Below are 141,044 nucleotides of genomic sequence, written 5' to 3' on the forward strand. Positions count from 1 at the left end.
CTGGACTTCACAAGTCTTTACCACTGTCAAGGGTGGCTGATGTCCCAGGTTTGCTGTTCTGACGTGGCTGAAGATCTCAAGCAGCCGTGGAGCTGGCCAGGAGGCTGCTGTACCAAGTGCCAGCTTGTGCAGTGTTCCTGGGAGCTACACTTGACATGCTGATGGGCAAGACCCAGCATTGGGACAGATATGTGGGCAGTGGGATGTGATAGCTCCTAGATAATGTTCACCATCACGATATTTCTGTGTGCCATTTTCTTCCCAAGTAGTAGCCCTGTAGGTGCTGTTCCAGGTGCTGCTCTGGTTACAGAGCACTAGTGAAGAACCACAGCAGGAGGGATACCAGGATGTTAGCAAAATGAGTGCTCTCCTTTGCCTAATGGGCCCAAGATTATGGATACTCCTGTTTCTGGACAGATGATGCCTATGACTGACATGTGGTGCACTGGCATTGTCTGCTAGGTAACGTGTTGCTTTAACACTTGGGATGGAGTTGGTAAATGTTAGGGGAAAGTTTAGAATCCAAGAAGCGCTTCTTACACATCTGGCTTTGAACTTGTAGCTGAGAAACTGCCCACTGCCAGAACTGTTCTTGGGGAAAAGGAGGCCAGTGATGGCAGGGCTTTCACACACAACAGTGCTCTGAAAGCAGGATGGGAGTTTATTCAGCACAGCTCTCCTCTGCCCAAAGTCAGGGCCTTATTTCTGCTGCTGGTGGTCTCTCCCATGCTCCAGAAAGTCTCTTTGTGGGGTCACTGTGTCTCCCAGGCAGACTGCTTCCCCCAGGGCTTCTCCTCTTTCTTGAGGAGAAGAAAAAAAAAAAAAAAAAAAAAATCAAAGAAAAACATCAACACTATTTGCTGGACAAAAGTAAACATGTCGAGTGGAGATTAGGAAGTTGTGCTAAAGCTCTTCACAACAGCCAGAAGAGGAGAGAAAGGCTGCTGAGGTGCTGTCTTGCTCAGGGAGGTGCTGGCTCAGCCCTCTGCCAGGGGCCAGGGCAGTGCCTGGCTGTGGGACCTTTGCAGGCTCGGGGCTTCTGCAGGGAGCTCTGCTCGACAGCACCCAGCTCTGCAACAGTGCCACCCAGCGCACCCGCACACGGGAGGCTTGCTCGGCCTTTTGGAAACTTGAAAACCTCGGAAACTCAGGATGGGTATATCTTCCTAGCTTAAAGGCCCTCCCTAAATATGCTGGTGCTGTGTAAATAGCCACGGCAGCACCCATGCTTCTGGCTGAGGTTTTGAAACACAAGTTTTCAGCTTCGTGTGTAACCACAATGCTGAAAAAATGTCTTAGAAACAAACCCAAACCAGTACCAGCAAGTTTCTCAGCCAGCAGCCTGAGCCCTGGGGGCTGGAGAGATGCTACCAATAGAGAACTTGTAAGAGAGCCAGCTCCACCTCCAGGGCCTGGCCTGGAGCCAGATACAGTTAATTCATTCTCAGCAGTGCTGGAAGGGCCACGGGGATGTTACTGATACAGCCCTATCATCCTCTCCCCTGGTGCTCTTTGAGGCAAGAGCAGACCTGTGTTTTCACCTCAAAATACTGATAAACAATACCTCAGCCCTGACAGCAGCTTATCAGAAGGCACAAAGTAGCCATGTGTGCAGGTCTCCTGCAGCATCCAGTGCCTTCTCCTGTGGTGTCTTGAAGAGAAGAGGTCTCCAGAGCCCATGGCAGAATCGTCCCGCTGGTGCCAAAGGTAGCTCCAGGCACAGTGCCTGGTGGAGCCGGTGTTCAGTGCACTTATCACAGCATGGTGCAGTGCACATGCCATATTTCACTGCCTGCAGGGCAGCTTAGTTTGGTTCCCTGAGGGTGCTTTGTCTTCACAGCACTTTTTGCCAACAGAGCAGTGACAGAAGGGGGTCCCTGCCCACCCCCTTGGTGTGGGTGTGCAGTATTGCTTTCCTCTGCCTTTAACAGAGAAGCTGATTGTGTTTTACCTTCATATGTATAGCCAGGGAGACATTTTTCTGATCTCTTCTGATGAAGCGTGTCATTATCAGGTTATCCTTAATGAAGGAGCCTCCTCAATCAGACAGCCTCAAGCCTGAAGGAATCAATATGGAGAAAGAATCTGAAGTTTTCCAGCTTTTTGGAACAATAGCTGTATTTTTAAGAGGAAGGGTTTCTAAGACTTGATGGTTGTGCTATACCCTTGCCAGCTTTGCCCTTTCATTGCCATAGCATCATGAGTTTTATGGGTTTGCTTTGAAGTGTGTATGGAGATATTTAGTCTGCCTACAGTTCCTGGCTCTTGCCTTCCCCTGTGCCTGCCTGCTCCCAGCTAGCGTTACACAAGGTTTTCCACCCTCCTGAGCATGGCCTGTGGTGTTAAAGCTCTTTCTTGTGCAGGACCTAGCAGATGATGTCAAAAAGGTCAGTGGTGTTTCCCAGTTGTTTCCATCTGTCCTGGTTTGGGTCCAAGCTAAGGCCGCCATCAATATGGTGACCCGCGGGGAGCTGCGGGACACCAGGTTGACTATACAGGGGTTTTCTCCCAAATTTGTCCCAAACCAGGACACCATCTCCAGCACATTGATGGAACAGATCTGATCACCTGAGATCTTCCTTCACTGTGTTTGCCAAGACATTAGTAAAAGTCAAAACAGGAAAAATGAAAGAACTCTTGCTTTGGTTGTAGAAAGAGTGCTCAGCAGAGGAACCAGATAAGAGCCAGTCTGTTTTAATGGTTTAGTGGAAAGACTTCTGCTTGGGACTGAGATGAAGCACTTCTGGCCCTGGCACAGCTACAGGTTCACTAAATGCCCTGAATAAATCACTCCATCTGCACCAAGCTCCCTTTCTATCCCAGCTGCCTCTACCACCACCCTGCCCATGCTGGAAAGCAGAAAACCACTGCAATGTAAAGCATGCTGTTTGACTAATTTTGTTGTTGTAACTGATGCCAGAATAGGTATTTATCCCCCTTCCCATAGGCTGAATTACTTTTTGTGGCGGAATAATAAATGTGTTGACTCCAGTCTTCTGCATGAAAGCTGCTACAAGTGGCTTTTAAAGTCCTCTGAACTGTTAGAGCTGCAGGGAGGAAGGTGCCAGGGTTGAGGGCAGGCATTACCACCATTGTGCTGCTCTTAAAGAGGCACCCAGGTTAACCATCACCCACAGGCACCTTGCCCAGGCACCTCGAACTGCAGTTCAGGGAAAAACTCTGCATGGTCTGTTACTGCACAGCTCCAGGGCCTCCCTGCCAGAGCAATTGTGCACCCAGGGGTGTGGGTGGTACCTATGACCTCCTGGGGTCAAGTGCTGTAGAAGTAATTTTCCTGGTGAGAGTTTAACCAGAGTTTCCAGGACAATCAGCCAGCAGGCTGTCCTTGTGTCTCCTTCCTGGTTTCTGCCTGCTCAGAGGTGTTGGAGCATTCAGAGCACAGCCAAGCACCTTCCCTTTCCAGCTCTAATGAGAAGGAACCATTGCTCCAGGAAGCGTGACTAAGGAGGGAGCTGTTAGGAGAGGGAATGCACCCTGCTAAGGCCTCATGGCTCCATCACTTGCTGCAGGGAGGGATGTGTCAGTCCCTGTGTCCCGCTGGAGACATCCAGTGGGTGTCTGGAGTATGGCTGTACAGCTTCCCTCCCTCTAGAAAGCTTGTGCAGGTACTTAGCCTGGCAGCCCTCCAAAGAAGAAATGAGGATCAAGTACTCCAACACAGCTGAGGTGCACTTTGATAATGAGGAAGTGCCTGCAGAAAATCTGCCTGGGGACTCAGAAAAGGCTTCAAGGTAGCAGTGGCCATCATCAAAGAGGGTGAAATAGTGTGGTGGCTTGGCTGTTGGCACGAGGTGGCTTTGAGGAGGTGCAGGACACCAGTGTGTGTCATCCAGAGGGCACAGTGGTCTGTCCATCCCAACAAGGGACTCCAGCACTGAGTTTTCTCAGGGCCAGCACTGGTGTGGGGGTGGAGCTGTGCTTTTTCTGGGAGCTGCTGTCACACCATGTGCGCACACAGGAAACGCTTCTCTCCCCATCTTTCCCGTATACTCTTGGGCCACACACTAAGTCCCAACCTCATCCCCTCCCTGCACATGTTCTTTTGCTGTACACCTTCATCAACAAGCAAGTCCCTAAGATTCTGTAGCCCAAGAGCACATCTGGACTTTCTTTTCGCACCACTGCCACTTTTACAGCCCTGAACCACACATGAGCTCCCTGGTTTCCTCAGGCTTTGGGGACACCTGTATGGGGTGGCTACTTCCTTCCTGCCCTAACTAAGGCACTAACAGGAGCAGGAAGCCCCCAGGTCCCTGTGGGCAGGAATGGCACTTGGCCAGCCAGTCCAGCTCCTGCTTCAGGCAGCTTTCCCTCCTGCAGGCACAAGTCGGGAGCTGGCTTCCAGCTCTGTCTGTGCATGGGCACTTACAGAATTAAAATCAGTCCCAGGCTGATCTATTGCATCCCAAGGAAAAGTTTCTGCACTCCTGTACATCTGTCCTGGTGTAAGAACCTTTTGTTCTAGTCCATGGGTAACAACAATTTCTCAAGAATAATTATGTCAGGAAATGCAAGGTATGACATGTGGATAATGCTTGCATGTCCTCATGCCAGGTCTCCTTACACTGAAATACACACCTGACTAGTATTCCTGTGGGGCAGCACAGATAGAAGCATTTTCAATACTGTCTAAACTAATCATTCCTAAAATCTTCCAACTGGTTTGAATGAAACTCACCGTGAATGTTATCTCTGTGCCATTTCATACTGTAACCATGTATTGCACCAAAGCCAGAGCACTGACCACTGAATTTATGTTATTTATTTTCTGTACAATGTAAATTCCAGTCTAGCAAACACTTATGCCTGTGTTTCAATGCAAGCAGTGTGTGCTCGGGCTCGGTGGCCTCAATGCTGCTATTCACAGGCAAAGCCAAACACATATGCCAGTGTCTTTGTGCTCTCAGCCTGTGTGGAGGGATGAGACTTGCTCTTTCAGAAAGGGTATTCTTAAAATTCTCCTCTGCCCTGTGGTGTGAGATTGGGGGACTCAGAGATATGGCTGGTCGAGAAGTCCTTCAGGGCCAGAGTTCTGCCCTTAGGTCTTCCTGGTGCGTATATAAAATATAGATAAAACAGCTTTGGGGCCTATGAGTGAGGGGCATCTGAGAGTCTGAGGCCACCCCTGAACTCTCTGTGTGATTCCTGGGCTCTTGGTAGCTGATGCAAGCTGCTGACTTGAAGCAGGCTCCAAAGTGCTCTGGCAGCAGGAGAACCCACGTTCTTGCCAAAGGGCTTCCTGCTCGACTGGCAGGACAGCATAATCTGCAGGAGATTTCTTAATTGCATTTCTCAGTGTAATAGAGGCTGTTCTCTCTTTCCGTGAGCAGAGCTGCGATTACCCACTCACTATAAATCTGTGTCATGAGGAAGATGTAAGTTGTATATAGGTCATAGAAAAATATAATTGTGTGACTGCATTAATGCATGCCTGAGCTAAGGGCTGCAATATGGCTTAGCTGCAGAAAATAGGGCTGTGGGCTTTAAATAGCCTTACTTGGGCATCTCTTGGACAGAGCTGGAAATGCTGTGAACAGATCACTGTGCTTCCTCCATGAGAACAGAAAATCCCTTTGCAGAAAAAGCTCTCTAAACATGCTTAATGACATTTTTTAGATCATTTATGGTATGCTTCAATTGGCTAAATATTGCTGGTTGAGAAAAAAGCATAACGGATCGACTGTGGGAGCTCTCCTCTGAGAAGGGGAGGCAGAGCAGGGCAGCTGAGGTGCTCCTTGTGCTGGGCTCCGAGGGGCACAGAGGATGGGAGCAGCACCCTGTGCTGAGCCATGGCCCTGCAGTGCCCACAACACTCAAATCTCAGTGGGCATTCTCAGACAGGGCCCACAGGAGTCTGGTAAATGCCCATGGGATCTGCTCCTACATCCACTGGAGAAGTCCTACTCTGACTCTTAGGCTGTGCGCTCCTCGCTCCTCTCCGTGAGGACAAACCTGGCTGAATGCCTGCTCTGCCTCCACCCAGGGTCTGCTGTGAGAACCCAGCAGCAAATGCATCAACAACATTTTTTTAACCTTATTTAGCAGCATAAGACAGCCCTTCATGTAGGGCACTGGAATGTAGCAAAACCCCAGGATTATGGGCACTGCTTAAACTCGGGTCTTTATGGTGAGCACATCCACAGGGGTGAGATGGTGCCAGGCCAAGGCTTTGCAATGTATTTCTGTATACAGAGATCTTGTTTTCCTTCTCTCTATTTTGTTTCTTCTATTTTCTGAAGAGTAAATATCCCTCTGGCTTCTCTCTCTGCAGGGATTTGGATCTTGGCAGCAATGCCAGTTAGGTTGAGGAGCCTTCCTCAGCACAGCCAGAAACACTGCTGATCCTGCATGATAGGGGCTGTCCCTTAAATAGTAATAATAATACCCTTTTTAGTTTTCTAACTTCCTAAATTCTCTCTCTTTGGTTTCTTGTGTTTTGAATACATAACTTGCATGGGGCCAAGTTCCCATGTCCCAGAGGGCAGTTCATGCATCCAGAGTCTGTTTACTTCCTTTGCTGTCATAAGTGTAATTAAAAATTTTACACCATTTTGCATAAACAGATTTCAAAGCACTTTTTGCCACTCCTACAGAGGAAAATTCCCACCTGCTTATCTTTTCTCTGTCTTGTCTCCTACTTGTTGATTTTTGTTTCTATATACACGTCGCAACTCGCTGGCCAACACAAAGCCCCGTTTCCTGGAGAGGAGGAAGAAAAACAAAACGGGAGGCAGCACCTGAGTCAGGAAGAGCTGTCTATGCAAACAATGTTGTCTCCATGGTGGGACTCTCAGCACTCCCAGGTTATCCTGGTTCTCAAGCTGCTGGGGGCTTCCCTGCAGCTGCTGAAATCCCAGCTGGAGATCCAGTGTGGTACGACAGCCTTTCCCTGGGGAGCCAGGTCCCCCCCGGCCTGCCTGGCTGAAACTGCTCTGGTTCCTAGGTGCCAAGAGCTGGTATCTGGGGGGTGCAACAGGACAATCTCACTCCCGCACTAAGCCAGGTCGGCTAGGGGTAGAATGTCACAGGGGGAGCGGCACTGCCCTGTCCCAACCCTCTGCTGGCTGAACTTTACGCTTCTGCCTTGTTCTGATGACAAGGAGGTCTTCTCTGCTGGCAGCACTCGGTGCTGTTGCACGCTCTCGCTGGAGCCGGATGAGCTTTGTCTCTGAACCGGACACCTGGCAGCGTTGTGAGGACACCCCAGGCAGCGTGCTCTGTGTGTGCTGCCCCCCCGGTGTGGCTCATGCCACCTCACCGCTGTGCTTTGCGCCCATTCCTGCCCGCTGCCCGCACCCACAGCCCCCCGGGCCTGCCGGCAGCGCTGCCCTCTCCTGCTGCGGCCCTGTGGGACCTCCCCGTCCATGTGCACAGGCCCTGCAGCCTGTCCTGCAGCTGCCTCCTTACCCAGAAAGGTGGGGGAGGTTTCATTCTTGCATGAAGCGTTCCGGAGCGTGTCTGGTGCACCACCACCCCCCCTTTTGCCCTGGTTTCTCCACAGCTTACCGCCTTCCTGTCCTCCCCTCCCTGCTCCAGCTTCCTGGCCTTTGATGTGCGGCCCGTCCTCTGCTCCAGGGTACAAACTGCTTACCAGGTGGAGAGGACTGCTCCCACCCCACAATTAGGTGCAATTATAAGGTTATGCTTTTCCCCGAACCCTTGCTCTGGAGTGGCTCAGAGCAGACTCCTGCCGTGGGCTAGTGACAGGTGGGACATGGAGCAGGCTCTGGTCTCTGCAGGCGAGTGGTGCTGGTGGTGCTGGAGGTGGAATGACAGGAGAGTCCTGGGGTGGCCATGGAACATGTCCTGGGCAGCTGGCCCCGAGCAGGGACTCAGCTGCAGCATCCCAAACCTGCTCCACTCCAAGACATGAGTGGCAGATACCTGAGTGCTTCGTTCTGTGGTCAGGCAGAGCCCAGAAATGTGCCGCTGGGGAAGGCACAGCCAGCGCTTGTGTGGAGACGTCCCAGCAGTGGCAGCGAGCTGGGCTCTCAGCTCTCATCATCTGTGCTTCAGGCTGTGCAGTGCCTCAGCACCCCTGGGGTGCTCTTTGGCTGGCAGTGGCCAGTGGAGAAATAGGGCTCCACTGCAGCTTCTGCACTTCTGGGGGTGCTGCCTTTGGACGTGGAATTTCCTGCAAAGATGGGTTTTCTTCCAGCATTGTTTGTGCTGGCTGCAAGGGGGGTGATGGCTATAGCCAAGGCCACCCCACCTGTCATCTCCACTCTCAGGGGGCCTCAAGGAGCATCAGCTCCTGCTGGCTCCTGACTTGTCAGCATCCTGGCCATGGCCCACTCCTGCACGCTCCTGCAGCAGGGGTTCCATGGAGCATGGATGGGTGAACGCCTCAATGCTCTGGTGTGACTCTGGCTGCAGCATGCCAGGAGCCAAAATAGCAGTGCCCAGCCACAAAGATATGTCCCTGGCAGGGCTGGCACTGCAGGGCAGCCCTTGGGCACTGGGCAGCACCTACAGGCCCAGGGCATGCAGGAGCCACTCCTGCTGCAGCAGTGTAAAAGTCTTCCCAGAACCATTCCGCCCGAGGGCACACTGCTGCCACCACAGCCAAGGAGTCCTTGCTCCATCCTGTAGGAGAATGCTCCATGTGCAGATGTGGATGAGCACACAGACACACCTCCACACGCAAATATTCCACTGTGGCCAAGCTGGCCCTTTTGCAGGACTTTCTCTGATTACTCTGCAGGATGTGGGCAGTTGAGCCCAGGAGAAAAACTGCTTGCTGGTGTGCAGTGCATGGGGAATCCCATGGCAGCACTTGTACCATTCGGGTCAGGCACTGTCCAGGGATTTCCTGACCTCTAACCTGTTTGTATTGCAAGAGGTGCAGGTGAGGTTGCAGAAGGTCTGCAGGACATCTCTGACTTTGACATGGGCAGCCAGAGCCACCCCATCAGGGACATGGGTGGCTGCCAAAGCACTAAGGAGGTGGATGGAAGCAGGGAGAGCCCTGCATGCTCCCCTGCCCCGTGCCAAGTGCTGTGGCAGACCATGGACCGTGTGCTCCCCATGGCCATTCACCCCAGCTGGTGCTGCTGGCTCTGTGTTGGATGAGCCAGGCACAGCTCTGGTGGTTGCTGAGGTCCTAGGATGGATTCACCTTGGCTGTGCTGTGTTTCAGGGCATGCCTCGGCTGCACGGCCCCAGAAAGGGACAGGACGGAGCGGTCTGTGGCTCTTGGGGTGGCATTTGGGCAGTCAGGAGCTCATGTGTGTGTGCGTGTGCATGTGTGAGTAAGGCATGCAGGGCAGCATGTAAAAACACACCTAGAGAGAAAGTCTCAACAGAGATTAGATTAAGATGTAATTAAACACAGAGAGCTTCCTGTCAATTACTCAACCCTTCTTGCATAACTCTTAGGACTGGCTGCCTTCACAGGTGGCTGCTCTGCTGTCAAAGGCATTTGCTGGGCACCTGTTGGAAAAAGCGCTGGGTCAGCACGGAGCTAATTGCACCAGCATCTTTCCTTTTAATAAGACTTAAAAGTCTAGAAGAAAACTGCTGAAAGGTCTTACAGCTCCTCAGACAAACCTGTGATGCATCCCTCTGCTTCATGCTCCTCATGTATTTGCAGCAAGTGACTGTGATGGGGACAAGGAAATTGCAGTGGCCTGGAGGATCTCTAGGGCTCAAGCAGGAGGCAGAGGCTGCATGTCCCCCCCTTGGAGCATGGCCACGGCTGCTGCTGGACCAGAGGGCGCAGGATGGGAGCTGCTGCTGTCCCCAGCCCCTCTCAAAGGCTGTGGCATTTCTCTCCTTCCCCTGCCATTTGCACCCAGGCCTGAGGCTGTAGTGAGTGGCTGCAAGGCAGAGAGCTCTGCAGCTGCAGGGCGATACCCTGACACGTGGGGTGCCTTTGTTTGCCTGGGTGAGCAGCCAAGTTGCAGCCCATCTCCAGCTTCGTACCAGCTGCAGATCGAAGGCAGCTGACTGGCCTGCCAAAAAACCTAAACACGTCGAGGACCAGGGAGTGGCTTGTGCCAGAGCTGAATAATGATGATCCCAGCAGACTTATAAAGAGAAGCAGGGAGCTCACCACCGAGCTGTTCCTTGCTGCCCTGGTCCTCTGCAGAGCATCACTGCGCCTCGTCCATCAAGGTATGTCTGAACTGGGAGATTCAAAATGGGAACTGCCTGTGTCTGCAGCTGGAGACAGGCTGGGCTTTCCTTCTGAACTTGGGGAAAATGTTACAGCTGCTCCTGGGGAGGAGTTTCCAGCCAGGGAAGCAGAGCACCCAGTGCTGAGGGGTCTGTACCTGCCAACCTGCCCCAAGCAGAGCCCAAAGCATGTGGGCAGCATCCTGGTTCCAGTGACTGTTTGGGTGTGAGCAGCACAGCTCCTGCTTCTGCTCTGCAGGAAAACCTGTCCTTTTCCTCCTCACCCCATGCTTTTGGGGGTCAGTTCATCTCGTATTTGGTGCAGATTTGAATCTCTACCAACTTCCCCACCTCGGAGAGCTGTGTATATTCTGGCACACAAAGACTCCTCCAGAGGCAGCTGCACTGTCTCTCCCACCCTGTTGCAGTGTCAGGCAGCCCTGGCGTACCTGGGGATGTCCCTCCTGCCATGCAGTTGTACACTGCAGGTGTGCAGCACTCACGTCTGTGTCCCAGGGCCCCAGCTCTCTGCTGCCTCTGGAACGTGTTCCATGTGCTCCACCATTTTAAAGCAAAAGTTCTGCCCTTCTCCTTGCCTCAGCTTTGGACAAGAAATGATGCTTCTGTGGGTCCTTGGACATTTATCACCCTTGCATCTTGCTAGGTGTCAGATGTGGGTGACAAGTACCAGCGTTATCACCAGGCATTGCCTGGCTTTTCGTGGAGCTGCTGGGCACAGCCTGAGCACAGGCAGGGCTTAAGGCTGTTTGGGGCTTGGGACTTCTTTGGCACTCTTCTAATGATTCAATCCTCCTTGCTGTGCCCCTGAGATGCCCTGCTGCATGTCCTGTCTCTGGTGCTGCGTTTCACACAGAGCTCTGCTCCAGGGAAGCCCCAGCTCAGCTGTTTTCCTTCCGCCCAGGTCCATTTCCAGCCCGCACCCCGGCGCGGCCATGCTGGGCACGGCAGTGCGGCTCTCGGTGCTGCTCAGCCTCTTCGGCATTGGGAAAGGCCAGATGTTTCATATGGGACCATGCCCAGATCCATCAGTTCAAGAAGAATTCGATATCAACAAGGTGGGAAAAGTTTTCTAAACATCGCATAGGGTGTAGCAAGTTCAGCTAAGGGGGCGTGGGACTGTCAGCAGACTGCCTGGGTGCGGGGGGTGGTGGCAGGTCTGGTCACACCTTGTGCCACAGATGCCACTGTGGGTCTGCAGCTCTGCTCACCGCCAACCCCAACCACCGAGAGGCAAAAACTGCGCTGGCAAAGGAGCCAGGCTGCTCTGCCTCAGCTCACTCATGGTAAAAACATCTCTAAACATTCTTCTGTCAGTATTTAGGGAAATGGTACGAGATAGAGAAGCTGCCCTCAACTTTTGAGAAGGGAAGCTGCATCCAGGCAAATTACTCGTTGAAGGAGAACGGGAAGTTCAAGGTGATCAACAAGGAGATGCTGTAAGTGTTTGTGTTTGGGCCGTGTCCTCACTGTGGCAGTGGCACTGCTATCACCTCTCTTGCTGCCCTGGGTGATAATTTCTCTCTTAATTGTCTGTGTCTGGGGCTGAGGGTGTTGGAGGAGGCACCCTGTGGTTACAGTAGCTCTTCTGAGAGATATGGGTCTCTGATTCCTGCCAGTGACCTGAGCATCACCAGGTCTCTGTCTCATTGTCCAAGGTGAGTGATTAGAAAATATATCAAATGTACATAGTGACTTCAGCATAAAATAGCCTGGATCTTCCCCCTGACTGGCTTGTCCGCCCCAGAGATGGCTGAGAAGCTGAATGCCCTGGATCCTCTTCTGGGGGTGTCATAGGGCTGATTATGGGATGGCAACTACCACCTTGTGCCCCTGCATGCTCAGAAGGGCCTGTGAAGGAAAAAAATGCAGGGAAAGTGAAGTACTTGAGTAATTTTTACTTAAATATTTGTCAGCCTGTTTCTGGATAATTTACCTTGTACGTGCAGTAACTGCTATGCAAGCGGATTGGAAATCATTGTCAGTTTAAATCAGTGGTGAAGTGAATGCTTTTCCCTTTATTAGGGAATTAGGATAGTTTGCAATTATCATAAGTGCTCCTGGATTTTTACACAGAAAGATGCAAGTGTTTCCATCACCAGCCTGTGCTGTCGTGGGCTGCTGCTGCAGTGAGGGGCTGAATGGATGAGAGGGAGCGAGCAGTGAATGCAGCGCTGTCCCCTGTGCTCCTGGCATGGCATGGGGACTTTGTTCTGGCTCACAATAACAACAGGAACACATCCCTTGTGTCCGGAGCAGAGCAGCATCCCTGCTGTTCACTGAGTGCCCAGCACTGTCTCAGCAGCTCCGCTGCTCGGGCTGTGCCTGGCAAACAGCTGGACATTCATTTGTGCCTGCATTAATCTGTATGAGATTAATTCAATCATTGCTGTCACTAGTGCAGCAGCTCAGGACCCTGAAATATTAGGGATATTTTGGGTCAGAAGTGCACTGTGCATGGCTCCAGCATCAGCCCCTTGACCTCTGCTGCTGGCAGCATTCTCTTCTGCCTCCTTGGCTGTTCCTGTTTTACAGGGAAGCCTGAAACTTTCCTGCCTGATAGGCATCATCCAGGTCTTGAGGCATCCATGCAAAAATGCTGTTATAAGATGGGCAGCTCAAGTCTTGGGGCTTGCTGCCATCAGGGCAGTGCTCTGAACGAGCAGCCAAAAAAACCCTGGCTCACCACACAGGTATAAGTAATTTGCGTGTGGAGGAATGTGCAGTGACCTGGAAAAGGCACAGGTGATTAAACAGAAGTGAACACGTGCCTTCCACAACTACCTGGAGCTGAGCTGCTCCCTGGCACATCCAAGATCATGGGTGGGATACTCCAATCCTCCCATGCTGGGCTCCTCCCACTCAGTGCAGAGTGGTCTCGCTCTCCTTCTCTGTCATTGTCACCCTAAACCAAAGGACATCCCACTGTAGGGATACTTGGAGAGAGGCAGCCTGGGATGCTGGGGCTGCTTAACCTGAGACACCAGGACCTGCTGTGCCCTGAGAGATGCTGAAAACATCCTCAGGGATGCTGGGGTTTATTATTACCTATTTCAGCCATATCTTGACAGGTAGCTGTATCAGGAGGGATGATTTAGTGGAAGCGAAAAATAAAATGATCTCCGGCTTTCCTGACTTTATTTCTCACCCTTATTCTCCCCTTAGTGCCAATGGCAAAATCAATGAAGCTGAAGGAGAAATGATGCACTTGGATGTAAAGCAGCCAGCCAAGCTGGGCGTCCGCTTTAACTGGTGTAAGTGTGCGGTGGGAACGCTCCCCAGTGCCCGTGGCCTCAGCACTGCTGAGGTCTGAGCCACAGCACCAGGGGTCAGAAACTGCAAAGCAAGGCGGGGAGCTCCCCAGGTGACTTCAGCACAGCAGCAGAGGGCTAAAATAGACATTGTGACCAGCAGGCAGTGGTTTGGTGACACTGATATGCCATTTACAGGAACAGCCCCCTCAGTGGTGGAGCACTCTTCACCAGCTGATCTGACAGCTAGAAGGATCAACAGCCTTGCCATCCCCCCAGGTTATTTCACAGATGGGGACAGGGAGGTGGGGAGGTGGGGGAGGCAGCCCCACCGTGCTGCAAGAGCCAAGAATAAACTTGTTTCTCTGCACACTGCGGTACAGCTACTTGCCCACGCTGCCTCGAAGTACAAGTGGCTTTTAATAACCATTAATAATACGGTTTTGTTTGCTTGTTCCTTGCCTCGTCACTGTAACACTCGACAGGGGCCTGCTGAGGTGCTGTGCCACATGGCACAGTGCTTTTCTTTCTCTGCAGCAGCACTGGAAAGTGAGCTGCAGTGTCCCCTTGGATCACTCTTTATGCTGCTCCCTTACACCTTTTCTTTGGCAGTTTCATAGCTCTCTTTCACAGAGGGGTTATTTGGAGAAATGGGTGGAGGAGGGGTGGTTGCAAAGGAAGTACAATGACTGTTCCATGAGCACACCAAACAGTTCTGTGCTGCTATGGCATCACCAGCAGCCACTTCACCTGCAGCACGTGCAGCCCCAACCCCCTTCACCAGGTGTGAGCCCCAGAGAACAGCTCTGGGCTCAGCTGGCTCCCCGAGGCAGGGTTCCCCATGGCACCATGGGTTCCACCATGGGTGGTGGTTTGTGCTCCTCTTATCACCAGCTCCCAGCACCACAGCTCCTTCCCAGCAGCCAGCACCCTCCTTCTGGTGAGGCTTTCATCAGCGCAGGAGAGCTGTTCAGGTCATTGCGTTAACTTTCCAGAAAAACCTTCATAGTCAGGGCTTTGTGTCTTTCTCAAGTTCCTCTGGGCAGAACAAGGAGGTAGGCTTTTATAAATTATAGCTCCCTGTACTGACCACAAGCATGCAGCAGCCAAAGTGGGAACAGTCCCAGGAGCTGTGGCTGTGGTGCTGCAGGGCTGTCCAGAGCTGGTTATACACAGCAGTCACGCTGCCCTCCTCTCTCCTAGTCATGCCTGCTGCCCCTTACTGGGTCATCTCCACTGACTATGAAAATTACTCCCTGGTCTACTCCTGCACTAACATCCTCTGGCTCTTCCACATGGACTACGCCTGGATTCTGTCAAGAGCTCCTGACATGCACCCAGAAACCGTGGAGGAGCTGAAGAGTGTTCTCCAGTCCTACAAGATCGACACCGAGAAAATGATGCCCACTGATCAAGCCAACTGCCCTGCTGAGATGTAACTCCTGGCATGCAGCAACACAGCACCAGACCGGAGATGAACTTTGTTGCTTGCTTTATTATCCATTAGAATTTCTCTGTGTACCCGAGAAATTTAATAACAGTAGTTTCCTCTTTGCTAACAGTAGTTTGCCAGCCCAGAGTTACTCCTTGCTGTCATTCCCTGTATCACTCTTCCCCCTCTTTCTGTTTGCTCTCACTTTGCAGCATAACTGACTCAGTCAGTGCTAATGGGTGAAAGAAAGAAACCCTGAAGTGCAGACCTGAAACTCTGCTGTTTCTTAGAGCCCTCAGTACGTGGTTGGGAAAGGGTGAGAGTTGTGATGTGCAAGTGTTAGTCCTGTGGAAAAATCGTTCATCACACAGCCCCACGTATGATTCCAAATTTTGTTTTGATGCTTCTGGGTCTCCCAGGAATCTACAGTGTCTGAGGTACGCTGTGGGCGCTGCCTTGGCAGCAGCAACATCCAGACATGGTGGGTCAGTCCTGCAGCCCGGGAACTGAGGCCGAGGGTCTTGAAAGTTTTCCAGTGCGTGGCTGTAGGCATATGTTGCTGCTAAGTCAGCAGACCTCCTTGGTAGAAATCAGATCTTGTCCTTTGTGTTTTAAATCTAAAAATGTCCAGAGATTGAAAGTCACTCCATCCCCAGTGGTCCTTCTCTTTCCTCTAATGAGATTGGTCCTGCCCTTCAAGGGGCCAGCTCTGACTGTACTTGTAAGCAGACATAAAGAGATGGGGCTGCTCCTTGTTCTCTCTTCCAGAGGCTTTTCCCTGAACACCAGGAGACAGGAGACAGGCTCTGCCTGACATCCTGCCCACTGCTGTTGCACGTGCCGAGTGCCCGCCGGCGCCGCATCTGCCCTGGCAGGTGTTCAGCAGGCACCGCAACAACTCTGCTTGAATAGCATTCATGCAACTCATTAAAAATAAAATAAAAATACCTGCTTCGGGCCTTTTGTAGCTCCCCAGCTGCACAGCCTTTGCCAGCAGGCTGGGGGGCTCAGTGTGTGGGGCCTGCGCCTCCTCTGAGGCCGCAGCACAGCCCCAGCAGGGTTGCAATGAGCATAACAACCACGGCTGAAAGGAAGTGGTTTGTCCCAGGAGCCTGGAGCTCTTTTCAGCTCTCCAGGGTTGGATGTATGGGCACCCCCCATCATCTGAGCCCTGCCAGCAAATTTGTGTTGTGGCTTTGGCTGACAGTGACCCCTGTCTCCTGCTGCTTTTATTGACATGAGGAAATAATGACATGGATGTAGAATGCTGTAAATCTGCAGGAAACCTTCTGCACTTATTTTGGTGGGACTCTGGTGGTGTGGGTGTGCTGCAGAGCGCTTTCTTGCCCTGGGAGAGCTACAGGAGCTGAGCAGGGAGCCAGTATGCCACTAATCTTTACCAGTCAGAGGAGGCCAGGATGGGAGGGACCAGAAACTGCCATGTTTAAGTCATTATCCCTTTAAACTTTCAAATCCTAATGCCACGGTTCCTGTGACACAGAATTAAGCACTCCACCCGATTTTTCAGGCTATAAGGATGATGAACATGCCAGGATACAAACAACAGCATGGTTTCTCCCAAGTGTGTCAGATTCTGGGTGTAATCACTGCCTCATCAGGTTCCCATTCTCCTTCTCACAGGGATGGTGCTGCTGTGGCCCTCATCCTGTGTGATGCCAGCCCATGGCACAGTGACTGTGCAGGCACTGAGCACCAGGGGTGGGAGCCTGCAGCCCCATCGGCTGGGCAGGCACCGCTCCTGGATCTGGCTGGGAACTGGGATCTCCAGGTGCGGCTAAGAAATGGGAATGTTCCACTCACAGACAAAACCCTGCGATGCCTGGGCCCCCTGGAGACCACGCTGGTTCCTTTGTTGCGCCACAGAGACCGTGACAAACCGGGGCTGCTCTGGCAAACGCGTCGTGCCAGGGGCATCTCCGCATGGCGGCACAGAGACACCACAGCACAGCCGCAGCCTGTCCTGCCACGTGCCTGCAGATGTTCCCGGTGCAGCAGCACGCACGTGGGACACCCTGCACGTGCAAAACCCTCGAGCAGGCAAGCAGGCACAAGCCCCACACAGTCCCAGAGCTCCGTGGATGTGCACACGCCCCCAGGGCAGCACACACCTGCCGGTGTGCAGGCCCCGTGCGTGGGCACCGGCCCTGTGCGCACGCCAGACCTCTGTGTCCATGTGTCCTCATCAAAGTGTGTATGGATATGAAGGGGACATGCCAAGAAGATGGAGCCAGGCTCTTCTCAGTGGTGTCAACCACTAGGATGAGAGGAAATAGGCAAAAACTGATGCACAGGAAATTTCACCTGAATATGAGGAAGAACTTCTTTACTGTGCGGGTGATGGAGGACTAGAACAGATTGCCCGGAGAGGCTGCAAAGTTTCCATCACTGGACATATTCAAGAACAATTGGGACACAATCCCGTGCAGTGCGACCTCTTCCAACCTGACCGATTCAGTGACTCTGTGTCCGTGTGTCTGTGTGTCCGTGTATCCCTGTGTGCCTGTGTCTGTATGACTGTGTATCTCTGTACCTGTGTCCCAGTGACACTGTGTCCCCATGTCTGTGTATCTGTGTCCGTGTCCCTGCCGTGTCTGTGTCCATGTCCCTGCTGTGTCCATGTAGCCATGTGTCCATGTCCCTGCCGTGTCCGTGTGTCCATCTTTCTGTATGTCCGTGTCCATGTGTCCATCTGTCCTTGTGTGTCTATGTATCCCTGTGTCCGTGTGTCTATCCCTGTGTCCGTGTGTCTATCCCTGTGTCTGTGTGTCTGTCTATCCCCGTGTCCGTGTGTCTATCCCTGTGTCTGTGTGTCTGTCTATCCCCGTGTCTGTGTGTCTGTCCCTGGGTCTGTGTGTCTGTCTATCCCCGTGTCCGTGTGTCTGTCCCTGTGTCCGTGTGTCTGTCTATCCCGGTGTCCGTATGTCTATCCCTGTGTCCGTGTGTCTATCTCCGTGTCCGTGGGTCTGTCTATCCCGGTGTCCGTATGTCTATCCCCGTGTCCGTGTGTCTATCCCTGTGTCTGTGTGTCTGTCTATCCTCGTGTCCGTGTGTCTATCCCCGTGTCCGTGTGTCTATCTCCGTGTCCGTGTGTCTATCCCTGAGTCTGTGTGTCTGTCTATCCCCGTGTCCGTATGTCTATCCCCGTGTCCGTGTGTCTGTCTGTCTCCGTGTCCGTGTGTCTGTCCCTGTGTCTGTGTGTCTATCTCCGTGTCCGTGTGTCTGTCTGTCTCCGTGTCCGTGTCCGTGCCCGCGTTCCCTGCACTCGCAGAGCGCCCCCTCGCGGCCGCGCCTGCGCAGGGCAGCAGGGGGCGCTGTAGGTCCGCCGGCCGCCAGGGGGCGCGGGCGCTGCGGGCTGAGGCGGCGGCGCTGGCGCGGGGCGGGCCCGGCCGGGGCGGCGGCGGCGGCGGAACCGGGCGGGCGGCGCGGCCATGGAGGCGCCCTCGGTACCGGACGCCTCGGCGGCGGGGCGGGGGCCCATCAAGGGCATCCTGAAGAAGAGCGGCAGCAAGGCATCGTCGGGGGCGGCCGTGGGGCCGCGACAGACCAGCCAGGCCTGCGATGAGGACGAGCACGGGTGAGGCTCCGGTGGTGCTGGGCGGCGGCGGGTCCCCGCGGGGCCTCCTCCGGCCCGCGGCCGTCCCGGGGCGAGATCAGCCGGGCGGCGTCTCCGGCCGGGGCCGCCGCGGCTCCCCGTGCCCGGGGGCTGCCGCACGGGCGGCGCGGGGGGTCCGTGCCGTGCCCCCGTGCGGCGGCGGGCCTGGAGCTCGGCCCGGCTCGGCCCGGCTCGGCCCGGCTCGGCCCGGCTCGGCCCGGCTCGGCGGTGGGCACCCGGCTGCGGGAGCTCCTGCGAGCCCCGCCGGCAGCAGGGGGTGCCGGCTGTGCCCCGGCGCGGAGGCGCGGAGCTCTGCCCGCAGGAGGCCCGCGGGAGCTCGCCGTGCCTCCAGCCGAGGAGCGCCTGTCACCTAAGTGTGGCAGCTCACAAAGGGTTTACCGGTGCTACGAGGAGAGTTGGCGGTTTGGGAAATGCGCTTGATTTAGTCTCAGCTTTCTCACAGGCAGCTCATTTCTTGTAATCGGAAGCATCACCCTGGAAAGGGGACCTCTCCTGGGCTGAAACATCATCAAGATGTATTCTCGCTTGGTCAGGATCCATCCGTAAAAATCTCCCACTTGAGAATATGTACAGCCGTGTTGTTTGTGATTTGAATGACATGAAAATCTTGGTTTAATTGTAACGTACTGAGTTAGTCTAGATATGCCAGAAGTGGTCTTTAGCTGGCCAGCACCTGTCCTTGATGGGTAAGAATCCTACACTATCCCTGATGCACCCAGTATGTGCTGCCTGCCGTTGCTCTGATTCTCCATCGAGTTATGATGAGCAAGGTTTGACCTGAACTCAGTGTTTACAAGTTTGCTTTGGATAGTTTTCTTTTTTTGCCACCTTACTCAGTATTGCAAGGAGAGACAATGATAAAATGGTCATGCTGGTGGGGTGTTTTTTTTATTGTTATTATGGTAATATTCCTTTCATCTTTGTCTAGTTCAGTCATTAATATAGTCTAAAGTCAGCAAAGTAAGAAAGAAGAGGTTTTGGGGTGCAGTGTTGCTTGTGTTAGCTGCTCCTGTTTTCCAGAGAAAAAATTCCACTGAATGAATGAGATGATGTTTTTGAAACAGGTGAGCATAAGTAGCAATATGTTACACAATGTGATTTTTTTCTTTTCCTTTTATTTAGTTTTAATATTATGTAGCTTGATGTGTTTAGTACTACACCAGACATAAATTACAACTGGCTGTTGGTAGCCTGTGTTTAATTTTCTGCAGTTTCTTTGTACCACCTTGCAAATTGCATAGAAATTGGAGTATGAACTGTTGAGTGTATGTTATATTGGTTATTGCACACAATCATTTCTTGGGAAGCAGTTAGTGGGCTAGACTCCAGCTTCTATTTCTTCACATCTACCAGCGTGAGCCAATAAAGTCAGTTAGATTAATTCTGAAATTGCCTTGCAAGTTAAAAGATACTGGCTAAACCTGGGAGGCTGCATTAGAAAATTTCCTGGAAAGATCAGGACAGGGTATATACAGCTGGTTTCTGTGCAGGTATTATTTTTGGTTGGCAATGTATCAATATATCAGTGTTATTTCTGATTTCAGGAAAACAAAACAAAAAATTCTGTTTTTAGAAGAATGACAAGTGGTACGGTTGTGATTTTCCTTTGAGATTAAAGATTAGTTAATAAATTCAGGTATCTGTTTTCTTGCTTCTTCTGCTTATTTCTAATACTGAAATTCAGGTCTGAAGATCTTTAAAAACACCTGTAGATGAAAGAGCTCATTGTGTCAGCTGTCATCTTTTAAAGCACAATGTTCAGTAGAGCGCTCATGTCCTTGCATTATTACTGACCTTGTGCTGCTGTTTGTGATGGTAGTATTGTTTGGAAAACTTCCTTAATGAAAATACGGTGCAAGAAGGAAGCTTGAGAAATTGGGACACCACTGGAACTGCATCTCAAGAGCAGAGATCGTGGTTTAATGGCAGATGTGTTCTTGGCATACACACTGGGGTACAGTATTTTTTGCCTTCAGACCCCTGTAAGAGCCTGTGAGCGAGTGGATGTGATATTTTACAAAGGAGTTATGGAAGTGTGTGTGTACAAGCAGCTGTGTTGGAAGAGGTGAGTCTGCTATAGCACGAGCAAGTGAGGTGTGAGGGGTGTTCCTTGGCTGTTGCTGCTGCTGAAGCTTCTTGCTTGTCCACACCACCTGCTGTGATGTCAAATAAAGTTGTTGCGTATTTTTAAGGATGTGAGAAAATACAAATGAGCACTTATGAGATTTTTCAAATCTCATTTTCCTAAGGAAGATTAGATTTCCTGTTTCTGTATCTGAAGGGATGTCAGGAGGCATTTCCCTATGATGGTCCTGAGCCCTGTCATTAGTGTTGTGCTGTGCAGACATGCCTAAGCATTAAAACTGGAGACAAGCAGGAGAGGTGTGGGTTTTCAGAGCACTTAGTCACTCTCCTGTGAGGGCTTTTTATAAGCAGGGGTGAAATGACATGTTTGTCTCTTTGCCACTAATGACTTTTTTTTTTTCCCCCCCCAGGTGAACTTTTAAGTTGTGCTTTGGGAGGTGTTCCACAGCCAAGCCTTTTAGTGTTGGAATCTGAGTTTAAAAAAATAAGTGTGAAAAACTAAGCCACTAAAAACTCGTTCAGTCTTTTATTTATGACTCACTGACTTGCTCAGTGTGGGCTGTCTGATTTCCAGCTCAGTGCATGCCAAAGGGATTGTTCCAAGATTGCCAATATTATTATTAGGTGGAGCTGTGAGCCTCGGCTGTGAACCTTGATGTGCTCTGGGCAAGTGAACACAAAGCATGTGATGGGAATCTCTCCCATCTGTTGTATTCCCTTGTCAGCTGAGCTCTGTCTCTTTACAGGGGCTGTGTACCCTAAGTACCGCTGGCTAAGACCTCTGGCTGGTAAAAATCCTCACTGTGCAACACAGTGAGCATCTTGTGCTGATCCTGGATGAACTTTAGGCTGTGTTAAACTGGTAAAACTGGGGATTTTTCGACTCCTAACCAGACAGTTTTGAATGAGTGGCGTTCGTAGACCGGAGCTCTTGCTTTGTCATCACAAAGCTCATGACTCCCCGCCCTGCCAGAGCCACGATCTGACTCACGTGTTGTCCGCTTAGGCTGCAGTCCTTGTGTTTGCACAAAATGATTAAATGGACCTGAAGCCTCGAACATGAGACCTTGGCACTGGTTACTGTGTGCTGAGGGGATTAAGATCATTCAATTTGTATTAATTTCTGGAGTGTAAGCCTGTGGCGTGCAGGATTCAGCATCAACCCCGCATCTATTTTTTTTTCTCCTTAGTTTTTTTCCCCCCACATTGTATTATGCAGTGATCCTGTAAATGTACAATGTTGTTTGTGCTTGGAATTTTGCTTTATTAAGTTTGTTTTACAGATATTATTCCACTCAAGAGCACTTGTGTTATTGAGATTGAATATATCTTTCAGATCTGTCATTGGAGTGGTCTGTATTTAAACAAGAGCTGTTAAGTGGAGGTCTTCCAGCCAACTGCACCCTCCCACCCCAAAAACCCAAATAACAACCACCCCAAACCAAACAAGAACCCCCACAAAACCCACAAAGTCCTGTAATGTTTACTTCCATAACTAATATTTTAAAAGAAGAATATATTTTGTGGAATTCTTCTGTTATTCTAAAATCAAATTTATTGGCTTAATCTAAGGGAAAGACCACCTTATATGAAATTTGCAGTAACCTTTTTAGAGAAAACGTGCAACGTGGTGATTTGTGTTGATTGAACATTTTTTGTGGCTTTTAGATCCGTGGAGGGATGGCTCTTTCTCTGGCCACAAGGCAATTGCTTTTCTTGTGGCTTATATATTTTGTCAGTGAGCAGTCAGTGTGGGTGAGCTTTAGTGCCTTCAAATATACATAAAATGGTACATTTTCTGGTTGACTAAGAACATTCTAGATAATGTAGCATCACTGGTGCTTGTCTGTATAAAATGTGAAACTCCCTCGGTGTAATTATAGCAGTGAATCACTTGGCTTATGATTCCAATTTACGATGACAAAAGCAGTATTAATAACCAGCTTGTTCTGTGCTACTTATTTCACTGCAGGAGGGATTTGTTGGTTGCTAATTTTATGTAACAGTTTTGTTAATAATCATTCCAGCTCCCTCAGCAGAGGTGAACTGAAAGATACTGGGTTGTGTTGAAGTCTTGTGGGTTGTAATAAGGGGAAGAATTCTCTTTTTACAAGTTACTGTAAAATCAAACTGTTCACAAGATAGTCATTGAGCAAGACCAGGAGTATCTGAATTATATGAATATGTTTATAGATCGTTGAGTTTTTTTAGCTGTTGTGACTTTTTAGGGAAATTAAGTTGCACTGATAATTTTTTATGACTTAAATATGTATAGAACAGTATTTAATAGTCATACTTTGAACATGTCTGTGTGTCATAACAATATTTTTTGTGCTTAGTATGTGGTAGAGATCAGATGATGTTTTAGAAATTCCTTCTCTGGTAAAGCAGAACTAATTGCTTTAGAATATAAGAACATTTCATTTTCTTTTCTTATTTCAGTAAAAAATCCCAGAAGTGGGATGAAATGAACATTATAGCTACGTACCACCCTCCAGGCAAAGATTATGGCTTGATGAAAATTGATGAGCCAAGTACTCCTTACCACAGGTAGGCTTGCTAAAGTGTTGTCCTGTGTGCTGCCGGGTGGAACTGTGGGTTTAGAGCAAAATTTACTTTGTGGGTGATGTAGTATTACTGTGCAGGCCTGCTGGGTGTATGCAATGTACTCAGATGTAGAAAGCTTCTAAATAAGGAGAGCAGTCTGAAAGGACCTTTTTGAAGGTTTGTTCTAGAAGATTTTAGGCTTTGAATGGAATAAATAAGGCTGACTTCTATTGATTTTATTTCAGTAGTGGAATATATTGTTGTCATATCAATATTTAAAGTTGGTTTGGAAAGCTTTTAAAGCCTCAAAGGAGTCTTTTAATTGAATGTTGTAAGGTTTTGACTGTTTCCTTGAGCAAATGACAAACTCGAGCAAATTACTAAAAAGCTATTTTTTGTTTGCCCTCCAAGCATGGTAGGAGACGATGATGAAGATGCAGTGAGTGATTCAGAATATGAGCCCTTAAGAGCAGATGTGTTGAGCAAAAAGTAAGTATTGTAATAAAAAAACCCTCAGTAAATCTGAAGATAATCTGCTCTTTCCTGGGGTAGATTTTCTTTGTGGAAAGCTGTTGCTGGTTTCTCTAGAAGCTGCGTTTTCGCTGTTGTCAGATTAAGTGGTTTTCAGTGTTTGATAGTGCTACTGGTAATTTAAACCTTTTGCAGGATGTTACTACATATGAATGTGGCAAAAATAATGAACAAAGCTGTTTGTATGAGTGTTCTGAAATGTCATGTATTTTAAATAGTGAGAAACTCGCTGTTTCAGCATTTTGTATTGCATGATTTATGTAGACTGGCAGCTGCAGCTGAAGGTAGAGGACCCAAGATTATAGCAAGGCAAGAAGAAAGCAGTGAGGAGGAGGAGGAGGATGAAGAATTAACACCTGAAGAACGGGGTAGGCATAAGTTGTTTTCTTTCTTTTGTTTAGACTCTTTTCTTACAAATAGTTTCAGGTTCTCTGTAAGAAATATTTGCGAAGAAGTACTATCAGAAAAATGTTGTGATTTGAAAATAGAGATAAATCGTGTTTGAACAAATATGCTGCTTGTTTCTAATCAGGAATGTTTGGTTTGGGTTCTACATATAAACAGGAATTTGCTCTTGCTGGCTGCCTCCCTGCATATGAGCTTAAGGTGTGGAAATTCCTGCTATGACACCTCAAGTAAGAAGTTCTGGTTTGGGGTTGAAGGAATAGTTCTTAATCTGAACATATTTCAGGTAGACTTAATTCAATGAGTACCACTACAAATAAAATGCTGTTAATTGCTTGCAAACATACAAATTATATTTCTGCTGTTCTCAAAGCAACTGGTAGATGGATGCAATAGGAAGTCTACAGTTATTCCAAAGCAAATAGCATCTTTAACAGAGATGTTATTTCGCGTTAGTTTGGACTAGAACGTTTGGAGGGAGCAGTCAAACAACAATACTTCTAAGGTTTCAGGCCTGTATTATCTAGCTGCTGCTTCTCAAATTTCCTGGCCTTAACTCTGAGCATGAAATGTTGCTATACCAAAGGAAGGAAAAGAACTAAGTGTTGGGGCTGGCAGTAAGCAAAATTTACTTTAATTATAACACATTACTGCTGGATATGCTGATGTTTAATATATGGAGCAGAGTTGGCTTCAGGCCATGGGGAAAGTGGAAAATATTTTCTTCTACATGTGGTAAATCTATCTCTCATAACTGACCTTTGGTGGCTAGCCAGGAGTCAAGCCACACATCTGCAAAAGTTCATCTTCTATCCCAGCAGTATGTCTCAGTTTGTCCTTGAGTTCACTTAGAAACAAGGCTTGTGAAACTTTGGAGTTTTGTGTACTTTTACCAGATGCTTTTCGTGGTTCAGACTTGCTCTTAGTTGCCAACAGGTTCTTATAAAAGTGCTTCTGAGATTCCAGTACATCAATTACTATCCTTTTTGTAAGTCAGACTCATTTAAAAAGAACACTCTACTGCTTGAAGACAATAATTTTTATTCAGTGAGTTCCTCTTTGAAGAAGATACGTTGATTTTTCTTTTAAGGGAAGGAACAACTATTTCCATCTGTTTGTCCACAGAGAAAAAGAAACAGTTTGAAATGAAGAGAAAAATGCACTACAATGAAGGAAGAAACATCAAACTGGCAAGGCAGCTCATTGCAAAAGAACTGCATGGTGAAGAAGAGGAAGATGAAGAGGATGAAGAGATGGGTGATGCTGCAGATGTAGAAACAATGAGTACAGAAGTTACTGAACATGGTGAGCTACTGATTAGTTAAAAAGCACCTGTAAGTACTGGTGGCCCTTTGAGCTGTTGGGAAATGAATATACTCAAGTGTGAGAATGACTACAAGGAATACAGTATGTATGTAACACTCAATGAGTAATGTTGCACTCTGTCTTGATAGGTAGATTTGTCGCATGGAACAAAAACTCTGTGTTGATAAACAGCGTGTAGGCTTTTGTTTGTTGTGGCATAACAGAAAAACAAACATCTCCGCTTCTTACCATTTCCCCAACTTAGCTGACTTTGGGTAGTGAAGTTGCCAGCACCCTTTTTAAAGGAGGAGCTGTTTTGTACTGAACACTTTCATGGCCCCATGGGAGAGCCTGGCTTTTTGTTGTGGGTCATTTCCTATTCTGCTCCCAACGTATTCTGTAGCCAGCAATGGGAAATTACCATCAATGTTTCCTCCCTGTTGAGAGGACTGTATTTATCTTCCTGAGGAAGAATACTGTAATGTAAAAGTGCTGTTAGGCCTTCAGTACAGACTTGTCCTTGAGCAGAAATGTTGATTGCTATAGTATGGGATAAGAGTCTCAACTTTGCTTTTTCTGCAGCTAATGGAAGAAAGTCTGGGTTGTTTAAGTGGGAGCTGTTGCTGGAACCCGTTTCAGGGCTGTCTCTTCATAGGAAACTCCTAAAACTATAGAGGCTGACACCTTCTCTTTCATCTTTAAACTTCTCTCTGGGTGAAAAGTCTTAGACTTTTACGGTGGTATTCTGGTGAATAATTACAGTTCACTCCCCACCTCTTTATGTAACAGCACTTTGAATAAATTTTTGACATTAAGAAAACACATATCTGTTGCTTGTGAGACTGGTGGCAGTGAAGTCTGTAAGCCTCATTCATCTGTGGTTGGCAAAGCTATGAAATATTAGCATGGTCTGCAGACTTGGGAAGATGCTGCATGGGTTTAACTTGGTTCACATCTGCTTTTTACAACCATGTGAACTAGGAACTCTTCTAAAATTCATTTAAATCCCACGCAATAAAAAGGTGATTTGCAAAGCTGCGTGTTTTAAGTTCTGTGGATTGCACCTTTTCATCCTGTTATTTACTACAGGAGGACTAATTCCTTCACAAATACTCTGAAAGGGTCAGTTGGTACGTGTCTGAGGCCCATTACTGGACTGACTTACCCAGTAACTTAACACAGGCCTTATGATGGCTATTTACTAGAACTTCACTCTCCAGGGGAAAGGAGGGCTGCAGTAGCCAACCGTATGACCCTTCTGCATGGCCTGAAGCTGCCATCTCTCTGCACTCTGCTGTAAAACAGAGGCAACTCCGCTCCCCAGCTGCATTCGCCAGTGGAAAGAAGGCAGACCTTTGCAGCATTTTTCCATCTCTATTGTTGAAGTCCATTCCACCTTCCTCATAACCAGCTTCAGAGCCACAACTGGTAATTATCAATTTTAGACTGCTCATGGCTAATAGATTCCATAAATGTAACTGTCTGCCAGTGTAGCAAACCGTTGACTAACTGGTTCATCTCCACACCATAGCCTTTAGAAATCCCTTCCATTAACCTGATGTGGTTCTCAATTTTTCACTTTTCTATCATTCTGCTTAAACCTTCATGTTTTGTTATTTCCTAATCTCTGTATCAGCTATCACAGCCTTTAATCCCTGTCCTTGATCAGTTCTTCTGAGGTTAAGTACTGGTCTCACTTTTGTAGCAGCTGGTGAATCGAATGTCCTCAGACGGATTATGACACAGGGTTGGGCAAAGGATGATGGGGTATGAACAAAAATGTTAATAAACCAGTCTTCTGCCACTGCCCACATTTTGAGAAATTCCTGTATTGAGATGAGAACTGTTCAGCACATAGCTCTGTTAATGTCAAAGTTTTACTGAAATAACTTTTTTGAGATTACATTATTTATTGCTCTCTCATCTGTATTCTGAGGGCACAGAAGAATCTCCTTATTTGTAAGTGTTGACTAGAGCTACAGAAAGTTTCTCAAATAGATGGCTTTAACGCTTGCTACTTGGGGTTTTTGGTCATTGTACTTTTGGTCATGCTGTGCTTTTGATTACATTAAGCACTTGAGTATTTAAAAATTAAATTAGGCTGTTTCCTTTGTGGAAGGAAATCAAAGTCTTATTAATATTCATATTCCTGAGAACGTGTATGGAAGGATTATTCACCTGGATAACTTTCAAAGAGCTCTTTGACTTGAAATGGTATTTTAAAGTGTTTTTGTCTAGAGCAGAAAAGGAAAGGATTTACTTATTCTTGTACTGGGTAATACAGGAGTTGATTTTTGCAATGGCTTGTTTTGGCTTCACTCTGTTAAATTGACTAACAGCCCTGATGCTTGCTTTTAACTTGAAAGAAAATGTCCTGGGTTTTCTGCACATTTTATTGTAGCTGTATTTTTATAAATTCTTCCATTTGACTTGAGTTCTTGGGAAGTCGTGGAGATCATGAGGTGATGTGGCTGCCACTCAGCTGTTATGCCAGTCAGTCTCTGTGAGTGAGAGCTGTCATGCAATATCCTTTATTCCAATGGAATAACATGACTTCTGTAGTACTGACGATTGTTGCAGGTAAAGATGTAACATAAGAGGCATTTTTCAGTGGTCTGTTGTGACTCTGGAGTTCCACTGGCTCCTGGCCTGTTTTTCAGGCAATTTGAGAATCTCTTCTCACTTGGGATCTTTTCTATCCATGAAGATCCTTTAAAGATTCTGTGCTTCTCTTATCTGATGTTTCATTCTACCCTCTAATTCTGTCTGGTTTGTATTTGAGAAAAACTAACAGTACACTTCTAATCTCTACACTCTGCTTTCAAAGAAGGGGCTAAAGACTTAGGGCAGGTTTATGGAGGCTCCTGTCAGATACCACCAGGTCCACTAATTCAAGTTGCACTTCTTGGTTACAGACTGAGATTTCTTGCTGATTGAAATGAAGATGGCCAGTCCAGTCAGTGATGGTGAGAACTCTTTGTATATTTTTGCTCCTGTCTTCATTGTGGCTACCAAGTGTTTTAAATGGATGGACTGTTCCTTTCTTGCCTCAAGTAGCCATGCCTTATTCCATGTGTATGGATGCCAGCAGCCAAGCTCTTTTGTGGAAAAGAAAGGTAGAAGTTGTAATAGACTGCATATGGCAGGGGGGTTGGAGCTGGATGTCCTATAAGGTTCCTTCCAACCCAACCATTCTATGACTCTACATTTGCTTGCTTCAACATTTCAGCTTCTTCTTCTACTTGCTATTTATGACTCCATGAATTACATAAATAGACTTTGCCAGCAGAAGTGACCTTTGTTTCTCTCCATAAAAACCTTCCCTTTAGAAATTCTCTTTGAAATCACTGAAGGAAATATTCCTGATATAGGTAAATTTAATCATGATGATTTTAGTGCAGACCTGTCTTCTGCTACACAAAAGTATCAGCCAGAGGGTGTTGTCTATAGCAGTTCAATTGACAAGCAGTAAGACTATTGTTCTCATTCTCTGGTTCATTTAGCCGCATTGCTCTGTTAACCCTGCTCAGATGGCACTCAGCAGCTGAGCTGTCACTGACTGGGTGTGCCCTTTGGCCTTTAGTAGATACAGAATATGTTGTGTTTTCTTAAGCAGGGGAGGATCACCCTAAAGATAAATTAAGTGAGAAGGCTGTGAGCACAAAACAGTCAGTTCTACCCTTAACTTTGCTGTTTGACTGTTAAAACTGCGTGTTACCAAATCTAACTCATGCCCAAAGATTATTATCATTTTCATGAGGTATTCTTTATTATAATTTATTAAAAATATTATTATCATTTTGATGAGGTATTCTTTGATCAGTACTGTGGAGAAGTTTCCTCTGATTTATTGCGGTGCTTTTGCTCAGAAGCATGAGTTAACAACTTCCTGAAAACGCAACTGACTGTACTCCTTCGTGTATAATTTTTTTTTTTTCATTTCAAATGTCTCATCTGGGACTGAAATTTGACCTGGGAAGTACTGCTTGCTGGTGTTTCAGGAACCTCAGGTTTTAGTTCTAAACACCTGAGTAAAATCCTCACAGTTCTGGGGGGTGAGCACTCAGTGCTTGGTGTGCTGAACAGTGGTGTTTGCCATCTCTTTGGAGCATGAGTGTCAAATAACTTTTAGAAGTTTCTGCACTCTCCAGCTAAAAGCTTATACATTGCTAAGATGGATTGGCAGACATGATCTTTGGAGAAGTAAAGATGATTTCAGGAGGATGTTTGTGTGTGTTGTGAAAATATTCAATGGGTGTGAAGAATTATCTGTTTTTTGTAATCTTTCTTATGCAGCACATGTTACTCGTGACCAGCTGGAAAGTAGAGCACACAGCATAGAAGAAATCTGTCCAGAACTGTAACTGCTTGTCAAAGACACAAATATAAACATCGCTTCATGATTTTTGCAATTAAGGCTCTTAAATGTTAAGATGCATATCAGTTACAACGTTGTATTGCCAAGAATGTTAATTTTAGACTTGTCCATTAGGCAGAAAACACTGTCTAATTGATTTTTACTTGTGCCTAGTATTTCATGGAGAATACTGCTTCATAATTTGTTCAACCAGAATGGCATTCCCTGTATGTATAGCGCTGATTATCTTGTGTGATGTACTGTTACTCTTGCTTTGAAACACTCACTATCTTTTGGGTTTTCACTATTTATCTGAGAGTGTTCTAGATGTGGTGTCTCATATGGAAAGTTTTGGGATTCAAGAGCCAAACGGTACAGCGTATATCAGATTGACATGTAAGTTATTTATCAGATGTGTTAAGCAGTTTAAAAAGGGATTATTCAAGTCCTACAACTTTTTTTTTTTTTTTTGTAAAGTGTTGACCTGTTAATCTAGATTTCAGTACATTTTTACCTGCACTTTCCCAGTCTTTAGAACAAGAACTGTGGTATTTCTTAGGAGCTGTGTTTGGAATCAGTTGTTAGTTTCTGACCAAAGCAGTACTAACATCTGATGGAGTGTTTTTAGACTGGAAATGACTAACTTGAACTTTGCATTTAACTGTCATAACCTCTTCCATCAGGACTGGTTGTTCTGTGGAGCTCTCTCTGGCTTATTGTGAGAAACGTGCAAGTTTCCTTCAGCTTTTTTCTTAAAATCACATCCACTGTTACTCTTCTGGCTCTTGTTTCAAACTTTTGGTTCTTTCCAGTTGCATGAACAGTGTTTGTGCTGTTAGCACCTGAGGAAAAACACCCAGCCACGAGGAAATATACATCAGGACTGAAGATGTGCTGAGCTTTGGCTCTGGCTGTTCTTTATAAAAGATAACTGCTGTGGATCTACCCATTTGGGGTTGGCAGCTTCCATACTGAAAACCACTGGTTTAAATCTTCCTGTGTCCATTGCAACTTACAACTGCTTTTGTAAAATGAAGGTTTTTTGGAAGCTAGAAGGGAAACTGCCTAATTCAAATACTTGTTTACAGTGTGGTTGTATAGCCGTAAAGAGGGATTCTGCACCTCCAAATTGCTGTAAAACCTTCCCACTGGGTGGAATTTGACTGGTGAATGTTCCAGTATTCAGAGTAGTTCCTGGGTTTTATTACACAAACAAAGTACACACTTAAGCTTTAGCTTAGTTATGAAATACAGTGTATATCTTAATTTTGATCTGAATTTGATATGTTGCAAAAATCCATATAATTATATGGATATATTTTAAAATGTCTTTTTCTCCACTGTATATGTGAAGTTTGAATAAAGGAATGAAAGTTATTTTACAGTTACATGCATTCTCAAGTGTGAGCTTTCCTGGAGTCCCAGAGAAATTGAGAGTGAATAAGGCAATAGGATGCTGTCCTTTGAAAGATTTTTACAGGAATGATTCATTAGACTGGATGCATTGCCAAAGATACCTGTGAGTTTTGCTAACTGGGTTTTGTAGTGTGCCTTTCCCAACTATCTTCTCTCCTTAGTAGGTAACAGGGTAGTCAGTTTTGGGTTAGTTAATCTTCTAAGATTAATCTTCTAATCAAGATTAATAGGGTCTTTTCACAAGAAAGAGTTGAACTCAATTCTGGCCAGTGTGGTGATGCTGATTTTTCAACATGCACAATGTTATTTCTTGTATCAAATGTGGTCACTTGCATAGAGTAAACAGGAGCAAAGGGTAAGCATTTAGATACTTCTTTTTCATCAAGTCACTTACTGTAGCTTTCAATTTAGCTCCCAAGAATAGGATTTAAAAACTTTGGGTTTGTACCCTTTATATACCAGCTTGCAGTGTTCAGAGTGTTGGCCTGTGTGCACTGAGCTGTATTTCAGACTGAGCAGCTGCTGGCCTGGCCTGCCCCAGCTGCGCACTGAAATCCTGCCGAGAGCGCGGCAGGGCTCGGCAAAGCCGCGTCCCGGCCAGACTGAGCGTGGATGTGGTGAGCAATGCGTGCAGGTAACACCAATGTGTTCTGTGAGGCTGTGGGACACATCACTTGTACTTTGTGCTAGGTACCCGTGGGTACTTTGTACCTGCAATTAAGGTAGAATCCAGCAGAAGCAGCTCTTACCCGAGCTCATGTCCTGCTCTCCTTAACCCCCCACTTTTGTGTGTCCAAGGCCACTTGGTGCTTAGCAAGGCTTCTTTGTACCTTTCAGGGTCTAGGAAGCATTTTGTTTAACAAACAAACTTTGCTAACTCCCAATAAAGACCTTTCCTGTAATGGCTTCCAAAATCCTAAATAAAATGAGTATGCAGTTTTGAGGGAGGTACACAAATGCATGAAGATGGTTTTAAATGAACCGCATATTGTATATTAGGTCCCTTCATCACTCAGATGGTTTTGAGCTGCTTGGGTGATCTCCCTTCTTCTATGCCACCAAGCACCTAAATTCCAAGTTTGATGCTATTTTGAAGCTTGGTTTAGTGTGGGGTTTTTTTTAAAGGCTTTGTTCTCTGCATTCTCCTCAGTGCTTGCAAAAATTCTGTTCACAGGGCTTCTTTGTCTTCCTCAGCAGAAGTGCAACCCCATGTCCCTGACACTGCTTCTGACTGAAAGTCTAGTTTACTTGGTTTTCTCTGCTTACACCTTGATGCATTTTAAAAGCTAAATTGGGCAAGTTTTACTTTGCAGTAGCTCCAGAAACTCCATATAGCTTTTTTTACAAAGGGATGTCTGATTTTCCTCTGCTTGAGAAATATCAGTTAGAGTTCCCTGCTGAATGGGGACCAAAGAAGAAATGCTTTTTCTCTTTTTACATTTGATGGGGACTTAGCTTGCATGTACATCTTAATCTTTAGGTGCATATGGTAAAGACTCATGTGTACAATAGTGGTGTAAAGAGGAAACAAACACAGCCCTTACTTATGTGGACATTGAGCTCCACAGCACCATAATTGTGAATCTTCTTGCACAGGTTTAAGTCCTCAAGATGCATCCTGTTTAGAGAAAGCATTTTCAATATGCTTCCAATAGGAAGATCACTTGCAAATAAGAGCCTTAACTCATGTATATAGGTGGTTTTTTTCTGTCCTTAGTTTCTTTCCCATCAACTTGTACACAATTCATGGAAACTGCATATGCTTTTTCCACAGCTCACTCTCTCATGTGAAACTTGTACATCTTACCAGAACTCTTTGTTTCTGTAACATGCTTTTTTGTGGTATTATTATGCCACCTCACAAATGTAATTATTCTGTTTGAAACCAGTGTTAAGTGTCACAACATAAATAAAACCATTGTTTTCATTACTGCCTTATGGCACGAATACTAATCTAATGTTTGGCTTCTTGGAGCTCTTTAGAAGAAACCGACAGCTAAAATTTGCAGGTGTGTTCCTAGATAAATTCTTACACCAATATTGTAATTTCCTCATGACTCTCATTTATATGTAACTTTGATGTAAATTGGTTTGTTCACAGAGTCAGATTTGCTGGCTTGCCTAGACCTGAGGGTAGATCTGGTAACCTGAGTCATGAACTTCAAATAGTAGTACCACAGAAAAGGTACTTGCATTTTTCAAGGTTTTGTTGTTTGTGCGTTGTAGGGTTTAAGCACAACTGGTCTGTCTCTTCCTGGCCCACACTGAGTCATCACTCACTAGCATGGAGTAGTGGAAAATGACTAACAGCTACTCCTTAGGAAGTAAAACTTTTCCTCAAAACAGAGCTGGGCTCTTTTCAGCTGTATACTTCAGTTGAAAGTGTATTTCACAACATAAATATGCAGCCTCAGTGATACAAATATTAACATGCTGCTTTTCCTGAGTGGTTGTGACTTGAATCCATGATCAAAATAGTGGTAATTTGGCTAATTTTGGTGAGGGACAGCTCACAAAAATATAGAGTTCTTACATCTGTGTAACTTGTAGTTCAGTTCTCAGATTTCACCAATCTTAGAAAAAACCTGACACCCTAAACCACAACTCACTGAACCAAAAAGTGTCCCTCTGCTTCTGTGAAAGGACACCTTAACTGAGGGAGGGACAGTCAGGGTAGAGCAGGCATTCAGCATCTTGGAAAGAAGTTGTATGTCCCCCTCCTTCCATGCTGACTGTTTCTCCTTGTAACACTGAAAGGAAGCGGGGGAGAGAGAATGGGAAGAATATGAAAAACCAAAGAGAGAAAAAAATAGGTGAAACTTAGTGTGGATGCTGGGGTGAGAGAGGGTGTGAAAGCTGCAGGGGGTAAGTGGGCTCGCTGGAAGCAGGTATGGCAGCTCCTCAAACTCCAGGAAGAGACAAGAGTGAACATCATCTACTTGTGTCAGCTTCCCAGCACGGTGTTCTTGTGACTGCGGGATGGAGCCTGTGACGTGTGACTGCTTCATCTTTAACAAGTAACTTATATAGCAACTTCTCTGTCGCTGCTTTCGAGGAGTGGGGATCGCTGCTGCTCCTGTCAGCTTTACATCTGGAAACAATAAGCAGCACCTAACCGATTAAAGATCTTTTTCTGTATTCTCTTAAACGATCAGAAATCTGCACTATTCTGCTGTCCTTCACTGCAAACTGGAGACTGCAACATGCTCCTGTTCACTCTGATTCACTCTGCTTCAAAATGAGTTCCGCTCTAGTTCAAAAAGTATTCTCGGACAAAGGTTTGGTAAGAAACCCAAGCACGCACATTTGATAGTCCTTGACAGGAAAACCTGCTGTTTGCGTTTCTCCTTCAAAGACTCTTTTGAGTCTCCGCCACGAGTTACTTCCTCTGTAGGTGAATCACACTGGAGAGCACCCGGAGCTGGAGCTTTCTTCCCGCTGGTGGCAGCCTCGGCAGGGACACCGGCTGCCCGCGGGAGCCGGTGTGTGCCCTGTGAGCCCGTGTGAGTCCGTGTCAGCCACCGTGTGTCCCCTGGCGTCCCTGCGAGCCCGCGCTGCTCTCGTACCGCCGCGCCCGTGCTGCCGCCCCCTGCACCGCGCGGGCGCTGCGGCGCCCACGGCCGGCGCCAGGGCTGACGGGCGGAGACCGGCCGAGGGACGCGGGCCGCTCTCGAACGGGTACAACTGCTCAGGGGCCCGGCCGCGCCTTCGCGCGTGTCTCACCCCAGAGGGGAGAGCCCCTCGTTTAATGAAGAGCTGTAATTAAAAAAAAAAAAAAAAATCTGGTACCGGCCGCCGGCTGAGCAGGGCCCGGGCCACACGGCGCGCCCCGCCCCCGGTAGCGTCACGGCGGCGAGCGCCGCGCGGGCCGGGCTGTGGCCTCAGTGATCCGGGCAGGCGCGGCCGTGGCGCTGCCGATTGGCGGGCCCGGCTGTCGCTCTGAGCACGGGGAGGGAGCAAACGCCGCGGTGCCGGGAGTTGGCTGCATCTTCCGGGCGGCCGCGCTTATTGGGCGCTCTGCCCGCTGAGCCCGCCCCTCTCCCGTTGTGATTGGTCGGGGCTCTCCCCGCTCTCGCGGGCCGTCGCTGCTGGCTGCCCGGGCCGTCAGTCGCGCCCGGGCGGGGCGGGCACAGGGCGCTCCGGTCCCCGCCCCGAGCACCGCCCCGCCCGGCCCGCCCCGCCCCGACCGCCGGCCCTGGCCCCGTCTCGCCTCGCCCCGGGCTCGCCGCGCCACCAACGCCAGCAGCCGCAGCAGCGGAGGCAGCGGTGCGCCCCGCCACCATGAAGGTGACCGTAGACTTCGAGGAGTGCCTGAAGGACTCGCCACGCTTCAGGTGCCGCCGAGAAGGAGCCGGGTCGGGGTCGTGCTGGGGGACAGGAAGCGGGGTGTGGGGCGGCCCGGGCTGTGGGGGCCCTGGGGGTGTGACAGGTGCTGGCGAGCTGTGGGCAGCCGGCCTTGAGTGGGGGGGCAGGCAGGGGATGTGTGGGTCCTGCCCTGGCGTGAGGGCTCTGAGGCAGAAGGGGAGGGGGGATGTGGGAAATGCAAGGAAGGAGGACGGCATGTGTGGTACGTGGGACTGGGTGGGCAGTGTGCGGGGTCTGGGCTCGTGGAGATAGCGCACTGTGCAGTGAGCTTTGCTGGGGTCACTCGCCTTTGAGGAGATGGGGGTGAACGGGCTGGGGGTGAACGGGCTGGGGCAGCCGAAGCAATGTCTGTTGAGACTCAGGCTCGGGAGGGTGGACTCTTTGGTGGTCTACCTTCGGTTCTTCAGAGTTGTGCTCACACTTCAGTTCCCAGTGTCTCCTGCCTGCGTCTGTTGCGTGGTCCATATTCGGTGTGGCCACTGTTGGAGTGCCAGTAGCAAACAAGCTCCCTATCGTCTTACTTCCTGTTGTCAGAGCAAGGCATTCACTCCTTTGTTTTTCCCCAGTCGAGGGACCAGTTGTCTATCATTGCTATAAGGTTATTTCTTATGTCAGGCAACTTTCTCCTCAGTCTTTCCTTATGTTTTTACCCATTCTATATATATTTTTTACACCATTGTGTCTAATCAACATAATTGTGCCTCTCTGTGGGATGTGTGGCTGGTCTGTGCCTACATACATCCACTTTCTGTGCCTGGTATTACCCTGCTAGATGGTGGAGATGCAAACAGCTCCATGACGTGTTGTGTCACTGCTGTGCCCCTCCTGTCCCATGCCGAGCCCATATCTCAAGGGCCTGTGGCTCTGTGGTGAGCTCTGGATATTGAGGGAAATAGTGCTGCTCTTTCTGTGCTCTCTGGCAGTATGTTCACGCCTCCTCTTTGTATCAGCTTTAGCAATCCTGTGGTTTCTGGGATGTAGAGGAAGTTGGAGAAGGAAGGTTGGTTGAATGGCTTACCCTTGGCAGAAGTTGGAGTTCCTGTTCTTCCCTCCTGTGCTCCTGCCTCTGCTGCCAGTTTGTCGCTGGCTGCTTCTCCCACAGGTTTTTTGGTGACTGTGACATGTGTTGTTGGATCCTTCAATGAGCTGGGTGCCCTGGCAGAAGAGACGGGGTGGTTCTCTGCCAGGTTAGTGAGTTGTGTCAGCATCTCAGTGGGTGTGAAACCTACTGAAGCTTATGGGAAGTACAGAGAGGAAACTTTGCTGCCAGAAGCAAGGCTAGAGGAAGGCAATGGAGAGTGAGACATCCCTTAGAGCAGCAAGGGGTTTTTACATTGGTTTAGCTGTTTCACAGAACTTTGTCCTGAGCTGGACGTGCTTGCTATGTATATATATTCTGAGCCACCTGTATTTAGTGTTGGTCCATCCCATTTGGTGGCAGATTGGCATAATTTAACCACAGAACTATACCAGTAGTTGCATTTTTTAATTACTCATACTTGCTGAAGTACTAAATACGCTTGAGAAAACAAGAAGTTGTGACTAAACTTTGTGAGCAGAAGTGTGCTGCTGTTTCTTCAAGGTAAGTCATACTTGTTCATTTGAATTTACATTGTAGCATTCTCTTTTTGCCCCCTTCCTTTCCTTCAAGGAAAAGAAAACTGGAGACAACCCTTTGTTGTTACTTCATGATCTTTATTATCCCAGTCTGATACTAGTACCTTTGAAGAAATTGTAGTAAATCTTGTGGTGTAGTCACTTGATGCCAGCAAAACATCCTTCCAACCTTTAACTGATAGGAAACGGTTAAAATTGTGAGGTAAAATTCCTGTAGTATTTCTGAAAAAGTTCATATCTTTCATTATTAGTCATTAATATTTGCTGTTATAATTTTGGATGTTCTCAGTGTTTGTATGAATTACCCAACCCAAACAGTAGAAACCTTCTGAATGAAGGTTACTGCAGTGTTTGTATTGAGGGATGATAGAGACACTAATGTAGAGCAAGGTCATGAGAAAATCCTATGTTCTTGCACAGGGTAGTGCGGACATAAAGCAGCTTCTTGCTCTGTGTTCCTTGTAGCAAAGCTGAGCTGCAGCTTTCTCCTGACCTTGCTGAGCAGGAGGGTGTAGCTTCTGTCCTTCCTGTCAGTCTACCTGTCAGAGCTGTTAAATAAAACTGTTGGGAGGTATGTAGTGAATAGAAATGTCACAGGTTACCTTCTTATGGTCGTGGTGATAACTGGGAGGACATGGGTGAATCAGAGTTCCTGAGTCACCGAATCCCTGTTTTATGTGGAACTATTTAAATCTTTCAAAACATGCTACTACAGGCGGCGTCATCCACATGGCTTTCTTTCTTGCTTATCTATTTCTCATGAAGTTCATATTGATATTTTTTGGCTTTGAGATTTAATTGGGCCCCAAATCTCAGAACCTAAGGTCTGTTTACTTGCTTAAAGTGCTTTTGAAGCTACCATGGACTGTAGCTGTTGAGGTGCTGATATGTGGTTAGATAATAATAGTTATAAAAGCTCACAGCAGAAGCATGATGAGTTATTTCATACCAAGGCGTACTGGATTTTTTTTCTCCCTCCAGTAGATGATAAAGAAATCTCTGAATTACAAAACTTGAAGGAATAATGTCTTACTGCATCACTGGATTTGTAAACTTACCACATGCATAATCAGTTTGAAGTTGGGGACTTGATGTTTAGAAACTGATTTTTAAGGTAGTGGGAGAGGCTATGAGTTCAGGCACAATTTTGCAAATGTGTAGTCATGTTTTTTTTCTAAACCTGCTTTGAAAATAATCTCGCTGAAATCACATGCTTTTCTGTCATGATCCCCTCTCATAAAACATGGACAGACTAAAGATCTAGCAGGAAATGCGTTTGCAGTTCTTCTACAATGTGTCAATGACTTCCCATCAGATGAAGAAGTTGGCTGAGGAGGGGCCTTGGAGTAGTCCTTGAACAGTAAGAACTGTTCAAGGCAAGTTCTGTGTATATAATCATGCATTCCTGCAGTAGTTTTTTGATATGCAAATAGCATTGTGAAATAATTCTTTCTGCTTTAAACAATGAGAGTTTAGGTTTCAGAGTTTAACGGAACAGGCTTCTACATTGCTGTTTCATTTTTATTTTTTCTTCTCTTACTTATAGGATGTTTTTTGTCAATGAAGTATCACTGTAGCAACCACATGAATCACTGGAACTAAATTACTAGAAAGGAGAAGCAATTTTAAGTGATGTGGAAATACAGCTGCTCTAAGTAGCAGTTAACAATTCTGATAAACAACAGATAATAGAGCAAAATTCAGTTGCTTGTTATCTGTGCAATTGTATAACTCTCTTCAAAAACATTCAGGCTGATCCAGTCTTTAAAAATGCTTTAATAAAAAGCTCTGTGTTTTTGAGAGAATTTCTTTGTCCTTATCTGTCACTGTTGCCAAAGTTTTTTGTTGTTGTTGTTGTTTTGGGGGTTGTTTTGGGTTTTTTTTTGCATTTAAATTTCTATTCATTTCCTGAGACCTCAGCTGCAGAACAGATGATGGGTGAATGAGGTAGATCAAAATATAAATGAAACTGTTGTCAATTAGCATTCTTTGTTAAATGTTCATGGGTAGTTTCTGGGTAGAACTGTGGTTATAGTGTATTCCCTTCAAAGGGACTCATCTGAGTCTTCTATTTTTCCTGAGCTAAAGCCTTGCTCTGGAGGGCAGGCCTGTGGTGTAGGGCTGCCTAGTCACTGGAGTTCCCTGCTATGTGCTGGCCGCCTTCTCCTGTGCCTTTGGCCCTGCTCTGTGTGGGACCAGCTGAGGTGCACCCCATGCTTGTCCAGGGGAAGCAGGTTGAAGGGGTCACTTGTGCCACTTCCTGGCTTTCTAGATTGATGATGTTCTCTTCTTTTGCACTGTGTAACCAAAGGTTTGCAACTAAGCATCTCATTCCCAAATAATAGTAAATGTTTTGTCACTTAAACTAGGAGTAATGTAACAAAGTGACTTATTTGACCTATTTGGAATATGTTGTGTTCAGTAGTCAGAGAAATTATCAAAAGTGCCTAACTGATATACTTTGGTCTGCTTATTACCTTCTGGAGAATATGTAGAAGTCAGAACATCAGGAGAGTTGTCCCTTCAGTGCTAAGTTCCACTGAGAAGGGTGCTGTGGATGGCAACAAACCCCTCGTGTGCAGCCTGAATTTAGAGCTTAGCCCACCTGCGTGGATGTGGCTCCACTGAAATCACTGAGGTTGTTGCTCCTGGGGTGAACTCAGCCACTTTCAAGTGTGAAGAGGAACAAGACCAAGAACTCTGCATACAAAATCTGTTTGTTGTGCTGGGACTTACCTAGCTGTTTTAGACCAGGTTCCAAAAAAATGTTTGGTCTGGGCTTTTTGCCCTTGGTGTTTGGGACTGAAAAGCAAGTTTGTAACATACTTGGCAAGGGAGGATGGAAAGTATTGCAGAAGAATAGGATAAAAGTTACAAAAGAAAAAGCTGCCAAGCAGTTGCTTGTGTGTTTGCATTTAGCATTTTTCATACTTTCGTGGTTTTTAATGTTTATAATTTCCTGTATGAGGCTCCTGAAGTGCACTTTTTGTAGCTGGGGTGTCGGTAGGTTACACGTGTACAACATCCCTGTCAATGCTGCTGGGACTCTGGTTGAGTTAAACTTAGTTAAACTGATTCTAAATTTCTAATTCTGTGCCTTTTTGGAGATTGCAGTGATTGTCCTGTTCTACTCAGGCTCTACTCAATGGTTGATTTATTTTTAAATCTGTAACTATACCTTTCAAATGTACATTAAGAAAATGATTGACCTAAAGAAAGGGGGATGTATTTGAACATAATGTGCAGGGTTAGAGCATTTTTTTGAGGGAAATCATTCAAGAATAAAGAAGATTTGTTGAAGGTCACTCTCAAATACATCTCTAAATATCTCTCACGCTGAAATATATAGTAAATTGTTAACAGTCTTTCCTAATGAAGATTAGAGAAACATGTCCTGAAATCAGGATGACTTCATTTGGTCAGTGCACCTAAAATTTTAAAATAATAAAAAAAGTTGGCTGGCACAGTTATGAATAACAAAGGATAGGCTTTTTAATGGTGATTCTTTTTCTTTACTGTTTGATTATGATTTACATAAACAAGAGCAAACTTAAAAATTGTAACTGTATCTTAAATTGCTAATAGGAACTTAACATTTTAACTTCCTCAGTTTTGGTCTTTTTATATTTTTATCTGGAAATGTTTAAAAAAACCCCACAATGAGATGGGAGCTTATAGTGGAAGTAGTGACTAAACCTGCATGTTATCATAGCATTGCTGTAGCACAGCAGCAGGATGGTTGCTGAAGAACTGATGTTAATTAAGCCTGTGCAACTGATCTTTAATGAGTACTTGCAGAATTAGAAGGACAGCTTATTTATGCATGTGTGCAATGGAACTGTAATTATCCAAATCCTTACAGTCTTTCAGGTTTTAAATATAGATTTGAAGAGGTTTGGTTCTTTAGCCTGGAGTGTCTCATTTATGTTGGCTAAGCACATCTCTTGTAATTACGTTAAGAACCAAAGTTATGGAGATGTTAGTTTTATATTTTGGGAGGGGAGGAATAGCAATGTTAAAATCTCTGGAAAACAGTGTCAGTAAATAGAATACAAATTGGGAAGGTGGTAGCTGTAAAATAGAAACCTGTGTCTTGGGCTAGATAGACTTTTTGGTGGCTCTATTTTTTCACTGTTACATATCTGTGGAACTGTTGGCCTCTGAATAGCAAATGTGCTGATTTCAGCAATGTTTGCATCATCCTGTGATCTTTTTTCAGGCTTTGCTTCTTGACAACCTTGTATTCAGAACCACATTATTTAGTCAGCAATTTTCTTGTTCTTACTTCGTGCAGTAAACAATATGGTTTCAATTATTGCTAACTTTTTACTAGAATAAATAATTCTAAAAATTTCCCAAAGCAAACTCTGTTCTTCTAATCTGTTTAGGACAAAAAAGGAAAGGAAAATGTCTAATTTCCATTGACTACAGAAATTTACAGACAAGAACCCTTTGCCTTAGTCTTGATGCAGGCCTTGTTGCCTGAATCAGTTTAGTATCTCAAGGTGATGCAAATGCAGAAGTGTCATGTTTACATAGGCAGGAAATAGAAAAATTAATTCTGAGTAATTCAGGGGTTTTTGCCTCTCACTTGTACATGCATGTATAGAAGCTTAAAGTGTGTAAATGCATTTGTGATCTCTGTGAGCAGATACTTCTGTTTTGAGATTTAGATATTCCTGTGAGTTTAGGTACTGATTTAGGTGCTTTGCTTTTTGCTAGTGGCAGATTTGTAACAAAACTAACGACTAAAGTTGCTGTTTGCAATGGAACCCCATGGGGATGACATGCAGATTGATGTGTGGGCTGTAATGTTACTTTAATACATGCAGGAGTTTTCCATACTTCTGTGTGAGGGAATGTAAATCCTGGTTTTGTTGTCACTCTTTACATGACTAAAAGATTATATTATGAACATGAGAAATAGTAGATATTATCATTATGAACATAAACTGGACAATTTTAAGCAGTCCAGAAGACTCAAAGATTGTTTTGCCTTCCTAATAATCTTTTCAAGAGGATTCCTTGTGTATGTGGCAGAATAATGATTTTATGGTTAATGTTTACTTTATGAGCATTAGAAGTAGCCAGGCCTCAGACCTAGAGTAAATCCGTTGTGTTGTTGTAATGCATTGCCTGTGTGAGGAGAAATTTAATTTATGGAGTGATGTCATGTACACATTTCCAAATTGACAAGACACAATGATAGACTAAGAAAATAATTAGTTGCAGAATAGTTCCTTCAAGGTCCTTTTATGAATGAGAGGAGATTTTGAACAGGGAAGGTGCCCGTCAGATGGCTGGTAAACTTACTAGTGTGGCACGAGTCTTTCTGTGAATCAGGATTCCTTTTTGATGTTTTAAGTTATCTGTTTAATATTTTAAGACTCTGCAGTATTCAGGCACAATACTCTTGGATAATTTTTGTTGTTCACATTTCAATATTAATGGGCATTGAAATAGTTGTATTGTGGTTTTGGACAAGAATCTGCAGTAGGTGCACATGCACAAATTACCTTTTCGTTTCATGAGTTTGTAATCTACCTTCAGCCAATCGTTAAAGGAAGACCTCTGCTTACTGTTTTGTCTTGATAAACATAAAGCAGAGCTAGTGAGAATTTGCATGATGTGATTTTGACGTTTCTAAGTTGGATATAATACAAAAAAATTGGAGAAGTCATATGTAGTGAAATGTATTCCGTCTGCTAAAATTTAGAAAACCATATTGTATGCAAGACAATTGCAGATTTCCATCTTTTTGTGTGCCAGATGTTAACTTAAGTAGGAACGTGCATATCAAACACATTTCTATCCATTTGAACTATTCTAGTCTTCAATTTTTAGTAATCTTGTAATATTGTTAAAAATATGTATAATTTATGTAATGCTGGAGATCACATAACAGATTTTAGTATACTGATATTTAGAATGACATGTTGTAGATGGAAATTTGAATTAAAATTCAAATTTTTCCTTTGGTACAAAGGAAAAGTGTGTTGTATTCAGAATTCTGGCCATGAATCCCTTCTGCTGTCAAAGAGATTTGGAATATGACCTGGTGTGAGTCTGTGCTGGAATTCCTGTCCCCCCGTCTGATGCCTTCCTAGATTCCAGCTCTCCAGTGACTCCCTTGCTGCTCAAGCTGCTGGTCAGTGGGCACTAATGGTGTCTGAATGTTGGTAATTTTTGGCATAAAAAGATGTAGTTTGTGTGGAGTTTTGGGTACTTTGTGTAAGTAATCAGACTCAGCATTTGACTGGATTCTTGTGATGAACTTAAATGTAAAGAGCACGTTATAACAATGCTATTGGTTCTATAAAACATGCTGTTGTTACACTTTCGGTTTAAGACAACCCAAATAAACTAAGTGGGTGAAGGAGAAAAATAATGTTGGTGCAGCAGTGCTGGGCTTTGTGATCTTAACTGGCACTAGCAAAAGGCATTGCAAAGACTCACGAGCCAACTGGAAATGTAGCTTATGTCTTGTCTTTCCTAGACTTGTACATTCATGTAAGTTGGGAGTTCCTGTCTATAGAAACTGTTCAGTAAATAATGACCTAGGCCCGTTCTTTCTTAACTTCCTTAAACAGGAAAAGGAGAATGCATCTCATCTGCTGTGTGCCATCTCTCCTCCTAAGCCAGATCTTAGGCTTAGGCTCCTTACAACTATTATCTTCATTAAGATTTGATCCCAAGTGGCTCTTGATTTGTTTTAGCCCTATGTGTCAGGATAAGGTGAACTGCATGCTGGAAATCACGTGTTTCTGCTCTATCGTTTCCAAAGGTGCTTTAGCTGACTAATTCGGGTATCAGTGCATAGATACCAGTATTTGATCAGATAAGGCACGCTGCAACAATGGAACAGTTGCATTGGCTTTGCCAGACAGGGTTGCTATTAAGGATAAAAACTGTTCAAGACAACTGAGATCTGATGTTTCATTGAGGATGCAGCTTCTGGTTGAATTTGTGTGTTGCTAAATTGTTTTAAAAGGCTACACACATTTACACACCTTCTCTATGGGATTATTCCTCAAAAGAATCTACAGGATTGCTCTTCAGAAGAATCTCCAGTTTGTGGGGAATGATTTTTAAAAGTATTCATTTAACTTCATTTCTTTTGTCAAGTGCCTGATTTTGAAGAATATATCTGCCTATTTATTCTATCTTACTTGATTTACCCCAAAAAGAATAATGAAAAAATGACAAGGGGAAGCATTGAATGTGCCTGCTATTACAAAATATCCACTGTATTGTAAATATTAATCTCGCAGGATTTTGTTTGAAAATATTTGCAGTTGATTTGAGATGAAAAACCTTTAACATGTAATAATTAAAGGATATGTAAGCATCTGTTTGATTGAAAAACAGCTTACCTGCAGTTAGCTTTGATAGATGAATGAAATACCAGGATCTTTTAAATCTCATGATTGCTAAAAGTAGTGGGAGAAAAGATACTAAATGTACCCAAAGAAGTTCCAGGGCTGTGGGTGTACCACATGCATTTTGTAATTTTTATGTTATAAAATTCCAAATGCCTTTTTTTTTTTTTTTTTTTTAGTTTAGTTTAGTTTATCACTATCATTTGAAAGGGATAATGGCCTTTTCAAATTTGAAAACAGTAAATTTGAGTAAAACATGAATACACTATATTTCTCTATTGTCCTGCTCTAATGCTTATGCACTCTCGTGGTTTGAGATAGGATTCATTTGACTGGCTGCTTCAGTGCAAAGGCATAAAGGGCAAACAAACTGCTTTTTGTAGTATGCAGGAACAATAAAACTGCACGATAAAACTCTTAATTTAAATGTAAAATGCACTTTAGGTTACTGAGTGTGAGATCCATATATCTAAATAAAAAATTCAAGTTCAGAATTTGTCTATTATAACAAAGGTGCAGCCTTCTCTCTGACTGTCAAATAGAGCATTCTGGTTTTGTGAAAGTGTATTACTGAAATATTCAACTTCTGAAATGGAAAAAAAGGTAAATACTTGCCGAGGACTTGGTCTTCATAGCAAATCTGAAACTTCCCTCAGGTTTCAGTAAAGAAGATCCTCCTGATAAAGCTGGAATTGTAGACAGCTAATGGTCCTCAGCTCTTGTGAAACATGGTGAGCTCTGGTTACAAAGGCTTTGCCAGCTTATCCTGGTTTGTACACAGCAGTGCTCCTCTAACTATGGTGTAAGGTTTAAATTAGCAACTAAGGGAGTTACAAAAATAAAGGGGCAGATAGTACCTAATTTTTCTAAAATAGAAGCAAACACAAGATTCATATTAAGATTATATGATATCTTTTTGTTTAATTGCCCAGTACTCAGACCTTTAGTTGCCTCTACTTTACACGAGGTTTCCTGTGTTGGTGGTTAAGTGCTGCTGTATCAGTTCTGTGCATACTGATCCTGAGAATGCTATGCTGCGGCTATATAGTGATATTTACTCTTTCTGCATTGGCTGCAGGTGAGGTACTTAAGGGGTATCTTTCCAAATCAGGTATTAGTATCTTCACTGTTCCTCAGACTGTTTCTGCTTACAGCTTTTATAAACAAAGCTGACAGGACTCCTTAGCATCTGACTGGTAACTCCAGATTTGAGGCTAACAGGGTGTATTCGTTAGATGTCCTATCTTGTATCTTGTGCTGTTGGTCTCTTGATGGTTATATTTATGCTTCCACTTCCTGACCTTACTACATACTTGAGTTTTCAAATGTTGAAATCCTTCATTCCATCTGCTGCTTCTGTGTTCAAGATCCTGGGTAGTTGCTGAGATTTAAAAGATTAAGGCAGCTCTGTGATGTTGGCAAATTTTCAGCAGCAAGGCTTCTATACAACCCATCAGTTCCTTGAGCTCCTTTCTGCTGCTCTTTGTTGTTGTTGTTGCTGCAAGATCTTGCTACTGTAGTCGTGCTTCCTTATCTGATAGTAAGTCCACCTAAAAAGCTTTTGACCCAATCGTGGATGTTGGAATCACTAGTCAAGAGTCATTCAGGGTGTGTATTGCAATGTGTTGCATTCTTATCAACTTGAAGTGCAATCACCTTCTTTTCCGTGAAGCTTTTATGGTCACCTTTGTGTCCCCATCTTGTTAACTAACAGCTGTCTTCTGATGAACAAAACACTGAAATTGAAAGATGCAGAAAATCCTCCTTCTCAGACTCTTTGTGGAGGAAACAGGTTGCTGATTTCCTGCTTAGGCTTACTGACAGGCTCTTTTGGGGTAGAAAAAGCTTAGGAGAAAAATATTAAACAAAACCATTGGGAAAATAGCACTGTTGGGGATTTCTGGCAATTTACTGCAAAAGAGGAGTGAGAGAAAAAGTTTAAAAATTTAGGTCCATCAGGTAGCACAGAAGTCCTTATAGTCTGTTTGTGGTTAACTGAGTGATGTAGACTGTTAAATGCTAGTGCAAGCTTAGTGATAATGAGTTTGGCTTCCAGACATGGTTGTTAAGAGCAATAGAATTTGTTCCTTTTTGAAGGTTGATTTGTTTATAATGCTCATTATCTTTGAGCTGTGTGTAGTCTAGCAGTAAAGAACAAATTAAGTGAAGTATACATCTTAAAAGTATTTGTCCTACTTGTTATATCAGAGCATATGAATTATTGAGGAACTTAAACCTTGTAGGTGCAGACAGCCTTAGAAAGTAATACCTACAAGCAGACCTTTGCTTTAATAATTCTATGAATTCAGTAAATACCGTTGCTTTATTTAATTTGATTATTTTCTAAGAGAATTCTGATTTGAGAGGAGTGGAGGAATGGTCCTTTTAATATTGAGGACTTGATTCCTGTTTCTCCAGGGAAATTTGAAATGCAGATAGTGCTTGCTGCGTACCTGAAAACTTGGCTTATTCATCAACATCATAGTCTTCTGTTCAAGAAATGTATTTCCATATTTCAATCCCCCAAGGTCATAGAAGATTCCTAGGATTTCAGGGTGGGGGTTCAACTTTCTGATTAAAAGCCCTACTGTTCATGTAGGGTACGTAGAAGTTTTTCCAAGCGATTGATAAAATGTTGTGTGGCAATGACTGAAGAATTAATAATGTAAGGAATGAGGAATTTTATCTTAGTGTGTCAGGGAGAGTTCATCATCTGCTCCTCAGTATGGAGGGGCTCTGTGCCAGCGGGGAAAAACTTCTGCAGTGCCAAACCAGGACTTCAATGGGCTCTATGACAGGCTGCAACAGTGTTCTTTCTTCAGACCATATTAATGGTTATGACACATCTCATAAGTTGTAAAACTCTTCCTATATCTATCCATGCTGTTATCCAAAGTTATTAGGCCTTATTGTTCCATGTATGCCTTCTTTGTCCCTCAAAATGTCATGTTTCTTTTTTAGTCTCTGCTTGTCTGATGCCATAACACGTAACAAGTGTATTCCTTCTTGGCATGCTGCTTAACATGCCTCTGGACACCTTTGTGTATCTCATTGTACATGAGGGAAATCAAATGAAGTATGCAGTGATTGGAGGGTCCCCTGAGAAACTGGAGGGTAGGTCTGCCATGCAGCAGGGCCTCAGCAAGGTGAAAAGCACAGGTGGAAAACAGCTAAAGTTCAACCCAGACAAATGTGAGGACTTCCTCTGGAAAGTAACAACACTGTGTAGCTGTGCTGGTGGACAGGGACCTCCGCAGCCTGGGGACCAGCAAACGGCCCTTGGAGAGCCGTGAAGGGTGGCAGTGTCCAGTGGCATTAGACGTAGGGCTGTGTGTGTTCCCCTGGCCTGAGGCTGCCCTCAGCACTCTGGCCGTGGCTGTTTCTGAACTCATCTCTGAGTAGTTGCTTTGCCTCAGAAGGTGCAACTGCTGTGGGAGGAAAGGGAGGTGGAGGTAAAGGAAGAGACAAACCAGACCGAACAGGTGAGCAAGTGTAATATCTTCTGCGGTACGCCTGCATTTTAATTTGCCTTTGCATCACACTACAGGTCATAGTCTATCCTCTGATTAATGTCTACTGGCCTTTTTGCTATCTGTCACCTGATAGGCTCTGACATAGAGGAGGAGACATTCCTTTAAATCATCAGGTTCACATTCTTACCTTGCACTTATGTATCTCATTTCCAGGTTTTCACATTCGGTAGTACCTTTTTTTTCCCAAGCTGCCTTTAAGGTGTTGTGGATGAAATCTCTAGTGAAGCCTAAGTTATACATTGAGGAGCTGTTCTGTATAGAATATGTGCAAGTAAGAGAGCTGTGTCTTTGAGCACAAGACTTTAGCAGTAATGCCATTGAAACTGCAGTGGTAAAAATTCATTATTTCCATTTTATGAGTCTGAATATATGAATGTATTCAAAAGCCCCAGAATGAATAGCAATTGATTTTGTGACTTGTTCCCGTTCTTCTGAAAGTATATTCAAGGAACGAATCGAAACTTTTCTCAATTAAAAGAAAAAGTAAACACAGATTATTGGAAAATACTTTATTATTGGGCTTTTATTATTCTGAATGCTTTTTATAGTGATGTATTATTTCTAAAATTAGTAATTATTAGTTAGTTGCCCATAGCAGCTTTGACCTCTGCTGTTTCTTGTTTTTCAGCATCTGATTTAGAGTGACTACTGATTGTAGCCTCCTCGTTTTCAGGAAGACAATCTGAAAATGCAAACTAGAATATGATGAGTGAATAAGCAAAAGACTAAAGGCAGGGTGTGGCTCCAATGGCAGTTAGATTTTGTTTGAAGAGGAGCTGACTTTAAAAGCACTGGTGATCACCACTCTTCTGTGAGAGCAGACGAGCCCTGCAGACCCTGTCTGTGGCCATGGTGTGCGTGGTGTTCTGGTCAGCAGTGTGTAGTGGATTGCTCCTGGATAAATTGTTTCTGTCGCTCATGTCTGTGGCTTCTGGTCTGAGTGACCCATTATTTTTTAGAGGAAAGTTTATCCATCATCATTCTGTTTCGTTCCTTAACGTGGAAATCTTTCACTGGTCATTTAAAGGGAGTGTGGTGATGGACGTCACAGTTCAGCTGTCCTTTGCGTATGCTGGGCTGGTAACTGGTGACATTATCCTCTTGTAAAAAGGCTGCAAAGTCAGGTCTTGAGTTTTCTTCCATCAACTTCTATATTCCTCCTGCACTACAGCTGTTCAAGAAGCTGTGTCTAGCAAACTGAACTGTGTTTTAGGGGTGTAGTGGAGGAGAGAAGTTGCAGCAGAGGAAAGAAACACATTCCTGAGAGTCCTCATTATAGAGCATGAAGAGTACGGGAGACTGCTCATTTATGAAAGTTGTCCTCCACCCTTAAGCAGCTGTTCTGGTTTTGTGCGTTGCCATGCAGTATTTGAACATCTTGGGAAGCCACAGATGTTTGACTCATACACTGGACCTGATTTGATCCTTATTCCTAATGCTGGAGCCTTCTGGCTGAGATTGCTGTGACGTAAATCTGTGACTGCTCCCAGCTCCCACTTCACCAAGGAGCAATAGTTTTGTTACATGTCAGGTCTGGCACTTGGTCCTCAGCTGTTTCACCACTGCTTCCTGTGTTTATAGCTGGACAGTGGGTCTTGGCTGTGGACATGACATTTACTCTGAATTATGACAGTTTTCTGAGAACTTTATGCCTGACACAGATGTTTCAGAGAGAAATGCACCTTTGTATTCTGTGGCTTCAAAATGTTTTACATTAAGAAAAACAAGGGTAGCATTAACATAGCACAGGTCAGATCAGCTGTTTTTCATGTAACGCTAGCCCAGGATGAAAACATGAAGACAATTTTTGTGACTAGGTGGTACATAATTGGATGTATATATCTATATTCTGGTAGTCTGAGGGCAACTTCTCCATTGTTTTTGTGCTTGTAATCCAGTATTGGACTAATACCTGTGAATATGTTTGCATGATATTAACTTCTACTAGTTTTTATGTGGTGGAAACAGTGAAAATAGTCATTTCTATGCAAAGAAACATAGAATTAAAGTGGGGTTTGGCTGGAACCTGACAGCTGTTTGCTCAGTATCCACCTATCCAGATGTGCCATTCCTGCATCACATGGCAGTGGTGGGAAATAGCCCAGAGAAACAGGCTGGTGCCTCAGGAGCCTGTGGCATTTCAAAGATCTGCAATAAATAGGGTGGTAGTGGGGTGTATCTCTACTTTCTCCTATGACACCTCTATCTGCTTTGCTTTTTACTTCTTTTTGCTTGACCTACCCTTCATTGTTTCAGTTTTTTGATGTTCTGCTGTTACTTCTTCCAGTTGAGCTTATTCTGTCTTAAAATTTGCCTCTTGGAATAGAGGTTTAATTACTGAACAGATGTGTTGTCTTCATTCTGCCTGCTCTAACTGCCTTTATCTCTGTTCATTTTGAGTCTTAGACTTTTAGCTCATTAAGTCCTGTGCAACTAGAACTCTTCACTAGTTAAAAACACTAAAAAAATAATACTCTTATCAGATCTTGCTGCAGTTCTGTAAATAAGCTACTTAATCATGCTTTTATGTTAATGCCAAAGAAACAAATAAAAATTTGTTGCACTGTGATTATAAACAAACTAATACAAAATTGCAGTGTAAATATTGAGATGCTTTTCCTTCCTTTGGGTTTTTGGTTTTTTTTTTTGTTTTTTTTTTTTTGGTGGTTTTTTTTTTTTTTTTTTTTTTTTTTTTTTGTTTGTTTGGTTTTTTTTTAATTCTCTTTAATGCTTTCCGAAACAAGATTAGCTAGAGACTTAAATGGAAATTAATCATTTATGAAAAAAAAATAAAGAAAGTAAAAGAAATTGATTTTGCCTGAAATCCTTCATGGTCTGAAGCTAGCAAAGAGGGAGAATCCAAAATGTAGCTGCGAGGATTGCTTGGATATAAAACATAGGACATAACTGTGGGAATGCGCTGAGGTGCAAGAACTGGAATGCAACTATGTGTAGTGAAATCTGCAAAAGCTGGGAATGTCATGCTCAGTGTTTGAGATCTGCAAGCAATTGGCAGCATTTTTCAGAACTGTTCTTTTAATAAAACTGCTTTTCCTGAGCTTGGGGCCTGAGCTGGTCTTTTTTTTTTTTTCTTTTTTTTCTTTTTGTGTTCTTGGCTTGTACTCATGTGAACTCAAATGGAATTAGCAAGAGACAGTAAAGCTGTGCTTGTGTGTAGTCTCTCCTCAGTGTTATAATTTGGCTTAAGAAATTCCTGCTGCAAATCATTCTTCCCTGCCTGTATAACTTTTTCCAGGAAGAGATGGGGTTTTTTGTAGGACTGAAATGTCTGATCCAATTTTCCAAAAAGCATTACAGAAAACTTCCTATTACTTTTTTTCCCCCAAGGCGGGCTACTACTGGTAAACAGTATGGGTCCATGAACAGTTATGCTGGAATGACTGAAAGAATGGGCACCCTGTGATGGCAGCAAGGGCACTCCCTGCCAGAAATGAGTCCATTCAGCTCTCAAGGCAATAGCCTCACGAAGCAGCAATGTTCACAGACTCTGAACAAACTGTCATGCATCCTCAGTCTTCTGTTTGTTCAGGTGGCAATAAGGAGAGAGGTGTCCAAAGAAACATGAGCGTTCAAGGAAAAAAAAAAAAAGAAAAAAAAAAAAGAGAAAAAAAGCTGTGCTTTAGCCATGTTCCATGAAAGCAGCTTTTACTGGCAAGTTAAATTTGACTGGCCTGGAAGATTTGACCAGTTTAAACTAGAGGTAAATGACCAAATCAAGTGTGACATCAGAACTCCATGCGGGTTAATTGATACATGGCAAGTGTTGTTTTTTCCTAATCTCATTGCAAGGTTATTCATGAAATTGTGGCACCGTTTGAAGGTTTGAGCCAGGAGATCACCAAAAGAGTTAAGAAAGTTCCCTCCGACTTTCAGTTTCTTTCCTTTGTTGTTAGCTTCAAACATATAGACTATTGTCTATACAGAAACAGAAGAAATCTATTTTGGTGTGACAGATACTAGGATTGATGAAATTTGATCTCAAATCTTTATCATTAGACCATGTTTTAGCAGTGATGTAGTTTCTCTTCTTTCTCTTCTTTCTCTCTTTCTCTTCTTTCTCTTCTTTCTCTTCTTTCTCTTCTTTCTCTTCTTTCTCTTCTTTCTCTTCTTTCTCTTCTTTCTCTTCTTTCTCTTCTTTCTCTTCTTTCTCTTCTTTCTCTTCTTTCTCTTCTTTCTCTTCTTTCTCTTCTTTCTCTTCTTCTCTTCTTTCTCTTCTTTCTCTTCTTTCTCTTCTTTCTCTTCTTCTCTTCTTTCTCTTCTTTCTCTTCTTTCTCTTCTTTCTCTTCTTTCTCTTCTTTCTCTTCTTTCTCTTCTTTCTCTTCTTTCTCTTCTTTCTCTTCTTTCTCTTCTTTCTCTTCTTTCTCTTCTTTCTCTTCTTTCTCTTCTTTCTCTTCTTTCTCCCTTCCTTCCTCTTCTTTCTCTTCTCTCTTTTCTCCTTTCTCCTTTTCTTCCTTTCTTGCTCCCTTTCTTCCTCTTCTTTCTCTTCTTTCTCTTCTTTCTCTTCTTTCTCTTCTCTTCTCTTCTCTTCTCTTCTCTTCTCTTCTTTCTCTACTTTCTCTTCTTTCTCTTCTTTCTCTTCTTTCTCTTCTTTCTCTTCTTTCTCTTCTTTCTCTTCTTTCTCTTCTTTCTCTTCTTTCTCTTCTTTCTCTTCTTTCTCTTCTTTCTCTTCTTTCTCTTCTCCATCAAATTTCCTGCAAATTCTTTTGGTTCTTTAAAATCTATGCTGTTTCATTGCTGAAATTTAAGTAAAACTGTGCTGGCAATACATGAGTTTAATGAACGTGTGTCTGCCCCTTCTCCCCAGACTCAGAGTATTTTTGTGTACAATTTTAAAGGAGAACCTCTTTTGTGCATGCAGGGCAGCTTTAGAAGAGGTAGAAGGAGATGTGACGGAGCTGGAACTGAAACTTGACAAGGTAAGCTTTTAATTCAACAATGTTTGTTCTTAAGATCATCAAAAAGCGTGTTCGGTTTTGTTTTAAAGTTCACAGCTGGGAAGTGTCAGTGGCCGACCAAGCGCCCTGCTCTGCAGAGGAAGGGATCCAGGTCGAGCTCAGAGCCGCGCCTCGGAGGCCAAGCCGGGCAGAGCAGCACCAGCCGCTGGAATCGCGGCCTGAACTCGCTCCTTGCCCCGGCTGAGGCTTGAGCGATTCCCTCCTGAGCTGGCCCCTCCCTGCGGCCCTGGCGCTCGGCCCCGTGCGGAGCTGCTGCTGCCGCCTTCAGCTTCCACGGGAGACAAACGCCGGGGCTCGGTCACCGCAGCGCCGAGAGCCTGGCTTAGCACGACGGCGTGCTGTTTGGTTTGAGAGCTTTAAAATCCGTGCTGTTTGTCACTGGTAATCTGAGGCACAGCAGCCAAACATATCCTTCGCTGTTGTGTGGAGAAATTGACTACTGTAAAATTCATCCTTCATCGTTTTGTCATGCTTTCTGCATGTGTATGAAAAATTGTATGCAGCATCTTTTCAGTTCCTTATTATCTGTTTCTTGGTTTCCTCACCTTTGGAAACTTTTGTTATTTCTTTGCTAGTATTTTGAGAGTGGCTAATTTTTGGTTTTTATCTGTGTAAAGTCGTCTTTCCTTTGGATTTGTGCTAAATGCTTTAAATTATTTTTATCTATGTTTTCACATGGCAGGCAGATGTGATTTGTTTACCTCCTTAACTGCTTTTTGAATACAAGCTTTTTTTCCTGCAGCTGTGAGTTGGCTGCAGAGAGCTGGAGGCAAATAAAGATGGTGTCAAGCCTGAAGACACCATCTTATTCTTTACTACTTGTCATAATATTTCTAGTTTTTTGTAGTTAATAATCTAACAATTTGCTCTTGCAAAATGAATTCAAGATCCTTAATTTTGATTTGCTGTGAGTCTCGGTGAAACTGATGAGTGTAACACACATTTTTGCTGTCGGGGTGTTGAATCTGTTTTGGTGGATCAAACAGTGTAAGTTTAAAGGATCTGAAAAGTCAGTTTTGGAAGTTTGGCTTTTCCACCAGTCTGAAAGGATTGTTTTTGGGGAAAAGAATTCTCATATTCCTTAAATGACTTTATTCAGGGCCTTGTAGTACAATACTAAAGTTGAAGGCCAAGCTTCTTGGGTGAGCTGAAGCACTATGGCCTGAGGGTAATAATTTGTCTAGGCTCTGTTGGTAACTTTTTCTGCTCAGTTGTTCGTACTAAACTTGGTTTTATTGTCTTATAATTTTGACTTTGGGCTACATTGTCTGCAGTTCTGTCCTCCCTGTAAGAAAGAAGACATGGTTCAGGCTTGTGAACCTGGCAAAGGTGAAGGAAAAGGGTTAATGTTGATAGTGATTTTTTTTTTTTTCCTGTCCATTGTTCAAGCAACGTGGACATTTATCAGAATGTGGAAGATCACCCTCAGCTTTCCATTTTTCTAAGGAACTGAATCAACATAAAAATTACTGGGTAACCGAAGCAGGAAGGGTGCTTGGATGGTTTCTTTGCCTCAGCAGAGGATCAAGTACTTCTGTGTTGCTTTTCATGAAAATGTATTTACCATCCTTGAAAAATCCTTCAGAGATGAGGGTTCAGTCTTCTGGTTTTATTCTCAGCTTGGCTTAGGGTGGGGAAACCCAATCATGATGTACTGCTTCTCAAGAGAGCATCTTGGCAATTGCAGTAACCACTCTTTCTTGCATAAATGGCCCAGTGCATAAATGGTTCAAGAATTGGGGAAACATCCCTCACAAGATACTGAGGACCTTCCTATCAGACTGCAATACCATGAGGGCTGAGTTGCTGGCTGAAGCAGTGAGTGGTAGGGATGGAAGGCTGTCAGGAATTAGTCTGTTTGTGAGTGAAAACATGGTTGATTTCACCCCCTGAGATGTAACAGCTCTTCAGCTGTGCTTTGTGCACAGAGCCTTTTGTTTTCCTGTGCCTGTATTTTGAGTGTCTCAGGATGAAACAACTGGTGTGGGTTTCATTTTTGTTTGTTTTGTGGTGGTTTTCCTCCACAATAACCTCATAATCTGCTTGGGTTCTAACCAGTTATGTTTTAGTTGCTGTACTTTTTGCCCCTGTAAAATTCTCTCTTGAAATATGTACAACATCTCAGTTAACAATAAATCAAATAAAAAATAATTTAAAATATTATGTAGAGTGATAACTTTCCCAATAGCATATCTGTTGACCTACAGTAGTATATTTATAGATGTCACCATATAGTAGAAAGCTTTTCATAGAATCTGAGGGTGAGAATTTAACTTTTGAAATTTTTATTTCATAAACTTAACTAAGCTCAGTGTTCATGTTTATAGGATGGTGTAAAAACCAAACAGAAATAAGCCTTCTGCTTTATCTCTCTTTTTCTACTCATTTTAGCTGGTGAAGCTTTGTATTGCAATGATTGATACTGGGAAAGCGTTTTGTACAGCCAACAAGCAGTTCATGAATGGAATTCGCGACCTTGCACAATATTCCTGTAAAGATATATTGGTTGAGGTAAGTCCTTTGAGGTGAAAGTGGAGGGAGAGAAACATAACTTAAAAAAGGTACAACATAACAGTTAGCAAGAGAAGCAGTTGAAGTTTTTAGTATTATTTGCCTTTTTGCTCCTTTTTCTTTGATATCTCTTTTATAGCAGGAGTTTTTCTGGCTGTGGTGCACTGCAGATGTCTATGCTGTTTCGTTTCAGCAGTGACACGGGTCTGCCAGATTTCAAAAAATGCGTTAGATTAGTGTGTGTGCTGGTGATTGCAACACATTAACCAGTTTTTCTGAGTGAGGGTATTAAATGTGAAAAATCTTAATTACATATTAATTTAATATGTAATATTAAATGCTGTAAATTAATGTTTTAGATTATGTGAGTTTCCCATATCTTTAGTCAATTTGAATTTTTCCTGCTTTCCTTCAGTTTGCTACTTTATGTATAGGTAGGTAGAAGTAATATTTTTGTTGCTTGTATCTTTAATGGATTTATTTGATATTACAGCCATGTTGTCCTTCTAACCTAATGGTTTTAGTCTCATAATCATGCTATAAGGAAAATGAATTTCCAGGTTCTTTACTGAAAATCTGTAACCTGGTGAAGTGTTGCTTTTGTGCAGTGTGTTTAGTAGGACTTAAGTTAAACCACTTTTATTTTCTCTTTACAGACCAGTTTGACAAAGTTCTCTGACACCTTACAGGAAATGATTAATTATCACAATGTGAGTATTTCCAGCTGCAATGTGGCACTGAAAGCTCATCTCCAGTTATATTTGGTAACAGATTACCAACAAGAAAGGCTTTACCATTAGTGTTTGCAAAGTGTAATGGTTTAAATGGTGTTAAATAACTCTTGTTTTATACTAATAAATATTTTATTAATTAATTTTTTGTGAAGTGTTTATAAATATCCCCTTTTCTGCAGTTTTCCGTCTTGGTTTATTTTTCAATTGGAATTTGTAAACTTTGGTGCTCTAAGATAGTAAATACTGAATAGTTTCATCTTTCTGAATCAAACTGATGGTGACAGTTACAGACTAGGAGCTTATACTTCTGCTGCTCTGAAATAATGATAGTCTTTTCCATAATTGCTACTTTTTTCCCCTACTCTTTATAATACACAAAATGAAGCACCTCTGATTTGCATACAGATTTTGGAAGGATAGCAAATTTAACAAGTGTGGAGAAAGGAGAAAATGCTGGAATTTAGGACTAATTGTAATTTTTAGCATGTCAGAGTTAACCAGAAACTTCATTTTTCCCTTGGATGAAAGCGAATTTATTTTTTCCTCTGAAGAGTTTGGTCTTGTATTCTGAAAGCCAAAAGGATGTGTTTGTTCTTCTGTTTTCTTTCTCTTTCATTGGCCCAACTGCTCTTCATTAATTTCCCAGCGAATAGCTGGAAACCAACTGGAGTGTCTCTAAAGGGCTGATAATTTGCAGGACACTTAAAATGTGGAGTTTTCCTACCACTGGGAGTTTAAAAATTGACAAGATGGAGAGAATGCTGTGGAAGTTTGTTATCTTTAACTTGGCTTTCTAAGAGTGTCTGATTAGGCTTTTTTTTAATGCTTGCTTTTAGAATGGAAGGGAAGCAAAGCAGGTTAATAGCATTGTGTTTGATTTTTTTTTTCCATTATACAAAGTGTACATAGCTGCATTTAATCTAATGAAAACTGTAAGGAAGGGAGTAAGTGAACAGTGGGTTTTGGGTTGTATAGAGAAGGGAGTGCAAAGGTTGAAAGCAACAGTACTGAAGCAATTATTACTTTCATGTCAACGATTTCTGCAGATCAGATGGAGCAGATGAACCCAGGCTGTCCCTCTTCATCACACATCTTACTGCTGGTTACCCTCTTAGCCATGTCTTTTATCTATGGTTTGCTCTTTTGGACACCTCTGACATTGGTTCTGTATTATTGCTGCTATTTTATGTGATCGTGGCTTGTACTGCTTTAGTAAAATTTGGTATAGCACAACTCTCCCTTTTGGGCAGTTTGGAGGCAAAAAGCAAAGAACAAACCACATTAAAGAATATTTATTTTCAGATCTAAGAAGGACCAATCTAAGTTGTCCTTTTTTCCTGTCCATGCCCTTGCTGTGCTCAGGCATAGTGAGAACACGGTGGCTTTTACCCAAGGCACAAATATCAGTTGTGAGGCACAATTGCTTTGCCAGACGTGTTGTGGTCCTGCACTGCTTTTTCTGAATCTGCTTAGTTCAATTGGGCTTCCTGGCTGAGAGTGACAGGTCTGTTGTTGAGCCAGGTGACAGAGCCATCAGGAGGGGGAAGCTGGGGGAAGAAGGAGGAAAGAAAGGATGGAAGGGGTAGGAGATGCTCCCACTGAGCTCTGGATGACTGTCACCTTTTTCATGTGAGGCTGTGCTTCAAATAAGGCCAGGGACCAGACTAATGCAGCATCTTCACTGATTCAGCAGTGGAGGAGTAGCTGTGACAGCTTATGGCAAATAGCAGCTTTCTTAGACTTGGAGTGTGTGAAAGGTAGTATGTTGACAAGGCTGTAAACCTAATCAGATCATGATCTGGGCACTTTTCTGTTCTTTTAGGGGAAATGGTATCTTTGTAATTTTCTGCCCAGCACATTTTTTTCTCTTCATTACTGTAAGCAGAATGCAAGGCTTATATTTCTGGGAGTCCTCTAATCATTTGAGTTCCCATCTGGTTTTATCTTTTGGTATTGATCTTGATTGGTGCACTCCCCAGGCACTGGCAAGCTTAAATGTCAGCAGTGGGAGTAGTCCCAATGTGACTTCCAGTTTGTCAAGAAGTTCTTTATTCTAGTTGTCTGCTTTTCTGGTTTCCCAAAGTGGGAATACAAACAGGTTCTTCCATGTGTTACTGGTAGGTACAATTCTGGTTGGAAGGGGCCTCAGGAGGTGTGGATGGTCAGATATGAAGTTGGAGCAGGTTGCTTTGGTCTTGAAAATCTCTAAGCATGGAGACTGGATGCAAAGTACAGTACTACTGCTAATGAGTGGCTTAAACTCAGTCACGTTTCCCTTCAGTGTTTCTAGGAAAGAGAGATGAGCTGGTAAAGGTTTTGCTGTCAGTACTTGGCATTACATAGCTTCCCATTTCCAAATCTTAGTGAAGAATCTAAGATTGAGACCGTTTAAAGAAGACATTTTTTGACCTTAAACTTTGAGGTTTTGACTTGCTTTTTCAAGAAAATTATTTAATATTTCAAGATCTTTACCCTTTATGAGAGATTCTGTTCAACTGGGCCAACTTAAAATTTTGTGATGCTGCCTTGTATATTACTGTTATGCAGAACAGGAGGTGTAGGGGTTGGAAATTGAGGCAACATTTCTTGTCTGCACAATAAGAAGTGACAAAAGGATTTTCCAGTAGCCGTTGACCTGCTCCATTCCATCCTAGAACTCAGAGGGCAGATGTGAAGCTGAAGGAATGAAACTAGGCATGTCTCATATTATCAGGATGAGAGAATAAGATGCCAGGAGCTCTTATCTCTCCTGATAACCGCAGTCTTTAAGAAAAGAACAGCAAGAGTTGTTTGGTTTGTGTTATTTTCCTTATCTTCTCCCTTATCTTTTATTCATTTCAAAACTACTGTGAAGGGATTTATATTTTGATATTAGAGACACAGTGGTTTAATAATAATTCAGATCTAATTCTGCATAATTGCCATTTTCATTTCTGAGATCAGAAGGTGTGCGTACCTCTAAGTTACTGACCTACATAATAATGCTTTCTTTCAGATTCTGTTTGACCAAATCCAAAGATCAATTAAAACACAGCTTCAGACTTTCGTTAAAGAGTAAGTTAATTTGTACTTGTAATGGGGAAATTATACATAAAATGAAATTTAAAACATCTCATTTGAGTGGATGAAACATCCTTCCTGTAAATAGCCACCCATAAATTGAGAAGTGTGTATTAAGGCTATGTCAGAAATCACCCCAAATCACTGAGGCTTTAGATCCAGCTGCAAAAATATTGCAATAGGATGAATTACTGATCTAATTACATACTGTAATTGTCTAAGCTTTGGGGACAAAGCTTTTCCCCAGTAGGCATTAGATGTGTTCAGTTACATTTCAATTTTGTCCTTTCCTTGGAAAAGAAGGACAGAAGCTTCTGTCATAATTTGTGGATTTCCATTCGACCCAAGCATGTATTGAAGAATATAAAATTTGACTGGTATAGCAGTCACAAACTTGGTCTGTCTGGTGTGGCTTTAAACTCTTTTTCATGTTTTGGAATTAACTTGTTATCCATATTCCCTTTTTCCATAGAGATATTAGGAAATTTAAAGATGCAAAGAAACAGTTTGAAAAAGTGAGTGAAGAAAAGGAGAATGCTCTGGTGAAAAATGCCCAAGTTCAAAGAAATAAGCAACATGAGGTAGAAGAAGCAACCAATGTTTTGACTGCAACACGAAAGTGTTTTAGACACATAGCTCTGGATTATGTTCTTCAGGTAAGGATAGCAATAAAAGATACTTCTCAAAACCATTTCTTATGTATGGTTAGAGAAATGCCCTTTACAATGTTTAAAGTTCTTTTTGCAAGCTTCTTGGAGTTGTGGAGATTTACAGAAAAGAGAAGAATTTTATCTGCAAGTAATTTCTTTTTTAATAACATCTGAGGAAAATTAATTGATGCATTCTTATTGCTTTAATGCTCTGGTATTCAGTGTCCTTGCTGCAATGGCACGGTTTAATTTTCCAGTTGAACAATAATTTTGAAAAAACCTCCAGTATTTGCCTGATACTTCACTGAATGTTTCATGAGTTAGATATGCTGTAGTTTCCAATATATTTAAAGTGAAAACTGTAACCTAGCCTAGGAATTACAAATTACCCGAATAATTCTGATACAGAATGTTGGCTACTTCTGCCATTTTAACTGTCTGTTTTGGGTTGTATTCAGCTTGTCTAGATGCCTCAGAATTTGGCATGGTGCTATAAGGGGAGTCAAGAACTTAACTATCCTTTACCTTCAAGTGAAGATCTCCCATAGGGTGTTGAGACGTGTTCTTTGTCATGCTGCCTTATATCCTCTAATACTATAATAATTTTTCTTTTGATACTTAAAATTCATCTGCTTCCTACTTACCTACAGCTACAGCAAAACAGGATTATTGAAACTCAGATGGTATGAGAGGTTGGGGCCTCCCAAATGGGTCTGAGCTCCGATGATCTAACACAGAACAGCTCTTTACAGTTAAGCTAGTTTTATATTAGACATTATCAACTTGATTTGTTATAATCTAGTCAGTTATTTAAAGCTTAATTAACTTTTCTATAAATTGCATTATGAGTTGTAAAATGAAGCGGCCTGGCCATGTTCACAGACATGGTGGTCATTGGTCAACTCTGAACTCCTGCTTTTTAAACACTAAGGTCATTTTGGTATTTGAAAAGTTGTGTGAATTATGCCCCACAGGATTATTTGTACTAGCACTAAATGGTGGGGGAAGCTGGCAGTCACTACTGTAGTAGGCCAGTTCTTGTGTGGGCATTGAACTGCAGGATGTTTGCTCCTGAAATTTGTATGTTCAAAGTATGAGCAGTTCCTGGGATAAAAATGCATTTAGAGTAATTTGGAACAGTTTCAGCATCTCTTAATATGGACAAAAATCAATTCAGCTTTAGGAATTCTTTATACTTGCGTGATTCTTCTGGGAAAATGGGTTTACAGCTCTGGTCTTCTTGTAGCTAGATTGGCTTTAAACTATAATTCAGAACCTTTGCTTTCCTTTTATTTTTATTTTTTTTACTTCATAGGCTGAAGGTTTATTCTATACAAACTAATCTTAATTATTTTTGCTGCAGAAAATTTTCCAAAATAATGACCATTTAAGTACAGAAGTGGAATCTGATTTTGATTATAGCTTCAGCATGTTTATTTTTCTGAAATTCTAAACCGACATAGAGGTGTTAAATTACAAAATCATGCCTGTTTCTGCTAAGTGGGTCTTTTAAAGTAAAATCTGTAGTTCTGGATGGCAACCTTTAGAGATTAGGGAACAAAGAAAATAAGGAAACTTGGTGAATGTGAAAAATCAGTTATTTTTTCTATATAATGTGAAATTCCTCAAGTTCTAGGGCAATGCCATTAATCAGTGACTTCAGCTAGCTTGAAAGCACAGGTGTACAGGGCAAATTACTTATTGAAACTATTATGTTCTTGTTTGCCGGGGACTACTTTTGGGATACTTAAATACTCTGAGTCTGAGAGAAAAGTAACCCTGCCCCCATCCTTTGCTCTGCCCTGGCAGCAGTGCTGAGTGCAGCTTCTGCAAGGAATTGGTGGGCTGGCTGAGCTCACGCTGCTTGAAACATCTTGAATTCAGTCTCTTGAAAATGAGAAACAATTTTCCTTTCTTGAAAGGTGTGTTGTATCACTTCTGGCTAGCACGTGGCATCTCGTATTTTCTCTACTGATATAAGAAAATTGTGACTATCACCGTGAAGCTCAAGCTTTGCAAGCATTTTCTGTTTGCATCACTTTGATATCATGACAGAACTAGAGTGCATCTTCTTTTAAAAGTACTTTGGAAAGTCTGATATTGAGGTGTCTTCTTCCAATGTTTTAAGCTTGGATGTGATTATTTGGGGAAAATTACAAATAAAATAAGACATTTAGAATTTAAAAAAATTGCTTGTTTGTTCTTTTTTTCCTAGATCAATGTTCTTCAATCTAAAAGGAGAGCAGAAATCTTGAAATCGGTAAGATATACTTTATCCTGTCTTTATCAAATATTTTAATCTATCGGAAGTTAAAAATATGACCACAAAGCAGTATGTTAAAAATTTAGTCCTTTCATGGATCAGAATGTTATCAGGCAGTTTGGTGACTGTCAGTTTGGCCTTTGCTGTAGCTGGGCATACTTGTTTAACTGTTTTGATAATCCTGGTTCAGATTTGAACACTTACAGGTTTTCACTACTCTTGATCCTTTGGTATGTGTTCCATGGTTAAAATCAAACTTTGTTTGCCAAGAATTCTGCTGTTTAGGTCTGGTTTATTACTTTGTAAATAGTAAGTGCTATTTATAATCTAGTCTAAGATGAATTCTGCTCTTTCTAAGAAAGGGCAAATTTTAATATGAGTAGTATGGTATCTGCTAAATTAAAATAAAGCTATACCTGCATGGCAATTTTTCTTCACATTGTAGTCCCTTTTCTACTTCACATTATCTCTGTTAGAAGTTTATTGGGATAGAGAGTGACAAATTAAACAGTACTATTCTTTCAAATGTCTGAAGTTGCCCTCCCGTAATTTTCTTAATTCCTTAAAAAGCAGAAACTTTACTTGGGTTGGTTTATAACTGCCTGCTATTCTGCTCTGCATGTTCCCAACTTGTTTTCTATTTTAAGGCTGGTCAGTCTTCTCAGCTCTGTTCATAAAGGTTGCTGGTTTGAATCATTAGTAAAATATTCTATAGCCCCTCTCTACCTTACATGTCCCAGTTAAACAGGAGATAACAAAAAAATTCAGGTGACATGAATTAAAAGTAGTTTTCTGCTGTTAAGTAGATTTGTTTTGCTCATGGGGTTAAATGCTATCAACTGATTTCTGAGATTTTTGGCTTGGTTCTTTTCTTCCTTTACTTTGAACACTTATTTTACAACATTGGAAGCTCTATTGATTGTAAAGGTGTCAGGACATGAGAGGAGAAATGAAACCTGAAATTGTACATTATATGAATTAAGTGACATATATGTGATACGGGATATAATTTAATAAATATTTACTTTGTTCCTTCTAGATGTTATCATTTATGTATGCGCATCTGGCTTTTTTCCATCAAGGCTATGATCTGTTTAGTGAACTTGAACCCTACATGAAAGATCTTGGTGCACAGGTAACAAATTATTTTAAAAATGCATAACTATGTGCTGAAATGGAAGAAATATTGATATATGCCTACGTATCAGGTACTTCATAGATCATTCAATAAAAAGGGAATTGTAGTATGATCAAGACAAAATATAAAAAATGTACTGTAATGCAAGGAATGAAAACAGTTACAAACTACAAGCTGTCTGATTACTAAAATTAATACTACCTTTAGGATTTACATACTTTAACATAGCCGTGTACTGCTCTGTGAGGTACACTGTGATCCTGAGGATTATTTGGGTTTCAATATTTTTGTATATGGCCCATGTTTATAAATATATCTAATAATAAAAAGTAGATTAGACTGGTTTTCCTTCTATTCATATACTTTATTTACTATATAAATTATGCAGTCTAGATAAGTCAATTTTGATGTGTGCAAATATAACTTTGATGTTAGCAACTTAGACCCTGAAACGGAAGTGTGATTTTAATAAGTAGTGTAAAATTCAGTTCCTGCATGGAATGTTCCTTGCCCATTTTTGTTGTTTAAGAACAGACAATTGGAACTTCTGGGTTTTCAGTGAGGGACTCATGAAAAACTTTGATGGCTGACAACTGCACGCAGGAGACATTGAAAATGGTTATGCAAATAGATTGGAACATACAGTGTTCAAATGAAGATCTGTCTGTGGTGCAGGGAGAAGGCTTAGCAGTGTCTTGATTTGTTTTTCAGTGCAAGTTATATGAGCACTCTCTATTTGCCTCTATCTGAGGACTTGGAACAAGTGCTCGGATACAAACCACTCTATCTCCAGTTCCCTAACAGATCCACAAAGCAGCCAGCCAAATTTTTAAGTGTCTGTCCAGGTAAAAAAGCAAACAAATGACAGCAGACTTTTACATTCATCTTGAGCAGATATATCTATGCAGAGTGTCTAAGAGATGAAACTGTTCTGAGCTGTGCATTGAAGCAGATTGGGAGCTGTAGAAAATAACTCCAACAACCCAATGGCCGAATAGTTCTGCTAGACAAGGTCCCAGCTGGGTTACTGTGGGTCTTAATTACATGTAGAGACATGTCAGGTCTTGGTGTAATAGAGGTATTTGAGCAGTTCAGGTGGATACTCTTCCATAGTTGTGCCCTTTATTCTTCAACACCCTTCCAGGCTGGGTTGTTAGTCTTGGGCTGTAGTGTCTGGTTGTATAATGGCTGTGTCCTGTACTTCTGTGGAAGAGGGGATAGGGAAAGGAGACACAAACGATGGAGTTGATAGTGGGTTATGCTCTCAGCCAGGCTTCATTGTTTCCATCATTGATGTGATTCGAGCAAGAAAACACAAGGTTATTTTTGAATGTCTGGTCGTGCTTTTGCTTGATCTGGTAAGGAGCACTGTATAACATTCATTTTGGTGCTGGTATCATAGCAACTGAAGGAGTTAAATTTAGAAAATCCATAGCTAAGAATGTTTTAAATATATTGCAGTTGGAGCAAGGATAGACTGAAGACCCTAAAGTTGTACAACTTGCGGAATTGTTCTTTTGTTGCAGACCTTGGCATTTAAGTAGTGGATGTTTTTCATGACAGAAGCCAATTTGTAAATAACTGTTGAAAGTTTTAACACTTGATGGCTTTGCAGCTTGTACTGGTTGAAGCTTGTGCCTTTAACAAAGTATGTTGTGACATAACGGGGATTTGCTGGATTTTGGTGAAAATGCTGTTAGATGCCTTCTGTTGGTGAGTGAGTTTTCATTCCTAGGTGAATTTTATGTATGATCTTAATTACAAGGGTTAACAGCATCTGAAGTAATAAAATTGATCTTAAATAGTATTGTTACAATTTTGAATTATTTTTGTATTTTCAAAATAACTGTTTTACTGTGATGGAATAGGATTAAGTAATTTTGCTTTCTGGATACTTCAGGTCAGGGTAGGATCCCTTGGGAATCAGATCATTGTGTGGGAATCTTTAATAGTGTGCAAGCATAATATGAGCTTTTGCATGGAAACTATTGGTTTTGGTTCTTTTCTTGTGAAATGTGGTATTAGCTTGAAAAGAAAACATTTGAAATTCAATCAAAAAGCTATTAAAAAAGCTAAATATTTTAGTCTGACTTAATTCTCCTCAGAATGCCAGTTAGAGCACTATATTTATAAAAATACATTTACCAAGTAAATGCAGTAGTTCAAAAACCCTAATTTTCTGAAAATTACCCTGTAATGCTATAATGACTGGGATTTTAATAGTTTAGTTGTGATTTGCTACAGCTTCTGATAGTTGTATGCTGTTGGTCTCTTTTAAGACAATTGATGTGCTGCTCACCTGAGTGAAAAGGAAGAAACTCTGGTTTGAGCTTGCAAACAGGAATGGTGCAATGATGTCTTCATGGTAAAAAAAGTAACTGATGGAACAAGCTGCTGTTAAGGATTTTGTTGTGGCTGTGGCAAATGTACCCTCAAAACACTTGTATTCAAGATAAATTAGAGGTACTTGCCCTACCCTGAGTGACTGCCTTCTCTTTCATCTAGTGGGGTAGACGGAAGAATTTCTTGAGAGCCATGTGCAGATACCTGAATCTGAAGTTTTAGCAAGAAACTTGCTACCTATAAAGTTTTGAACAGCACTTGACCCTGTTCTCATCTTTATCACTAAAGAAAGAGTTTCCCAAGGGTTCTTGATGCAAAACTGTCTTTGAGCCCAGTCTCTGTTTCAGAGGCTCTTGTGTCTTTTTTAAGTCCTATAGCTGCTTAGATACGGTATCTGGACACTTCAGCTTTCAACGTGTTCCTGCTCAGAAATACGCGTGAAGTTGTGCAAGTGCTGGTACGGCCTTTTGAGCCAGAGGGGAAGACAGTGAGAGAAGAGTTAAAAAATGTCACAATGTATGGAATTGGATCCAGATGTTTCAGCTTTCTGATGTCTCCATAATTGTTGGAGACTGTCTAGCACAAGGGTGTAAGGGTCTGTTATTGTCCCTTTTTTCTCATTTATATCACGTCAAGCAGGGGAAGTAAAAGACTGGGGAAACGGCCAGGAGCCTGGGGAGCTGGCAGGGCCTGATACTTGTGGTTGTGAGAGCGGGTGGAGGGGATCCTCTCTGTGTATGGTCAGAGATCTGTCAGTCACCCGTGCCCTGTGCCAAGGGAGTGACCCAGCTGGGAGCTGGTGCTGCTGCTGGTGTTCCTGCTGTGGGCCTGGAGCAGAGCCAGCCCTGTCCTACAGACAGAGAGCTGCGGGCTGAGCCCTGTGCGCTGCGCTGCGTCTGCACCGCTGCTCACCGGGGCAATGGCAGCCTTGTGTTACAGGGCATGTCAGCACCAAACCAACTGGTCTTTCAGGCAACATCTGCATTTCTTACTTCAACGTGAAGGCCTGTATAAAACAAACAAACAACAAATACCCAAAGAATCAAAACTATAAAAAAAAAAACCAAAACAAACAACCTACCACAGAAGAAAACCGCAACTGAACTTTCTCTTACAGGGTATCTTAAATTTCCTATTTTTTTTTTTTTTTCTTTTTGTGATTGTAAAAGGAAATTTTTTGGTAGTGTCTTTTTTATTATCACAAACTTTGTAAGGGTACTAACTTAAATATTCTCTGTGACAATCTCTGTTGTTTTCAAAACCATCTTTCTATTTCCAAAATTAGTTTGATTGTCTCTACCTAAGATTTCTAGCAATCTTGCTCGAGCACTGCTGGTCAGCTGATCAAGACTATCAACACAAAATCCTGGTTGAGACTGTTCTCCCACTTTGTGGAGGGAAAAATCCATAGCATTTGTTCCTTCTGGGTTTTGCTGCTCCTACCAGTGCTGCTGCATAGGCCAGGAAGAGCAGCTAAAGCATGAGTCATCCTCTTGGGAGATTGAGCACCAATGCAGTACAGAGTCGCATATGCTTGGCACCATGCTGTTCTTTGGAACAGTTCTTCTAATGCTTACAAGAAATGTACACCTTTGTAGAGGTTAATTCAGGCTGGCAGAGCAGTGCTTTAAACGAGGCTTCAGTGGTTATTCAAGGTAAACAATTTGTGACAAAGAAGTAATTATGCTATGCAAATAAAATAAAAGTCTCAAAATGTCTAGACGTGTTCTTTTTGTTTTGTCAGCATTGTGAAAGCTGCTGAGCCAAATTTCTTATAATTTAAAGATCCAATTTTCTGTTTCTCTTTACAGCTGGATCAGTTGGCTGTAGATGCTGCGAAGGAGAAGAGAGATATGGAGCAAAAGCACTCCACTATTCAACAAAAGGTACTTGACGGAATGTAAAAGGCAGGCTGCACACACTTTTTTTTTTTTAATCTGTAGCATCTCTCCTCAGAATCTCTGCATCACAACTACAAGGGATGGTATTTTTAGTGCAGAGAGACAGACTGACACGTCATTAAGTCTAGGGTTGGATTGCAGATATTAATTTTCTGTTACTGAACAAAATATTACGCTTAGTTTTTACTGAAACATAAATAGAACAGTACAATTTATTTGAATGCTGGGATTCTAGCATTTCAGTAGAACTCCTAATTCTACTTAACCTCTTGATTTGGATAAGTTGCACAGATTTCTGTGTTTCCATGCTGTGTGTCAGTAGAAGAGGTGTGTGTGCTGCACAGCCCTACAGCCGTAGGTTTCACTTTGGGCTGTGCCAAATCCAAGTGCAGCACTTGGAGCTTGTGTGGCAGCTGCTGTTGCATATGAATAGCAAATGTAAACTTTTGTAAAGAGTGTTTAATGTACTGGTTCAACTGGGCACAGATGTGAAATTCAGAATATTTAACTGGTGTTTTGGGAAAGATTTGTGCAATAATTCTTTTTACTTCTTGAGAAAAATTTAGGTAATTCATGTTGGGGGAAAGACTCATTTGGATGTTTCAGAAGCTCTAGATCAGTATTGGTTTTGCAGGTATTATGCTAGAAGTTAAAAATATTTCCACTGAGCTCTCTGGTAGTGAGCTAATACCACAGGCACTTTTGAAAGGGATTTATACCAGTTTATAGGTAGCTATAAACTACACTTCTTACTGTCATTCAAACACGTTCTGTATCTGTTCAGGTGGCTTAAGTTAAAAAAATCCCACCCAATATAAATGAACTCTGATAACTAAATGAATTCAGGAATTAAAACATGCTGAGATCATAAGTTGGGTAGCCTTAGTAGGAGCCAATATTAATTCCAAGGGGAAAAGAACATTTTTGGTTGCCGAAAACATTTTTATTGGCGCATCCTGTCATCCCTTTAGGAGTTGGTGGGAAGCATTGGGATTGCTGTGAAGTTGAGCAGATGTGATGATGAGGGCAGAGCTGACATGCTGTGCTTGGAGTCAGGAGATTACTACAGGGAAGAAAGGGGAGAAATGGGAAAGATGGAACTTGAGAATTGCTGTTGAAGGTCAAATTTTAAGTTTTTTGTGCTTAAAGGCTTCGTTTCAGGAATGGACAGTAGTTGAGAGGTTCTGTGTTAAGAGAACAGTGGTGCTTGGTGAAGGGTGTAAGTTATGGGCAATCTTTTAATTTACCATAGAAATAATAACTAGTTACCATGAATTATTTTCTCTGCTCTTGTCAAGATGTTTACAAGTCTTTGTTTTTTCTTCAAATGCTGCTTAAGGCTGCTTTACAGGTAAACTACTTTTACTAGTTTCAATTATTACTGAAACTTTTAAGATTCATGAAACTTTATAAGCCATATCTGTGTCTAATATAAATGTTCTTGATTTCTAGTAGGAGTGACAAGCACAATGATGTTACTTTTATTGTTGCTTACTTAATTGACAATTTAATGCTGTCTCTAAAACATAATCAGGGCAGTCAGAATGTACTGTATGTTGTCCTCTTAAGTTCTGTGTTTTGAGTTGTAAATGTTGTGTCCTGTCCTTATCAGTGAAGTCACTGTCACATTTTTGTGTTGATAATGTCTGGACTGTGCTTTATTGGCGATTCCTCTTACAGCTTGTCCAGTCATTTTCTTTGTTTCTTATTCAAATCACGTTGTCTGTTTTTGTCTCCTCCTACTTGCTTTTCCCAACCTTCACACCAAGTTACCTTCCAGCTCATCAGGATTTCAGAACTGCCTTAGACTTTGGATCTTTTTATCACTACTTGTCATCTGGTCACCCTGTCCCGGATGACGACTTTCTTCCCCTGTTCTCGTGTCTTGTCCTGTTGCTTTCCACTATGTTCCCAAATCTTCCAATGCCAAATCCTTCCATGTTTTATAACAACTGAAACTTCTGAAGCTTATTGTGTTGAATATGCCATGAGGTATATATGCATTTAATATACTGAAGTTCTAATCTAATGCTTCAGAATGATGCCTTTCCTTCATTGTGTGGATAAAGAGCAGTTCCTTTTCTGAAATGTATCGGTAAGTGCATACGTGCACACACCTACCCACCTACTACCTGTGTTTGCATATATGTGCATATGCATGCAGAATAATTGCACTAGTTAAATAACCCATCTCACTTTTCTGCATAATCATTGTCCTACTTAATTAGGCTGTTGATGGAGAGGCTATTAAAAGTGTCATGGAAGGGCTTGGTCACCAATAGAGTGTGATTTCTTTTTTAGCAGAGCTGATAATCTGATTTACTTTTTTTTTAATTGCTTATAAGTTTTGTGATTTATTTACTCAACAAATGTACAGGAAACATTTTTTTTTAATTTTAGTTTTTTCAGTGTAAGATATTTTTTTTTTCTGTATTAAACTGGTGCACCACATGCTATGAAATAATCTGAAAATTTCATGATAATTCTGGGAAATTTTTGCAATATATTTTTATAAGGAAAGATTAATATTAAAAGAGTGGTGTCACAGTGTCAATACATTAGACATGACTCGTTTTCTGAGCAGTTTGCAGCCCGTTGCTATAGCAACATCCTTAATTAAGAAATATTTTAAAAATCAGTTGCACCTGTAAACAGCTTAATGGCTTTTTGGTCTTGTGTCAGAGCTAATATTTTGTTCTAAAATGAGGGAGATGATACAGGAAAAGTATTTGCATTGAACTTCAAATAGTTTTTGTTGTATTCAAATATCTTTTTCATTAAAGTAAAAATCGACTTCCGAAGAACTGCTCGGGAAATAGCTGGAGTGAGAATGATTTGAGAATTTTTAACATCTTGATTAAACAAGGTGATAGGACACCAGATGCTACCACAATGACAAAGCAGGCATAAACCAGAGCTGCTGTTGAGAAGTTGTGCAGACTAATTCCTGTCTCTAAAACCAAAGATGTGCTTGTATTTCAGGTGACTTGTTTGCTCAATGACACTCTCACATTCTCTCCCTCTGTCTTGAACTGTAAACCTTGTTACTTGTGGTGTCTGTTGTTTTAAACCATTCCTCGGGGAAATTTTCAGCTTAAGCATGAAAAACATCTCTTGCCAATGGAAAGGGAATGGAAGCAACTTTCTAAATGGGGGGTTTGCACAATTAGTGTCTACTGCTTATTAAATGCTGGCCTAATTTTTCAGGTTAGTGTTTTCTTTAGTACTTTTGCTCTCCCATTTACTGCCTTTAAAAAAAACACTTTAAAAATGCCACTTCTCTAAAGTAAAAAATCATTTGGGTTGCACATTCAATGTTAAAATACAGTTCCTAAGATCTACTGGTAAAATGGTTTGAATAGCTTTCATGGCCTGATAGAAATTTTGAAAGTAAATCAAAAGCTCTGCTACTGAAAAATATGGGGGGTTTTGATTTGGGAGCAAGAAAATCATACACAGAGAAACAGAAAACACGCTCTGAAATAAATCATGTATGTGTGATGAATTGATACGTTCATATGAAAATGCATTCACTGAAACACTGTCAAGAATATTAAGTGTTCTGTGACACACCAGATTAGTATTATTTCTGGAGATGAAAGTTGTTTTTCCATTGCCAGCTGGTTTGCTGTGTCCCATGGACATTTAAAGAAAAAGGGAAAAAAAAAAGCATGAAAGCATGCTGTATGCTCCACTTATATAACCCACTTCTACATGTTTCTCTTCCAGTAGCAGCCAACCGTGAAAAGTCAGTGTCAGAATAGAAGCCATAAACGTTTATTCTTTCAAAACTGAATTAAATGTGTGATGTAGCACGTCAGTGAAAATTACATAATACTGGCTAAATTTTCTTAGTTCTGGTTAGGTGAAATCTACTTTAGTCCTGACACGTAATTAGTTTAATTATGTTTAAAATTAAGTCTTTATCAGTTGTGTGCCTGCTGGCAAAATACAGAGTTCTGAATCACATCGTGACTGAGTTTATTAACATGTGATTCTCTTATGCAGCACACTGGAAAGATATGGATGGATTTTTCTCCACCCCAGATTATTTTTCCTGATTCACTAAACTTTTCCATGCACCAAGATAAAAATAAACTATAATGTGACTCCTTTGCTTCTATTTTTTAATTACAGAATAACCGAGACTAAGATCAAAACAGCTAATTTAGTTTCTTTTTCTACTTTTATCCATGGAATTGAAATGGAGCATTTTTTTTTTTTTTCTGATTTTTCTGGCTTGTTTTTCCTGACCACAACTTTATCAATAAAGTTTTATGGATAAAGCACATGGAAGCTTTACTCCCTCCTCCCTCCAGCTGGTAGTCTGCCATGTACAGTTAAGGAGACATTGGACATTTGTCTCTATACTCTTGTGTCTTTTTCTGCTCTGTAAAAATGGAATTCATTCAGGGAAGTAAGTAAAAATTACACTAAATGCATTTCATGAGAAGGCTCATTATTTTAGATAATTCCGACTGAGAGTGTGGCAAGATAAATGATGCAAAGGTTTCCTGTCATACTTGTATACACCTTCAAATTGTAGATCTGGACTCACTGGAAAAGACAGCTGCGTTTTCTGCAGCAGTTCTCCAAACCCAGAGGAAAATGTGATTACATAGCAGTTTGGACAGAAAAGACTGAGGAATGTGTGTTGTCTTTAACTAGACAAGGAGTTGCAGGCACCACTGAGGCAGGAAGATGCAAATCTTTAGCAGATTTCATTATGTTTGGGAGCTGGTAAGTTAGAGTAATTTATCAGTTTTTGGGGAATGTAGGGAATGTGACATCAGCGTGTCAAAGTTTGTGCATAGTGGTTTTCCCTTTTTATTTTGAGTGCTTACATGAAGCCTTTTATGTTCAGCATGTTCTGATCTAGAAAACAAGCAGAAAATCAAAGTTATTAAATGCTGAATAATAAATACAAAGATTTGATTTTCTTTTGGTGAAGCTTTCATTTGTAACTAGTGTGTTTATTCAGATTGGCGTATGGTAGTGATATGATAGTTTCATTTTCTTTCAGAACTCTTGCACTGATCGTCTGTCAATTCGATAATAAACATCTAGATTTAACATTTCAACATTAGTTAATCTATCCAGATTAGTAATAGCTGAAAACAGGGAGTAATTTTAAGGAATTTGTGCTGTTCTGACTGAGGAGCTTAAAGGGCCTATTTTAATATTTGTAACCATTTCACTATCATGTGTAATTAACCTTGGATTGGACCAAACCATCTGCATGTATAGAGTAAACATCATGTGTAGCACGAAATTCGTGTGCATCCTGGGCTATTACCTGGGGCTAATGACCATGTTGGTGTTGAAGCTACTTTTTTTAATACATATTTCTTGCCTCTTTTCCTTTATGTATAGACAAATTCCTAAGGAGCAAAGTACAAAACAGAGACTTTCAGATATACTTTTCACATAAAGCTGATGCTTGCAATTTACAAAAAGTAACTACTGGAGGTTCAGGACAGTCATATTACAAAATGTTCTGTCTTTTCAGTATTTAACTTGTTTGTTTTATTTCTTCTGAAATTTAATTTTCAGTAATGTATCTCTTACATCCTTGTTAAGGGGAAGAAGCCATATGTTGATAGAATACTTCAAAGATAAATATTTTAATAGTGAAATAAAATTACAGCATGTATATTATTTTCATCTCTGGACAAAGTTGTGATAAATGATGTCATTCCATGTGTGCTTTTTCATGTACCCCTAGTAGATGTTAGCCTCCCACTCGCTGAATATCCGAACTCTACCTCCCTGGGAAAAGCCCATGCTGTTCTCAATGTGATGTGAAAGCAAATGATCACCACATCTTATTACTTAGTATAACCTACCTTTGTTAAAGATGTGAAGCAGTCAGCCTTTCTAAAGCTCAGAAAGCTGCTATCAATTGTTATTAACAGCTTTTAGTTGTTATTAGGTTGATGGAAATGCATATTCCCTTGTCCTACTTGTAATTTTGTAATCTTATCCAAGATCATAAAGAAAAAATTACTGCTAAGCTCTTGTCATCAGTGCCAGTACCATGATTGCTTTACTCGAGAGTTAACTGATAGCATCATCTTTATTTGATTACTTGTCTTCTAAGTTCCTATGCAGCTCAGCTGTCAACATGACAGAGCTGAAGAAAATGCTAAAGCACAATTGGTTTTATACACGTGTCTGCAACAGCCTGCAACTGTTCTTCAATTTTGACTCCTAACTTTCATGGCTTCTTTTCCTCTACTTTTCTGTCCCCTTTCTTGGGACTGTATGAGAGATCATTTGAGCAGGCACTTGAAGCATCAGGTGCTCTGTCAGCAATGTTTGCCCTCTGTTTGGCTGTAGACATCACCAGTACCTGAACAAGAAATTCCCCTTGTCGTAGGTAAAGTAAGAATCTTCAGCATTTTCATTGCCTAAAATTGCTTTTTAAGAAAAGCCATTGGGGCTGAGAGTCATGGTTTGACTAATAAGTGTTGCAAGAAAAACCTTATTCCTAGATATATTTACTCTTTGACAATAGTACTGTTCGTATTTGAAGTTTCATTTGAACTGCAGTGTGTTTTTCTTGTTCCTTTGTACTAGGATTATTCCAGTGATGATACTAAACTAGAATACAATGTAGATGCAGCCAATGGCATTGTTATGGAAGGCTATTTATTCAAGCGAGCCAGCAATGCCTTCAAGACTTGGAACAGGTAATTATTCAGAACCTCTATTTGCTGCTTATAAAAATACTGGTTTTTAACCTGAATTCTCATCTCATTCATAATCTCTGTAACTCACTGACTATAGTTTTGACAGAACACTGGGGTGACTGTTGGTTAATTTAGAGATGACACTTCAAAGCCACTTTTCCTTGTTTTCTACCCTAGTTGTTGGCAAACCTTTCTCTTGTGAAAGCATATGCTAGGAAAATAATAGAAGACAGAGTAAAACAGAAGTTGTATAGCCACTGGAAGCAGAAAAACATAGTCAAGGACCCAAGTTATTTTTCCTGAAAGATAAGCAATGTAATTGTTATCCTTTAAAATTCCTGTCCTGTGCAGTGACTTTTGCTTGGTAGTTTTGATAGCCCTTTTGGGAATTCAAAATATATTATTAGTCATAAGTCTTTAACAATGTATATTTTACTACTATTTAAATATTTTTCTTCCTGAACAGGATTTCTTTTGCATTTCCAAGGGTGTTTGCTTTTTTCCAAGGAAATATATATGCTGGAGCATTTACAGCACAGTTGCATACAATTCTTGAATTTTAAATGTAATTTGTTGTGATGCAGAGCTCTCTGTTGTCCACGTTGTACTATTTTTTCAGCAATGCTTCTGTCAAACTATTTGCTGTATTTCAAAGAACAGAATGTGCATTTGAGTGGGTGGTCCCTTCCAACCCTAATTATTCTATACTTCCTTGAGCATCTCAGCACACCACAAGCTTGTAAGAAATTAGGATCGCTTCAATTAAATCCACAGGCTGATGGAAGGGCCGCTGGTGTCAGTAAGACTGTATCTATATTAGCAAGTAGTACAAAGGATTTTGCTTTGGTCCTGGTCTGGTCCTTTGGCCTGATTATTCATCTGTAATTGTAATGTACTTTCTGGGTTAGTTTCATGCAAGCAGAATTCAGAGTTCTCCAAGACGAATTTGTGAAGCATCAAAGGATGGTGAAGGGAGAAGTCTGGGAGATGGGCATCAAAATGTGCACGAGAAAACCGGGAGATGTGCACACCTTCCTGGTGTGAAGTAAAATGATGGGTTTAGCATACTGAGAAAAACCTGCAGTAATAGGGCAGGAGATTTTCCTTCATTGGATTCCCAAGGGGCTGAAAGGGTCCTTTTTGCCATTGCTGATGATGACTGGTGGTGAAACTCGGACTCTGTCTCTGGGTTCCTCTTCTGAACAGCAGGAAGGGCTTGCTCTGCAGGGAGAGAGCAGGACAGGAGAGTCTGCTTCCCCATGGCTTCATTCCTAGGAATACTGTGCATGTCTCTTACCTTAAAGTGATTAGAGAGCAGGATTCAATTAAAACTAACCTCTGTATGTTGGTAATTTAAATGGACACAAAGTAAATAAGGGGAAGTAATTAAATCAAGTACACTATGACATTCCTTCAGATTAAGTTACAGATTTGAAAAATATAATAAAAGCATATCCAAGCAATAATTTAAGAGGGCAAAGATAAACAACTCATGAATGATTCAGAGCTTCCTACTTTAATTACATAATTGATATTTACTTATATTTTTTTTCTTTTATTTATCACAGAAGCATTCAATAAAGTAAAACCTTTGACCTTTTTAGTGTTAGATTCTTGATAATTTATCTCACTGTGACAGACTAGTTGGATGCTTTTAGGCAAAAAAAAAAAAAAGATTGGATATGCTATGTATAAGCAGTTCTGAAATTGAATCAATCATTTAAATTTTGTATTCTACATGTTCACAAACCATTACTAATTGCTATTTAGCTTCTTTTATATACATATATAAAATATGCATTTAAGACCTTAATGAAGACAGCTTTTAATTTCTGAATCTAGCCCCCCATTTTTGCTATGTTTTAATAAAAATAAAGAAGTATTTTTGCTATTTTTATTTCTGAATGCATTTGTAATGGCTTGCTATGCTGTAGGCACAGAAGCGGTCACTGCCATTTTCCACTGCCTCTTTTCTATGATGCAAGGTTTTATTTGCGTAGTATTACAGTTTCAACTGGGGGGAGATACTGATTGAAGTTTATCATATGCTAGAGACTAGATTATCCAGTCACTAGTTAAATTACAAGAAAGGATTTTGTCATTGCATGAAACTGTTATATGTGTAAAATTTTATGAAATATCAAAGGAGGAAACATTTAGAGGATTATGTATTTTATTTTAGGGAATTCTGAGCTGAAGTCAAGACAGACAAGATACTTCTAGTGTTCTTACAGATTAGCTGCCTTGTTATATTCCCATCTTTGGGGAAGGTGGGTGGAAAATCAACCAGCTGAAACAAAACTAGAAGAATTTGCCTAGAAATTCTGCAATTTCCTGCTTTTCTCAATCAAGGGTGACAGCACTGGGTCTTCCTGCTGACTGCAAAATGCATTGTCAGTAGTAATATGTATTTAAAATGGAGGCTTCTCTTTTACCCCCCTTGGTATCAGTTGGTCTTTTGTTGGTTTTAGACCTTTTTAAGAACACCTTCAAGAGTGAATTACAATCACCAAAAACCATTGTAATGGCCGCTGTTAGCAGATACCTGCCAGCATTAAAAACATAAGAGGCAAGGGTATGATAGTTTTTGTCTGGGTATGACACAGCAGTATGATTCTAGCTGACAGATGAGAGAAATGTGATGCTTCTGTATTGGTTGATGAATCCATGGACCCCATAGTGCTATTATCCTGAGAAAAGTCTGGTTGCTGAGGGAGAAAAAAAAAAGGAAGACTGTATAATACAGCCTTTGAAGGGGAGCAAATCTGTTGTGGTGAATGAAGATCTGTTTCCAGTCCAAACTAATGTCTTGCTAGGATAATGAAGTTTCTTCCTGGGGCACATGGCAGCTCATGTTTCATCATCTCAAGACTTTTAATTATTTGGGCTTTTGCATCATGTTTCCTGTTCTTGGGACGGTTCTGCTTGACACTGGCTTTAGAAACAAATAAGTATTTGAGCAGGCTGCAAAGTAAACCCCGAGATAATTTGCAATTCAGTGTTGCTAGATTTGCAAATTGTGTTTTGAAAGAGATGGACCTCTTGTAATCTTTCTTTGTTGGGACTAAAAGGAGAGCCTATAATGTACTCAAGTATTTCAGATAATACAGTTTAGTGGAATCAAAATTACATCCTTGTGCTGCAAAGTCTTAGAGTAACAGGTATGGACACCTGTGCTTACAATGTATGTCTGTTGGTAAATGATGCACATTGTACAGCAGTTTTCTTAAGGCATCAGGAACTGGAGTCAGCTGCATTTATTATGGAACAGTAGCTGGAAAGCTGTTTTGGTTCCCAGAAATTCAAATGAAAAGTCCGTATCATGAAGAAAGAATAAATGTGTGTAGCGAGAAAAGCATTTGTCAAACCACTTGTATGTTCCAAATAGGTTTTAGATTGGATACAATAGATGTTTTCCTTTTTAATTCTGCTGTATTTTCAGATCATGCTAATTCTTTTCTTATTTTGCTCATTTTGCATTTTTCATTCCTTTTCCTCCTTTCCCTTATGTTTTAATCCTACCCCATTTTTTCACATGACAGGAAAAAGCCAGATCACATCAGGTACCAACCAGCTTTTTATTCCTTCCCAATGTTTCCTTGGCACGCAAAAAGCTCCTCATTAACCCTGCATTTAATTTTGATTACTTGCAATGGATGTATAAGTGACTCAGTCTAAGAAAATAACAGAAGGATTCTGCCTGGGATGCCAGTATACCTGCTGCTCAACTCCATTAAAAGATTTAGAAAGATTGAGCTAGTTTTTAGCTAAAAAAAGGAAATAAAGCCAAGTGTCTGCACTCAAACTTCTGAGCATACAAGATCAATGTCTTACCTTTTTCCAATTGAAGTTGATGAGATTTTTTTTTTCTTGTCAACTGCATTGGGAATAGACATGTACTTTTAAATGTTGTGCATTCTTAATTGCTCTGTTTTAATTGTGTACTGCTTGCAGCTAGAGGTGAAAACTTTCTGAGAATCACAAAGCACAATTCATTTTTTATGTAAAACTCAGATTTTATATTTCTTTTCAGTATTACTCTCAGTTCTCAGAAATTGGATTTTTTTTTGTATAGATTTTGCATTATTTCCTATTTAATAAATACAGTTTTGAATTGTGTAGGTATAAATGATGGAGAATATTCTGTTTCTAAACAGGAACAACTTTATTTAACCACTGTGAAGTGAGACAGTATAAATTACTTTAGTATTTCCAAGAATGTTTTCTCATTCACCATGCTTCTTTCTTGCTTTTGACAGAATGACACATTTAAGGAAACTTTGATAATAATCAGTACTTACTGCACACATGATACCTGAAGATTTATTAAATTATTCTTAGAACCTGATAGATTTGGGTTACCCTACAAGTTATCCTACATTCTAAATTGTTGATCTCATTCATTAGAAAAGCACCAAAACCTGCACCCTTTTTGCCTGGACTAAAAATTTTTCTTTAACAGATTTAATTTCTCTACTAGGAAAAAAAGGGACTGAAATATTTTCAAAACTTCTAGATTAGGTTTTAAAGATGGCACAAATTTGTGTATCAATATGTGTGTTCACTTATATCCAACTGTTGAGATTAGAGCTTGTTTACTAGAATAACTCATGAAATATTTAGCTGTAGAACAAATGAAGCATTGCATTAATGAAGTTAATTGCACTTCCTAAAGCTCTTATTAGGGATTTGTTCCATTGCTTGTTGTCTTGGGGCAAGGCTGCTTTTTTTTTTCCCTTTACCACTCCCTTTATCACTTAGGCACCGCTTTTCATGTTGTTCTGTGTTTAGTTCAGAAAAAGCACATGAAAAAAGTCGTGAGTTTATTTCCTTTTCAAGTCTGCTTTTTTGTTGAGTTTCCTATATGAATATTAGCAATAACCTGCCTTATATTTGGGGCATTCTTACTGCACCTGTAAATAGATAGGAAAGATGGTATCTTTTCAGTAGCAGTGTCTAAAACTACTACTGTTAATAATTTGAAAAAGTCAAGAATGACAGGAGATCCTGTTGCTTTTTAAATTAAATATATCTGCACAACATTTGAAAAGACTGTTAAAAGGTAGAATCTCATCTGTCTATGAAACACTAACCTTTCTAACAAAAAACTAATTTTTCTGTTTTGGATCTAACATTATTTGTATATATTAATTTTTCTTAACTGTCTTTGTTCACTTCTTTCCATGAATGTTTTGTGGTGGTTGAATAAATACATGGGGCCCTCTTGTTACTAATAGTAGTAAACTGCAGCTTGAAGCTCAGCAGCGTGTGGAGAATAACAAGATCAGTTGCAACACAATATTTTGCTTACTGTTACCATTCAGACTAACTGGCAGTGAAGGAAAAAGTGATGTGTGGTAAAGGTGGGGTATTGGAGGTAAATGAGGAATGATGCTGTGGTAAACACAGGTTTGCATTATAAGCCTGAACAAAACAAGGTGTAAATTTCACTGTATTGTTTTTTACATTCCCTTCATTTTTGTTAGTGAAAATGGAACTGTGATAATTGGTTAGCTTTTATTTTGTGTGTCCCAGAAGACCTAGAAAGGCATTGTTATGTCTGCTGGGGTGTCTTGTTGTTTTTTTTTTTTCATTCAGTGGTCTGATGAAACATCATTGTTAAGAGATCTGAGGTAGTTTTTTTTTTTCAAAATGTGAGTGATTTTTCCATTCTCTGAGATGTATCCTGTGTAAAGAGTGAGTTTGACAGGGAAGGATACAGTTCAGAGGAGTTTTTAAGCATTATATTATCTTTTGGATTTTACAGGATGCCTTCATTGAATCTTTTATTTTATATTTTCCTTCAAAGCTGAGGCTTAAGTTAGGATCCTGCTTAAAAAGTTTTCATTGGTTTTGTTTTGGTTTTTTTTAGTTTTTATATGCAGTGTTTTTATTTCAGGATCAAAAAATTTAAGACACGTCCAATGGGGATAGATATTAAACCTGCATGGGATAGCAATACCGAAGTATTTTTAGTGCTTCAGTAAGTTAGTTTTACTCCCAGAAATATTTCAGGATTAGTTTACATGGGTTTAAGTGTTCTTGTTATTCAAGCTATCTGAATTTCTGTTATCAAACAACTAGTTAAAATTGTAACTTGCTGCTAAAATACAGAAGGAAATGTTCTTTGAAATGAAAGTGTTTTGTGTGATAGCTTAACTAATGTTGTCATAACATGAATGTGTTTGTTCAGGACTCAAATTACTTGAATCTTGCTTTCTTTTCTGTTTTGTCTCTGCTTTCCTTTTTTTTATTATTCTCATGAAATATTTGCCAAAACTGACTGCAGCATTACTTTCGTGAATTCTTTTATGCAGTCTCTTTGTAGACTATATGTTAGCACATCTCAGTCAAATAAGCACTGTAAAATCAGTTATGTATTCTCTGGATGTCTCTTCATTTGAATAGGCGCTGGTTCTCAATACAAAACAACCAACTTGTGTACCAGAAGAAATTTAAGGTAGGAATTGACAACTGGCTTGGGATAGTTCGGGGTTTGGGTGATGATTTTCCTGATTGATTGGGGAAACTGTGGCATCCCATGTCACCTTCAACAACCTACTGTTTTTTTTTTCAAATTAGTGTCTCCCTTTGTAAAACGAGACTAATAGCTGCCCTGACAGATTCTGAGATTCCTGTGCGCTGGTTGTAAGCGCACATTTTATTTGCTCTTGGTTTTGTAACCTACTTAGAAGTTTAAAAGTTGTTGGTCCCAAAAGGCTTGTGCTCACTTGCTGGCAGTCAAATATTCCAAGCTGTTCTCTGAGCAGTTGTGTTTAACTCCTTCAGGACTTGCTCCCTCCAGTTACTTATTGGTTCACACACCCAATTCAGCAACTGGGGAAGAAAAGCATAAAAGCTTCTGTTACGAAGCAGTTGGGGCTGCTCTGTGCATGTATTTAGTGTTGAAAATGCACAGGATACTGATACAGCAGTCAGTATCTGCCTTGTTGTGCAGCAGTCTTACGTTAAAGCAGCAAGTCCAGCTCTGCCCCAAGCCATAGAAGCTTTTTCAGTCAGGTTTTGGGCCCCTGCTCCTTTGTTTGCTGTTCTGGAGTCAGCTTTTGCACCAAGGAGCTGTAGCTGTTCTTCAGGGTGGAAAAAATAGAGATTGTATAGAGATGGTGGGGGGAAAAAAGGGGGAAAGAGCTTATAGCAATTAATTCCTCTTCACTGCAAACAGACCGGGATCAGAGGCTGTTCCTTGTTATCTGATGCTGTCAGATCAAGGGGCTTCATTTCTGTGGTGGGAAAGGAAACACAGAGTTGAGTTTGTGTGAGCGTGTTTGACTGGGCATTTTGTGTTTGTGAATTCTTCTTGCTTTTTTTTAACTGCTCCTTCAAAATGCTGATAGCTCAGGATGGAATTCTTATGAAATGAATCAAATTTTCGAAACCACTGCATTCAGCTTTTTATTTGGCACTTAAAATACTGCTGATTTATATATAACTCTTCTGACTTAATTGCATTTCTTAGATTATCTTTGTAGTTTGAATACTGTTGTTTGAATTTAAGGTGTTGATTATTCAGTAGATCGGATTGTAGGTAAAAAGAAATTCTCCAAAGTTCGGAAAATTAAAATGTCAGTGGATATAACTTAAGCATTAAAATTTATCTAAATATATCCCGTATATGTCTAAGTATAAAATAAAAATTTTATTTTTAAGGGAAAAAATATATCCTGTGTATGTCTACTATAAAAATAAAAATTTGATTTTTAAGGGAAAAATAATAATGTAACCAGACAAATGGAACTCAATGATTAGTAGTTCAGGATTGAATTACTATCTTATCATCAATTGTATTATTTTTTCTCTGTGACTTTCTTGTTAACTTCTGTCTCTTAGGATAATCCCACTGTAGTTGTTGAAGACTTGCGGCTCTGCACAGTTAAACACTGTGAAGACATAGAAAGACGTTTCTGTTTCGAGGTGGTTTCTCCAACAAAGTAAGGAGAAGCGACGGCGTATGTTTATTTAAAAATAAAAATCATGACATGAAGTTGTTTTAAAATGTAAGATTAACATTTCTCTTGGGATAGATCAAAACAGGAAAAGTATCTGAAAAATTCTGTTCTCTGAAATTTTGGCTGAATGTAAGTGATGCTGTGAGAAGTGTCCCTGGTATTTAGTTTACTTTTGGCATTAAAATAAACACGCATTCTTGTGCTTTTTAGATAAATGGCTTGTGGTGCAGGGCTCTGCTTTGGCTTTGTAGTAGCTGATACTATCAGCTGCTTAGTAATGTAGAAAATAGATCTCAGTTTCTCCACATTTCTGATTGAGGCAATGAGAGAGAAGCAAATAAATCAGCTGTTATCTGAGAGATGTTAAATTATACTTCAGAATGCACTAAATGAAACTACCAAATAAAATTCTTTTTCAGCTCCAGCAGTGCATTGGCTGTACTTCAGGAATTTTGGCATCTTGCCACAGCAAGGGCAGGACATGAATCCCTCATTAGTGATTATGAGATAGGACCATATTTAAGTTTTTTATATGAGGTCAACTTGCTTTTGGGTTTGGAGGTTACCTACACTCTCCACTCCTCCTTCCATTTCTCTTCTGAGTGGGTTGCTGTCCATCCTGATGTTTGCATCCCCAGTTGTGGTTCACTGTGACATGCATTTTGCTCTTGCTTGCCTGTGTTTTTTCAACCCATTAGTGTTGGAACAGTTTAATACTTCATGACCTGTGTCTTTTCCTGTTGATGAGAAAAGTAGTTCATTCTTTGTCAGAGAGCTTTAAAATTGCTCTCTTGATTTCAGTGAATGAAGTTGTGTTTTCAAGGGCTGATACCCGTGTCTTGTGTCATGGGGGTAAAATACATTTGAGGATATAAAAAAGAAAAATTTGGAATAAGAAAAGGAATAGGAAGCTAAGCCATTGTCAGTGTTTTTGGAAGAGTCATTTCTGTACCTATTAGCATTACCTGCAAATAATTTTGAAATAAGGAGATTGCAGCTCACAAAGGCTCGGCTGCTTTGTTATCTTAAAATAACTGTGTTTATTAGATGATTCCTACTAAACAATATATTTGTGATAGCAAGAAACTTGCTCCATATAAACAGACCCCTGAGCAATGTGTTGTTGGATGGCAGCTGCCTGGGCACTGTCTCTGAGTACTTTGTGGTTTGTCACAGGAGCTGCATGCTTCAGGCTGACTCGGAAAAGCTGCGGCAGGCGTGGATTAAGGCTGTTCAGACCAGTATTGCCACAGCATATAGAGAGAAAGGGGATGAATCTGAGGTGAGTTTAACAATCCTCCAAACAGCAACCCCCTCTTTGGGTCCTGACAATTTTAAATATATAAAACCTCTTTTAATGAGAGGGAAGGAAAAAAAACGATCGTTGTTTGTCTTCCAGTGGAAATGCAATGAGATTTTGGAAGCTGTGAATTACATCTAATATGTCTTTCACTTCATCATGTTAATATTGCTATGGTCTATATCTTTTTTTGAGATTTTTCTGTAGTGTGATTAAAAATCATTGGATATTCTTATATTCAGTTTTATGTATATTCTGAAAACCTAAACTTTTTTTTTATGTTCTGTGGCTTTCCTTGGCCTTGGCAGAAGAGACTTTTCTTGGATTTTAGTGCACAGGTAGTATCTGCAGGACTTTTAATTACTTTAGTTTAGCATGTGTTTCTTAATTGGTTTGTGTCTTTTCTCTTTTAGAAACAGGAAAAGAAATCATCCCCTTCTACTGGGAGCCTGGAATCTGGGAGTGAGACAAAAGAGAAGTTGTTGAAAGGAGAGAGTGCTCTGCAGCGAGTCCAGTGTATTCCTGGTAATGCTGCCTGCTGTGACTGTGGTTTGGCAGATCCTCGTTGGGCCAGTATCAACCTGGGAATCACATTGTGCATCGAGTGCTCTGGGATACACAGGTTGGGGAACTCCTCACAACTGCATTTGATTTGTGTGTTGGCTTAATTAGGAAGGGTGGTGCTTGCCTCTTCAAAGGTATACTGAAAGAAAATTAGAGAACCTTGCTTGTAAATAGAATTAAGGTAACTGCTTTTTTTGCATAAATTAATGGTAAATCTGTATGAGGTAAGATATAACATGTAGTTACAAGTTACTGTTTATTTTCCATGTTGTTTAGGAGCTTGGGAGTCCACTTTTCAAAAGTAAGGTCTTTAACGTTGGATTCATGGGAACCTGAACTCTTAAAGGTATAGTATTTTTGAAACAGGTTTCTGTTTGGTGCTTAGATTGTTGTTCTAAAGCCTCTGCATCAGAAAGTTCCATGCAGAAAACACATTTCTACCCAGTGTGTGTCTTGCAGTTTTGTGCAGAAAATGTTTATGGTTGTGTGTTGGTTTATTTTAATTCACGCTTCCTTACGCTCCATAATAATCTGTGCTACAAACTTGAAATTCAGAATGACTTACAACACCTTCAGGTTCCCAAGTGCACTCTGACTAGCAAGTTTCATCCAGTACTATCAACATATAAAAAGGCAAATCTGTTAACAAACCAATAGAGTCTTTCAGTGGGCTGAAAATTTTGGAAGTGATATATCAGCCTAAAGCATGATCATACTCAAAAATTTGAATGTCAGCTCTTAACAGTGAGATGTTTCTGGCCTATAGGAGAATACTCATGCAACTGCTGTTGTGTAGTATTTGTGTGCCAAAGTCCTGGCTTGAACCATGGTTATAAAAATCATTTGACACTGAAATCCTGAAATAGTGACTTGTACATGGATGCATGCGTGCACCTGGATAACTCATGCAAAGCAATTGCTTCTAGCTGTGATGTTCTGGCACTTAGGAATTGCTTCTCTATTCTGAACAATCAAAGGACAATATGCTTTGTGGTTAAATTCTTTTTTATCAATGCATTCATGCTGAGAAAACAACCAACCAGTCCCCAAAGCTCACTCCAAAAAAAAAAAAAAAAAAAAGCTGTACCTCTTGTACTATTCATGTAAATACCAGAACTAAGTATTTTACCTGGTATTAGAAAGAAGTCTGTTCATTGCAGTCTATAGAGTTAAATTCTCCTTAAGTAGGCTTTTGTCTTTGTTCTTTTTCTATAGTTGTATCAAATTAGTTGTATCAAATTAATGGTTTAGCAAAAATGTCCATTGGGTAAGTTGGAATACAATTGATGGAATTGTCTCTTGCTGATGGGGTAAGAACAGCTCCTGGCAAAGCTGGTGGAAAAGCACCTTTGTTAATGAGGCTTCCAGGTGTCATTCTGGTGGTTGTTTTTTCAGGCACTTTAAAAGCGACCTTTTATGTCATCTTACACAGAATTTGGTCTCTCTATTCACTGATTGTTTCAATATTATCATATAAAACCCATGCTTATTTCTGTAAGTGTACTTTTACCAGTGAAAACACTAAGTTGGAGATATAGGCTGAGTGAGATTAAAAACAATGCAATAGGTAGATAAAGCTTTTTGCAACTATATTTGAATTTATTTATTTATTCTGCTTTATAGCTTATGTGTGAATTGGGAAATGATGTTATAAATAGAATATATGAAGCGAAGTTGGAAAAAGTGGGAGTAAAGAAGCCACAATCTGGAAGTCAAAGGTAGTATTTTACCAGCAGTGCCTGTTGCTTCCTTTTTTTGCTGCTTTCTTCAGCCTCCACCTCTAAAAGATGCTGTCACTTAACTGTGTTACAGTCCTTTAGTGTCCTCATTTCCCTGTATCACCAGTATGCCTTGCTCTCTCCCATTTCCCACTCCTTCTCTTTATTGGGTATTCCTTCTGTTGGTCCCTCTCTGCTTCTCCTGTTTATTTGTTCTTGTGATTTCACTCCCTCATTTTGATGACAGCTCTAGAGCATCACATGTGGATTTGGTTTCCTCTCTGCTGGGTTCCAGCTCAGCCAGCTGTACTTGCTGTGTGAGGGCTCCTGGAGGGAGCCTGTGGCTGTTCCTTTTGTTTACAGTGACTTTGTTCTTCCATTTGACTTTTGTTCCCTGATCCTCAGAATGTTCTCATCTTCCTACCTACATTGTACATGAGCTCTGCTGCTTTACAGCAGCCTTCAAATCATTGTACTGCTGTCTTCTATTTCTCTGATGCCAGTCTGTGTTTGAAGGTAGATTCCCAGTGCTTTGTGCTGCTGTATAGGATGTCTCTTAAAAATTGCTTTTTTACTACCTTTCCAGTTCTGTGCTACTTGCTGCCCAGCAGTTTTATAGTATAGAAAACTGCGTTTTATAAAGTGTTGGCCATTTGGAGACAGTGATGATAACATAAACAAAGTAGGAGATTTGCTAGATATTCCTTCTAGTAATAACTGCTTTTCAGCAGTTTCAATGCTATAATTACAGCCCCTTTTATCAGTTTGGCACAACTCCTGTTGTGTCTCAAGCTAATAACCTCAGGTTACAAGGAAAAATACATCAGTATATGATATGGAACTGATGGCTGTGCCTGCCTAAGGCTTGTTATTGTCTTCTTGTGTAATCTTAATGTTCCTGTAACAAATGTTGCAATTTATATTTACATAAGAAACTAAAAATATGTTTATTAATGGGTTATTAACAATGTAAACATGTATAAAGGCTTAATACAGGTAACGCAAAGTAACTAATGCTTATTTCTTGCACATACCACTTTCCAAAGTCTCTATCTGAAAGTAAATACATGTTTGTGAACTTAATAAAATTACTTTCTTTTGAGCCTTATGCAAAATTTCATCAAGAATCCAGAAAATGACAGGGGGCTTTGCATCTTTCTGAAAATGTGCTATAGGTGTGTCTTATATGCAATGCCAAGCAAAATAGACATTCTTTTAATACATGAAAATACTAAAAATATTAGCTTACTAACTCCAGGGATTTTGTATATAACAGGCAGGAGAAGGAGGCATACATCAGAGCAAAATATGTGGAAAGAAAGTTTGTAGAGAAGCAAGCTGCATCAGTACCTCTGCCTGAGCCTGGAACAAAAGTTTTGCCTCCAAGTCAGGAAGAGAAAAGGCACAGTGGCCCTGAAAAATCCCTTTTGGCAGGAGAACAAGGGGCAGCATCCCAAAAAGGTATTTACACACTTCTCTCCTTAGCTATATTACCCATCTTCTTTTTAAGGTAACATATTTTTATATTAATTGACTTCTGCCTCGTGCAGAAAATTTGGAATCTGTTTTTTTAATGTTTTGTAGCCTAGCGTAGGGGAGAAAAGACTTCTTCAGAGATGTGCATTTTCACATGGGGAAGGATTTGGAATGGGGGTGCTTATAACTCAGAATCATATTAACCACCTTCTTTCCTCCGGATTGTCATCCTTCTTGATTTTTCCAATAACGTTCTTTCCTGCCCTGTCCCTTCCTTACTGCCTGCTTTGTGCTTTGCTAACCTGCATGTCCCAGCGGTTGCTGTAAGTAGCGACGAGGCGAGGCGGGAGTCTCTCTTCTGTCCTGATGAACTTGATTCACTCTTCTCCTACTTTGATACCTCTTCAAAACTCCGTAGTAGTAAGTACTACAGCTGTGGCGTGTTCAGTATTTGCACTAGTGATCCATTGTGTGTTGTGGCCATCTCCCTGCTTCAATCTGTTGTCTCCAGGCTGCTGCATTGCCTAATGTTTTCATGAAATAATTTAAGCTTTTTTACTTATCCTGATTTTTTTTTTCATTTCTACTTATCTTTCACATTTATTATTATTATTATTATTATTATTGTAAATGTTATGGTTACAAAATGTGGCTTCATATTTTTCTATGGATGCATTAAGAATACTGAACAAGAAAAAGCCATTTTTTAAAATTGTGTTCAGGACCAAGTATAAGAGCTTGCTTTATTATCATGGTTTCTGTGAGGAGCAGGTTGCTTCCGCTCTGTGTAGTAATTGCAGTTTCTCCCCAAAACAGTCCGAAGCAGTGACAGTGGGATCCAGCCCAGCACTGATGACAGCAGAGAACACCTTGCCTCTACGATATCAGCCAACAGTTTGTATGAGCCAGGTGTGTTAGGCGTTGTGCTTTAAGATGAAAATTTAATCACTTGGCAGCTTTTTTTTTTTTTTTTTTTTCTTTTTGTAAGAAACATTAATGCTTGGTAATAAAATTCATGTCTGCTATTCTGGTTGAAGTGCTTTTAGCAAGGGTAAAATTTTGCTGTGTCATCTTTCCTTTGGGCTTGCTACCAAAAATGACATTTAATCCTTCTAAATGGATTCAAAGAACTATGTTTTTTCCGGTCAGATGAGACAGATCCCAAAACATTGATTTTTTTGCAGATAGAGAGATGATGCATTTTGAGAAAGACAAGTCTCCACAGAAATGCGTGTTCCTTTTATAAATAAATCTGCAGAGATAGAATTCCTCTCGAGTCACAGATAATAGGCTTTTATGTGTTGTTTGTGCATTCTTGCCTAATTTTTCCATTTCTTCTTTATGTGGAATTGACCAAGCTTTTAAACATCATTCCCTCAATGCAGAAGTTCTATAAGTTGATCAATTAAGTTATTTGCTCATTTTAGCATGCTGTTGTCACAGGTATATTGAGTATGGCTTCTCAAAATTTCCAAAACATTTATTTATAAAGCAGACTTACTCTTCTACATCAAAGCACTCTTTCAAGGTATGTTTTAAATCCTAGTAGTAGTTCAGAGGTGTTACTGCAGGCAGGCAGCAGGTAGCTTGGATCTTTTTTGATTAAGTTGTAGAAATATAATATTTATGATGCTGTAACTCAAAAAACCTTTAGGTAACAACATCTTTATGTCCCAGACTTCACTCCATATAACCATTATTGAGATGAAGAGAAAGATTATGCTTTAGTCCAAAAGATTATGGCCACAGCAAATAATTAGTAAATGACAATGGTATCTATTAACAAAAATTAGGTCAGAACAGTATTAGCCTCATACTCAGGTGTTGCAGATAAAGATATATTTGTATGACTACATCTCTGCAGAAAATGAGTTTTATTCCTGTCTTGCAGTTTACAGTAAAACACATTCCAAACCTTAAACAATTTCTTAGAAATTGCATGGATTAGGTAGATTGAAGTATATACACATGTGCCAGTGATGTGGAGAGAATGTTTTCTGTGCAGTAATAGTTCTGTGGATAAACCGTGCCTGAATGCTGGAGCTAAAGGCATCTGTGAATTCACCTGGCAGAATGGGGCAACAATACATTGCCTTCTGCACAAGCTGAGCTACCTATTGCCAGAGAAATGATGTTTTGATCAGAATTCCAAGAGGTAAAAACAGGAATTAGGTAAGCAATTTTTTTTTTCCTCTTTAGAAGGAGACAAGCAAGAGTCTCCAGTGTTCTGCGACTCCAAGCAGCCTAGTCCAGGATTGCGGTTGTATCGAGCTGCCTTTGAGAAAAATCTTCCTCACATGGCAGAAGCATTGGCTCATGGAGCTGAAGTAAACTGGGTCAACGTGGAAGAAAACAAAGCAACACCACTCATTCAGGCAGTGCGAGGGGTATGTGGTATACAGCACTGGTGATGGGGGAGGAGAGCAAGGGAAATAACGACATTTCTGTGTCACTGTTCCTTTTGAGCTGCTTGCTTCCCTAATGGATGATAATGTGATGCTGAAGTTGTGTTTACAGTGTTCTTTCAGAGCTGTTTCTGAAATATTTTTTCCTGTTAATGCTTTGTTTGGAATTCTGTGTCCTAGCAGTATTTAAAGTTGATATGGAAGCAACTCCCTTTTGTTTCCTTTGCCGGGTGGCTCGGTGGTGAGAAGGCAGAAGTTGGGTTTGATTCTAGAGATCTGGTGCTGAGCTGTTTCTTTGTTTTGATTCCATAGGGTTCATTGGTTACTTGTGAATTTTTGCTGCAGAATGGGGCCAACGTGAACATCCGAGACATGAAAGGAAGGGGGCCCCTGCACCATGCCACAGTTCTAGGACACACTGGGTAACTCACTGCCCCACAATTTTTACATGGCCATCCTTTACTATAGTTGTTCATGTGAAGCTTCTCCATTGCCCCAGATATTCTGATGTTTTAATACTATTTCAGGTGATACAAGTTTTTCTTAGGCTCTGAGTGTGAGGGAGGAAATAATACTTTGATTTAGCAGTGTCATCTACTGGCAAAACACACATGTTTTCTAATGTGGATTAAATAAATGGTTTGCTTGCTATTCTGTTAGCATGTTCTAGATGAACTGCAATATTTTGATATATATGAGACTTTTGGTGATTTAAGCTAAATACATTGTGTCTAGCTTGACTTTATTAGCTTTTTCCTTTATTGTCAAAAATATTCTTCAATTTTTTTTCTAAACAGGCAAGTGTGCTTATTCCTAAAACGAGGAGCAAACCAGCATGCCACTGATGAAGATGGGAAAGATCCATTGACTATAGCAGTGGAAGCTGCAAATGCAGATATTGTAACACTGTAAGTTGTACATTCTGTTTCCTGACTAGATAACTTAGATTTTGCTATTCTGTTTCAAGTTAAAAATACAAGAGATGTCAAAATGCCTTTACATAAAAACAGGGGGGAACAAAAGAAAAATCTATCTGTAGATGACCTCTTTGATGTGAGATTCAGGAGAGCATTGTAGGTCTTGCATTGTAGTCTTTTTTGTGCTTTAAAGATGACATTGTTCCTTTTGTTTTCTGAATGGCAGGCTGCGTTTAGCGAGGATGAATGAAGAAATGCGTGAATCAGAAGGACTCTATGGGCAGCCAGGTCAATACTCTACTAATAACCACACTGAAATGCAGTATAAGAAGTGTATACAGGAATTTATCAGTTTACAATTAGATCCTTAGTGTCTGAGGGAAATTTAAGATTGCTTCATACAATAATGTTTTTTATAAACCAACACATTCTAAAGCTTCATTGAAATTCAGTGGTGTGACTTTGTCAGAGTACTTAGGGAGCCTAAAAGGAGACTGTTTAAAGAGCATCATTATAGCAGTGTGTTACGACAGCCATGACCAACCTGTTTTGCTGGTAGTTGTCCAGAATTTTCTCCTATTGCTGTTCCATTGACATTTGTGTAATGTTGGGATTTACCTGACATTATTTGGTAACAGCTTTCTGATTCAGCTTGCTCAGAGACAGTTGAAGAGTTTATCTTATTCCAAGACACCATTATCCTTCTTGTGGAATGGTCTGCTTTTTCTTTTTTTAAGAAAAAAACCACTTGCAAACCAGTGTAAAAAATGTACATCAAATATTTCAATCTGACTCCAGACAGGAAAGTATTATTTCCTTAAATTTTATTTTTAAATATTTTTATTTGTTAAGATACTTGTAAGAAACAAAACAGTCATTCTTAAATATGTGTTTTTGTATGCATAGTTTCTTTCCGTTTGGTTAAAAAACAAATGGAGGCTGGCAGATACTTGAGCCAACTCCAGCAAGAAAGTAACAAATTATATTTAATGCATATGTGCAACTTTATTCTCAGGCACTCAGTCCTAATTTACACCATGTTCTGATATTTGCTTCCATAGGAAGGTAATTTAATGTCATGCAAATACCAATAATGAAGGCACATCTGATTGTGAAGATAGCTAAAAACACCCTGCTATTCCTGGCAGAAGTGAAAGGTGAACCTTACTTTTCAGGCTGAGTGCTGAGTATTCTCAGTTCACTCCTTATGTGTTTTCCCCTAATTCCCGAGGATTGGGCAGGGGGGCTGTTACTAGATTGGAGCAGTAGAATCTAGAGTCTGCGGCTGGTGCAATCTGATCCACATACTTTATAGCTGGGAAGGTGAGAGTGACAGTGAAGAGTAGATTTGCCACAGCAGGCAGAGCTTGCCCAAAATCATGGGGAGGCTTTCATGAGAATAACTTTGGAAATTAATGCCACAAGCTGTAGCACAGAGTCCCAGCCAGGAGAACTTATTGTATCTTTGGATAGCACAGCTCTGCCCCCTTCACTGTTACTTGTTGAAGTCTCGTCTAAAAATTGGAGTCAATATTTGAGTGTTTTGAACGTTTGTATCTGCTATGGAAGGGTCAGTGTAAGCACAAAACCTGTCTGCTCTCATGAGATGTCACATGTTTCCATGGTTTTAAGGGATGCAGTTCTTTTTCACTGCATATACATGCTAAATTATCTGCATTGCCCTTACTTCAGAACTCCAGTGTTCCAAAATTATGATTCTAGAAGAAAATAAGTGTTTTCAAGACAACTGTATATTTGCTGGTAGCTATGTGAGGGTAAATATCCTTGTATGAGTTTGCTGTCATCAGAGTGAAGCCAACTGCCTACTTCTGAGCTCTAGCAATGCAGCTGATAAACAATCGCTCATGTAGCTAATGGCATCAAAAATTATAATTTACATATATATGGCTGGTTTGAGCTACTGAGAGAATGAATATATTGCTTTGCAAGGTACAGTTGGTCTTCCAAAACATTCCTGGAATGGGAACGAGCTGAAACCAGCTTTAAAAGGTTATTTCTGGTGGTAGAAGCCATATGCACCGTAGTACTGTTTCTGTATAATACTTGAGTGCTCATCTTCTGGTGCTACAGTACGTCTTGCTAACTCTTTGATATTAGCATTGCTACTTTTCCTTCCTACCTTTTCTTGAATGTATGATGTGTGCCTTTTGAGTTACTCTGGTGTTAAATGGTAAAGCAGTGTTACAGTATTTTTGTACCTAGAATCTGCACTTTAGGGAAAACATTGCTTGGAAAGGGAACTTCCAGAATTCAATTTTAAAGTAGAATTTTAAAATAATGAAAAGGTTTACAGTATTAAGCATTTTAATGCAACATACAAACTAAAGGGGCACTTTATTTTATTCTATTTTTGTATGTAATATTTTTGTTATGTAATAGAGACAAAGCCAGAGCCACAATGTAACTTGCAAAAATAGCTTTTTTTTCTTTCAAGTTAATTTGAAAGAACCAAATGTGGCGACTTGAACGGCAGTCCTTGTTCACCAGCAGAACCCACTTCTGTACTAAAAGCATAATTGCTTTTATCACAGAAGCCTAATTCTGCTTTTGCCCTTCATAGCTGTTCTTTTGGTGAGTGTTACAGCTCCATTCTGTGCTGGTCTCCCAGAGCAAGCAGTTCTCACAAGCTGTTACAATAAAACCTGTCCTGTGCCTGCTTCATCTCTAGAACACAGAATCACTGAACAGTTTGGGTTGGAAGGGACCTTAAAGATCTAGTTCCAAACCCCCTGCCATGGGCAGGGACACTATACTTGAAATTAAATCTGAAAACCAAAAGGGAATTTCTCTAGAACTGACTTCTCCTAGTAGAGCAGTACTGATTGTATTAATCTTTTAAAGTCAGGGAAGAATCGTGTTACTGCCACGTTAAATATTTCTGGAAGGTCAGTTATTATTTGTGAAAGTGTTTTTAAAAGAATGGAGTCTCATCTCCAAAAGAATAATAGCTTTAGCATTGGAAATGTGCATTAAAAAATTGCAAAACAACGTAATTTTTCCCAGTAGTGCAAACTTGTAAGCACAAAGCCGTTCTTTTCTTCCACAATCATGGTAGGGAAAAAAAAAAAGAAACAACTTCATATTCAGTGTACACAATGAGAGAAATTTTGGGTTGAAATCTTTGTCATGCTATTAATCAAGCTGGCAGCAAGAAACAGTAGTGCTGGGATCTTGTGTCCTGTGTGGCCATCTGTGTTGGGAAGACTCTAAAATTTGGATGGCTGCATAGCTCCTGACCCGACCCAATGTTTGATGCACTTAATTCCTTTTGAAGATAAAAGGGTATGGTTTCTGTTATAAAACAGAGCTTGAACTCAAGCTCCAAAATGCTCCAACAGATGAAAGAATGTGAAAATGAATGAAAAAAATGTCCATTTTAAAGTGGTAAAAGAATGACTTGGCATTGATTCAAGAAGTAATCACTCCTGAATGTGCTTTCCTGTGAAGACAGGGAGAGGGAGGAAGAACACATTTTGGAATATATTCTAGTAGTAGGGTTGTGGTAAAGCACAAAGGGTGAAGATTTAAAAAAAAAAAAAAAATCTTTAGGAGAAGTATCATTGTTCTTATAGATCAGATTGAAAAATGCAATGAAAGATGTAGATGAAATGAATGTAGAAATTTTATTTTTGCTGAATAGACCAAAATAATTTATGGACAATAATTTATCTACTTAAGTTTGCTTTTTACAGATATATTATTGCTTGCTAATTGTTTCTTTCATGGAGATTTCTGTTTGGCTGTAAGAATTCTGATCTCTGTTTCCAAGTAAATCTTCATTTATGCCATGATTCTATTTTTCTGTAGATTCTTGGTTAGCAGTTCCTTGCAAAAACAAGGATTTTATTCTTTAATGGCTAATAAATATTTTTTCTTTTTAAGTTGCTTTAAAGTGCTTTAACTTTTCCTTTCTAACTCTGAACTTTCCTCTGTGTGGCTGCCTGTGAGGTACTATTTCAGGTATAGTTTGGTTTTGTTTAATTCGCTTCTACAGAGCATGCATGCAAGTAACCAGTCCCTCAGAGTTCACATCAGCATCACTCCATCTAGAAGCAGTCTTCATACATGAATGAGTGTTACACAGTAATTGATAGAACAGTAGGGCATTTGTGCAATGGTGGGTGATGTTGACTATTACAAATGTTTAAAACTGTTTTCCTTTTCTTTTCTGCCTAGGAGATGAAATTTATCAGGACATTTTTCGTGACTTTTCTCAAATGGCATCAAATAATCCAGAGAAGTTAAACCGCTTCCAGCAGTCAGATTCCCAGAAGTCTTAAGCGTCAAGAAGGAAAAGAACCTGAAGCTTATAGTGCAAGTCTTTTTTTACTTTAACAGAATGAATTGTATGCATTTTGTTAGATAGTTCGGATAAAACGACCACTCCAATGTAGCTTTAGATTGTGGTAGCTGGGGAAATGTATGAGTCGGTTTATGTTCTACAGTACATATACCTCAGCAGCTGAAGATGTTTCCAAGCCCCGAGTACCCGCTAGCTGAGTGTAAGCAGCCCCTGTCGCACGGCCGGTGTCTGCAGCTCGCACTCGGGGGTGGCAGTGCGCGGCTGCAGCGCCGCGGGCTCCGACCGCGCCATGGCCACAGCAGCTCTGCTACCCTGGGTCATCCCCCGGCACCTGTCCCCTGTTGCCGTAAGGAATGTGCCTCTGACAAGAAGGTCTGGGTTGCATTTTCTGGGACTGTTTGGAAGGGAAATTGGGTAATGACTTACTGAGTTGTCCTTCCGTTTGTGGGACTGCAGCTCAACCGATTCTCTTGTTCCCACGCTGACTCTGGTTAGAGGCAGGCTGTTCCTAACAGATGTGATAACTCCTGCTCTTTTGCAAGCTCTTTCACAGTGGAAGCTCTAGCACCAGGCTGGCCATTATGCTGGTGACTGCAGGTCAGTCACAAAGGGATATATCCTGGGGACCAAATTCCTAAGAGCAATCCATTTTCCTTTTTTTTTTTTTTCTTTTCCTCTTAAATTAAACTCTCAGTGCAGCAAGTATCCTTCTAAATGAGCATGTGGAACCTTTCATGAAAAATAAACTTAATCCTTTTGGACATGATGTGGGGTTTGTTTGTAGTATTTTGACATGAAAACTTGAAAATTGAGACATGAAAGTAAATATTGAGCCAAAAAAGTTTGTGTCGAATAGTTGTACAAAGGCTGTTTCTGCTTTTTGCCGTTCTCCCTACTAGCCCTAAGCTCAGTGTAAAAGTCTCATGTCTTGCAGCCACTCTAAATTTAGGGCAGTCAATCCTTTCTATCAGGAAGCAGTAGCCCTTGTATAATTTGCAATGATGTGTATGTTTATGTGTTGTCTAAACTAAGGTGAGCACAAGAAAAACTAGAATTTTGGTGCACATATTTGTCAAGTAATGAATGAGCACAGTCTCCAACTGTGTTGTGAGGGCAGCAGGACAATTTGTTTTATTCAGTAGTGACCCCCACTCTGCTCTTGTGCATGTATAAATGGTGTCTCTAGATAGATGCTTATATATCATGTTATTTATACCTAGATAATAATCTTCCTAAATCCCAAACCAGCAGATGTGATGCTTTATCCTCTATTTGTCTGCCCTGTGGAGAGAACTTTAAGCAGAGTTATTAGGTGACATAGTATCAGTGTGAGTTTTCAGTAATCGTAATGGCTGTGGCATTATGTTAACCTGCTGTTTAAGTATATTTAGGAAATGAAATGGCTTTTTTCCGTGGAAAGATAAGCAAAACTGGGATAAAACAAATTGAAATCTGTTAACTATGGTAAAGTTAAACTTTGTCATGTTCGGTTTTAAGAAGGTATTTCAAACGTCTATCATTTTGCATCAAATGTGTAATAATGTATCAAATCTGCATATTATTATTGCTACAAAATTAGTAGTGTTTTAGAATTGTCCAGTGGATTTTATTTCCAAGCAGAAGAATCTTACAAGACCGTTCTTGCTTTGTATGTGATCTAATTACGGTAGGTAAAGCAGAGTCTGTCCATTTAAAGTGTGTATTTCATCTGAATAGTAAGAAACTTAAGGATATTGCCTATAAGCAGTATTTTTTGGTAAGTTGGTTTTTAAATAGCTAGCTATGAAATGATAATATACTTCTTAATCAGCAGTATTTACCAGCAAATGGGTGTTTTAGTAGATCTTAGAGAAAGTAAGATTCCTGGTGTACAGATGGGTCAGTGTAAGATATGACTGTATAATATACACCTTAGACATAGGTTTTTCTAACTGTCTTTCCCAGCCAGGCTGGCAGGCAGTGTGTAGTGTGTTTGGCTGGAATGTAAAGCTGCCTAAAGCTTAGTGGCATAATTGCTGTCTCAGTCCAGGCTGCTGGAAGAAAGATCTGAGAGACTCATTTCAAATCTCCACTGGTGATTTCCTCCATGGCCACAGAATTTCTGTGACAAATTTTGCAGGGTGACTTCTCTAGACTAAAAAGTTGCTTCCCTGTAGCTCAACATGTCCGTCTGTTGCATTCCTGACTCTCATCTGTCTGGGAATCAGTATCAGTCTGTCTGTGCTAAAGGATGAATCACACCTGATGGACAGGTGATACTTCTTAGGAGCACTCGAGTTTTAATGGCTTTGAGAGTAGGCGTGTCACTTGTGATCCTCCCCGTGTCCTTTCAGGTATGATAGGATGTCCGGTATGAACTGCACTCAGTTCAAGCCTTTTTCAGGTCAGGTGCAATGGTAACATGGTGCCTATCAGCAGAAATGAATGTACCGTGAAGTTTGATGGCTCAGTCTCTCCAGGCTGTGGCAGGCTCCATGTTCCAGAACCCCTGTGACTCACAGGATTCAGCCCCCAGCAGTGTGATTATCACCACAGCTCTGAAGATCTGGATTCCATATCGAGTTTTGACTAATTTAATATTTTGCTCAGTAATATTAGGAAGCCCATTGAAGGATAGTATATCATCTTTCCTATATATAGATAATGTGTTACAAAAGTCTCTTGGAACAACGACTGTTGAGGAACATAACTTACAGTCTAATGCATCTTGAGTTCAGAGGTGTAATTTATGTCCATTGCATGTTGATTAAAATAGGGGTATCAATTGTTTTGACTGTTCATTAGGCATCACGTTTTGTGTTAGCATCAGTACAGTGCATATAAGCTTAAATTTCTGAAGTATCATACTGAATTGTGCCACTACCTGTGTTAGACAGTTGGAATTTGTTCATATGAATTTGGGTGAAGGTGGTAGATGGTCAAGGTATTTCTTTGCTTTCACAAACAGCCCACATTGCAATCGGATGGATGTGTGTTCCAGATGCTCATTAATACATTGCAGACTTCAGCCTCTCTGCCCATTAGGACCTGATCCAGGAAGTCGCTGATATCAGTGGCAGTCTTTCCACTGATTTTGGAGATTCTGGATTGTACCATTCATGGCTTTTAATATTAGAGTGCTAAAGGATCCTGTATTAATCCTGCATTTTTCACTCTGTGGGGTTTTATATTTTACTTGTTTGTATACTGAGCTGAAATAGTTTTAGAAAATGCAACCAGACCTTCCAACTGCTGTCAGAAAATCCCTGTACAAGAGGAAGTTTTTCCTGTTTTGCATTATGACATCAGTACGTGTGTAGTCCAAATTACTAGGTCTCCTGGATAGAACATAAATTTTGTACCACTAAACTAAAAAGGTGAGAACTAGAACAAGCAGAGGGTTGATGTCATGTTTTCAGGACTTCGGTGCTTGTCTGCAGCCATCTGTTTTAAATTGTGGATGTTACCTCTGCTGCTTCATCTTGAGAATCTCAAATAACACAGTGACTATGAAATGACCCTGTGATAAAAATGCAAATAATAAGTGCAAAGGATGAGATATTGTCACAGTGTCAAAAGAACTGAGCTGATTGTTCTGATTCTTCAATACACAAAGTATTTTGAGAATCAGTTTTTCAGGCTACAATCTCTGCCCCGTTCATTATGGACACTTTTTCCCAAATTAGAGTTTATGGCTTGTGCAGACTGACAGCCATCACGCCTTGCTCCAGTGCTTACACAAAGGCACAATTTTAAAACAGGGACAACTCTGGAAAGGCACTACTGGGGAAAAGGATGAGTGTACCACTTTGGTATATACCCTTTCATATCCTTGCTTTATCTTTCTGCATACAGTATTTTCTTGTTTCTCTTCCCATGGAAGGAGATGATAGAGGAGGAAAAATTCCACTCACTTTTCTGTTAGGAGCCTAAGTTTTCCATGTTTTGACAGAAATCGCCAAGAAATCATCGTTTCCTCAAGAAGACCGAAATAATGAACTTTTTTTTTTTTTTTTTTCCTCCGCGCGTTCCTCTGTACTCGGTGTTTTTTAAGCAATTCCAGCAGTAAAATGTAAAAAACCCTTCCTCCCCCGCTTAAGCTGTAACTGTACAGACTGTATACCCCGCCCTCCTCCGCGTTATGTACGGCCGTAGCCTTTGTATCTAAAACTTGAGCGTAGTTTCTGCAGCGTGTCATTGTCCGGGGCCGGCCCGGCCGCGTCCCCGCCCTGCTGCCGGGGCGGGGCGGCCCCGCGATGGCGGCGCTGCGGAGCTCGGCGCGCCGGGGCTGGGCGCGCTGCCCGCAGCCCGCCGCCCTGGCTGCGGCCGCGGCCCTGGCCGTCTGCGCCTTCTACTACCTGGGCGGCGGCGGCGAGACCTTCTCCAGCGCCACCCGCCGCCTCCGCGCCACGCCGCCCGCCCCGGCCGGCCCGGGGCCCCGCGGGCTGCACCTCCTGTTCATGTTCACCAAGGCGGAGCGCAACCCCTCGCTCCGCGACAAGGCGCGGGCGGCGCTGCGCTCGCTGCTGCGGCACGGCCGCCTGGGCGCCGCCGATGTGCTGCACCTCCACCTCGTCACCGAGGGCGCCAGCCGCGACATCGGCCTCGGGCTGCTGCAGGACCTGCTGCGCGGCGCCGCCTTCCGCCACCAGGTGCGCGGGGGGCCGAGGGGCGGGCCGAGGGGCGGGCAGGGCCCGCGGGGAGCGGGGGGGACTCTGCCGGGGTGTCCCGTGGGATCTCCCCGCGGGACTCCGGGAACGGCGGTCAGCGGGAAGGAGCTCCCTCAGCTGGCGGCCCGTGTGCCGGCTCCCAGCAGTGCGTTCGCTCCCACTCTACTGGAGAAGCTCCTACTGCTCCCCAGTCTCGGGAGTGTTGAGGGGCTTGTCCCCACCGCTGCTGCTTGCGGGGAGGTGTCCTGGTGCAGCCCAGTGATTCCCGGCTGGGACTGAGCGGCAGCGCGGCCTGGGAACACCTCCGGCACAGCACCTGTGCTGGAGAGGAGCCGTTGCTCTAAGCAGTGCTGCTCTCCTGCAGCCCCTGTTACTCCTGCGTCAGCATCTCGACCCAAGGACCACGTGTGTTTGTATCCCAGTTGATGGTTTCCCGATCAGGAGAGAAGGTTGGCCTGCTGCTAGCGGCTCTTGAAAGCAGGAATGGAGAGCCTGCAGGGGCTGCAGTGCATCCACATGCAAATGTTCCTACTGCCAGGAAAATGGTTCTGCATCCCAAATCCACAGCCAGAATAATTTATGTAAAGTCAGGCTTTCGTTCGCTTTAAACAGGTATTTGAAAACTGGAGGGGTGTTAAGTTCAGAGATTCCAGGTAACGTGAATCTCCTGTCTTGAGGTGCTGCTGCAGAGCATTGCTTGGAAGTGTCCTCTAGTACTGCTGTAACTTTTATTGCTCATAAGTCCTGTATTTCATATTAGCTAAACTCTGACAAGATGTAACTAGAAGTGTAACAACATTTTTTATACAGGCACTTTTCTGGTCAATAATTCTACCACTCATTTTCTTTAAACAAGTCCTTTCCTGGTGCTGGCCCTCAGTCAGGTCATGTACCTGTGATGTGAGACCCACACCACACAGCAGTGCTTGGCTGTCTGGAGGGTGTGCACAGCTCCCTCAGGAGGATTCCTGCCCTCCACAGCAGGATGGACTGACTGCCCCATGATGGTGCAGTGATGCGGTGCAACAGCCCAACCCAGGTATTATGTCCCCTGGAGCGGGAGGACTCCCAGGCCACCGTGGTGTGCACATCCCCTGCAGTCACCCCTTTGTGTGAGTGGCTGCCCAACTGCCATCTGCCCCTCTTGGAAACGCAATTCTCTGCAGGCACCCTTACCAGCCTCATTTCTGCAGGGCAGCAAGGACTGGGAGTTAGAGCTGGAGGCTTGAAATGGTTTGTCTGTTGTGGATGGGCCCCTGTCTGTAGGTGCCTGTGGAGTCAGTGAAATCTGGCTCATGGCTTGGTGGGTGTGTCTGGCACCAGAACTGGTCTCCTGGGTGTTAGCAGATAGCGTGGTCTGGAGGCCTCAGGTGAGATCTTACTGAGATCTGCTCAGTGGGACAGCTGCTTCTCTCTTTCCTGGCAGAGCCTGATGTACCCTGGTTTCACTGGCTAGCCTGTGGTTGCCAGTATGTTTGGGACCAGTCCATTTCTCTGCATTTAAGTACAGAGCAGAGGCTGTTCTGCTTCTCAAGCATGCAGCCTTGTCCTAATCCTGTGCCAGTTTCTGCTATGCCAGCAGGTGACAGCAGCTCTTTATTCTTCTTGTAGCCTAATCCCTTCCTCTCGGCCAGCAGGAAACTTATGCCTGACATGGACTTCTGGTGCTCCTGCTGAAATATTGAAGATGATTGACCCTGATGCTCAGGTGGCTCGAGCAGTAACTTATCTCTATCGTGAGACCTCTCATTTCCTGCTCCTCTTGGTGTGTGCAGAACACTCTCCTGGTTCTTACGCTGTCTTCCTAGCACAGCCCACATATAAGGCTTGATAGAGTGTCAGGGGGCAGCTGGAGCCACTGAGGCTGGACTGATAAAACCCCTTGAATTTTACCTTTTCTTCATGAGGAAGTGATTCAGGCCCCGCTTTTGGAGCTGCCCTTGTCCTCCCATCCCAGAAAAGCTGGGATCGGTTGGCTCCTCTGTTCAGTTGAAGCCCAGGGTCAGACATGGGTCATAACCTTTGGGGAAGGTTGTGGGCAGCTTTTCTCTCCCTAGGCAGCTTCAGTAACTTTCAAAGTCTCCAGGAGACCGAAGCAGCCGGCTGCCGCCCGGGGACAGCGTGCAGAGGGTGAGGGCAGAGGGGCCGTGGGCTGCAGGCGCTGGGTGTGCGGGAGCAGCTTAGGCACTGCCCGTGCGGGGGTGGGCGGTGGCTGCCGCTGGCTGTGCAGATGTGCCCCAGATGTGCCCCAGATGTGCGGCCGGGCGGCGGCGGCAGAGGGAGCTCGTGCTCCGCGTGTGCGCCGGGAGGCGGAGGGAGGGAGCGCCCGGCCCGCGGCCGTCCCGCCGTGCGGGGCCTCGCTGCGCTCTTACCGGGGCTTTGTGGCTGCAGTGGGAGCAGAGAGCGTGTCCCGCACACGGGTGGCACGGGCATCTCTGTAGCCTCTCCCGACCCCTGGCCAGCGGGAGGTGCCCGGCAGCGAGCCTGGGCCAGCCTCAGCCGACTGCTTACACAGAGCACCGGCTCGCACCGTCTCCTGCCGCTCCAGGCTCTGTGCTGCTACTCCTTGTGCAGTTCTTATCTATTATTGATTCAATTTCCCTGCCATAATAACACGAACTACACGTTCAGCTCTCTGCCCATCCTGGCTTCCTGTTCAGATGAGACCCACAAAGGATGCTGTGGGGTGGATGTGACTGGGTTGCTATCACGCCAAGCTTATGGAGACCTGTAAGGATGATCAATGTGGGAAGGAGGGAAAGTTAAAGGGAAGAGAAATGCAGGTTGTTTTTTCCTAGTGAATCAGTAGAAAGGATCTTTTACCAATGTGAGACGTGTGTTTATAAACCTGTGCTTGGACAGGAAACCCTTAGAACTTTACTTAGTGTCCTCAGCAAACGTAGTCGGATTTAGGTACAGGGATTTACTAAGAGCTGTTACACAAATAAATAATGAAGTACAAAATTAGCAGCGGATCAACAAGCTGTGCTAAATCAGCAATGAGAAGGAAAGAAGCCTTCACAGTCCCAGAGAGGCTGCCTGGCCTGTGGCTGCAGGAGCAAAATTCAGCTGCTCAGGAGTTTGCTTTGCAGAAGTACAAAAGCATGGGCAAAAGACACTTTCCTGTTTTCTTTGGCAGGAGTGGAAGGGCAGGTGATGCTGCGTCTGGAGTTTCAGGAGTATTTCTCCTATAACTTTTGTCCACTGGTGCTTGGCAGTGTGCTCACTTCAGAGGTGACTGGAATTGGTTTGATGTTTTTCCCCCTTTCCTATGTACTGTACACACCTCAGGCTGCCTTTGCTGGATGCAGAAGGCTGGTTACAGGTGCTCTGTTTCTCTTCCATGCTTCTCCAGTCCAGCTAGACCCCAAAGCTGCCCCTGCCAAGCGGGGCTGGGAGCAGAGCATAGCATATCCCCATGCTGGGGATGCTCAGTTTCATGAATAGGCTGTCAATACCTTTGCACCTGGAGAGTAGTAGTGGTTTGCTTGTTTCGTATCCTGGTTTAGGGCAAATTTGGGAGAAAACCCCTGAACAGGATCCTTCTGGGGAGCAAACCCAAACGGCTCCCCAACCGGTCCGGTAAAGAACTTTCTCAGAGAAAAGTGGAAAAAACTATTTTACTTTACAAACAAAGTGCCCACAAGCACAAAGAATGAATAATATGAAACAATAACACCTCTTGTTCTGGAGTGAGATGGCAAATTGAGAAAGTTCTTGCCGTGGGTGTAGCTCAGCTCTCTCTCAGTCTCTCCTCAGTCCCAGTCCCTCCGGCGATGCTGGAAAATGCCGAGGTCCAGGCCCCGGTGGGCCGCAGGTGCAGCCCCCAAGTGCTCCCCTGGGGTTTTTTCAGTTCAGAGCAGGTTTAAACAATCCCAAGAAAAAAAAGAAAAAAACAGTCCAGGGAACTTCTCTGCCCTAGCTAGCTGAAACTAACTAAAAGCAAAAAGATCTCTGTCCTACAGTCTCTCCAAGCCTCCGCCGAACACACCGTCCGGAGAAGAATGTTAAGGAATCAGGCAGTTTTCTCAAAACAAACTCTGCGCTTCTCCTTGCTCTTAGAACCAGTCTTAAAGGCACAAAACTCAATATACAGCACAAACAGAACAGACAATTAGGGATGCAAGCAAGCATCATAAAGTCACCCTAGGACATTTGGTCACCTGGGATGGCTGCTGTCCTGCTCCTCATGGCCGCTGTCACTGCAATGGCCATGCAAACGACCATGCAGCTCGGCAGGGCTGGGGTGCGCTGCTGCCTGGTAACAGAATTCCCTTCCCTGCAGTGTCTTGGGGACTGTGCTGTGCTATCCAAAGCCAGGTGTGGCTGCTGATGAGCTCTCCCAGTGCACTTTCCTGGTACGCGTTGTTCCGTGTTTTTCCTGCTGTTCTGCTGCAGGCCTTGGCTCCGAGCCCAGCAGCCGGGACAGCAGCAGCAGCGGGGCCGCCCTGCCGAGGGACGCTGGCCACAGAGCCCGCAGAGGGCTGACAGCAGGACCAGGGGCCAAGCGTGGGTGTTTAGGGGGCCCTCCCCAGGACAGGGCCATAGGCCTCAGCTGAGCCCTGCCGTGGGCTCAGCCAGTGCCAGGACAGCCCCATCACCTGACCGTGTTCAGCGTACGGTGGATGCCATGAGCACAGCCCTGCGTCCAGTGAGCTCCGCTCTGCCGTGAGAGCGCCTCGGTCTGAGCAAAGTGTTCTGCAAAAAGCTGTGCAAGGAAGAAGGTCCAGGCTGCTCACTGCCTCGATCTCTGCACCAGCCTTGCTGAGCATCATTGCAGCCCCTTGTGCACCCCATAGCGAGGATGATCATTGCACCAGCACAGGCTCCAGAGCCACCTTCTCCTTTGAAGAATTTGGCATGGTTTAGGTTTTCTTCTAATTAAAAAAGCAAGTGTTCTATCCTGCATATTTTAAGTATATAGTGCAGGGTCCCTTGTTCTTAAGCAGATGAAGTCTTAGTAGTAAAAAAAGTGAAACTGTAGAACCATTGAAATAGTTTTAATTTGAAAGGGACCTACAAAGATTATGGTTTGTGTTCCCTGCTGAAGGCGGGGCCAGCTTGTGGAAGTGTCTTGGTATCCCTCAAACAAGGACAATAAGTTCCCCTGTCCAAAATTCAAGTATTGCTGCAATGTCACGTCCTTGCTGGACTTTAGTTCCAGCAGGGCTTTTCCTGCTTTCCCTGACCTGAAGAAGGCGGCACGACCTCGAATGTCCACACTCCAGTTCCTGCACTACCCCTTATCTGCATCAGGGTCATGTCCCTCATCTCTCTTAATTATCCTGAAAATCCCTCTCATTATCTTGTGTGATTCAGTGACCTGTATCCTTCTGTGGCTATAACGAGCTGCATGAAAGTTCCTGTTCATTGGACTTTGACCAAAATAAATTATAAGCTTGTAAAATTTCAGTAGCTGGCAAGGTGCATTTGGGGTTGCTCCTGTTCCTGGGACACAGCCACAGCTGGCTCAGGCGTGCCAGGGCCCATGCTGGTGCACAGGCTCCCACAGAGCTGAGGGATGCAGAGCAGTGCTGGCTGAGCACCAGCAAAACTCCAGCACAGGCAGGCTGAGATCCATCTACAGAAGTTGCTCGGCTCTGCTGTAGCTCCTGATGTTTGGATTTTCATCAGCGTGCTGCAGCCTGTCCTCCCTTTCCCCCTGCAGCCCCACCGGGACGTGCTGCAGAGCTTGCCTCCATGCTGGGCTGCGGAGCAGCAAATCCGGGCTGCGTCCCTGGCCCTGTCACAGCCTGCCTCTGTGGCAGGGAGCGAGCACTGGGCCTCAGGGTAAGTGATGTGGTCTGGCTTGGCTCTAAACAGCAGCGTACCAGAGCCTGGAGCAAACTGTTGCCTCTTCTGATGGATTCCGTATGGGATATGTGCTTGCATCAGGCAGTGGGAACAGACTGGAGAAATAACCCAAAACGCTTGGTTGTGTGAGGGGATTCAAGTCTCTCCCCACCTTACAGTTACAAAATGCCTATAAAAGCCCTTCTCCTTTCCCTGCACTGGACCAGTTCTTGCATCAAAGAGCATGTGCAGGGGCTGGGGCAGCCAGGCCCCTTTGTGCAGCTGCAGTGCCACCAGCACTGTTTGTGCTTTACCAACCTCCCTCCTCTCCCCGTGCTGGTGGGGGCTGAGCAAAGGCTGCTGGGGCTGGGCCTGTGCCCTGAAGCGGCAGCTGAGTGGTGTTTCTGGTGTCTCTGCCAGGTAATAGTCCATGATGTGAATGAGCTGACAGAAAAGCTGTTCCCCATCGTTGAGGCCATGCAGAAACACTTCAGCGCTGGATCGGGGACCTACTACAGCGACTCCATCTTCTTCCTGTCGGTTGCAATGCATCGCATCATGCCCAAAGGTAGGTCTCTGCTGTGCTGCCTCCAGCAACACAGGCTCTCTTTCTCTTCTGCACAGAGATGTTATCCGGTGCTGTTTGAAATACAAAGTTAATAAACTTTTGGGATGTACTCCTAGGATTCTGCTCTTTCCTACAGAGTGATGGACTCACCGGTCCAAGACCACATCCAGGTCTCTACTGGCATGAGTGACAGGAGGTTCTCCTTGTCACATGGCAGCTGGCCCTGCCTTTATGCCCTGAGATGATAGGAGAGGTGAGACAGGAGCAAGCAGGCCTGTTCTGTGTGTGTTTACAGCCCCCTTCCCATTGGGGTGCCAGCAGAAAGAGGTGCTGTGTGTCTGTGGTGTAGCTGTGCACTCTTGAGCATCAGCAGAGGGTAGTTGTTGAGTCTTTCCTCTTGGCTTTAGGGAGCTTTTGGAAAGCTTTGCTGATTAGCAGCCACTGATCACTTAAGTTTCCTTACTGTTTCTCTGCTGTTATCAAGTGCAGAAATGGCCAAGAACTCTGCAGGGAAACAAGGCAGCTGGCAGAAGAGGCTTGGCTCAGCTGATGCCATTTTCCTCCCCTGCCTGTGTGCAGTTGCCTCTCCTGGAACCAGCGTGCTGTCTAGTCTTTGGCTGCACGAGTAGGGTTTTGTGTCCTTGGGCTCCAAGCCCCTTCACTGGAGCTCCTGCAGCCCTACTTGTCCATTCCCAGTGCTGATCCCTGGGCTCTCCCTGTCAGCTGCCTCGCTGGCCTGACACACCGGTGATGGCAGCATCCCTTCCTGGCCTGGTGACATGTCCTCCCTGGGCATGGCAGGCTAAGGGTGGCAGTGGTGGCAGGGAGCCCCAGGACCCTGCCTGGCCATGCACCTGCCCCAGGAGGAGATAACCAGCCTCCCAAAGCTATCTGTGGATGTCATGTGATGGTGGCCTATTCCCACATGTGTGCGTGTTCCCAGGGCTAGCACTGCTGGCACCAGCAGCTTCCTTGGCATCTGGAACCTCTGCCCAGCTCTAATACTCCCTGCAGACTTCCTTCCACGAGTCTCAGGTGCACTCTTGCTGAGATGTGAGCAGATAAACCTCCCCTGTGCCCCTGCTGAGTCCTGTCCCAGTCTGGCTCTTCTCAGGAGTTCCTACCTCTGCTCGCTTCATGAGGCTTCCTCTGTCCTTTGTGGACTTGCCCCTGTCCTCCTGGCATGGCCTTCCCACACTAGCTCATTAAACAGTGGCGCAGTGGTGGTGCTGAGGGTCCCATCCAAGCTCTCTGATCGTTACTCTGTGGGCTCCAGCAAATGTGCTTTACTTGGCTCTCCCTCAGACTTGGGTAATTTTGTGTGTGTCTGGTGCTGTCTGCACCGTGAACGTTTTGAAGTACACTGCATACAAATGATGGTATTAATGCTGGCTAATTCACTCCTCCTGATTGCCTACTCTGTCTTTACTGTGTGCTGAAGTTATCCCTGTCGTGCTGCCTGCCAGCAAGAAGCTGCTCAATCTGAAATGCCTTTTCTCAGTTCATCAACCCGTGAGGCGTCTCATCTCTTGGAAAGCTTGTTTGCTCTCCCTCAGCCTGACGGGGCTTTCAATGGTCTGTTGGGGCACAGGATGTTTAAAGAGGCATTTTTACAGTTTCACAAATTTGGTTTTTTGTTTCAGAAGCGGCTAGTAAAGCTGATTTATATTTCCCTTGCAAGGCAGGTCAGGTTTACAGTGCTGTGTGCCTGGTGATTTCTGGGGCTGGTGGGGCTCACGGCCCCCTCCCTGTGCGGCCAGCACTGAATGAGAGGCCTCAGGAAAAGCTGCAGCTCTGCTGCCCACTCGCAGCCTTGCAGCAGATGTGGGAATGGCACTGACTCAGAGAAGCTGATATCTACTGGTCTGAAGAAGCCACTTGGCTAAGCTGGAGGAGAAAGGACCAAACCTTCTTTTTCAGGCATTATTACCATTTTTCCTGGTGCATTTCTTTGCCACTTCTTCTGCCCTGAATGCTGTGTTCTGCTCTGAGTGCTGTGTCTTTTTGTGCACTTCTCCAAGCACATCTGACTCCATAGCATTAGCACCACTTTTTTGTGGAATCCAGGTTTGACTGGAAGCTTGAGCATCCTCCAGCAGAAATGAAGGCTCTGATCTGAATATTAAACTCTCTAGTGTGTTGATTTGCATTTATCAGTCCATAGAGTTTTTTCAGTAGCAAGTGAGCTTAGTATTAAAAGTGCCTGGCTTTAGTTTACCAAATATATCATTTCTTGAAGAGAGGCATTTCCATGTGTCATGATTTAGTGATTTGTTTGGAACCTATGGATTGTGATGGGACATTGACTTTGCAGACCAGTGGCACTGAAAACTGAACACCAGGTTATTTTTATTTTTTTAGGGACTTCTGTGAGACATGTGTTGGCTGCATGCACTTTGCACTGAGGGTAAATGGGATTTGCCACTCAGCTGCTCTGTCGTTCACTGTTGCTTGGGATCTTTGCCCAGAAAACTTCAGATCTAAAACCTGCAGCTGCCAAGTTATATTATAACAGCTTCTTAGCTGGTGTAAATCATAGAACACTCTTGCCTTAAATGTCTTACATCAGTGGAGTTAATCTGATTTAAACCAGCTGGGGAGTTGGTATGCAGCACGCAGAAGTGCAGACTGCATAATTCTTGTCTGTGCTCGAGGCTCATAAATCCCATTTTAATGTGGTGTGGCCAGGCCCAGGGAGCTGGAGCGGCGCTTGATCCATCAGAATGGTCCTGCAAGGGGGAAGTGATGGGAAGGTTACGCAGAAAGGACAAGCAGGTTCAGGCTTAGAAGGAGCTGCCAGGGTGAGGACAATGCCAGCATGAAACGGTCTTGAGATTTGCAGAGCAGTGCAAAGAGGAGGGAGAGCAAGGACTCAGACCTTTTCACTTGCCTTTTCAGTATGCCCATCCAGAGCGGACCTCTTCCTTCCTGGCTGGCTTTGATCCCTCTATCGCTTGTCATTTTAGCTGTGTAACTTCAGGGGGCCCAGCAGGCTTTTTATCACCCTTCTGTGGGTACATGAAGGAGTGGTGTCTGGGCAGGTCTGTCTGGCAGGCAAAGTCTGAGGACAGACTCCTGGTGCCACAGGTGAGGAGTGGAGGAGTTGAGGTGACAGAAGGGCAGCCTGGGAAAGCTGGAACCTCCCCAGGGAGTTCTTGGCGCCCATTCTTGGCTCAAGTCAGGTAGTTTTCAGGAAAAAAAATGTTTAACAAGTAGTCTTCCTCAGGAGCTGCTGAGCCAAGGGAGAGCCAGCAGCATCCAGCAGCTTGGGTAGAGCTTTGAAAACTGCCATTTGGTGTTCAACTCCATTGGTGTTCCTGACAGTGCTGCAGCAGGATGGCCCTGTGGGAGAATAAGGAGCAGAGGGAAAAACGAGACGTGTCACAGAAGCAGCTTTGTGGCTTTTCTCTGCCAGCCTAGACAGAGGAGTGGAGTCCATTAGCTCAGGGGAGGCTCTGAAACCTGGCTGATGGCACTGTGCATCACATGGAGTGAGGGTATTTAGCAGAACTTGACTGAAGATGGTATTTGACAAACTGGAGGGAGCAGAGTTTCCTGGCTTGTACAAACAGCTGGCTGTCGTCATGGGGAGTAGCAGCATCTCTGGGCGTGGTGATGTCCTCCCCCTGGCAGCGTGTCGGGGAGTTCTCAGGGTTTCTCTCTCACTGTCCAGCCCAGCCTGAAGGCAGAAGCTGTGGTGAAGGCTGGAAGATGGGCACAGGCTGCAGAAGGTCCCTGGGCTCTGCTGGGTGTGAGGTTAGCCCTCAGGCAGCACGCTTCATCTTCCAGGTGCTGAAGATGCACCTGGGTACTTGCTGCCTGAAAACTCGGGAGCTTGTTCTGCAGGTGCATTTAGGTGAACAAGGCTGTTCATAGGAGGCTCGTAGGGGAACTAAGAGGCAGTGGGAGAAGTGGGTAAGTTTCTGTGTGACTAAATAAAGATGGGGAGCTATGAGGAGGGAGAACAGAGTGGAACTGGTCATTATGTATTGCCAGTATTTATGGCATATCAGCATGGTCTGTTGTTAAAAAATGAAGGAGGTTTAGAGAGGGCAGTGGATTCTGTGTGGGACAAGCCTGACTGACTGGGCCCCTCCAGTCTGGGAGGGGCTGGCTGGGGGGGTTATGGTGTGGTCCATGAAGCTGTGAGCCATACAAGGCAGAAGTTTGTACAGGAGCTGGAGGACATCAAAGTTGGTGAGAAGGGTGTTCAAAACAGTGTGGTGATCTGTAGAGCTCCTTTCTGCAGGATGTTGTGGGTGCTGGGCTGCCTCATGGATGAGGGCCTCACGGCCAGCTGCTGTGGGACAGACAGCAAGTTCCAGTGTGTCCTGGAGCTGCCAGCTGTGCAGGAGTCTCTTGGGACGACACAGCTGTGGGTGGTGGGGTGCAAGCAGGGGTGGCTGCTGTGGGTGAATATGCAGCCCTGTGTCTGGGGAAGTGACTGCCAGCGGGGAGCTGTGCCTTTGGCTTCATAGTGGGTGTCCAGACAGCGCCGTGACACATCAGGATTGATGGGAGGTCCAGTGGTCTCCCAGGCTTCAGACCGCGAACGGGGCAATTTCTCCAGCTCATTATCAACAGCTGTACTGATTGTTAAGCACAGCCTAGATTATAATGATGTTTGTCCAAGCAGCCTGATAATGACCGAGCCCCAGTCGCTTGGAGTTTGGTGCTGCCTGCAGCAGGATCCAGCTGCTGGCTCCAGCTTCGTCTCCCACGAAACTGATATCAGCCTTTGTCTGCTCTGGGAGTACCAGCCCAGAGACAGAGGCCTCTGTGAACATCAGCTTATGCCTTTCCCACCAAGCAGAGCCAGAGGCAAGGCAAAGGCCAGCCAGGAGATGTGTTGGAGCAGGCACTGAGCTGTGCTGTGCTTTCTCAGGGCGCTTTGCCTGTGCCGAGGCTGGGCACCTGGAGCACTGCTGCCGCTGGTTGTGAAGGGGGAGAGCCTGGCAGCTGGGGAAAAGGGTTAAGCACAGAGTTACCAGGAAAACAGTCTGTGTATGGGAATAACACCTTGGCTAGTAACTGTCTTCTGCTAGTGTCCTTCTGGAAAAGCCCACAGCCCACAATGTCCTGAAGACATTGTTGATTGCTTTTGTAGAGATGTGTGCATGAGGATTCAATGTTGCAGCTGCACTGTTTGAATCCGCAGCACAGGATTGCCCAGGTGGGACTGTGTTTGCCTGTGGCGTGCCGGGTGCCTGTGTGTGATGTGTCACCCATGTGCAGAGTTGCACTGCACACATCCTGTGTCACACAGGGCATCAGAGGTGGAGCCTGGGAGAAGGAAATGGGGAGGCATCACTCCCCCTTCTTCCTCCTGTCAGCTGCAGAGCAATTCCTCTTGCACAGGGCAGCTGCCCACAGAACTCAGCAGATCACTGTAATAATTGTAATAAGTGAGCATTTTGAAAGTGCGTCACTCCTGATGCTTTCCTGCTGGCTGAGCATTGCCATCATTGCTGAGCCTCACCACATCAGGGAATGCAGAGATGCAGCTGTTGGGAGAGGGCTGGGAGGAAAGTGCCCATGTCCCAGATGCTTCAGGCTTGGTTGTGTGCTACCAATGGGGAGATATTGGGAAAAGGCACAGAGAATTGGGGTCTGTGGTGGAGTCATGGGAGTTGGCCCCAGAGCCATGTGCTCCCAAACCACAGTTCCCAAGGGATGTTGCAGTAGCTGAAGGGTTTACTTTCTGGCAGAAATGTTTCCATCTTTACAGGAATGGAGGGAGTGTTAATAGCTTCTGATGTGCTCTCATAACCTCCCTCACTGCTTCATGCCGCAAGCACATGAAAAACAGCCAGATTCCCTTCCCAGCCTGTCTCTGAGCTGCATGCACTTATGTCAGATCCTGTGATGGGAAGGGAAGACGCTGGAGTGATCATTTTGTGAGCAATAGGGATAGCTGTGCCAGCCATTGTTCCTTGCTGGGGTGAGCCTGTTGTGCTGAGAGAGTTGTTTTCATAATGCTTTTCAGGAGCAGGCAACAGCAGACCTCTGAGTAAGCCCACCCCAGGTAAACACAGAGTCTGTGGCCTTGTAGAGGGGTCCACATCTGCTGAGATGAGCTGCTAACCCCACCTGGCTGCCTCTCCTGGCAGGAGAGTGCCTTGGCCCCAGCTCTGGTGTGCAGGAGGTGTCAGGAGGGGCTGCTGTGATGAGGGGGATGTGGCTGCTGCTCAGCAAGTGCTTGGAAGTCTCCTGGGTGCTGCATCACAGCACAGACCCCTCCCTGTGGCACTGCCGCCTCTGGGGCCACCGTGGCCCACAGCCCCCGGGGGTAGTGTCACTTCTCATCATTTCCACTGCCTGCCCCTTGCTGCAGTGCCACCATCAATTATTTTTGGATGTCCTAGATCTGTCAGGCCAGGGCTGGCTGCTCCTCCCGCTCCCACTGAGCAGCAGGGTCTCCTCACCCAGTGCTGTGGTGGGTGCTGCCCTCCTCTCCCCAGCCAGACCAGCTGCCCCATCCCCAAGGGCTGGAAGCTGCTGGGGGTCACCCAGCATTGATGCCAGGGCTGCTCTCCCCTACAGCCTCTCCCTGCTCTGCCATAGCTTATTAGAGCTTAGCAGGAGGAAACAAGGACAAAATCTGCCTGCAGCCCTTTCCCCCAGTGTGTGCAGTTAACTGGGATGTGAGCCCGGAAAATTTCTTTTCCTGTATCTCTTTTTGGTTTCCCTTTCCATCTCACCTACTCATTACTTCACAGCTCTTCATCCACTCTTTTGTAATTTTTAGCAACCTGGAATCAAACCTTATTTTGTCTGATTAAAAGCTTTCCTGCTGCTCTTCCTCCAGCTCCAAAAAGTGTTTTCACACTCCTCCCCCAGCAGTAGCATATATTAAATACAAGGCAAACAGCATTTCCAGCTCCTTACTGAAACCTATTGCGTGCTTAGCAATATTGCTGCCTTGGAGTCCAGGTAAGAGCCAAGGTGTTGAGTACTGCTAAATATTAGTCACTCACACCTTGATAGATTACAAAGGGACACTTGGATGCACAGGAAAAATTAATTTCCTGGAACAAAACACATCCATCTCCTGCAGAGTCTTCCCCTTCCCTCAGGCGATGGCTGCAGGGTGTGGAGCAAGGTGATCAAAGTGATGCCGCTGTCAATACCTGGGAATATTGCTGCTGCTCCAGACCCCTGAGCTCACCCAGGTGCCTGCCCTGCGTGGGTGGTAGCAAAGATTTGTCACCTATCTCTGGCAGACAGCCTAATTTTTTAATTAGCTGATAGGCTGATTAGCTGCTGTGCTGCAGCCGCTGCTCTGCTGGGAGCCTAATCAGTGCTGCAGAAACCCGGTTAGTAGCCGGCCCGCCAGAGCACATCGTCTGCTGCGCTCTGTGTCCCCTGGAACTCTGTGTGCAGAAAGGGAGGCTTTTCATGGGGAGGTGGCTGCTGGGCTGTCCCAAGGAGCGCAGGGGACTCTTGGCTGCATGGCAGACGTGAGGACCTGTGTTGAAGCACACAGCTCAAGGTAAGCTGCACTGCACCTTGGCAAGTTCTGCTGGTGCAGGGCTTTGTAGCATCATCTTCTCTTGGGAGGGTGGGCTCTGGAGCAGCACCTTGTCCTGGGAAGGAGGATTGCAGCCCTCCCAGTTGCCAGCACTGGCAGCAAGCTCTGAGGAGCGTGTCGTGATTGCACACGTGCACGTGTGCCCCTGCCTTGGCTGCTTCCTCTGGGCGAGGCTCTCCGGTGCTGCCAAGGTCAGCTGGGCAGGCAGCAGTGATTAATTCTGGGCGCAGAGGGGAGGCTGTGTGTGGAGAAAACAAGGCCTGGCCAGGGGAGCACACAGCCAGAGAGGAAGCTGCTCACAACCCTGCTGACAGCAGCAGGGAGAGCAGCCAGGGGCAGCTGCCAGTGCGGGGGGGTGAGCCAAACCAGGGAGCCTCTAATGAAGGGCAGGATGGAGAACCCAGCATGTTTGTGTAAATAAACTCTGTGCCTCCACACTGGACTTGTTGCGGTGCTGGCATCCCTGCCTGGCACTGCAGGTGCTCCCTGCTGCAGCTGAGGCTTCTGGGGACAGCTGGTTAATGCTACTGGGCAGTACCCTCTGGGTTGCACAGGGACCTCTGGAGCCTGTCACCCACTCTGCATCCATGCTTGGCCGTGGTGCTGGCTGTGGGAGTGGAGTTTTTCTTGGCCACACATCTCTCTGAGCCAGTGAGGGCGGAGGATCCTGGTTTCACAGCCAGCACAGGCAGCTTTATGGATCTGCGTGTTGCTCCTGCAGGCACGCTGCCCGCTGGAGCTGGAGGCTGCTGCCCTGCTCCAGGAGGTTTATTGCCCAAGGCAGCCATCTAAAAGTCACCGCTGGTTCTTCACAGCTCCTTCTTCCATTGGGATCTTGTCCTGTCATGATGGGGACAGCTAAAAAACCTGGCTGAAAAAAAACATTGCTCAAAGCAATTCAGAGAGGTGGAGGGGGAGCTGTCCAGGTGTGCCCAGCATTTTGTAGAGCAGCAGACCTGAGATCCACAGCCCTTCTAACTCCAATTCAGAGAGCTTTGGTTGCTTGGCTCTCTTCCTTCTGGTGGTCCAAGTCACATAGCAAAATGAGCAGCCATCCCCTGGCCCTTCCCCACACCTTCTGCAGCCCCACAACACCCAGAGCTGCAGCCAGCAGGGGACACTCCTGTCACTTGGCTGCACTGTGTCACCCATGCTGGCGGCAGCTGCTGCTGGCCCTGCAGAAGGTTCTCTGAGCTGCTCTGCTTCCAGCAGCTTTTTTCCCCTGCTGCTTCCAGCAGCTCCCTGTCCCAGCCCTCCCCAGGCCATCACCCAGCCACCACCCCACGCTGCCTCCTCAAGGATGGAGTGGGATCTTGCCTCCCTGTGTTGCAGGACTGGCAGGTCTGTGGGAAAAGGCATAGTGCCGTGCCTGGGTCACACAGCTGGGTGGCAATCCCAGCAGTGCCCTTGTTGATCTCACCTCTTAAAGCACCTTTGGCTCCAGAGGTCACTGCTGTGATGCAGAGGAGGTGTGGGGAGGTCACGGTGCTCCCACCTGGTAAGTGCCAAGTTACCAGTTGGACTCGATGATCTTAAAGGTCTTTTCCAATCTAAATAATTCCATGATTCTGTGGTAGGGGAGTCTCTCCTCACTGGCATGAAGTATCAGAATGCTTAAGACCTTAGAAACAGGTTTGTTGAGACAAGTGGAGGTGCCAGGTGCAGAGGATGGCAGGAGCAGAGCCAAATTACCACCAACTTTGGTGACAGGTGTTTGCCTCAGGAGTATGTATAAGTGTGTGCAACCTGGTGGGGTGGTGTCCCATCCCCTCCTGGTATCCCATTGTTGCTTGCAGTATCTTCTCTGCCAGACCAGCTGCAGGCAGGATTGTTTACTCTGATGGAGCTGAGCTTGTGCTAACATGAGCCTGACAGTGGGCTGGAGAGTTATAGCACTTCCAGCATTTTGATTCTTGCTTCTACTCTACATCTATTAAATTACTGCACAGTTATCAATGATTTAGACTGCAATGTTTGCTGGACAGCTTCTGCCCTTTGTGCTGTGATTGCAGCTCTCCATTTCACTGTTAAGTTCCTGGACACAAGTCTTCCTCTTTCCACTGCCAGTGGTGGCATGCTGCTTCTCCGGATCTGGTGTGGTTTGTATGGAAGTGGTGGGTTTGGAGCCAATGCCAGCCAGCCCTGCTCCTGCTGTCTGGGCTCAGCTTTGCCAGGGGAGTGACCCTTATGCAGAGAAAGTTGTTGGGATGAGCTTAAATTACTTTGGCTGCAGAGCAGCCTGTGCTGCTCTCAGCAGGCTCCTGCCTTTGCACCTCCTCTTCACGTGACCCTTCAGCCATTGTCCTGTGGTTATAAACCCGCTATTTACATTGCTTAGAGTGCATTCTCTCAGCTCAGGTTAGGGGAAAGAAGTCCTACTCTATGGACAGGTTCATGGCTGCCCATCCACAGGCTGCTCTGAACAATGGGAGCAGGTGCTAAAGGGCTGGAGGGGTAATAGCTGCTGCTGATTGCTCACTGTGTGACACCTCAGAGCTCTGGCTGGGTCCACCAAAGCAGCTCGCCTCCTTCCTGTGCCCCCTGCTGCCATTCATGATCCTGTCTGACATTTCTGGGAAGAACAATTTCATAGAATCTTACACTGGTTTGGGTTGGAAGGGACCTTAAAGTTCATCTGTGTCCAGCCCCCTGCCGTGGACAGGTGTGTCACCCAGTAGATGAGGTTGCTCATCTAGACCAAATTTGTTCCTAAGTGTCACTCCAGTGGTGGGGTGGCCTGGCTTGCTGCACTCCTCCTCTATCCCTGCTGTGCTCTGGGGCAGTTTTTGGGGTCCAGCTTCCTGGAAAGGGCTGTTAGACTTGCTGCAGAAGCTGCCCCCTGCCACGGGGGCTCCTGAGTGCCTTTCAGAGCATCCAGACAACCTCCTGTGCCCCTCAGCACACCGATTGGGTGCCTGTCTGTGTGCTCTCATAGCCTCACTGGTTCTGGCAGAGAACATGGGGCCGCAGGGCACAGGGACATGACCTCTGCCTGCCTCTGCCCCCTCACTGGATGAGGTCGTGGGATGAGGCATCTCTGAACCTGGCCATTCTCCTCTGGACTCTCTGGACAGGGCTGGGAGGAGGTTTTGAGCCAAGCCTGGAGCACAGCCCTGCTGTAGCTTCTGATACAAGGCTGCAGTAAAAGATTACGAGCTTTAAACGGGCCCAACCTGTGCTATAAAGCTGTCAGTGCTAATGGAGACCATCTCTGCTCTGAGTGGCACAGCTACCCTTTCCATGCCATGGCTGGAAGAGCTGGAGCTGAACGGAGTGCAGGGTTCTACACAGTATGGAAAGTTAGAGAACTCGCTGCTGAGCAGAGCACAGCCTTTTCCCACATTTCCAGCTGGATCCTTCTGAGCAGCTTGTGCCTAAGAGAGCACGCGATTCCTCCACCCCCACATGGCAGCCAGGACAAAGCACATGGTAGAAGGGCGAAGGAGCATGATACATCATAAATATTAGTGCCTGGCCCCTTGCCAGTCCCAGGCAGAGAAATCATCTCAGCCATTAATCTGTGCGTGCAAGCTGCATCTGGCAAAGTGATGCTTAATGTCACCCGTGCTCACTTACATCTCAGTTTTGCAGTTTATGCTTGCTTTAACAAAAAATTTAACAATTAAAAAAAAAAATCAAAACTAAAAAGTACTTGGTGCTTTCTGAGTCTAATTTCTTAGTGAGTATTTCCTGGGGAAGCACAGGGCACAGCATGGACCAGTGTGCTGGGGTGAGCCAAACATGGGAAGCCTCTAATGAAGGGCAGGATGGAGAGCCTGGGTGTTGTGTTTGTGTAAATAAACTGTGTTTCCATGCTGGAGTGCTTGTGGCACTGGCATCCCTGCCTGGCACTGCAGCTGTGCTCAGCTCCCTGCTCAGCTGTGGCTTCTGGGGTTAGCTGGCGGGGCAATGTGCTCTGGGTTGCACAGGGACCCTCCAGAGCCTTTCACCCGTTGAGGTGCTGGGGCGGGCTGGAGCTTCCTCCAGCTCCTTTCATTCTCCGCTGTGATTAATTGCAGTTGGTGTTCCTCTGCAATTTTAGAGAACAATCGGATGACGTGCCTCACTGTTGATTTAATTGAAACCTGATGAGGCGTCATATGCCTGCTGTGCACCAGGGTGAGTGGTGCTGGGATGCCCCTGGGAATCCCATCCCCTCTTCCCAGCCTCGGCAGTGCCTTGTAGGGCTCAGGCTCCTCACATTTCTCTGGAGCTGAGCTTGTGCTGTAAGTCCAGGGTCTTCTTGTCCTGGAGTTTTGTGGCCAATCTGGGTATTCTCAAGCGTGGTAATGTTTAGGATTTGGAGATTTGCCCCACTGTAGTTTGGGCCACTTGGGAGGTTTGGTGCATTTGGGATACATGGCTTGTTCCTCATTGCAGAAATCCACTGCTCTGCTGATTCATATGCTTGAGTTGCACTGGGCATTTCTAAGGCAGTTCAGAAGGCTGGGGGAAATTGCTTTCAGGTCAAGACCTGCTTTAGCGTGTGGTGAATTACTGTGCCTGGGGTTTAAATCTTTGCAAACAGAGGATTATGGTGATGGTAAATACTAGGTAGGCCTGAGGATTGCTGAAGGGGCTGTGGCCTTTTGCTTTAGGAGATAGAGTGTGATGGATGTTAAAAAAATAAATTGAGATACAGCCCAAGTTGTAGCTTAAGATACTATTTCTCCTTGATTTATATTTCTGCTTGGGTGCTTCGCAGCGTAAGCAGTATATTTCTTGCTTAACCTCACAGGCCCTTTTTGTTCTTAAATGAGGACAACGTGGTAGGTATGACCAGTTGCCAAGAGTCCCAGATTAGTGCAAGATCTGCAAAAACTTCAGAGCTGCTGCACAGCCCATCTGCTTGAAACACAAACACCAAGCAATGAATACTTCTGAAAATGCAAAGCTGCACTCCTTTGCTGCGGGATTACTGCTGGTGCCTGACTGCTTTCAGTGCTTCTGCGTCTCTAGTCCCATGGTGGCTTTGGGACTCCTGCTCTCAGCAGCCACGAGCAGCCAGCAGCCTGTCCCGAGCGTGACAGCATGAGGGGATGAGGAACCATGGTGGTGGAAAGGCTGGAGCGTGGGCATTGCCCCAGCAACACCAGCCTGATGGGAAGCCCTGCCCCTAGGCACAGCAGGTGCAGGCAGCAGAAGGTGAGGGCAGGCAGGGCTTGTACTCCTGCCTGCAGGTACTGGGCAGGAGGAGGGATGAAGGCTTGGTTTGCTAATTGCTCTGGAAGTGGTGGTGACAGGCAGGTCTAGCCTGCAGGGAGCTGTAAGGGCACCTGTACATGATGAGTGGGACCAAAACAGGTTGACACAGCCTTACAATCCAATTAGTGCTGAGTGCTAAGCAACCTGGCCAATTTGCTCTTGGCTTTTATAACACATATAAATAGAGGGGCCATTACATAATGCCCTGAGGATGGCTCCACTCAGTCTCTGAGAAGGTCTGAGCTGGCCTAGCCAGACGATGACCACGGCTTTGCTCATGGTTTGGAGATCGCATCTGATGGCTTCATCTCTTGTAGTGTTTGCACTTGCTGCATTGCACTTGTCTTGCTGCAATCCACACAGCGTTCCCCAGTCCCCCTGGGATGAGCAGTTTTGTCAAGGTACATCTCCTGCACTCTCCCAAGCAGCATCTCCATCTTTCAGTCCTGTGTGCTGCAGGGGAGGCTGGGACAAATTCAGGCAGGACCTGACCCTGTTAAGGACCTCAGGCCCAGCCTTGAAAATGATGTCCTCCAGCCTTTCCCTGCTCTTGATGTCTCACTGCAAGTGGAAGATGCTTCCATGTCTTCACAACCCTCCTTGCTGCTGTGAGGGTACCACCAGCAATAATAAAGTCTTCCAGGCTGCTGTAGATCACTAGAAGTTCTGTGCAGGCAGAGGGCTGTAATCTCTGTAATCTCTTCCTCAGGGAAGCCCATGGCAAGCTGCTGGGAGCTAAAGGGTTTGTGCAGGTGATACTGGAGGTGTCATGTGGTGAACTGATGTTGTCCATGATGGGAATTGCTTTGGTATGTCGGGCCAGGGATGGATGCTCTCTGGGCTAGAGGTAGGAAACGCTCATGGAGTTGGTAGCTGAAAGTAAACATGGGATTTTGTGGGGCTGGCACTACAGAAGCACTTCCAGAAAGGGAGAGAGGCTCCGTTGAAGCTACCTCTTGCTTTTGTCAGTTATATGGAAAAGAAGTCTTCTGGAAGGAAGAAGGGAATGGATAGAAGCAGGGGGGGTCACCACGAATGATTTCTGAAGTAAACACACAGTGGTAAATGCTTCATGATGGTTGAAGTTTGTTTGCTTCATGCAGGGGTTGCAGCTGGATTGCGTTTGCTCTGAGTTGGTTGAGTCTTGCCCATGGAGCAGACTGCACCAAATGCTCGTTGGGTTCAGTTCCTCCAGTAGCTGATGGTAAACATGTCTTACAGTTTTGTCTTATATTGCTGACTTTTCCTCTTTGTGCTTTCAGAAATAACACGGATCATCCAGGTAGACTTGGACCTGAAGTACAAGACCAACATCCGAGACCTGTTTGATGAGTTTGACAACTTCCCGGAGGGGGCAGTCATTGGGATTGCCAGGGAAATGCAACCAGTGTACAGGTACAGCTCCCTGTGGGGAGCAGGGAGTGGGGAGCAGCTGGCTGGTGGCTTCTCTTCAACTCAGGCTGCTCTTTGGAAAAAAACCTAGAGAGCAGTAATCTCCCTGCTTTAATCCCTTCAGGAGGACTTAATCTGAAGTTTGTAAATCGGTATGGGCAAAGCACACAGTGTTGCTGTGGTTTGTTTGCTTGTTCTCACACACCATCACAGGACTTCCAGAGCCAAATTCTTGATCTTGGGCAAAGGCTGAGCTGCAAAGATCTGGACCAGCCTTTCTTGATGCTTGTGCATGCAGATGGGAAGAAGGTAGACACAGAGAGAAGTTGATTAACAGGGGATTGATGGTTGTTAATCACACCAATTGCTGTCTGGAAGCCTAAAGCATATGAGAAAATATGATTGCTCAAACTGTAGAAGTCACCACTCTTCCTGATCTGGAAAAAAGACATCTCTCTGTGGCATACTCTCTCCTGGTTTGTACTCTTGGCAGGAAGAGCTGGGACTAGAGGAACACGCATGCTGAGGTCTTGTCTCCATAGGGTGGCACCATGATCAGAGAGTTGAGGGCTCCTGTATCTGCTTTGGGTGTCCTGACAGGATTTTGGTGCCCAGAATGGTAAATCCAGCCCCAATTAATCGTACCCAATTGTTAGAGCTTAAAGGGGGATGGAGGGAAGAGCCGCAGCCAAGAGCGGCCGCGGGGCTGTGGGACTGTGGCCTCGGTCAGCCCGGCAGGGCAGATCCCTGTGGTGCAGCCTGGAACGGGGTAAATCAAGCGTTTGTTCGCCTGCAATTAGTGCAGGGTGGAATGACTTTGTTTTTGTCTCGGCAGGGTTTTGCATTATTTCAGTGCATAACTAGGGAGTGGGGATGGTGATCTGCTGCCTGGATGTGGTCTGTGGGACCGGGCGTGCCTGGAGGGGACTGAATTAAGGTTTGGGGTGCTCTGCTGGAGAGCCTTTCAGCATGGCAGGGGACAGGGCACGGGATCACGGGCTGAGCGCTGAATACCTGACCCAAGCCATAGCCGTGTTCTCTCCCTCCTGCCGCCCGCGGTGGGGACAAACATGCCAAGCAATAACAGCCCTCACAGGCTGCATTTTTGGGCTGAACTTTCTGTTGTTGCAGTTTTCACGTTCTGGGTCACTTCGGGCTATGTTGTGCTTTTCTTCTTGTGTTGTTTTGATCTTCATGTGAAAACAAGTTCCTGATCCTTCTTGTCGCCCGATCACCCGTTGTGGGGCGAGCTGTGCAAACTCCAGCCTGCCCTCCTGCCAAGCCCTGCACCCTGCGGGGATTGCACCTCACTGCTAAAAGGGTTTCCAGACACAAACATGAGCTGACAGAGCATGGATGTCTTTGTTAAAAAAAAAAAAAATCTTTACTATTTTTATACTTTTAGAAAGATAAAAACATGTAGGTGTGAGATAAGAGGTATCAGCTCCAGCCGTGTTGTTTGCCATGTGTGCAGGCTTGAAGCATCAACTGGGAAAATGGTCGTGGGGAGGGATGAGGATTATGGAGCGATGGTGGGGTCTCTGTGTTGCCACTCATGTTTTCCTCACCATTTCACACAGCTCTCTGCAGCACTAACTTTGCCCCAAAGCATCAGAGGACCTGGGGTGAGTTAGCAGAGCTGTCTGGAGTTTGCTCATGGAGCTGTGGACTCAGTTCCCTGCGGCAGGGTAAGCCAGTGGCCAGGAAGGGTCTGGGTGCCATTTTTCCTGCCGTGTAGCAATGGGAAAGATGGATGGAGATCAGTCCACCATCTGTTTCCATCAGCTGCCCATTGGCTGCCTGGCTGTGGGCTGCACTTTCTAAGCACAGGTTGGGGCTGCAGAAGGCTCAGGCTGCTGCGCTGGTGCAACGAGCAGCGCTGGGCACAGACATTTACGGGAAACGGAGGAGTAAGAGAACAGTAAATCGGAAACATCCCGGAGCCTGTCTGCATATCCTGAAGGTAGGGGAAACCTCCAGACAGCAAAACAGGATGGCACGGGAGTGTTTCCACTTGCTTGACTCATGCTGAAACAATGCCCGGCCACTGTTTGTCTTGGACAAACACATTTCTCTGAGCAACAGGATCTCCTGGCCCTCCTGCTAGGCCAGTGCTGGGATTTAACTGTTGCACAGTCTGGGGTTGGCCTGTCCTTTGGGGCCACTCAGGGTGAGTTGGAGTGGCCTGTGTAGAGCAGTAGCTTCTGCTGAAGCTGGACATGGATCACCCTGCAGTGTCTGGCAGGGAGTCCTGGATGCAGAGGGGGAAGTCGCAGGAGCCCATGCCATGTGCAGGAAGTGATCTGAGGTCCGAGGCCATTGGCATCAGGTGATCGTCAGGCCATTGTCCATCTCCAGCCTGGCTGGGTAAGGAGGCCCCCTGTCCATGGGCCAGGCATGTTGTCCTTCCTGTGGCTTTTGGATCCCATGTGGGATATGGGCTATGGTCAACCCCTCTGTGGGTAGGGTTGCAGGCAGAGCTTCATCCCACAAGAAGCTGCCCCCATGGTGGGGTTGCTGAAGACACTGCTACTGTGCAGCAGCCTCCTAGATGCTTGTGGGCTTTCTATGGCAGCACTGGATTCCTTCTGCCAGGCTGTTGTACGAATATTGGCCTGCAGAGGAGCCTCTTCCCAGGCTGACTTATGCCTGCTCATGTGTCTGCCTGCAAAGGGTTCACACTGTGGCCAAGATCAGGAGATCTGGCCTCAGTGGGAGTGATTTTGATGTAAAGATTAGACTCTGCATCTGAAGGTTGCATCATCCAAAAGGCTTTCCATGCAAGGAGGTGCTTCTTCAGAGTCATAACTTAATTAAAAGTCCTGTTCTCCCCTGCAGCGTTTCAGCTGCTCAGTTGTGCTGGCCAGTCCTGCTCACCAGGCTGCATAGAGTGAGTGATAGAGGTCTGTATAAATATTTACGTTGCACTGAGCCTTCCGTGCCAGATCTTGGTCAAATTGAGAAGTCCAGGCTCTCTAGTGATCTTGAGCCCTGCTAAGAAACATGCAGAGAAGCATTGTAGATGCAGCCTGCATGGGAGTGACCAGATGGGCAGGCAGGTCACTGTTCTTGGGGGTGTGTGGGTACATGTCTGACCTGCGGAGCAGCTCAGCCATGCTCCCAGCAATGTAGCTGTGCCATGGCTGGTGATGGAAGCACAGCCTGCTGCTCCTCAGCCTCCTGGCCGGGTGTGAACAGTGGGGCTGCACCTGGGGCATAGCAGGGTCTCCATCAGGGCACGACAATGGCATCCTCGCACCAGTGTAGCCCAGACCTACCTGTGCCTCCCTGCCAGCCTGGCTTGGCTCAGCACTTGTTCCCAGACACAGGAGCTCAGTGCTGCCAGGTGCCAAAGGGATAGGACTCCTCATTTCAAAGCAGCTCTGTGGTTGAGAGGAGGAGAGTGGGGAAATACTGTGGCACTCCCCAAAATATCCTGAAAGCTCTCAGATTACTAAAGGCAGGGCTCAAACCCTATTCTTACTACATTTCCTGGTTATAGATCTCTCCAGTCACACTGGTGGCATTTGGGAGGAAGCAGAGCACTGGTATTGATTGCGCAGCTGCTCTCGGCAGCCTTGGCCTGACCCGAGCCTGTGTGCCACGCCCTGATCCCATCCCCACAGCCATGCCAGCCTCTTCTGTGCCTAAGCACTGATGCTACTGGCACAGTGGCACTGGGCTCTGGGTACCCACCAGTGTGCCAGCATCACCTGGGGCCCCCAGCACTGCTCCCATCATGTTCCCCTTGGAGTCTCCTTGGGAAGGAATAGTCTGCTGGCAACAGGGAGGACCTAACCACAGGTCTTCAGATGGGTGCTTTTACCCCTTCCAGGTAGGAGGAAGATACCTGCTGTGAAGATAGGCCTCAAGAGAAGTCCAAGAGCTTCACAGGTCCAGGAATGCACACAGCTGGGGCTGGAAGGGTGGCTGCTGCCTCCACTTCTGCTGTTGGGTGAGATCTTTACTGCTGTGCCCCATGCCAAGAAGCTAATTAAAGCTTGAAGCATCTTGGGAATCCACAGTGTTGGAAATGATAAAATTTTTCCAGTAGGAAAGGATATTTACATCAAAGGGGCAGCTACAGACAACAAAGGGCCGACAGCTTGGGTCCCTGTGTGGCTGCAAGGCCATTCGCTTTTGCCTCTGCCTAAAACCTAGGAAGAACTCAAACAGGACATTATTTTGTAGAAAGGAAAAGCTTTGTTTCTACTTGTGATCATGTGGGAGCTGCTGGAAGTGTGCTGTGTGCTCAGTGACATGCATTTTGTTTGTTTGAGAGCTGTTGAAATAACCCAGAGAAGCGCATTAATGGGTGGAAGCAGCACTGTGCAGCTCCGGACGTGGAGCCGCGGCACTTGCAGTGCTGGGTATTTGCTGGGAGCTCAGCAGCACCGGCGCTAAGTCACTTTGTCAGATGTTTGGAAGAGGAAAGGAGTTATCCTGGGCTGTGAGCAGGCTAATGCTAAATCCATAGCCAGGCCAGGCTGTCAGAGAGTCTGGGCTGAGACAGTACATTCTGTACCTTCTCTTGGGATCTAAAAAAAAAACCCCAAAGTACGGCTGACAGCTGCAAGCAAGGAGCAGCTGGATTCCCTGGCTGAGGCAGCAGTGGTGGTTGTAAGATACAACTCTGCAGGTGGGCTGCTGCCTGTGATGGAGCTTTCCAGAACTGGAGATAACCATCTTCAGCAGGCAGGGCCTCCTGTCTGAGTTTTCCTGGTTTCGTGGACTTTTCATGCAGGCAGGTGGCCCTGACTTGGAGACTTTACTCTTTTCCAAAGGCTTTTGCCCTGAGTAAGCAGGGAGCTGGCTTCCACAATGGATTCTGTTTCCCAGGCCCCTCAGGAGTAAAGGCAGGAGAATTTTTGCCTACTGTTTGTGCCATTGTAAGTCAAAGCTGTCTGTCGGCAGTCCTGCAAGTCCCAAACCCTGTGCACTTTGGATTTTAAACCATTTCAAGACTGAGGCTTGATTTGTAGCAAGTGCTGCTGTTCAATGCACGGGGAAAATGGTTCTAGGAATTGTTTGGCGGTGGCTGCCAAGAAGCAGCCAAAATTACAGAGCAAACAGAACCTGCAAGGAACTGGAAGCAGAATTAATTTCAGGAATTCAGCTTTACATCTGATTTAAAAAATTATCCAAGGAGGTAAAGGGTTGTGTTGTTTACAGCTGAGAATCATTAATATATAGGACCTGTCCAATTTATTCCCACTATGATGCAGACTTGAAATGTCATTTAAAAACAGTGAATAAATTGGATGAGATCTGACAACCACAACTGTGCACAAGTAGCATTAATTATTACTTGATTAGCACAAGTAATATTAATAGTATTAAGCAGCAGGTGAGCTTCTGTGAAGGGAGAGCATCTCCCCTGCTCCCGAGAGTCCCATTGGCAGGCAAGGGTGTCCCAGAGCAGGCAGGCTGTGCTTCCAAGGCAGGCAGGAGAATACTGCCAGAGCAGGGTTTATTCACAGTTGTTAATAGAAATCTGCCATTTTAGCAGTACTTAGGCCCCCAGTGTTCCAGAGTGTCCCTGTGGATGGGTTGCCCCCTTCCTGTACTGGTGCTGATAGAGGATGGTCTGACACACACAAGTCATTGCTCTGCGCTGCCACCAGTGCCACAGGCATTTAATCTATAGAGGGAAGGAAACTGATGTGACCCAGACAGGGATTTATGGTCCCACCTCTATTTGGAGGATGATTTTAGCACTGGTGTGGGGTGTACAAACGTTTGGTGATGAGGAGGGCCACCCTTGAAAATCTGTCCCGAAGAAAGATTTTGCTCACAAGCTGTGTTCACACATTGTCAATTGTCATCTGTTTAAGAGTTCCCATTTTTGGACAAAGTCCACGTAGAAATGTCATCAGTGAGAATCAATTTGCTGCTCTAAATACAAGCCATTTAAAAGTTTGGCATGCAGGCTGGGCTGTGCTAAAGACCAGCACTGTGCAGGCATAATTTGTGCATTACGTGAGAAGTTTATTAAGGAATTACTGATGTCCTCATTGAAGAACTCAGTCTGTTGCTTCATCAGTATTTTCCATGGGAGGGATGGAGGTCCTGCCTAAGCTGGACCTTTACCCTGAACCCATCAGAGAAGGATAAGCTGATCCTGGTGTGCATACCAACACACCCTGCCCTTTGTCCCGGGATGGAAATTGGCATTGTTTTGCCCCAGGGTGACATCTTCCCCTGTAGGGCAAGGGTACTGCTATGTTGGTGATGCCACTGCACATCACTGGGTACATGGTGCTCCTGAGAAGCATGGAGCCGGGATTTCCTGGGTTGCACAAGCTGTTCAGCCTCAGCTAAGGTGCTGTGGAGTGGGCTGGTACTGAACCTGCTGTCCTGGCTCCTTAAGGGTTTTAGCAATTGCACATGGAAAATAAGCAATTAGCAACAAGGGCTGCTTTGTAGCAAAGCTGCTGAGCTCGCCAGGCCGAGGTCCAGCTGCCAGGGCAGGAGAAGGGAGGTGGGTTGGATGCTGCTCCAAGTGCAGCCCTGGGTGTCAGAAGCTGGGTGTCCCAAGTGTCAGAAGCTTGGAAGGGCTCACCTTCATTGCAGCAGTGCAGCCTCTTGGACATCAGATGGGTATAGGCACACAAGCCTACTCTGCTGCTTGTGGGGCAAGTGCTTTGAGCTTGCTGCTGGTCTCCCAGCTGGCAGTAACCCCTGCATCTTGCCTTTCCTGCCAGCTTGGGCACCCAGCTGCTTCACCAGAGGTTTCCAGCTCATCCCATGAAGTTGTCCTATAACCCAGAGCTGAAGTAAATGAGTGGAAGCTCACAGATTTGGACAAAGTCTTTCCCCCACTTGTTTGTCCCGTGCTGCACATGAAAACAAGAGAAGGCTCTACAGAATACAGCAGGTGGGTGGAGTGGTCCCTCCTGCCCTGGCAGCTGTCCCCAGTGAGGCGTTTGGAGGGGTGCGATGGCCGCGGCTCGTGCCTGCCGGGCTGCGAGGCAGGGGAGGTGCGGCCGCAGCGCCCTGTGCTGGGCCAGCAAGGGAAGTCCTGCTGGAAGCAGCGTTTTTTATCTGGGCTGCCTGGGCCTGGCGTTTGAATGCTTGGAAATGCTCTTCTCCAGATGTTTCCTAGCACATGCCGGCTCTGTTTATAAACAGCTCCTCAAAGCAAAGCCTGTTGGGGCTGCAGGCTGGCGCTCGCGGCAGGCCCCGCACGGCTCCCCTGCACCATGGCACGGGGTCTGGGGCCACAGGTCACCTCTGTCCCCTCCCATCTAGATGGGTTGGAGCAGTTAACAAAAGCCCCAAATTCCTCTTCTTCCTTTCTCCTCCCTTTCTCCTGGCTAGCAGCTTCCTGCCCCGATGGATCCCGGTGGTGCCTGCATCTCCAGGCTGCCTTCCTGCCCAGGCTTTTGCTGCTGGGGGCACAGAGAGGAGGGCACACTGCCCTGCCTCAACTGCCTCTTCCCAGGGAGATTCCGGCCACTCCAGGGGCTTGGGTCAGGGAGACATTTCCGTTGCATCCAGTTGGGGTTCAGTTCCTTGATGATTGTCTCAAGGGCACATCCTGACAGCGTGCTCATCCAGTCCCTGGAGTTTTCCCCTTAAGTTTTGCCAAAGTTTGAGGTGGGCACCAAGGGGCGATGGATAGAGAGAGTGGGTGGCTACATCAGCTGTTTGGCTGGTTGTTGTGCTTTGCCAGCCCCATCTCCTCTGAGGAGAACAATGCTCTCATACTCGTCACTCCTTCCACTTCTAACTGGGTGGAGGTGCCTTTCAGCCGTGCTCTTCTCTGTCCTGGCCCCTACTGGACAGGACCAAAACCCACTTGAAAGACAAAAGCCAAGGAAAATCCTGTCTAAACAGCTGCTGCCAGTGGCCCTGCCAGGATGCCTTTCCCTTGGTTGGCCTAAGCCCAGCAGGGGCAAGGCTGTTGTGCTCATCTGTGAGCAGGTTCCCAAACCATCGGCCCTGCAGAGCCACCTGCAGCTCGTCACATCCTGGATGTCACCTTGGCATCGCTCCCTGCAGATGGCCCTACCCTCCCTGCCAGCCTCACACCCCGCTCATGGCCGGGGGGAGGACAGCCCTGTCACAGCTAGCACTGGGAGGAGGGGCTGAACAATTGCTGCTTGTCAGTCTGTCTCCTCTTCCTGCAGAAAAGGGCATGTTATCAGCCGTCCACAAATCATCTGGGGAGCGGCATTGCTGGAAATTTGAGTCATGTGATAACAGATTTGCTTTAGCCCTGCCATGGCCTGGCAATGCTGAGGGCATGGATACTTGCAAATTTTTTTATCCTGGCTGCTTGCAGTGGCTGTAATCTTCTCCCTTAGCTTGGGCAGCATGTGTTTGGAAGGTAAGAATGTGAAAAGAGTCAGCTTCACTGCTGTGGAGCTGGAAATGTGCTCCCCTCTGCAGCACTGCTTACCCTCTCCCTCCTGTCAGTTTCCAGCATAACGGTTCAGGGCAGGGGGATGGCTTTCTTGGCACTGCTAGGGAGAAGCAGAGGATGCAGAGCCACTCCCTGAATCTGAGCACTTCATGAGGCTGATTGGTAGATGACTGGGGCTTGTCTTTGCAGGTTGAGCTTCCTTTAATGCTACATGGAGAATGTTTTGCCTTCCTTTTCTAAGCAGCAACCCATCCATGAGTTGTCTGCCTGTCCTCAAGACACAGCTGCTCTTTGCAGAGGCAGAGCCTTTTTTCCTTTCCCTATCCTTTAGATCCAATGAGCACTGCTGCCCATGAGCTCTGATGAGGCAGCCCATCCTCCACTCCTCTTCCCTGGAAAGCACTGACTGCTTCAAGACTGAGCCCTCTTTCCATGGAAAACTGGCACTCAGAAAAAACCTTTCTGTTCTGAATCAGGTGGAAGGGAGTGGTGTAAAGACCCTTAATGAAATGGGAAATATCAGTGCTTTAATGGAAAGTTTTAAGGAAGTGATGCTGCATGATGCTTGTGGTTCTCCAGATCAGGAAGTAAAAAAAAGGTATTCACAGCTGACGTCATTAATAGATCCACATTTTCTGCTGGCATAATTCTCCTGGTGGCTGTTGAATCCTGACTGTCACCTTGGTCAGTCTCGCTGTGCTGGGGATCCAGAGCACAGGCCAGATGGATGGATTTGATAGTCCGTTCTCGGTACAAGCTCTAAGAGTCCCTGGACAAGTGCCTGTGGAAGCTCTACACGGCTTCTTAGAAGAAAAATCTAAATTTAAGTGCTTGCAGTGGAGAGCATTGCCTCTGGAGCTATCCCAAGGGCAAATGTCCCTGCATCTTCTTACGTCTGAGGGATGTCCAGCTTCAGCTTCCAAGCATGGGACCACTTTAAACATTTGGATGCTAAATCTGCCAGCACATTCTCATTGCCTTGAGCTGCATGGAGACTTGGATGGTGTCTGACAGGTTTGAAGAAGAACCAGTGGCAGGCTTTGCTTATTCTTTCTAACATTCTTTCTCCTTGACATCTTCACAGCAAGGTGTTTTCACTTCTGTAACTTTTCCTTAAGTGTGAGGGCTGGAAGGAGAGAGCAGTGCTGGCAGCCATAGGGGTCACGGGTCCCTCCTGCCCTCCTCTGAAACAACAGGCTCACACTGCTCTCAGGTGCTCAGCTTTGCAGCAGAGGATACTGTTTGGGGGAAGAAGACTTTCAGACTGAGTGGGAGCAGTTTTGGGGAGCAGATCCAGTTACTTGGGGAATAGCATGTGATTAATTCAATTCCTGTAAGTGGGAGCAGCTAGTGTATGTATGGTGAGGTATATTCTCTGACACAGGACTGAGAAAGCAGCCACGGAAACTTCTGGGCTGCTTGCTTAGGTAGTTGAAATTAGGACACTTCTGGTGGTTCACCCAAGGCACTGGGGATGTGGTTTTGTCTCTCTGCACAGCCATGTGAGCAGTCACACGATTCTGTGTCCACTTGGCTCACCAGAATGATGCTGGTGGAAACAAAAGGGGCTTTAGGAGATGGTAAGCAGGGTGGTTTGAAGTCTGGACAATATCCTGTGCAGTGGGATGGAGAAAAAGGCAGCTTGTGAAGCGCTGTGTTCTGAGAAGCTGGGTGCCTCCAAACAGAAGACGAGCATGGTGAGATCCCTTGGGTGGGTGGTAGATCCTGTGCTGTGATCCAGACCTGCCCAGACTTGGGGTGGCTGCTCTTCAGACTGCACTCCCTGACATCCCTGTGCCTGTTCTTCCTCTCTTTCCAGGCACACTTTCTGGCAGTATCGCCGTGAGAACCCCCAAACCAAAGTGGGAGAGCCCCCTCCTGATGGGCTGCCAGGCTTCAACAGCGGTGTTCTGCTCCTGAACCTGGAAGCCATGAGGCAATCCAAACTCTACAACCAGCTGCTGGAGCCCACCATGGTGCAGAAGCTGACGGAGAAGTACCACTTCAAAGGCCACCTTGGGGACCAGGATTTCTTCACTATGGTGGGGATGGAGCATCCAGAGCTTTTCCATGTGCTTGACTGCACGTGGAACCGGCAGCTTTGCACATGGTGGAGGGACCATGGATACAGTGATGTGTTTGACCGGTACTTCCAGTGTGAGGGGGAGGTCAGAATTTACCATGGAAACTGCAACACCCCAATCCCTGAAGACTAAGGCACCCACTGCCCCCAGGGGCAGCTCTGACTGCAGCAAGATCTGCAGAGCCATAGTGGCTGCACTAACAGACCCTCAGGAAGGATGACCAGGTCTGATCCAGCATAATCCAGGGGAATCTGGGGATCCCAAGAGCATTCAGTATCCCACTGCCTGTAGCCTCACTCTCCCAGAGGAAGGGCAGTTCAGTTGTTGGAACAGGACATCCACAGCCACTGCATCCAGGGCTCAGCTCCTGGCTCTGCTTGGCAAAGTCCATGGTGCCCATCTGTGCCTCAGCTGCTGGGGCTTGGGGACATCCGCGGGGCCATCAGAGACTGCTGCTTTTGCACTGGGCAGGGTCCAGCTCCCTGGGTGCTGTGCAGCTTTGCCTTTTCTGATGGTCGGCAGGAGTCCCCAGGGAGCAGTTGGGTTTCATTTGTCATTCCTTGGTGGCCCATTTCTTCACCTCATGCAGAGAATTGGTCTGGTCCCTCCAGAGAGCAGGCGCTGTCCTCAGGTCATCTTCCTTTTGAAGCATTCCAGAAGGGTGAGAGGGCTTTAAAGACAGAAAAGCTGCTTTAAATTGGGTTACTTACAAACAAAAACTGAATGCTAGATAAGCTTTAAAGCCTTCTGTTGGTTCTTAGCAGTAAAAGCTTTACTGCCCTATGTTGCCCTAGAAGTGTTCACTGAGTGTGTAGCAATAGGTTCAATTTTCTAGTTTTGCCTTTAACCTTTCTTATGGGAATAAAGCTGTCAATATCAGACACGCTCGGCTGTTTTTCTGTGGCACAACTGAAGTCCTGTGCAATAGGAGGTTTCCTGCTCTTACCATGATTAAAAAGTAGCTGATGTGTATCTGCTGGGCAGTTGAGTGTGGTGCCCCACATAGCTTATCCCACATCTGTCCCATGTGAGCGATGGAAATAAACAAGCTGGATTTTTAAAGATCATTACCACTGTAGCCAGGGTTGGTTTGGAAGGAGCTGGGAACTGCCTGGGCTGTGACTGAGGGAGCGTCAGGCTGAGCACACTGTTCTTGAATAAATGCTGCCTTGGTGAGCCCAGCTGGCAGGTGAGCTCCTGCACAGGTCTGTGTCAGGGACATGCAGGGCTCATCAGCCACCTCCAGCCCAGCTTGTTTTACACACCGTGTGTGCATCTGTGTGATGTGCACGTGCAAGAGAGAGGGGTGGGGACCTGACTGTGGCTTAGCCTAATAACAGAACACAGCATGTATGTGGCAGGAGTGTCCTGGGCTCCTTCCTCCATGCCCACGAATGAACAAACTTTGGGAGACGCTCTCCTCCCTCAAACTGATGTGCAGAGACATCAGGCTGGGGTATGGGCTGCATCCTGAACCCTGCCCTCTCTGAAGTGCTGAACCAATCCATTTCCAAATAGCAGAAAACCTTGTCTTCAAGTAGTTTCTCATCCCCAGGGAAGGAACAGCAAAGAGGTGATTAAAGGTGAGGGAAAGATGCAATACTCTGCTGTGTTAGACTCACATTTTCACCAAAAAAATGAGGTAATTCAGCCTCACCGTGCAAGGCCAGGCAGCCAGCCTTGCTGGAGGCTGCAGTGGGGCAGGATTTGGGGCAGGTGATGCACTGTGATGATGTACCGCAAAGGATGAGGAGGCTTACTGGTGCTTACAGGTCAGGGCACACTGGTGGTACCAGTGACACGTGGGGCTTCACATGCCAGGGCAGGACCTTGCCATCAGTTTGGAAATTGCCATGCTGGAAATACAGGCCAGGCAGCACTGGGGAGGCGTGGGTGATGAGTAAACGTGGCTTTTACTGGGGACTGAGCAGCTGTGGGGTGGCTGTGGGTGTCGGGGCTGGCCCAAAAGCACCATGATGGGTGCTGCAGGGTGACACCTTGGGACACAGGGCTGTGCGGAGCCAGGTGCCCTCCCTGCCCCACAGCCCCCCCGGAGCTGGGCCGGGCACTGTGCCCTCTCTGCCTGCAGCCAGGGGATGCTCTCGGTAGGGTTGGGAGCACTTCTCCCTCTCCGTGGGGTCCCAGAGTCTATGTGGGGGAACACCTACATGTTGCCACTGTGGCCCCAGGCTGAAACCTTTTGTTCATTTTTCAGAAATTATTTTTCCGAATTTTTTTTTAATATATATATATATATATTAATTTTTTATTTATTTATTTTATTTAGTTCAGAATCATTGTCCACTGAGAAGCTCACTGCATTTTTTTTTTCAGCTAGGAAGAGCGTAGTTAAATGAAACATTTACTTGAGCGTCGTTGGTTTTCGGCGGGCAGCGCAGGGCCCGCCGGCGCAGCCCTCACACGGCGGGGCCGGCCCCATCGCGGGCCCGGGGCCGTGCCAGCCCCGCGGGCAGCGAGCATCCTGCTATTTATAGACCCCGCACGTAGCCCGAGCCCTGCCCCCCGTCTAATTATCTCCCCTTCATGCCCTGCTGATTGCAGGCACTAATGAGCTCAGCCGCAGAGAGCGCCGCGGCAGCCTGGGGCTGCGGCCTTTTCCAAGGGCTCTGTCGCAGGGTGTGCTTTGGGGCACCAGCGGAGCCCTTCTTTGCCCTCCTGCACCCTCCTGCTGCAGCCCATCCTCAAGCAGGTGTTGCTCCAGCACACGTTTGAACCTGAGCATCCCCTCCTGGTCCTGTGAGGCTGGCCCAAGGCCAGGACAGCCAGCACTTAGCAGCTGCCAGCACAATCATGGTGACAGATGCCCAGAAACAGCCCCTGGGCACTGGGGATTTGCTGTGGTGACCCTGCAGCAGCACTGGGCCTGGCAGGCAGCTCCTGGTCTCCAGAGGACTGGCACCGTGTCCCTGGGCCAGCACTGGTCCCCTGCCTAGCAAGGAGCATCTGCAGACTCCAGAGCCGGTTCTGGGTTGGTTGGAGCCCCTCTGGAGATGCAGCAGGCTAAAGGCAGCCCTTGGTGAATGGTAAGTGGGGACATGCTGTGACAAGGGGGGACACAGCTGTGGGGAGCAGGAGACCCGTCCCACCAGCACAGGCTGGTGGGAAGGGACGGGGCACATGGCACCCATGGGAGAGCTGCGGTGGGCCCAGACAGGGTCTCTGCAAGCACGTCTTGGGCTTTATCCTCAGGTTACTCAGCACAGAGCTCCTCCATCACAGATTCCTGCTCCTTGTCTTCTGACCTGCTGGCTCACAGCAAAGTGCTGCTCACGTCAAGGGCCCCATGTTTTTCCAGGGTGGAGAAGGAGATGGGAGAGCTAAGAGGTCTCCTTTGTAGAAGATCGGTCTATGGAAAATAGCTCTGTAGCTTAGGCTTTAGGGAAAAACTCTGCTTCTTATATCATTCAGCATTCATGAGAAATTGCACGTAAAGAAAAGAGTATTCATGATTTTCTGCCCACCTTTGCTTCCAGCCCTGTGCTGGAGCTGCATGAGATTTTTGCTCTCCTCTCCTGCGTTTCATAACACCATCAGTGTTTATTCTCTTACTCATTTGTACTTCTTTCCCATTTGAAATAATCAATTGTTGGTATAAACTCACCTAGGGAGCAATTACTGTGAGCCTAACCCAAACAGGCGCTGGGGTGCTCCATTAAGCAATATCACTGCCCTCCCTCTCCACTGATCCCAGAGGATACAATATTTACTTTTCAGCTCTGCTATTCATACTGAGCGCACTTTGGTCAGCGTGCCAAGAATAACACAAAGCCTAACAACAGGCTTCAGCGCTAAGATTGAGTTCCTGACTTTACAAACCAAAAAAATAAAAAGCCAACCTATTATTTTGCCTTTGCTGAGACATGCCTGGCAGCAGCAGAGCACACAGGCACCAGAACCACCCCTCTGCCTTCAACAGAGCCATGGGCAGCATGAAGTCTGTCATGGGGGATACAGAAAAAGGAAGAAAAAAAAAAAAAAAAGCAGTAAGCCTGGGACACGAGTCGGCAGCTGCTTGCTTTTCCTTTTAATACGGATTTTATTAGGTTGCTGCAATGTTTTGTGAGCGTTTCCTCAAAAGCTTTGCAGAGCCACGGAGGGACACGTTCCCCAGCACCTGTAGATATTTCAGCCAGGTTTTCAGTAGCTCTGTCTCTGACCATCACAAGCCTCTGCAGATTTAATTATTAATTGCAAAGAAATTGCTGCCCAGTCCTGTAGCCTTTTCATTGCCAGCAGAGTTTGCTTTGTCCAGTTCTCCTCTGGAAATTATTTATTCACTAATCAGCTGCTAACAAGGGAAGCACTTGGAGCAAATTACCTTCCTGAGGTATTTCATGGGCATTAGCTGTATTGTACTGAAAGTCTCAGTGTTAGACAATTTGCCTACCTGAAAAAAGAGCTGTAACAAAGCAGAGTCTGGAGCTGCCAGAATAAGCCACAGGTCTGGACCTGCGGGAGGCTTTGGCATTGCCCACCAATGAGGGGACACTCAGCAGTTTGTGAGGTGTTCCTGAGAGCCAGTTGTGTTTTTCCTGGGGCAGATGTTGCCATTGTGGCAGGTAGAAAACTGTGCCCTGTGGTTCCAACTCCCTCAGAACAGATGGGCACCTTTGAGCTCCTTGTCCTGGCTCATTCCTGGTGGATCTGGCACCGTGCAGCCCTGGCAGGGCGCTTGTCCCGGTGTCAGTCTTCGCCAGCACAGCTCCAGTGCCAGTTTCTCCTCCTGCTCCTGGTCAGCCGTCGTTTAGCAGCAATTTGTGACCCTGATGGGGACAATCCTAAAGCTGTGCAAGCCACAGGCTGCCAGCAGAGCCCTGTTCTCAGAAGTCACTGCATGAACCCTTTCCATTTATCACCTACAGACCTCTCGCTCCTAGTGCATTTTGCAGCTCTTGAAATGTTTGTGGCCTTTGTCACAGCACATCCCCTCCTTAGAGCTGGTCAGGATAAACAGACACTTCCAGGTCCTAAGGACAGTATAAGTTTAGGGAATAAATCACTTGTGGATGCCCTGTGGCACATGGGGCTCTAGGCAACATGTATTTTTTTTTCCTGCATGCTTTCTCGTTTCAAACTCATTTCTTTTCTGTGCTGGAGGACTTTCTGGCTACCTTGGGAACACAGCAAAGACATCTCCTTCCAGCATAATCCACTGAGCTCAAGGGAGAGGGGAGTTTGATACGGAATGCTTAAAAACACCAGCAGCAGTAGGGAAAAAAATGAATGGGCGTGTGAGATTGGGCCCCTCAGCTGTGGAATGGGGGCATGGAGAGCTGGCCACGTAAAGGATGCTCAGCTGACTTGACAGGCCCTATGGTCCTGCAGTAAAAACAATTATCTGGAAAATAGGGTATAAGGGTGACATGGCAGAACCTGCCACTGATGCTGAGCTGTTCAGGAGAGGGAAATGTAGAGCCAATGTGAAGAACTGCAGAAAATGTGGCTGATATGGGGCAGTACGTAATAAAACGGGAACAAAATTTATCACTGGTAGATGCTGGGTAGTGCAGATGTAGAAGGGCATAACCCAAGGGTGCAGAGAAGAGCTGTGGAGAGCAGGAAGGTGATCTGGGAGGCAGCACGTCCCCCATTCCTCTCCTTGCTGAAGCCAAGCACCTACCTGTGGGAGGGAGACCAGGTTGAGATCTTGCTGCTCATGCCAGGCCATGCCCCAGTGGGCTCACCAGGAGCACCCCTTTCAGCAGCTGTTCTGTGGGCACAGGGCAGGAGAGGCACTGGTGCAGAGGAGGCAGGTGGGGCTACATGGCCCAAATGCCAGGCTGTGCTCTGCCTGTGTCCTGCAGGCTGCACTTACAGAGCCACAGCTTGGTCTGTGCTCCATCAGCCCCCTGGAGCTGGGACAGATGCTGTGCATCAGCTCTGGGGAATCATCCCCAGGGATTAAAGCAGACTCCAGGTTATGGGCAAGGGTGGTGCAGCTGAGGAGAATCAGCAACTTTCACACGCTCTCCTTGGAACAAACGAAATCCTGCAATTCTGCAGGATCTGTGCTCAGCAGTTTAGGGAACTCTTAGTGCTATAGAAAAGTGAAGGTGTCCAGCAGCAATTTTTGTGCAGTAATTGGAATAGACATAAATATGTCCTGGCATTGTAAACCACTGCACTCTGCAGAAGGGAAGCAGCAGTGCCTGGAGTCCAGCAGGGCTGGAGCGTATTCCAGTTCAATAATGGGAATTGACCGTAGCACCCATGCAGAAGGCAAGCAGGATGCCAGTTCTGTGCCAGTGTCAAAGGAGAAGGCTGGCAACCCCAAGCTAGCAGTTTGACTCCCAAGTCAGGTAAAAGGATGCGAAAACTGGTGTAAGATTTACCAGATAGTAAATATTCCAGGTCAAAAAGATTTTACCTGGAAAAGATGCAGGAACAGATCTAGAAGAAGATTCCATATGGTGAAAAAGAAACTGGAGGCCAGAAAACCTGCCTGTGCCGACACCCCAGTGTTTCACATTTTTAAAACAATGTTGTGAAAATAGGAAATTCAAGAAGTCAGCATTATTAACACAAATGTAATGAAATAACCTATCATGAGTCATTTACCTTTAAACCTCAAAAATTTTTCAGCAGAAGCCACTAAATTTCTTTCACCGCTCATTGTTCTGGTCAAGTTTAACAGCAAATAGCAAAAAGGATATAAAATGCACAGTGTTTCATCCTCTCCTTCCCTGAAGAGCTGTGTGTAATAGGCTGCATTATCAAACAATCATAATAAGGGAAGATTTTAAATAATTCTGGGCTGAGTAGCGAGTGCCAAGGCAGTCATACGATTGTTGTAAAAATACAGTACCAGGTTCTTAATGAATAAATGTGTCAGCTGGATTTGGGCTGGTAGCATCATGTACAAATCCTGAAAAAATGCTTCTTTGGTCTCCAGTATGAAGTTACTGGTGTTTGCAGTTCCGCCGCTCCTACTACCCGTGAGTTTCTGCAGCCTATGCTCAGACAAGCGTCCCTGCAAAGGGACCACATTGTCCTGATTCTAGAAGCTAAAAAGAAGCAGAGGCTGAGAAACAGCTGTCCAGCATGGAGCCTAAAAATATTTCAAGATTTTCTGGCTATCCTTTCAGCTTCCAGTCCCAAAAGTCCAAGACTAGAGGGTATGGGAGGCTGACCTAGAGCCAGGTGTCCAGAGGTGTTGTTGGTCTTTTTCCCAGTTTCACATCCCTCCCAGGGGAGTGATGCCCACCCTGTTCTGGGTATGGGCAGCTCAGCAGGAAGCCAGAGCATCCTATGCAGGCTGGGAAGGATGTGGTGCAGGATGCTGGGGACATGACTGTAGCAGCACCGGGCAGGGCACACTTGGGTGCTCAGAGTGGCATGGGAGGGTGGCAGAGCATGTCTGGGAGAGACCTCCTGCAGCCAGAATTCCTCCTGGAGGAGCAGCAACACTAGAAAGCGAAGTTACCCTGTCCCCAAAGTCACATTTAGGACAGCACATGGAGTTTGAAGTGCCACCGTGCTCAGCAGAGCAGGAGGGCTGTGGGCAGACGTGAATTAAATATAATGGTCTGGGCTACATTTACCCTTCTCAAAATAACTTTGCTTTTTGTGGATCCATTGTCAGAAAACCACAATTGATACTGTCCAACCGCTCGAGCCCTTTATAGCTGCTTGCAAAATAGCGACCTTCTGGTACTGCCAGAGCAGGGGTGGAGCTGACCAAAGCTAAATCAGTGCTGTGGCCAGCAGCAGGGCTGGGCTGAAGGAGGGGATGCTGGTGGCCGACCCACACAGGCCCAGGGAAGGCATTTGCCCCATGGGTCCCACACTGCAGACACCCTCTGCAGCTGTCAGCTGTGGGAGGGCAGCAGGATGTTAGTGATGTCCTGGGGTCCCAGCACTGCCACCAGGGCTGCCCAGCAGTGCTCTGCCCATCACATGCACTGAGCTCTCAGGGTTCCTCCTACACCATCTGGGCTCAGACCATGAAATACAGTAAAGTATATGCTAATTTCTCCAAATTTCAGATGCGGGGAGAACAGCTGGGCCCATTCATTTTGCTTGCAGAAAACTCCCTGGGAGCAGCATGATGCTGTGAAAGAGGTCCCCTGGCAGAGTACTGGGCTCTGCTGCTGTCCAGTTGTAGTTAAGAGCCAAGTTTGCCTGCTTTTTTCTAATTTCTCCCTCAGATGTCACGGTCTTTTGCATAAGGAAGATCAAACTGTGATATTTTTAACCATCCTTGTAAAAAAATGTTATGGTGCATTGTGGGGAAGGCTGAGTCATGTATAGCCAAGAGGCTCAGTTTTGCAGGGGAGGATGCAGGTGCTGCCCCAGGAGAGGGGAGCCTTTGCTCTTGGACACCTGCTTTGTATGGTACAAACAGAGCTACAACACCAGGTGAGATTGCATTTGTGCTGAAATGATGGATTGTGCTGAAAAAGATAAATGGGTGAATGATGAGGAGCTTGTGGTGCACAGGAGTGATCCATTGCCAAGGTGGCACACACAGAGCTCTGCAGCAGTGGGGTGTGTGCAGTGGACACTGAAGGGAGGAGCTGCTGCCCCACAGCCCCGTGAACCTCCCTGGGACAGGGGCACGGGAGCTGCACCTGCCTCGTTGGCTTTGGAGCTGTGTTGAGCTCCATTCGAGGAATAGGTGTCTGAGATAAGGGTGATGCCAAAGGCTGCTTTGCTTCCCCTTGCCTGGCCTCTGGAGTGTGCCCAAGGCAGGGGCTGGGCAGCAGCACCAGTGGAATTCCAGTGTTGGCAGCTTCTCTGCCCAGTGCCACCATCCCTGCCTTTCAACACGAGGAAATGTCTCGGCTGGGAATCGTGCCCAGGTCATCACACGTGGCAAAGCACACAGATAACTGGCTCGTCAGGACACGCCTCTGCTTTTCCATGTTCTCAGAGCTGAAAAAATGAATTCTCCCCTGTAACCCCAAAATTCTTTTGATGATGAGAAAAGGCAATTGAAAAGTTTTGTTGCATAACCTTCAAGATCAAATGATGATTTATTCACAATGTGCATTGTGGTGTTACACGGTATAGAGGCTCAGCAATTAGCTGGAAGCAAATATTCCTCCTCATTTTCCGTGAGTGTGTCATTAGGATAGCATCTCACCAGTTGAACATTATCATTATCAGCTGCAAATATTGCTGAAGTTCGAACTATTCACTTGTAGTTTACTTTTTATATTATCAAATATTGTTAATTCCGTTTCATTGCTGCCTTGGAAATAATCAGGCGATGTTTTTTTCTCCTTGCAAACTGCCATAACAAACAAGCATTGGAAATATGTTGTTATTTCTACAGCTGGAAGTATCATTGGCAAGGAAAATGCCCCTTTCAAGCAAATCTTTAATAATTTATTTTCTGGATGAAAGAAGATCCAAAGTATTGTATCCAATGCATGTAGCTTCTGTCTGCTGCTCATCTCTGGTGTCTCCTACAACCTTCAGGGAGCTCATACCCAACACCGCTACAAAACCAGGCTTCCTGTTACCTTCCTGCTCCTAGATAAACCTCTGCAACAATCTGGGGGGAGAGCTGGGGGAGGGGGATTTGGTGGAGACAGATACATGTTTTTTCCATAGTTATGGATAAACATGGATCTTTGCCATTACATTTCCCTGTTCAGTGTAGCAGGAACATGCCTGCTGGGTTTGTGCTGGGCTTGTCTGCACGGGTTTGGGCTTCCCAGCCCACTTCCCACACTGAGTGCAAGGTCCCTGGTGATGTTTGGGTCGGATCTCCTGCAGTTCCTCTGCTTGCACCAGTTTTGTCCTTGGTCAAACAAAGCAAATTACAGAAAAGGGCTCCCCCCTCGTTTTTATTCTTTTGCCTGTGGCTGGAATAGAGCGGGAAAGGCTGTGGGGCTGCTTCCTGTCCCTCTGCAATGTCCCACTGCAGGACAGAGATGTGGGGTCACAGCTGTCCCATGCTCCTTGCAAACAACCAGAGGGTATCTTACTGGTTTAGGAGAAAATTCGATCTCAGGACTCTCAGCTCAGCCCTCTGGTGCTGGTGCCCAGGCTGTGGGACCTCTCTGAGCCCTGCTGTTGGAAAAGGGAGCGGGTGGCTCCTGGTTCCCAGGAACATCTCCTGGGAGGGTCCATGATGCCCTCCTGGCCTGGGGGTGATTCTTGTTGGGGAATGCTGCAAACTAGGATAAGGACATGCTGGGAAAGTCCCCAGGACTGGAGACCCCTTCTTCTGGAGCTGGGCTTCTCAGGGTTCTGTGGATGAGGATGGAGAGAAGCATCACCCCTTATTAAGGCCCCCCACATCCTCTCCTCTGGGAGGCTTTAGCCTCTGGGAACAGCACATTGTGTCCCACAGAGTACAGTGGGACAGCAAAACTCCTTCCCTGGCTGATCTGGAAACAGTAATTTTCTAGCAACATGAAATTTTTATGTGTGGGAGAGTGTTGCATAATCTGTGTTTGATGGGGAAGAAATGCTTTCAGATAGGGCAAAGATCTTTGGTCACAGGCATTTGATAGAAATAAAGATTGAGGA

The 141,044-nt window shown here is 44.7% G+C and overlaps 4 protein-coding genes across 9 annotated transcripts; all 4 read left to right on the forward strand.

The window, feature by feature from the left end:
- The first annotated feature begins 9,999 nt into the window (after nt 1-9,999).
- Nucleotides 10,000-15,785, forward strand: APOD (apolipoprotein D). Its single transcript, XM_040074181.1, has 5 exons — nt 10,000-10,137; nt 11,060-11,213; nt 11,473-11,594; nt 13,321-13,409; nt 14,610-15,785. Exons 2-5 carry the CDS (start codon nt 11,091-11,093, stop codon nt 14,843-14,845), a joined length of 570 nt encoding a protein of 189 aa, XP_039930115.1. The 5' UTR covers nt 10,000-10,137; nt 11,060-11,090; the 3' UTR covers nt 14,846-15,785.
- A 2,483-nt stretch (nt 15,786-18,268) lies between these two features.
- Nucleotides 18,269-31,090, forward strand: PPP1R2 (protein phosphatase 1 regulatory inhibitor subunit 2). Of its 3 annotated transcripts, XR_005702333.2 has the most exons (8): nt 18,269-18,433; nt 23,000-23,107; nt 23,516-23,593; nt 23,900-24,003; nt 25,166-25,345; nt 26,566-26,773; nt 28,261-28,311; nt 29,642-31,090. XR_005702333.2 is itself a non-coding variant. In XM_040074059.2 (7 exons), the coding sequence occupies exons 1-6, from the start codon at nt 18,288-18,290 to the stop codon at nt 28,263-28,265; spliced, it is 621 nt and encodes a 206-aa protein (XP_039929993.1). In that variant the 5' UTR covers nt 18,269-18,287; the 3' UTR covers nt 28,266-28,311; nt 29,642-31,090. The 3 variants fall into 3 exon arrangements, 2 of the variants coding, with proteins under 2 accessions (XP_039929993.1, XP_039929992.1); XM_040074059.2 differs by lacking the exon at nt 26,566-26,773; XM_040074058.2 differs by lacking the exons at nt 26,566-26,773; nt 28,261-28,311; nt 29,642-31,090 and adding an exon at nt 25,928-26,548.
- Nucleotides 31,091-35,319: 4,229 nt separating this feature from the next.
- ACAP2 (ArfGAP with coiled-coil, ankyrin repeat and PH domains 2) lies at nt 35,320-95,717 on the forward strand. Of its 4 annotated transcripts, XM_040074075.1 has the most exons (25): nt 35,320-35,452; nt 52,892-52,949; nt 55,380-55,499; nt 56,156-56,209; nt 59,229-59,287; nt 59,766-59,949; nt 62,159-62,203; nt 63,246-63,341; nt 67,499-67,573; nt 74,168-74,280; nt 77,823-77,843; nt 80,689-80,740; nt 82,129-82,229; nt 83,424-83,529; nt 83,961-84,169; nt 84,388-84,457; nt 85,735-85,829; nt 87,106-87,290; nt 87,621-87,725; nt 88,122-88,214; nt 89,505-89,692; nt 90,023-90,132; nt 90,508-90,618; nt 90,854-90,915; nt 94,825-95,717. In XM_040074075.1, the coding sequence occupies exons 1-25, from the start codon at nt 35,400-35,402 to the stop codon at nt 94,926-94,928; spliced, it is 2,469 nt and encodes an 822-aa protein (XP_039930009.1). In that variant the 5' UTR covers nt 35,320-35,399; the 3' UTR covers nt 94,929-95,717. The 4 variants fall into 4 exon arrangements, with proteins under 4 accessions (XP_039930009.1, XP_039930011.1, XP_039930010.1 ...); XM_040074077.1 differs by lacking the exon at nt 87,621-87,725; XM_040074076.1 differs by lacking the exon at nt 77,823-77,843.
- A 3,469-nt stretch (nt 95,718-99,186) lies between these two features.
- XXYLT1 (xyloside xylosyltransferase 1) lies at nt 99,187-131,424 on the forward strand. Its single transcript, XM_040074396.1, has 4 exons — nt 99,187-99,582; nt 105,814-105,961; nt 119,960-120,092; nt 130,277-131,424. The coding sequence occupies exons 1-4, from the start codon at nt 99,187-99,189 to the stop codon at nt 130,671-130,673; spliced, it is 1,074 nt and encodes a 357-aa protein (XP_039930330.1). The 3' UTR covers nt 130,674-131,424.
- Nucleotides 131,425-141,044: the final 9,620 nt, after the last annotated feature.

Source organism: Hirundo rustica, chromosome 10 (assembly GCF_015227805.2).
Source record: "Hirundo rustica isolate bHirRus1 chromosome 10, bHirRus1.pri.v3, whole genome shotgun sequence".
Lineage (NCBI taxonomy): Eukaryota > Metazoa > Chordata > Aves > Passeriformes > Hirundinidae > Hirundo > Hirundo rustica.

Coding starts and splice junctions, on each gene's coding strand:
- APOD (XM_040074181.1), top strand. CDS start 11,091: ATGCTGGGCACGGCAGTGCGGCTCTCGGTGCTGCTCAGCCTCTTCGGC. Junction 11,595..13,320: donor GTGATCAACAAGGAGATGCT/GTAAGTGTTTGT, acceptor TTCTCCCCTTAG/TGCCAATGGCAAAATCAATG. Junction 13,410..14,609: donor GGGCGTCCGCTTTAACTGGT/GTAAGTGTGCGG, acceptor CCTCTCTCCTAG/TCATGCCTGCTGCCCCTTAC.
- PPP1R2 (XM_040074058.2), top strand. CDS start 18,288: ATGGAGGCGCCCTCGGTACCGGACGCCTCGGCGGCGGGGCGGGGGCCC. Junction 18,434..22,999: donor TGCGATGAGGACGAGCACGG/GTGAGGCTCCGG, acceptor TTCTTATTTCAG/TAAAAAATCCCAGAAGTGGG. Junction 23,108..23,515: donor CCAAGTACTCCTTACCACAG/GTAGGCTTGCTA, acceptor TTGCCCTCCAAG/CATGGTAGGAGACGATGATG.
- ACAP2 (XM_040074075.1), top strand. CDS start 35,400: ATGAAGGTGACCGTAGACTTCGAGGAGTGCCTGAAGGACTCGCCACGC. Junction 59,288..59,765: donor CTTCAGACTTTCGTTAAAGA/GTAAGTTAATTT, acceptor CTTTTTCCATAG/AGATATTAGGAAATTTAAAG. Junction 88,215..89,504: donor CAACAGTTTGTATGAGCCAG/GTGTGTTAGGCG, acceptor TTTCCTCTTTAG/AAGGAGACAAGCAAGAGTCT.
- XXYLT1 (XM_040074396.1), top strand. CDS start 99,187: ATGGCGGCGCTGCGGAGCTCGGCGCGCCGGGGCTGGGCGCGCTGCCCG. Junction 99,583..105,813: donor GCGCCGCCTTCCGCCACCAG/GTGCGCGGGGGG, acceptor TGTCTCTGCCAG/GTAATAGTCCATGATGTGAA. Junction 105,962..119,959: donor GCATCGCATCATGCCCAAAG/GTAGGTCTCTGC, acceptor TTGTGCTTTCAG/AAATAACACGGATCATCCAG.